This window comes from Lygodium microphyllum, chromosome 9 (assembly GCF_053477565.2).
Source record: "Lygodium microphyllum isolate KBCC chromosome 9, Lygodium_microphyllum_v1.1.10, whole genome shotgun sequence".
Taxonomy (NCBI): Eukaryota; Viridiplantae; Streptophyta; class Polypodiopsida; order Schizaeales; family Lygodiaceae; genus Lygodium; species Lygodium microphyllum.
Genome location: NC_141143.1, coordinates 64,583,198 through 64,727,376, shown reverse-complemented (window position 1 = coordinate 64,727,376; position 144,179 = coordinate 64,583,198). Strand labels below are relative to the sequence as shown.

At 42.3% G+C, this 144,179-nt stretch overlaps 1 protein-coding gene and 1 pseudogene across 1 annotated transcript; one reads left to right on the top strand and one right to left on the bottom strand.

Moving 5' to 3' along the window:
• The first annotated feature begins 31,432 nt into the window (after positions 1–31,432).
• On the top strand, positions 31,433–100,214 carry LOC148031117 (uncharacterized). The gene is made up of 10 exons (XM_087684658.1): positions 31,433–31,834; positions 73,046–73,343; positions 73,906–74,058; positions 82,923–83,201; positions 83,275–83,460; positions 83,562–83,692; positions 97,313–97,505; positions 99,238–99,306; positions 99,400–99,487; positions 99,766–100,214. The coding sequence occupies exons 1-10, from the start codon at positions 31,497–31,499 to the stop codon at positions 99,972–99,974; spliced, it is 1,944 nt and encodes a 647-aa protein (XP_087540784.1). The 5' UTR covers positions 31,433–31,496; the 3' UTR covers positions 99,975–100,214.
• A 28,055-nt stretch (positions 100,215–128,269) lies between these two features.
• LOC148031116 (25S ribosomal RNA) lies at positions 128,270–129,035 on the bottom strand (annotated as a pseudogene; the record flags this gene model as incomplete).
• Between the last annotated feature and the right edge of the window lie 15,144 nt (positions 129,036–144,179).

Genomic DNA, 144,179 nt, shown 5'->3' with positions numbered 1-144,179 from the left:
GTAAGTATTTTCTTAGAAAATATCATTAATTTTTTTTTCTTTCTCTAAAAATTTATAAAATTCACTAAAACTCAAAATAGTATTTTCAACTTCTCTATGAAATATCATGATTTTTTAATGTAGGAACATAATTTTCTATCAATAAAAACTCTTATCTTTGCTCAAAATTTTGAAACAATTTAGGCCATCTCTAAAAATTGTTAAAAAATTTACCAAACTTTTCATAAATAAAATTCATCAAAAAAATTATATTCAATAAAGATTTAGTCACATGTTTTATAATAATTTTTAATGCACTTTTAGAGCAAGTTTCAAGCATTTTAAGTATTTTTAAATTTTTAAAAATAAATCAAATATTAATAAATATGAGAAACCCTTCAAAGTGAAAAATCAAGCTTTGAGACATTAGATAAAAATTCTAACCGAAGAAAATTGTAACATTATACTACTTATTTTTGTTAAACAAAATGAAGCACGCACTTGGTAATACGCAGGTTGTAATCACGTCCTTGGAAGTGTGTGTCCCGTAGTCCAACCAAGATATTCCATCCACCCATTCATCTCAAACAACAAGCTCTCCACTCTCCCCTTTCTTGAGACCCCCATGTGTCAATTGCCTTGTTGCAATATGAATGATCCTTCATGTGCTTAAAGCTTAAGCTTTAATTAAAAGCTTAATAACCATGGCTTCTTCTTCAAATGTAAACGATGACAAATGAAGGAAAATGAGGTTAATTGGAGATCTTGGCCATCTGTGCATAGAATCATGTGCGAAGCCAAGTGATTGAAAGCGAAAAATTCTTCTACCAGCCTACAACTTCAATTTGCTTGGGTATGTTGAAGCTCCATATTGGTGATCAAGGCCAAGAGAGAGCAATGGAGGAGAAGAAGAGAGATTAGCATTGTTTCCACGCTTGGCATTGTTAGATTGCCATGTCTTAGCTCTCTGTGACCTTCTTCTACCCCCTTTTTGCAAATCGAGTGGAGCCAAGAAGGCGCCCCATCTGCCTCTCTTTTTCTTCAACGTTTCTACCAGGCGCCTTTTCTAATGGTCAAATGGTCTTTTTTTTTTAAGTTTTTTATTTTCCTTTCTACAGATACAAACTCAGTTCATAGTGATGATCAATGATGATGAGATTGATGAGCATGATGGTTGTGTTGATTCATTTTCAATATAAACCAATTTATTTATTTTTAACAATTATCATGTAAGAAGCTGGGAATAGTTAGAATGTTAATAATATGCCATGTCACACAGACATTGGTATATAAGGAGAGAAGTTGTAATTTTTCATATCTTTTTGACAAATCAATACATTTACAATCTTTCTCTCCCTTCTTGCTTACAGCTTCCATGGCTTCTTCAACTTTCCTGTCTTTCTCTCTCTAAATCTAGTCTTTCTCTCTCCTCGTCACTCTTATTCTCTCTCTCTCTCTCCAGTCTTTCTCTCTCCTCTACAGTCTTTCTCTCTCCTCTTTCTCTCTCCCTAGTTCTCTCTCTAACAAGTGGTATTAGAGCTTCAGTCTTTGATCCATTATTTTCTCCTAATTTCAGTCTCATTTTCCTATTTCAAAACCAATTTCAGACAAAAATGGTACAAGACAGTGACTAGTGGAGTGCTGCAGGACAACTACAGTTAGCAAATGACTACATCTGGAGATATCCAATGTCAGATATGGCGGGTAAAGGCTTAAATGGCTGGACGTCATCAAATTTCATGCAAAAATGGAGGTAACTAGGGTAAAGGATGGTTAACCGGGCTTAGTTACAGACTAAACTACAGTTACTTTTCAAAAGAGAGCTTCTCTTCTCTCTCCTTCAAGCTTTTGGCTGAAGCTTTCATGGTGGATGTCAAGATTTCCACAAATATCTCTCTCTATGCTAAACATCTCACTGCCAAACCATGGGGCAAAGATTATTTGTGTCCTAAGCTACAGGAGGAATACCAGGCTTGATGATTGCTAAGGAGTATTGGCTAAGAAGCAGCCCGAAAAATACACCAAAAAATGCGCTGATTTTCCTGCTCCATCTTCCTGCTCAACTGCTCTAAATCTTCAGCTCATTGATCAATGTTTGCAAAGGCTTCATCAAACACTTGATTCCATCAACTTTCAACTTCAGGAGAACTCTTATCAGCCATTCCCCTGCTCAAAACCCTAATACACAGCAGGATAGCCATAGCCATAGACATGGAAGCTCAAATTTCTCAAAATTTTGGACTTCCCTGACCTTCAAGGCTTCTCTAAAGCTGAATACAAGCTGGATAAACTTCAAGATTGAAGACATTGAAGAGATTTCAGCCCGTGCATGTCAATGAAGCTCAAATGGAAGGATTATTTTGGGGCTTTTCATCAAGGAGCTTGAATATTTGAGGTTCAAGTGTTCAAGCAAGGCTGGAGTATTGATTCTTCAAGGAATTCATCATATTGAAGCATGTATGGACTGATTTCATGGAGATTTCAAGCTTTATGTTGGATTTATGATGGATTATGAAGAACTCTTGCATCAACGGGGTTGAAGCTGACATCCATCGTCATTTTCAAGCTTAATGGAGGTATTTTCTTTTGCTAATCTCTGAAATCTCTCAATAATCCTATTGCTAATGGCATTTCCACTTGTTGAGAGGTTATTGATCAATTAATTCACTGGATTGATCAATAGATCAGAGAATAGTATTAATTTTCTTCAATCTCAGCCTATTTCATTGAATTCCTTTTGATTCAAACCATTACTCATCATAGGTATCGTTTCATCAGCTTGATGCATAACCTTGATTTGTTTTGTTGAAATTTTTCTCACCAAGCTGAAATATTGTAAAAGGGTAAGTACTAGTAATCAATGAGTCACTAAATTGCATAGGTAAACCCTTCTCCCATCTCAAGTTTTCTTATCTCAATCAATTGCATCTCATGAAAGGCTGAATGAATATTTTTGGAATTGCGTATCATGCTGATTGCTTAGCACACTAGCCTCTGCCATGTTGATATTCCCACCGAGGAAAAAGGTGGATTCCGGGGGAGATAGTGGGACAAAAGAGAGGTGACCCTCCCTCACTATCAAAGATCCTGAAGGGGTGCAACCAACCGACCCGGGGGGGAGCTTTGCCCACCTCCCGGTGATTCGGAGCCCGTGTAGAGAGCCTGTCATGCCGTTTTATCCCTCACATAGGTACAGCGAGTGGAGGATTGAAGATTGAAGACTTTCCAAGGACTCAAGTATCTACATGACTAAAACAGGGTAAAACAGGGAATTTACAGGTTACTTACAGGGTATTTCCAGGTGGATACAGGTACACCCTTCATTGTTGAAGCATAGGTGCACGTACTACAGGGTACCCACAGGTCCTATATACCCCTTTGCAGGGTTTGGTAGCCATTTGAGGTTACTTTCTTGCATTACAGGGTCAAAACAGGGCACTTACAGGTCTAGACAGGGTACAGGACTGGACAGTTCAGACTCTGAAATTCAGCTACAGAATTTTCTGTCCTAAACCTGTTATAGTGTGCTATAGCTCATCTCAAAGAGGGAATTGTTAGCTTCGATTCGCACAAAAAAGTTCTGAAATCAGAGTTTCCTAGCCAAAGTTATAGCCGTTTTACTGACAGGGGGTACTGCAGGACTGCACTAGTATGGTAGGACATAAAGGCAAAAATAAGGTCCATGAGGATTATGCACAGCAAATCAAGGATTCCATGATGGAAAGCACACTTCAAGAGAACCCTGAGGAGCTTCAACAACAAGGAGAAATCAGTATACTCAATGATACTTTGTGTGCCCATGAACTAAGGCATAGAGAGCGACATGAGGCCATGCTGTCAAGAATGGATCAAATGGTTCAATCTACTGATCAGACCAAGGCTTCTATTGAAAAGTTGGTAATATCCAACGACCTACTCATGGCACAAATCTCTAAACTCATACAATTGCAAGTGGCATCAAAAGAAGCTAATGAGAAGGCTTGTTCAAACAGTGACTCTTCAATCCCACTTCAGCCATCCAACCAAAATGGTCATGGAGATGGAATCATTGGAAGAAGAGGTATTCCAAATAGTCAGTATAAAGTAGGAGAAGCTTCACAAAGGCATGATGACTATTTGGGTAGTTTGAACGGAGCCAATACTCAAGCTTTTGGACTGCATACTCAGCATTCTAGGGGTGCTTTACCAACAAGAAGATTACATGGTAATTCTCAACCACCTGTTGGAAGATTTCAGTCTCAATTTGGAGGTTCTGTACTTGGAAATCCTGATCAGCCAGTTTTGGGACAGCAACCCTTTCATGATAGAGAATTCAATGATAAAATTGTTTTGTCCAAATTCAATGGCCAGTCATCTTCACAATCAGAATTAGAGGAATGGACCTCTAAGATGGAGTTCTACTTTGACATATTCCCTAAAACTGATGATATGAAGATACACTTTGCCTCCTTGCACTTAGAAGGATTTTCCCACACTTGGTGGAGGTATATCAAGAAAGAGAATGTACTTATTGAGAATTGGGAAGCTTTCAAGGCACTTATGAAGTCTTTATTTCACCTCTTGAAAAAGAGAAGCTAGCACGAAGATGGTATGGTTTGGAACAAAGTGGCCTAAGTGTAAGAGAATATACAAACCAATTCCTCAACTTGACCATGTATGTGGAAAACATCAGTGATGAGGCCAAGTTACACAAGTTTATGTATGGTTTAGAACCATCCTTGTCAGCTGATGTTATGGCGCAGAATCCTACTTCACTTTTCAAGGCTATTGAGCTTGCAGAGTGCTATGGAATGAAGTATAGGAAAGAGTCTTCATTTCAGCCAAGTTATGGACAGCCAAGGACTGTTTTAAAGCAAGGGCAAGTTGGTAACATTTATGCAGCAATCATATGCCTAGTGGGAGCTTACGGATACCAACTTATCCTCCATTTAATGCTTCTAGGCTTCAAAGCAATTTCAGGACAACAAACAGTCCAAAGGTTGAATTTAAGCAGGGTGACAATAAGCCTAAGTCCACTTTAGCCAATACAAATTCCAAAAATATTCCCATGGATCTTTACAAGGAAAGAAAGGACAAAGGCTTATGCTTCAAGTGTGGAGAAAAGTATACTCCTGACCATGCTTCAAAGTGTGTATACAAAAATGCCAAGCTAAAGTTTCAGAGTATGCTAGTTCTTGAGGACTTTGAAAATGATATAGATGAAGCTAATGCAGTGACAATCAATGCTGAAAATGAAGATTTACTCCCCTAATATTTTTTGCTTCAACAATTTGACTATCTCCTTGAAAAACCCTATATTGGTTGCGATAAGAACCTCCAAGTTGTAACCAAGTCTTATCCTTTCTAGGTGATAATAATTTCCTACGGGAAAATTTTTTAGATGGTCATGGCTGAAATCCACTTAGAAAATCTATCAATTTTTTGTCAATAACTCCACCTTCCTCACGTGGAAAAACTTTCTTGTACCTGGCTAGCAGACTGCAGAGGCACGGCTTCCAAAAATAGCAACAAACATTGCACCTGCATTAAATTAATGTAAAAATTTGGTAACAATGTGCCAATTATATACAATGGTGCTAAAAGTTTTTGCAATGTTAGGCATTGTTTCTAGCTGTTGTTAGGTCAAAACCCTAATCCAGGAAGCCATAGCCAAAACTTCACTAAAGCTCAAAAATCTCATCATTTTCTCTCTCCTACCACCTAAACAACACATTGCCACTCTGATCTACTGTCCCAGCATCAAATCAAGGAGGGGAAGAACCTAGAAAGATTGATGAAAGATATGAAAGATCGATGACCCTGAACTAAGAAGATTTGAGTTCGACATCAACTCAAACATAGCCTTTACATAGTGTGTTTTCACACTGTCATTACTTATGTCTCTTGACACATTGTAATCTTCTCTTCCACTAATAAAATCTGAGAATTCTGAAGTTAATTTGCTACTGCTCTAGCCATCTAACATGGGCAAAGACTCTCCATCAGCTCATTTCAAAGGAGTCGGGTTTCACACTTGGCACAACGTGCATCAAACTCATCCTGATGAAGAAGGGCCTCTGGGCCATTACCATTGGAAAAGAAAAGAAGCCTTGTGATGTGGACCTTGCTGTCACTTGGAAAAAGAATGATGATAAGGCTTAGGCCATTATCAAACTAGAGCTAGACGACAGCTATATCCACCATGTGGATAACTGTGATACTTCACAAGATACATGGGAGAGACTTGACACTTTGTTTGGTGCACAGTCTAAGTCATCAAAGTATGGTCTCTTGATTGAGTTTTTCAGGCTTGAAATGAAGTTCATCACATCACTTGGCACACATCTAGATTACATGGAATGACTTCTAATCCAACTTGCAAGAATCAACATTAAAATGGAAGAAGATGTTTACATTGGTGTTCTACTTAAAAGTTTGCCTTTTGAATATAATAATATATCAACAACTCCAATCAATATGCCAAACCTTGGGCTTGTTGATATCCAAGCATCACTGTTGGAGGAGGAAAAGAAGTTAAAAACTAAGGAAGAACCAAGCACCTCTAGAGATGAACATGCATTATATGTTGGCAACACGTACAAAGGCAAGAAGGACACTTTTCTGTGACTTCTACAAAAGGACCAGACACACTGAGAAGTTCTGCCATGCCAGAAAGAGGTCCCAAAAGGCCTTTCTAGTTGCAGTTAAAGAAGAAGTGGAAAATGGAGCAAAAGAAGAAGAAGAAGAAGAAAACCACTAGAAGAAGGACAAACCTCATCAGTCCTTCTATTGAGATAGGCTTTTTTAGCCTTGTATTGCCTAACCCTAATGCTTCGGATATAAACTTGTAAACTCCTCATGTAACCTTGTACTACATCCTCTGTACACTTTGTGAGGCCCCTGCTACAGCCTCTAGATGTCCATCATGTTTGTGGTACCCACACTTAGCCTTTTTACGACAGCCTCTGGAGTTTTGCCATGTTTATGGCGTGCCCACACTTTGTAGGAGTTGCTCTCACTAAAGCCTCTATACACTTTGTCCACTATTATCTTGTCCTTGTCAAATTAGGTTTACTTCAATGCCATCAAAACTTAGGGTGGTACTTGGTAGTTATGGGAGAAAATATGCACTCTTTATGATAAGTAAAGCCTTGCTTTGCAATTGTATTGGCTTAGGAAGCTCCTCGGGGACTGATCTTGATGAGCTATGCAAGTCCACTATTATCTTGTCCTTGTCAAAGTAGATTTACTTCAATGCCATCGAGACTTAGGGTGGTGTTTGGGAGTTATGGGAGAAAATATGCACTCTTTATGATAAGCAAAGGCCACTATTATCTTGTCCTTGTCAAAGTAGGTTTACTTCAATGCCATCAAGACTTAGGGTGGTGCTTGTGAGTTATGGGAGAAAACATGCACTCTTTATGATAATCAAAGCCTTGCTTTGCAATTGTATTGGCTTAGGAAGCTCCTCGGGGACTGATCTTGATGAGCTATGCAAGTCCATTATTATCTTGTCCTTGTCAAAGTAGGTTTACTTCAATGCCATCAAGACTTAGGGTGGTGCTTGGGAGTTATGGGAGAAAATATGCGCTCTTTATGATAAGCAAAGCCTTGCTTTGCAATTCTATTGGCTTAGGAAGCTCCTCGAGGAGGTCAATCATAAATATATGTATCACGTGGATTCAACATAAGGGATTTTTAAAATACCATTTTATGTATTTTTTACATATAGAAGGGTCCCGTATAAAGGGTTTACTTTTTATATATTGAATAAAAAATGGTTATGTTTTATTAAGGAAAAATTCACAGACACATATATTTATAAATAGGCCTTGAATACACATGATATAGAGGGTATACATATAGTGAATTACCCAGGGGAAGCTCATGGGTCTTTGTATGTCTTCTCATTTAAATGAATTTCATTCCATGTCCAACTAGCTTACTTCACAAGGGACTACCTTTGAGGAAAATGTCAGGGCTATATTCTTTCTTATCACTCTCCTTAAGTCTTGGGGTACTTTTCATACTGCCATAAGTGTAATCCTTTTGTAGATGGTTTTAAGCTCAAATATGTAGAGGATGCTTTGCTTACTGAGGAAGTAAATAGAAATAATATTGATGCAACCTAAGCCTCTCATGCACTCACTGTTAGAGGCCATAATGATGGGAGATATGGTAATGACCATTGTGGTAGCAATCATGCACAACAGGAAGTCAAAGTCTACATCTTCTGCATAGGGTTGCATTAAATCATGTGGTCCCAAATTATCTCTTATATGTCATTGTTGTGGGCAATAGAATCATATTCAACCATAGTATCATAAAATGCACCAAGATTGGTGAGATAAAGAAAAGGTAAAAGCATGGAATAATGCTAAGACTTTGGATGATCGTACCATCACAAGGTCTACTATAAAATTGAGGAGATAAATACATTGGAGTATAGTTCTAATGAGTACATTTTGGCTACTCCTTCATGTGATGTCTAGTTGACTGACACATCTTTCTCTCAGTATTGGTTGCTCGATTTTGGGGCTTTCTTTCCTATGATCCCACATCATGCTCTATTCCATACCTATCATTCTGTGAGACTAGGAGATAACCATGTTTGTGATATTGTTGGCATTGATGATATTTGTTTGTAGTTTACTACTAGTACTTCATTTATATTGCATAATGTATGCCATATACTGACTTTGACTAAAAGCCTTATCTCTGTAGGATAGTTGGATAATGCTAGATATCACGTCTCTTTTGGTGATTTTGCATGGAAAATCACTTGTGGCAATCTTATTTTAGCTAGTCTAGGTGCTAGATTGGCAAATTTTATCCCTTACTTGTATCTAGCAGTATTGTTCATGTTTTGGTTGTGAACCAATCTTCCACATGTATCTCTTTAGCATCATTGTCTTAGGCATATGTTCCTGAAATCAATTGAATTCTTGACTCTTTTGTAGATTCTCTTGTCCTTGGACTTTTCATGTTTTGATTCATGTGATCATTGTTTATATAGTAAAGAAACTTGCAACACACGTAAAAAGTCTAGCACTATGTGTATGGGTGAGCCTTTGGCTCTTGTTGTTGGGGGTAAAGGTGCCTCCACCTAGCCGCCCGTGTATTACTACACTGACAGTCACCACCATTGCACACTGCACGTGGCGGGTGCTTGTCATCATCACTTTATTCTTTATTCTTTTAGTGACAGTTTGAATAAAGGAAGGCCCGGTCACACATTGTGACCATTGGAATTCCCATTTCTTGTCTCTCTCTTTCTTGCTCTTGCCCTCCCGCCATAGCTCTCGAGTCCTTCTCACCTTTCAACTAGTATCAGGGCTCGGCTTCCCGACTCTTGAGCTTGGTTCGTGGCATTCTTAGCTTCCCATCGACTCCCCACTCGCATTGGGTGTCCTTCTCGACAGCCATATCCGACTCCTTCAAGCTCCCATCACACCCCAGCTTCCCGGCATTGTTAGGCACCTTCAGGGAATTACATCAGAGGTACTGCTTCATTCTCCACAGGGTTTTACTTCAATTTTCAGTTTGCAAGTCTGAGAAGAGGAAAAGGCAACCACCATTGAAGCTCTAATGCTTCATATGCCACTCTATATCCCTTGTGGCTACTTGTGGCCTTACATAGGCCTTCTATAGGCCTTACTCAAGCCCCTCCTCAACCCTTAGATGCCATGTTTTGCAGCAGCCCCTCCAGGAACATTCACGCTGTTTGCGCCAGCTGTGCAGACCTTTTTTTCATCAACATGTGACAGCCATACTTCATGATTGGTGGCTTATACACTAAGTTGGGGGCACACTCTTGATGCTTGGTATGTTCTAAACCCTTGGGAAGGCTGGGAGCACTCATCTTCAAGCTCTTCTTTGCTGGAATACATAGTAGACCTATTGTTCACAGGTCTATGCAGACTTCTGCAGGTACATTGAAGCTCATACATACACCCCATAATGCATGTATGCTATCAGACGGCTACATATGCTTGGTGGATGTTATGGTAATGCGTTGCCATCATTTTGGTGATGATTTGGGCCTGCAAATACTCAGTCTGGAACAGTAAATCACTATTGTAATAAAAGCAAGTTGAAGTTATTCTACATGCTTTGGGTTATGCCTATTGGTTCCGGATTATGCTTGGATATATACCATGAAGTATTGATCTTTGGGGTACAACTTCGAGCTTGGATTTCATTCCGGATGCTTTTGGAAGAGCTTTGACATTACACACTCATTGACATGGTTCATGCTTGATAGTGGTATATGCTTTGACAGTGATGCTCCTTGGGTTTATGCATACCTATTGCCTACGTCTTGATGGTCATGTCCCGGTTGATTACCCTATGCATATGTTAAGCTTGAGCGCTCATTGAAGCTCTACCTTGGATGCATTTTGGATTATCTGGAGATGTCTTGGATGTTGCTTGGCTTGTCAGAGTTTGGATTGGGATGTACTTGATGTCTTACATGCTTATGGATGCTACATACAGATGCTCTACCACCTACATGTTCGGGATGTACTATTGATGTATTGTCTTGGACTTATGTCATTGGCACTATGTCTTGCCTTGGTTTGAGCTCTTGAGCTCGTGCATATGGCTTTTGTGCCAGTGGGAGAATTCTTGAATGCTTATCAGACATTGAGCAGGCGGTGCTTTTATGCATTGAGTAGTTACATGCTATTGAGCAGTCATAGGCACTTGAGACTTTGGTATTTCTTACCCTTTGGGATGATGCATGGTTTATATGTCGGTTCACTATATGCTTATGAGCTGAGTCCCAGATTTGGATCCGTATCTTTGTGAGTTGACACCTACTTGTGTCAAGTTTTTGTAGTGGCAGGAACACTTTGCCCCGTTGACTGGGGGGTGTGCCTACTCACTGGCAGATGTTTGTATGACATGCTTGGGTGTTGGATTCATGCTTATCGACCATCATATGCTTATGTTATGCCCGCATGATGCCGGCTTTGGTCTTGGTAGTATCTGATTGCCTTGGGATCCGATTTTGGCACGGTTAGCTCTCATTTACTGAAATCTGTAATTTATTACATTAAGCATATATGTATGGACTGACATGGATTTTTTATGCTGAAACATTCTGAAATGATGTACTTTTACTAGTACTTGGTGGGTAGTAGCTTTGGTTACACTTTTCTCGCCATTTTCTCTCGTTTTTTGGTGATTTTTTGTCATTTTCTATAGTAAACAGCAAGCAGTTTTGAACTGTCTACAATCTTCCAGCTTGCAATATGGCGAGTTCGTCCACTGATCATGCTATTTTCAACATCATTAAGCTTGATGGTACGAATCAATCGTATTGGAAGAGCCAAATTTGGCAGGTGTTGGTGCAGAAATCGCAGATCAAACCTTTGAGGTTGAGCGAGCATCTGCCTGCAACTATGCCATATGAGGAATGGCTTGAGCTTGATGAGTTATGCAAGTCCACTATTGTATTATCTCTCACAAAATAGGTTCACTACAATGTATTTAAGGAAGAACAGAGTGCATGGCAGTTGTGGGATAAAATCAAGAATCTCTATGGCAAGAAAAGTCCAGCGAGTCAGATGTATTGGCTGAAGCAGCGTATGGATCTGCGCATGAAGGAGAATGTGACTATGTCTACTCACTTGAGCCAGTTCCATGCTATACTCAAGAACTTGACTTCGCAGGACATCACTTTTGCAGAGGATGTCGCTCCTCTTTTCTTGCTTGGTACTCTTAATGAGTCATGGGATGTATTCCGCACTACATTATGTGCATCTACTGCAACCTTGAAATTATCTAATGTTGAGAGTGGTCTTTTGCAGGAAGAGGTTAACCGTAAGAATTTGGATGCCTCTCGTGTGTCGCATGCTATGACAGTTAGAGGCAGGAATGATGGATATGGAAAGCATAGCAGTGGCAGTGGCCGTGGACGGGATTCTCAGAAATCTCGGTCCAAGTCTCGTGGGAAGTCACATAGCAAATCCCGTGGCAGGAATGCAGATGTTACTTATCACCATTGTGGGAAAAAGGGCCATATCAGGCCACAATGCCATGAACTGCGCAATGAAAGGCGCAAAGATAAGGGAAAAGACAAAGTGCAGGATAAGTCTTCTGATCGCAGCATAGTGCCTACAAAGTCTAGTGTTAAAATTGAAGAGATCAATGTTATGCAGCCTGAGGATGTTGATGATGATGGTTATATCCTAGCAGCTTCTTCTAGTGCTTTGCAGATAACAGAGATACACTCTATGTATGCACAGTGTTGGCTCTTGGACTTAGATGTGTCCTTTCATGTGATACCTTTGCCAAGAGTGGTTTCATTCCTACCTACCTGTTTCGGATTCTGTGTGCTTGGGTGACGATAGCTCTCTTGATATTGTGGGCATTGGTGATGTTAGGCTGCAGTTTCCTTCTGGCAATAGCTTTGTTATGCAGGATGTACGTCATGTACCTGCCTTGACACACAGTCTCATGTCAGCTGGATAGCTTGATGGTGCAGGATATCATGTATGTTTTGGAGAATCTGCATGGAAGATCACTCGTGGCAGACTTGTGATTGCGAGAGGTGCCAAGGCTGGCAGCCTCTATCCCTTGATTGTATCAGCTTCTTTCCTTGATCATGTTTTGTCTGTGGATTCTATCCCACATGTATCTCTTTGGCATGCCCGTTTGGGCCATATGTCTTTGAAGGGAATGAAAATGCTTTCTAGCTTGCAGTACTTACCGCCCCTTGATTATGTATGTTTTGATTCATGTGAGCATTGTCTTTATGGCTGGCAGACTAGGTCTACTCATAAGAAGTCTGGTAGGCCACGCATGAGTGAGCCCTTGGCATTGATACATTCGGATGTCTCTGGGCCCATGCCTTGTCAGTCTATGGGTGGTGCAAAGTATTTTGTTATGTTCATAGATGATTTTTCATGGAAAGCTTGGGCTTATCCCATTAAGCTAAAATCCGATGTCTTGTCCATGTTTCAGAGATGGCTTGCATTGGTTGAGAACCAGTCTGGGTATAGGCTAAAATGTCTACGGACAAATAATGGGGGTGAGTATATCTCACAAGCTTTTGAGCAGTTATGTGATGAGAGGGGTATTAAGCGTCAGTTGACTGCCCCCTACACCCCCCCCCCCCCCCCAGAATGGTTTGGCTGAGCGGATAAATAGAACCATCCAGGAGTGTGTCCGTAGTATGCTTAGCCACGCAGGCCTACCACAGAGCTTTTGGGTTGAGGCAGTTAGTACAAATGTGCATGTCATAAATAGATCACCTTCTAGTGGTTTGGATTTTTAGGTTGCAGAGGAGGTATGGACTAGAAAACCTCCCTCTTATGCGCATCTTCGTGTCTTTGGATGTGAGGCATTTTACCATGTGCCCAGGGACAAGAGAAGTAAGCTGGATCCTAAGAGTGTCAAATGCATTTTCCTTGGTTATGGGGATGCAGGTGAGATGGATTGCCATCTCTAGGATCCGCAGGTGTGAAAAGTCATCCGCAGTCATGATGTAGTCTTCCATGAAGACAAGATGCATCGACAGCCTGAGAGAGTTGTTGAGATCCGCAAGGTCATATTTCAGGAGGAGCCGAGAGCTCCCGCACAGCTAGTTGGACAGCCTACAGCTACAGCAGATGCTCATGGTCAGGCAGTTGGACAGGCAACAGAGCCTGCCATGAGACGGTCTACTAGAGACAGACATCCACCTGATAGATTTTAGCCCTCAATGCATTATGTCTTGGTTACAGATGCAAGAGAGCCTTTCACTTATGATGAGGCTATATGCAGGGGTGACAATCACTCCTGGGAGAGGGCTATGTAGTCTGAGATAGACTCCTTGCATAAGAATGACACTTGGGATTTGGTTTCCTTGCCTACGGGAAAAAAGACTTTGCCATGCAAGTGGGTGTACAAACAAATTAAAAAGTATCCCTGGACCCCCCAAGGCGGCATACAAGGCTAGATTGGTAGCAAAGGGTTTTAAGCAAGAGCATGGTGTGGACTTTGATGAGGTCTTTTCTCATGTGGTTAAGATGACCACCCTACGCTTAGTCTTGGCTTTATTTGCTCAACTTGACTTGGATTTATACCAGATGGATGTCAAGACGACTTTCTTACATGGGGACTTGCATGATGAGATTTATATGGAGCAACCTAAGGGCTTTGCAGAACCTGCAGGGAGCACCTAGTGTGCAAATTGAAGAAAAGTCTTTATGGCTTGAAACAGGCACCTAGGGAGTGGTATCATAAGTTTGATGACTTTATGCAGTCACAGGGCTACAGTAGGAGTGCTATGGATCCATGTCTTTACATAAAGAAAGCCCGTGATGGTTCGTTATTGATTTTAGTCCTCTATGTGGATGATATGCTGATAGCAGGGAAAGCTCATGATGAGCTAGATGCTCTTAAGGCTCAGCTCAAGAAGAGCTTTGAGATGAAAGATCTGGGACAGGACGCTCACATACTTGGTATGCACATTAGACGTGAGAGGCATCAAGGATTCCTCTACTTGTCACAGAGGGAGTACATTCATAAAGTCCTTGAGCGCTTCCACATGCATGACATAAAGCCTATTGGCTATCCATTGCCTTCTTATGTGAAGGTATCACAGGTTGATTGTCCGCAAACAGATGAGCAGAGGGCCGAGATGGCCAAGATCCCCTATGCATCCACATTGGGCAGTCTTATGTATGCCATGATAGCCACTCGTCCAAATATAGCCTTTGCAGTTGGTGTTATGGCATGCTATATGGCTACACCTGGCAAGAAGCATTGGGATTCCATGAAGGGTATCATGAGGTACCTGAAGGGCACTGCAGATATGTGCATATGCTATGGCAGCCAGGATACAGGAGTTGTGGGGTACACTGACTCTGATTATGCAGGACATGCAGATAGTAGGAAGTCCACTTCCGGCTATGTATTCACATATGTTGAAGGTGTTGTTTCTTGGATGTCCAGGGTGCAGAAATGCACGACCCTTTCTACTATAGAGGCCAAGTATGTTGCAGCCACACTGAGGCTTGCAAGGAGGCCATTTGGTTGGGTCATTTGGTTGCTGACCTTGGTATTAATGCTATCCCTACACTGCATTCGGATTCTATGAGTGCTATTCAATTAGCCAAGAATCTGGTCTTCCATGTGAAGACGAAACACATTGAGGTGAGGTATCACTTCATACGTGGGGTCGTTGAGGACAAGTCTGTTGATCTTGTCAAGATCTCGACTGACTAGAATCATGCAGATCTGCTCACGAAAAGCCTCTCTACAGAGCACTTTGCCTTCCTCAGGAGGTTGATGGGTGTGGGATGAGATGACATCTTTCCTCATCCTGTTGTACATGTGTACATGTTGTACTGTCTTTTCTCTTTTTCTTTTCACTCCTCACTAGGGCAGATTCGCCTTTAAGTGGGAGGTTGTTAGGGGTAAAGGTGCCTCAGCCTAGCCGCCCGTGTATTACTACACTCACAGTCACCGCCACTGCACATTGCAGGTGGCGGGCGCCCGTCATCATCACTTTATTCTTTATTCTTTTAGTGATAGTTTGAATAAAGGAAGGCCCGATCACACATTGTGACTGTTGGAGTTCCCATTTCTTGTCTCTCTCTTTCTTGCTCTTACTTTCCAGCCATAGCTCTAGAGTCCAAGCTTCGATCCTTCTCACCTTTCACTTGTTTATTTGAATGTTTGTGATACCATCCCCTATTAATCCTCAGGTGATCATTGTTTATATAGTAAAGGAACTTGCAACACACATAAAAAGTCTAGCACTATGTACATGGGTGAGCCTTTGGCTCTTGTTTATTTGAATGTTTGTGACACCATCCCCTATTAATCCTCAGGTGATGCTAACTATTTCGTTACATTCATTGATAATTATTTGCATAAGATCTAGGCCTATTCCGTAAAGCAAAAGTTAGAACTTTTCTCTACTTTTCAATGCTTTCTTACTATTGTTTAGAATCAATGTAGGCATAGACTAAAATGCCTAAGATTTGACAATGGGGGTGAATATGTCTCATGTGCTTTTGAGTAGTTTTGTGATGAGAGGAGTATTAAGAATTGGTTGACCACCCCTTACATCCCACCTCAAAATGGTGTTGTTGAGCACTATTGGAGCGTATGAGGTAGAAGGCCTTAACCATTAGGCTTTAGGTAAGAAGGGTTGTAGAGTGTAAATACAAAAAAGATTAAGAAAAATAATTGGTTATGGAATTTTGGAATCCGAACACACTATATGAATCCAAATTAAAGCCCTTTGATTAATGACGCATGCAACAGTTCAAGATCGATGCTGCATGCATGGTAAGTAACAGTGTAAAACCTCGATGGGATGATTGCTTAAATACTCTAAGTTAGTAGCTTAATTATACCTTGATGTAGATCAATTTGCTATTGTACATACGATTTGTACTAACACATAGGCTCCAAAATTCATGTTGTAATCATGCAACTCTATGGTAAGAGGTAGCATTTTTCATCTAAACATAATACTAAGTGGTAAACAGCATAATATTGTCAAAACCCTGTATGGGGCACTAAATACCACATCAACCTTGTTATGATAGTTTATTATAGTATCAAAAAAACCCCTCTTTGCTGCTCCAAATTTACTCTACTCTTTATTTCTACTTGTATTCAAACCTTTCTTGGTGATAGAGAGAAGGATTTCACTAATAGTTGCTTCCAGAATCAAGTTTGAAGCTCTCCAACACTATGGTTAGTATGCTGCCCTATTTTTCCCTATTCTACCCTATCAATTTCAACCCATAAATGTCAAAGGAAACTCACTTTTTGTTGTTCAAGATCATCCAAAGAAAGCTTGTCATGTACATCAAGCCTATGTCTCCTATAGACAAGCAAAAGACTTCACATGTAGTATCCATATGTAAGTTATATGCAAAAAAAATTATTATAACAGTACATATGCAATTGTATACCCTATTTTCATTGTCATTTCCAGCCCCAAAAGAGTCACAAGGACATTCACTTGATGCCACAAGTCCCTGGCTATGATTGGGGGTTTATCAGAGAGTGCCTTGAACCCCAAAGCTTCATGATTTTTTATAAGATAGATGAAGAAAGATGTACCAACTTAGTAGACAACATACCTTGTTCTATTTCGGCTCATGCTTTTGTGCCTTTTTCACAATCTATATCTATGAATAGCCTTTTCTTCTGCTATCTCTCCTCCAAGGAATCAAAAGCGTTGTGTCAATGATGAGGCGATTAGTTCAACCTCTTGGATGGTGTGATTTTCAACTACTCACAATAGGGGAAATTGGTTTTTTAGCTTCATGACCAGTTTTGGCTTTTAGCCTTTAGCTTTTTAGCATTTAACTTGATTATTTTTTGCCCTCTTTCGACCTTATCCATGAGAACCCTCTTTGGCCTCCACTTAACCCACTTAACTTTTAGCCTTGTTCATAGGAAGCTTGTCTTTAGTCTTGATCTCCCTCTTTTGACCCTGCTAGACATTCATTGGACACTACCACTTACACAATCTTGAGATATAGTCACATACACTGAGACTTTTGGCATCATGTCTTAGATACAAACACTTATGGAAATGGAAGAATGAAAAAACAGAAGGCTAGCATGGCACTGACTAAGAACATTGATACCCTATGAAATGGTAATCCTCCTAAGATGTTCGTGAGTGGGCGCACAATACCATGATAGTAGATGAATAGGACTGTTCAAGAAAAAGTCTACAATATGCTTAGTTAGGTAGGCTTACCACATAAATTTTGGGTTGAGGCAATTACTATTGCTATTCACTTGATTAATAAATCCCCATGCACTGCTCTTGGTGGTAGAGTTGTAGAGGAGGTATGGTTTGGTAGACCTCCCTCATATGCCCATGTGCAAGTCTTTGGCTATGATGCATTCTGCCATATTCCCCAAAGATAAACGTCATAAGGTATATTTGAAGGCCATTAAATGCATCTTTCTTAGTTGTCTTGTTGCAAGTGAGATGGGCTTTCACCTTTGGGATTTGCAACCTTAGAAAATTATTTGTAGCTGTGATGTTGTCTTTCATGAGGGCAACATGCATAAGCAATCAGAGCTAATGTTTGAGGTGTGCAAGATGATCCTTCAGGAGGAGTCTCTTGCTATACAACCAACCCCAACTAGATAGCTTGTAGTTGCTGATGATGTAGTGGCCTAGGGTCCACCTATTATGCAAGATCTTGATGTTGGACAAAGAGAATAGGATATGTGGGCCCTGTAGCCAATCCTGCAATGCTTCACTTGAGCCTCATGTTCTCTTGATTATTATGAGCCCTCTATATATTATGTCATAGTGATAGATTCTAGTGAATGCCTTACTTATGAGGAGTGAGGAGACTATGCACAGAGGTGATAGTTTGATTCACTGCAAAAGAATCATACATGGGATTTTGTTCCATTGGTGGCTAGTGGAAAACATACATCGCCATGCTAGTGGCTACATAAATTAAAGGGCACTAACTCAGATTATGTAGTAGGACATGTAGATAATAGGAAGTCTACCTATGGCTATGTCTTCATCTTTGTTAGTAGTGCTGTTTCTTGGATATCTAGGGCGTATAAATTCCCTATTTTGTCTACTACCAAGGATGAGTACATTGTAGCTATTGAGGCTTGCAAGGAGGCCCTATGTAGGTTGTTTGGTTGCAAACCTAGGTATCATAGATGTGACTCCTACATTGCATTTGGACTTTATGAATGCCATCTAATTGGCATGTAATCCAGTCTTCCATGCCAAGACCAAGCATATTGAGTTTCATTATCACTTTATTAGAGAGGTGGTTGAGGACAAGCAAATAGAGCTTGTTTTTTATCTCCATTAATGAGAATCTTGTTGATTTGCTTAGTAAAAGTCTTATAGTGAAATGTTATGCCTTCCTTAGGAAGATGATAGGCATAGGACAAGGTAATGTTTATACCGCATCTAGTTGTACTTATATGTACACATTGTACTTTGTCACATTTTTCCTTGTTTTCTCCTTATCAGACACATTTGCCTTTAAATGGGAGGTTGTTGGGGGACTAAAACCTATATGCGCCTAGTTGCCTATATTTATCATGTACTTAAGCATAAGGGAAGGCATGCCACACATTGTGATTATTGGAGTTCCCACATGGTCTTACTCTCTCTTCTTACTCCAACCTCCATAGATTCTTGCTTTGTGTGTGCTCTCATTCTTGCTCAGCTGAGCAAGGTTATTGTGGGAGCTTTCACTCAACCGCCAAGACCCACGGACCGCTTATTGTTTCAAGCGTTCCAAGCCGAGCACTAATGGCTACCTCTCACATAGCCGACGCGCCATCCATATCTATGGGTGTAGTGAGCTTACCTTGATGCCGTTCGAGTTACCTCCTCTCCCGCGCACTCCGGTAGCTCCACGATCCAAGTGCAAGCTTCAAGCAAGCTCCATCCTCAAGCTCCACGCTCCAAGCTCCATTGCCACGAGCAAGACAAGAGAAGAGAAGAGAAGAGAAGAAGAGAAGAGAAGATGGAGAGCTTCTCCTCCTCGGTCCCTCACCCTCACACACTCACTCCCTCACACTCTCACACTCCCTCTCTCAAGCACAAGCTCAAGCAAGCAAGAAGAAGAAGAAGAAGAAGAAGAAGAAGAAGAAGAGAGCTACTTTTGGCCACACACAAGAATGAGCTTCTCATTCACTTTTCAACTTTATATACAAAACCCTAAATCCCTTTTGGGCGGTCATCCCCTTTTCCCCTTTTTACATGGCCGGCCGTAGCCTAGGCCGTTTTTCCCATTGTCCTTCTATCTTCCTAGCTTCCTTTCCACCGCCCGTCTACATTTACAAATTGCACGGGTGAGATCCCGGCGCTCTTTTACAAGATTTTAGGGTGCGCCTTTTTATTTTAAAATGCGTCTTTCCCCTTTTGCCTTTGCTTTGGACTTTTAAGGTTGCCCTTGCGCTTTTTGGCCTTTTCTCCTTTTCTTCCTTCAATGGGGCTACCTTTTTCCGCCTTTGCCCTGCGTCTTTTCCACTTCCTTTTGCTTTCTTCGTGTTGGGCTTTCTTCGTGTTGGGGTTAACATTACCCCCCTCCTAGACGAGTCCCAGTCCTATGGCACTCACCGTCGTAGGTAGCAGGCTGTAGCATGTACCGAAGACGTGGGTGACAAGGACGCCTGTGGTTTCCGTGGAGGAGTGTTGGTGGTTGTGTGGCAAAAGGTCCTGGGGGCCTGTTGGTGGCCAAGGTGGCTGGTGGAAGGTTGTTGGAGTTGGTGGTAGGGCTATGCTATGTTGGGGATTGCATTGATGGCCAGTACGAGTGTTGGTTTGTTGGGTATTCTGCACATGACGATTCCTTGCGGGCTTGTCGGATGGTAAGGGACAAGCATTCAAGGCTGAGTGTTGATAAGGAGCGATTGGAATTTCGTTGGAGGCTTCAATACCTGCAAGTTGAAAACCTCTCGTGTGATCTCTCCCTAAGGGGTAGTGCTAGTCTTCTTATCGTGCACAAGACATATTTGATTAGTTTGGGAGATAGGTCGAACACTAAGCAAGCCTAGAGTATTGTCGTGCACTTGAGGACCCAAACTGTGGATATACTTCGGTGCAGATATCATGTGAGTGCTCGTGCATACTTAGATATTATATAGTTAGAAGATCATGGGCTAGCTTCTCATAACAATGCGTGGATGAAGCAAAGTTGTCCATGTGGAGAAGGAGTACACGTGAAGGTATATGAGACACCCTTTGCATTGTGACTGCACGATGTAGCATAATTGATTACAAGGACACCGCACTTTCAGTAGCTGGAAACTATTGGACTTGCTTGATGAGTACGGTGTACTTTTCATGGCTAATCGTGTGGTGCTTATCACCACTAATTGTAATGGTACTAAGGCAGAGTGCAAAAGAAAATTGTGCAAGTGGGTCAGGGTGACAGGTCTAACCCTAGGCGAGACAAGCTCCCCAAGCATGTCCTGCCCTTGATGTGCCCTGAACAATTGTGGGTGAGTGTAAGGGGCTAGGGGACTAGGGACGAAACCGGTCGACCAAGGTCACTAGACGTACCTAATTTGAGGACCCCTAGGTACTGTGCTGTGATCGTGGGTGCTTCTTATTTTTCCATTCATTTCTTTTGCTTTTCTTTTACTTTCTTTTCGTTTCTTTTTTTTTTCTTCTTCTTTTTTTTCTTTTTTTTTTTGGCCTGAGTACAACCATTACAGTATGTTGAGGCTATCAGCCTTTCAATGGGTTGGAAAATGTCAAGCTTCGAAGGCTCAAAAAATGAATAGTACAATGATGATGGTGTCCTAGCCTCACTGTTAGAGAAGCGGTTGGCGAAAGGGGGAGATACACTTGAGATATTGCAACCCTCCTTATGGCACATGCGATGTTGGTACAATTCCGGTAACGACTGCCATGAGCCAACTATAGAGCCTGACCCAGAAAGGGGGCGTGACCCAGGAATGTTTTGTGGGCCATGCAATGTGGGCGATTGGCAAGGGTTCTTTCGGCAGCGTGGCTTTGCCGCGGCTCGCTGTGGGGTTGTGGGTGTTGCGGTGATTGGGCATTGAGCATTTTCGCACAGGGACCTATATTATCGTGCATCCACTTGTCGCTTCATGAGAGCATGTGCATTGTGTATGCCGCAACTATAATAAACCAGTGCATTGCAAGGAGACATCACTTATTTGAATTCTATGGTGTTGACTAGATATTTCTCACCTACTATTGATTAGCTTTTTCTTTTGCTAAAGGCGTAGCATATATTAAACGCAGATATGATAAGTTCATACAAGTCAGGAACATGTCAACACTTAACAAGTCAGGAATACTCAACCATTTAAAACAAAAAGTCCTGGCTAGTTATCAATTGATAAGCCCCTTATGCATTATGGGCTACTCGATTTGTACGAGGCGGGGCGAGTCTGGATAGCCGGGTGATTGGGGCTCTGTTGGTGTGGGACTCCCGTGGGGGTGAGCAGGGAACATGTCGGCCGAGATATGAATGGTGTAATCCCGGCTCGCTACCGTCTCCAGAATTTCTTTAAATAATTCATTAAATTCTTCTTTTTCCCGAGCTGCCCTTTCTGCCTTTGAGCGTCTGGGGCCCGAGCAGGAGCTGGGAGTGCGTACTACTAGTGCTGCGGCCTGTTGCGGGTTTCGAGTCTCGACTTTCTTGACTCGAGGGTTCTTCGGCCTTCACCCTGGACAATGTCGCTTAGGGCCCCACTTCTTGGCATACCTCTTGATGGTGGGCACATAGCGCTCCGGTGGAGGGGCGCATGCCACATGCTCTCGCCTTCTGCGAAGAGCGTCTTTGCAAGCCAACTCTTCATGATTCTCCATGCGTTCCGCCAAAAAAGGAAACCTGCCAGACGCACTCCAAGGGTCAGACCTTGATACAAGATACAACTGTTTGTATGAAAGGGATTTTAGTGTGGTTTATCAAGCGCATGTGACAAGAAGAGGAGGGGTGAGGCATGCAGTGTTTTGTCGTAACGGGATGGCCCCCATGATGATGTTCGTTTTGCCTCCAGCCATTAGCCAATATTGGCTTTTGCTAAGTTGTGTGGACTGGTTGTCATGGAGTGGGATAGGGCACATCCTCGGAAGGATAGACCAAAAAGGGAAAAAGGTGTATAGAAAGGGGCTGCACCCTGTCTACACCATCAGTGTTGTTGGTTAAGGCTTCCTATGGCGGTAACGTGGGTTGCATGCCCTTCACTTGGAGGTGGGAATGGTCACACGGCTTTTAAATGTGTGATGAGAAGAGGACTTGAGGAGGTTAGCCTGTTAGAACCAACTCTTCTCCCTGCGCTTAACTATCATTACTTGTGTGTGTTGATATTGTTTATACAAGGTGACACAAAAATCAGTGTTTATTTATATACATATCTATGAATCCATGTCACATCACGAGGATAAGGACCAAGTGTAGAACTTGGGGTTGTACCGGAGCATGGCACATGCATCTAGTATTCGTGGCAGCTGACTTAATACTGATAGATATTTTGCCACGTCGAGTAGCATGGAACCTTGACCGAGTTTACTGGCAATATGTAACTCCTCTTCGGTGAGAACCTTATCAATCAAAGGGCCCTGTAGCCTAGTCCTAGCTAAGTCCGTACCCCGAATGTCAGTGAGTACTCGAAGGGAAGTTGGTGCCACATAGGTTGGGTCCCTTTGGGATTGCCATTTGGCCAATCTCTCTTCTGAAACCGTCATGGTCTGAGCCCCTAGTTCGCCCATTACGACGCGGCTTTTGCACCAACGCCGCTCAAATTGACTCTGGCCTGCTGACAGTCGCTTTAGTAGCTCTAGGTCCATGAGATTCGGTCGGCAGAGCACTTCATTAAACGTGACGGTTAAGCGTAGTTCATCAGCCTCCTCATCAGGGATGAGTCGCATATGTTCATGCAGGAGCCTGTCGTAGTGCCCGTTAAGATGTTCTTGTTCTTCCCATGATAGAGGAAAGGTCAAGTACTCTCCAAGCTGCTCCTTGGGGATCGTGCCTACGTCCGCAAGGACGTAGACACGTGCGACCACTTTGAGCTTAGCCTCCAACTCAGTTAAGCATTCTGCGACATTTCTATGTTCAACGAGGGCTTGCTCGGTTGCTATCTCATGCAGAGTTCTAAGAGTTTCCTTAGGCTTTAGCATGGCTGGGGGCTTAGGCCTAGGTGAGCAAGATTGGTCAACGCTAGGATTCCTTGTGCTCTTGGGGTTCTCACGTTTCTCCTGAGGTTTTGTTGTTATTTCGTCATGGTTCTTCTCGGATGTGACTGGTATAGATTTGTCACCCTGTTGTGACAGCGTTGCATCCACTCTTGATTAATCAATGTGAGTTCTATTGTCAGTGGATAGAGTGTTGCAAGCAACTGTTGCTTTGGTTTGTCAGAGCACACAGGTGTGTCTGAGGTTTCACCGCTATTAAGAGAGGCATCAGTGGGTCCATTGGTGGATGGACTCGATGCTTTATTCATCTGCTCTTCGGCGCTCTTCATCTCAATGTTCTTGGGGTCCACAACCACCTGCAACAACTGTTGCTGTTTTCTCTGCTTTCTCCTCTTTTTCTTGGTCAATGAAGGTGCCTCTCTCGACGACTCAGGACCCTGGGCTATATCGACCGTTGATGTGCTTGGTCGGGCCTCAGCATTTCCCTTCTCTAGTGTGTCCTTATGGGACATAGCCGCGGTTTGCTGAATAGCCTTGCCTGGTTGTGAGGGCACAACTTCCTTCCTTTTCGGAGAGTCAAGCCCTTCAGCCAACTCCCTTGCGTTTAACTCATCCAGCCTAGGCTTTAGGCACTTTGAAAGTGCTGGAGTTGCCAAGGGATTTGGCTGCGACACCTCCTCCACAGGTGAACTTCTAAGGACACGTTCCACATAGGGTATTGTCACGGCCAAGGGCTGTGACTGCTGTGATCCCTGGTTGGAAGTAGTAGCAGCTAGTTTAGTGGGTTGGCTACCCTTGGTGGATTGTGGTGTCAAGTCCCTAGGGCGATCAGAAGTGGTCATGTCTTTTGTTGGCCTTTGAGCACTCATCTGTGTAGATCGAGCATGAGTTGATTTAGTCACATTAGGTTGCTCATGCATATCCTTGAGTCGAGAGCTACAGATGGCATCATGCCCCACCTCTTTGACGTTTGGAAGCTTAGATGGAGATAGAGATTGGAATTGAGCAGTCGCCCTTGACAACTGCTGTAGTGCTTCGTGTGTCTGTTTGGGAGAAGAGGGCATAGGAGATCTAGGACTCCTAGGTGGATGTGGCACTAGCTGAATGATTTTCTCAAGGCTATTAGATGATTGTGCCTTTTGCTTTGTTGAGCGAATAGCCTTGCCATGAGCAATGTTGTGCCTATGATGTTTGTTCTCCCCTTGGGAAATCAAAGGCTCCTTGGGCACTAATGATTTTTGTGCACGCTCAGTGGCTGCATCTGATGTCCGCTTGTCAAGCACACTAGGCTGAGGATCTACTTTTTGATAGGCCATGTTTGGTTTCTTGATTTCAGTAGTGATGGGCTCAATCACCCCAATATTTTTGGTTTGAAACTTGGCCTTTCGTTTAGTTTTCCTCCTACGCCTCTTTGCTTTGGACATAGTTTGGGCTTCTAATAGAGATGGCCTAGCAGGGAGTTTGGGCACCCAAATCCATTGGTTACCTGCGTAGTATCCTTGAGCACGTAGCAACGCTTTGGATATCCATCGCGGTGTTGTGCTGACTCTCCATCGACGCCTCCGTCTATAAGGCTTGGGCTTCTTTCGTGGTCTTCTACGATATTTGTGAGTCCAAACCCTGTCCTTGGCCTTGTCTCTTGACCTTCTTGTTTCCGGCATAGCCTCACTCATTGGTTCTCGTTGTTCGACCTGTGCTTGTATCAACTCTTCCAACAAGTCCTTGCCCTCGTTTGTAGGCTTGACTGTTATGTCATTACCTTCCTTGCCTTTCCCTTGAGGTTCGATGAGGTCACCCTTGCTAAAGGTGGTGACTATCCTCACACCCGGTAGTGTCAGGTGTATCCTCTGTGCTACATAGCCAGCCTCACACTTGGTTGCCCTTTTGAAGGGTCTTTCTAGGAGGGTTTCTTTCCCGCAGCTAGCACTATTTGGAGGAACATGAAATAGGATATGCAAGCTTTCCATTTCAATTGTCGCAAGGATTTTGCACTTCCCTATGAGTGCTTGTGGGTGTCCCCCATAAGGGCTAAGAGTTGCACTAGTCGGTGTCAGCTCTGGTTGGCCTAGTAGGGTCCATGATTCATAGGTCAAGATATTAAAATCTGCTCCTTCATCAATTAGAGCATCGATAGTATGCTCTCTTTTCGCGGTGAGTTTGACCCTAAGATAAGCAGGTGGTACTATGTCTTCATCTTCCGGGTCTTGGCTTGTAAATTTAAGCCTTCTAATAGATGCCCTTGAGTTCTCGATTGCACGACCAGATGTGGATTCTCCACTGCTGTCTTGGATCGTCAATGCAGTGCTATTCAAGGTAGATCTCTCGTCAAGAGTGTCCTGTCTAGTCATCTTGGCCTTTGTAGTTTGTTGATGTTGCATTTCGCTCCGACTAGACACGGTGTGAACACAATGTCTTTGTGTTCTCGTGGTGTAGCCTTTTTGCCCTTAATGGCTAGATTGGCCCGTTGAGGTTCTAGGGTCTCTGTTTGTCTCTGTTCGGGTATGGGCTTTTGGCTGCTCTTTTGCACGTGAGAATCCATGCTCGTGTAGAGCCATCACTTCACTAGGGTCCAATTTGGAAGACCTGTCACGGCGCGCGTTTTCTCTCCAACCTACTCGGGGAAGGTGCGGAGGGGGCAGAGCCCCCTCTGTGGGGGTCCGGGGGGGCAGTCCCCCCCGGCCCGCAAGGCCGTTACGGTAGACTCCATATGCAATTTGGAGGACCTTTTATAGCCAAATTTTGAACTACGTGCTCTAAATTTTAGCCCGATTATGGATGTGTGATGTGCCTTTAGCTCTACGTAGCCCTTGGGGTCAATTTCGGGGTTTAGATGCGTCAGAATTTGTGTTCTGGACACCTGTCCGATTTTGACAATTTTTTTGGTCCGATTCTAAGATGTCCGATTTTCAGGAGTCCGATTATCAAAGTCGGACGTCCGATTCTGAGTGGGTTCGATCGGACCAGTGGTCCGATTTTGGTCACGTCCGATTCTCGGAGTTGGATCAAAAAGTGGTCCGATTCTGGGAATCGGATCGGACAAGGTGGTCCGATTCTGATCTGGTCCGATTTTGGGAATCGGACGGCCTGGTCCGATTGTGAGTGGTCCGATTATGGACTCGTCTAAGTGTCCGAGTCGGACGGATTGGTCCGAGCATCCGATTCTCAAAATCGGACGGGTTGGTCCGAGTGCCACGTGGCACGTCTGATCGGGCTGGTCCGATTCTGGGAATCGGACAGTCCGACTCTCGAACTCGGGTGGTCCGATTCTGGGAATCGGACCACAGCGAGTTGGTCCGAGTGCGTCGGCGGCGGGCGCAATTCCAGCGTGTTTGACCTCTCCTCACTATCTAGTGCACGCAATCACCACAAACTTTCTAAATCTGATTAGGGCACTTGTTGGAAAACATCAAACTCACCTGGAGCAGCACGAATCACCGATGCCTAGGAATCGGGGCAACGCTTCCTCGTCCTGTGAACCAGAAGTTCTCTCTCTCACACAAGGCAAACCAAGGAAATGAGGTCTGTCCTGGCCTCCTAGGCCTCTTAAGGACCTTTCCGAGCACTGCAGAACCTCACAGCTAGTTCCTTGTCCCTATCTTACCCAGAAACTTGAATCTGGTCCCCTGTTTCCCTGTTTTAGCTTGTTATACAGCAACAGAAAACCCCACTGTTTGCCTGTTTTTTTCTTCTTTTTCTTTGTTTTTTTTCTACCCTAAATGCATCCAAATCACAAAATAAATACCTACACTACTCCATTCCACAATATAAACCTACTTGCCAAGGAGATCGAATACCATCTTCAACCCCCTCGCTTCCTACCTATCTACCTCAAGCACCGGTTCGGGGGAAACCCCTTACTTTGATGCTCGATTCGAAGCGCGCAAGCGCTCAAGGCTTGAATCCGTTGGTCCCGGCAACGGAACCAAAATGTGGGAGCTTTCACTCAACCGCCAAGACCCACGGACCGCTTATTGTTTCAAGCGTTCCAAGCCGAGCACTAATGGCTACCTCTCACATAGCCGACGCGCCATCCATATCTATGGGTGTAGTGAGCTTACCTTGATGCCGTTCGAGTTATCTCCTCTCCCGCACACTCTGGTAGCTCCACGATCCAAGTGCAAGCTTCAAGCAAGCTCCATCATCAAGCTCCACGCTCCAAGCTCCATTGCCACGAGCAAGACAAGAGAAGAGAAGAGAAGAGAAGAAGAGAGGAGAAGATGGAGAGCTTCTCCTCCTCGGTCCCTCACCCTCACACACTCACTCCCTCACACTCTCACACTCCCTCTCTCAAGCACAAGCTCAAGCAAGCAAGAAGAAGAATAAGAAGAAGAAGAAGAGAGCTACTTTTGGCCACACACAAGAATGAGCTTCTCATTCACTTTTCAACTTTATATACAAAACCCTAAATCCCTTTTGGGCGGTCATCCCCTTTTCCCCTTTTTACATGGCCGGCCGTAGCCTAGGCCCTTTTTCCCATTGTCCTTCTATCTTCCTAGCTTCCTTTCCACCGCGGTCTACATTTACAAATTGCACGGGTGAGAGCCCGGCGCTCTTTTACAAGATTTTAGGGTGCGCCTTTTTATTTTAAAATGCGTCTTTCCCCTTTTGCCTTTGGTTTGGACTTTTAAGGTTGCCCTTGCGCTTTTTGGCCTTTTCTCCTTTTCTTCCTTCAATGGGGCTACCTTTTTCCGCCTTTGCCCTGCATCTTTTCCACTTCCTTTTGCTTTCTTCGTGTTGGGGTTAACAGTTATTTATTAGAAATATGGAATCGAAGTGATAACACTTCTTGTTCATGAGTTCTATAAAGCCCCTTCATGCTAATATGTATATAATCAAGCTTGTGGCACATTCCCAAAGGTTGGGCCAGAAATGCAAGCTCATTTTTACTATTATGCCATCAAAACCAAACAACTCTCTCTTGCTTATAATAAACAAGGTATCCTCAAGCTCCTTAGTGTAAACTCCTTCAAAAGGGATCCATTGTCTTAGGAAAAATAGCACTCTATATTGACTCCAATATTATATCAATTGCTTGTTGCTCACTGATTCCATTTTGCACATAAAGAGAGAAAAACTGGCTCTTACACATCCCTACAATCTTGCTTTGGATCACCTTGCAACCTTATGCCTTTGTCATGGTCTGAAAAATGATTGAGAACTCTCTTTGCCCACTGAAGCTCCATTCTCTCTTGGCTACTTAGCCAAATGCATTGTAACTTAATGCATTATTGTGTCAAAGCTAGAAATATGCTCCAAGGATTTTCTACACCAAGCTCAATATTCTCAATTAATGCATAGATCGTGCGTTCCATCATGTAGTGGAAATTGACTGATTAAAGTGTAAGTGTCTAGCATTAGCCATGAGCAAAGTGTGAGTACTATCAAGATTGAAAGATGGGAAAAGATTCTAAATGTGCTCATCTATCTAGCTCTAAGGTTTTATCTCCCACTTCTGTGTTGGAACCAAAAACTCTCCAAGAAGATATGAGACCCATACATTGGTAACTTCTTATTTGGCAAAAATCAAAGAAGACTAGATACTTAGCTCCAATAAGTTTTGACAACCTTAAGGATGACCTATAGGCTACTAGAGGGAGGACTACTATTAATAAAAGTGGAAGAGGAGATTAATCCTCTTAGAGCCAAGCCTCTAAAAGGAGTTGGGCAACAAACTAAGCACTCCATGGGCAATCATGTTGGAAGAAAATGCACATAGGAAGAATAAGAAATTGTGTGATAATCAATGCCTTAATCAAGTTAATGTTTTCAAGTCATAGGTGGTTTTTAAAGTCAAGGTTCAAGGCTAAATACCCTACCTTCACCTCATCTTGGAAGAGAATCCTTGAAAGAATTGGAGTTACAAGGAAGGAATAAATAATATTTTCACACCACCTTTGGCCAAGCTATTGGGAAGAAGGGTGGCACCCTTGACCAAAATTCCAGCATTGATTTGGTCCATGTAGCATCATCCACATTAGTAACAATGAAATTAATAATTGCAACTCATTAAAGTTTATAGTTACTCATGGGATCGCATTGCAGGGAAAATACTAGTTTTTGTAGGCCGCCATAGTGCCTTGGGATTATGTAAGAGCTACCTTGCACTTAAGCTAGACAAGGAAGATATTATGGACATACTCTATACAAAAAAATCAAGAGTCTACAATCTTCGAGGGTTCACTAGATGTAAACCCACTATATACTTTCTTTTTTATTCAATTTGTGAATATATGCTTTATGTATACCCTTCTATGTGTAAAAAGTGTGTAAAATAGATCTTTTCAAATTTCCTTCTTTTGAACCCACATGATATGCTTACATATTTGTGAAGATGGGAAGATGTCTTATTCCATCTTAGATTAACATTTGTTGCCAAAATAATATGGGAAAATATATTGTTCCATCTTAGATAAACAATTCCTGATGTAATAAATATGTTGGTATGCATTTTTGGAGATGATAGATAAAAAAAACAAGCTCAAATTGCTTTCGATCAACACCATTAGAGTTCTTGGTGGAGGCAAGGAATATGCTTTTTCTAGGGACAAGTGGAGATATGGAGATTGGTTGGAGTAAAACAAGTTCCAAGGTGTGGAATTCTAGGAGGGGGGGCGGGTGTAGGGGGACGGGGTGAGGGGGATAGCTCTGTGGTAGGGAAAATGGAAAAAGAAGATATGGCGAGAGTTACAAACTTTTTGGCAAATGCTTCCCTAACTCTCCCTTCATCTAGACATGAATAGATTGGGTGATGTATTGAATAATTGGTTGCAAATACAAGTTCAAGCCATAACTATGACCCTATTTAACTTATCTAATTCCTTTTCCCCCAGATGATCCAATTTATAGGGATAGAGTCTAAAACCAGCCAAGTCTAGCCGCAATCTCCTCCCATACTATTGTCGTGCTTTCTCCTGCAAAGCATGCAGTATTTCTTGTCTCCCACATGTTGCTTAACGAGAAAAGGCTCACTACTTGGTATATTATCTTTTTAGTAAGTCCCCCTCCTTTTGGAGTACGTCGACGTTAATATTATCACATTAATATAGATTCCTCATTATTTAAAAATTAGACCTTTTTATGTTGGTCTTTATCCAACTAAGCGGCATGGCATGTCTAAGTCCCTTGACTTAAGGAGTAGAAAGGGGAGTCAAAGCAAGAGGGTTACACATAATATGCATGGAAGAGAGACTCTTTTAGGTGAGAGAACTATGAGAGAGAGAGAGAGAGAGAGAGAGAGAGAGAGAGAGAGAGAGAGAGAGAGAGGAGTGGACATGTGCATTAGACCTTTATGGAGAGAGAAAAGGGTCTTGAGTAGAGAGAACATGATCTATACCAATCAATGATTGCTAAGGGACCTCCCAACTTTAGCAGAGTTCATGGAGTCCCTATCTAACATAAGGTTAAGAGTAGTTTGATAAATCAGCCACACGCAATCGAACTTGACTATGTGGATTTGCAAGAGTAAATTTCAGTAGTTTGATAAATCGGCCACACGCTTTTGACCTTGACTATGTGGACTTGCAAGAGTAAAATTTACTTAGGTGTGGCGTGGCTCTAATATAAACTTTATTATTAATAAAAGAGGTAGCAATATGTGATCAGTCGAAGTCCCGAACGACGGGTCACGGGTGGATAAAAATTTATAAAAAATTCCAGGTAGAGGCATTGTGTGTAATTAGAATTTAGGATATCTGGGACAGAATATTCACATCCCACGTGAACGAGGTTGCGTTATGGTGGGTCCCGCATAAGATTAGGTGACCTGGACAAAGCTGGTGGCTGAACAGGCGACACGTGGCATGGATCTCTGTTTTAACAAAAGAAGAATCCGCAGTCCCGCGCACAGAGAAAGACACAGGAGGAGAGAGAGAGAGAGCGCGAGCGAGCTTGCTTGGACATAATGCAGCTCCTCGCTTGGCAGACGCCATCAGGCATCGATTCTGTCCATGGGAGAGGCCTTCTTCCAGCTGTGCTGAAGGTAGATTCGAGTAGGGTATCCTCATCATCCTCCTCGTTTTCTTATTCTTCTTCGTCTTCTTGCGGCCGAAGAAGCAGCAGCAGCACGAAGTGCTTGAATGTCGTGGCTTCCTCCTTTTCTGTGGTCGTTGCCGCCCCCACCAAGCTCTCCCAAGTGGTGAATTGGCAACCCGGCAAGCGCCTCCAGTCTCAGACCTCCCGCATCTCCCCCGACATTACCACCATACGCTCCCTTGATTGGGACCGTGACCGATTTGATATGTATGCTCTTGCTCCTTTAGTTGAATCTCATTGGTTGATTTCCTGTTCTGGTTGACCGTTTCCCTCTCTTCATTCCTTTGATTCAATCTTAGTGCCTGCTGATAGTTCAATGTCATGTCTATTTTTGCAATGAATGTTTTGACTTTCAGTATTTGTTGTTACAAAAGGTCAATCTGAAAGAATCAGGATAACGTCCCATGCGGAGTCTAGTCGTTTCAATGATAAATGATCATGATAATGTCGAGTTTCAATGATAAATGATCATGATAATGTCGAGTAAGAAGTCCAAATTTCTCCAATGACAAGAGGGAAGAAATTCGCAATCCCATCCCAAACGGGATGCCTAGCAGTTGAAATAATTGTGAGGTTGGGTGTTCAAGTTTGGGTGGTGAGTCACTCAGTTGGACACCACTCAATCCCTTGATTTGGTGGGCGTGAGATACTTGATTGTAAGCCAAAGCTTTGTGCTCGTGCTAAATTTGTGCTCAGCTGAGTAATTGCAGTAAGATATCATAATATAATGAGATGAAATCAAGTAGTGATGATGCCTCTTAGTATGGATGTTCACATGGAGAAGAAGGAAATGCAATGCTTGATCTTGGACAAGGCTTGTAGGATGGACAGTAAACTGAAAATGTTGTTGTTGGTCAAGATGCAGGGTCTTCAAGGCAAAATGGGGTTGATGACTAGCAAGAGGAAGAGGAATTTGATGACCAATTCAGAATCGAAAGAGGACGGCAACAAATCTCTTTGTTGAATTGGCAAAGGATTCTTAGTTTGCTTGATTTTTGAATGCTCCTAAAAAGGACAATAAGGGCAAGAAGAAGAAGTCGTCTCTTCTATAGCTTTGGGACAGCAAGTTGCATCGAGGATAGTGCCAAAGGCTTCACTTGAAGCTCCCAAAGAAGACAATGAAGAGAAATAGTTGGTACCTATGGGGCAAGGTGTGTAAATGCAAGGACATCACGAAAGTGCCAATCTAATGGATTTTGTATAGTTGGCCATGCATGCAATGATAGGGGAGCTAGGATACTTTGGTGATAGTACGATTTTTTATGCAATGGTTAGATAAGGACCGTATACGGGAATGTATGGCACAACTCCCTATGGTATGCAATAGCCAATGCTTGGTGTGCAAGACATAATGTATTCGGGTATGGCTAGAAATGTGCATAATCCTATGTATGGCAGCATTGGTTTGATGCCTGGGGCACAAAATGGCATTGCAATTGTATCCCCAAATATAGTTTTTTCATATGGCAATCATACATTGTACGCAGACAGGTATGAAAGTATGATTGGAGTATGAATTACACCTTGGGGTTGAATCATACATTGCCCTAATTTTAATTTAAAAAAAGTGTAAAAATGTATCTAAATCTAGTATTTTATAGTAAATTGAGTAAGCAAGCTAACAAGTTGAATGAAAACTAGAATCCCAAGTGTTCTATTCCCATTTCACTTTTTTTTCTTTCTTCCCATTTGTGTCTGCATGAAGTAGGAGAATGGGATGAGGCCTCCTCAGATGAAGACATTACAACTAATTTAGTTTGCTGAAATGTCAATTTCAGCTGTAAAATCAGGAATTTCAGAAAATTTTAAGCCAATACTAAAGGAGAAAAGAGTGTTTCTTAAAAATTTGAGAGAGTTAATGGCTGCTAATGTCAAATATTTTTGAAAATTTCAGATTTCTAATCAGAGATTTTAGAGATCCGTAAGCTAATACTTAAGGAAAAAGGAGTGTTTCTCAAAAATTTAGGAGTTAAACGGCTGTTAATGCCTAAAATTTCTACAAATTTTAAAAATTTCAGTCTTCAGTCCAAGAAATTTGCATTAGTAATTAGCTACTTAGAGTTGAGAGTCAAGATATGAGAGAGAGAGAGAGAGAGAGAGAGAGAGAGAGAGAGAGAGAGGAAAGAAAGTTATATTAACGTCTACAACAGGCCAAGTTGGCCTATGAGACCAAATGGTTGCATACAAAATGTCTGGGAGATTTCAAAAGTCCCAGTGAAGCTAACGTTTATGCTATGTTGAACTAAATTGAGTAAGTACAAAATGATATCTAGACTAGATACAATCTAGACGTACTCCCAGTGCGGTGTGGAACTGCTCCTGGAGTGTTCATCCTAGGATGTCCCGCATGGGTCGGTTTAACATGGAGAGAGAGAGAGAGAGAGAGAGAGAGAGAGAGAGAGAGAGAGAGATGTGGTGTGAGATTTTAGATAGACAAGAATAGTACATGTAAAAGATGATAGAGACATAAAACACCAAGAAAAAGTATTCAACTTTGGGACAGTGAATATCGAGGCTGAAGGTTGAGTCAACCTGTTGCACAGTCCATAAGTAAGTTTTCTATGTTTTGGGGCAAGGAGAACACAAGTGATAGCAAGTGACACCTTCCAAGATGAAATCATTAAGTGTTTTTTAATGTTTTTTGCTAGGAAATAATCTTTTTGGTAAAATTGTGATGTTTATTTTTTTTTTCAATATATTTTTTCCTAAAAAGTATGTCAAGTATGAAACAGGATTTCATACTCCTATTTTCATACATTTTTCATATGCTTGATTGGACAATCAAATGGATTTGATAAAAACTATGTCCCCAAATGTTTATGGGGCTCAAGGAATGAGTGTTGGACATGCAAATGCTTCTTTTAGACTTGGTCATGATGTAAATACAGCAAATGCACCCTTTTGGTAGTAGCCTATATATAATAACTTTGTTGGGGGTAAAGGCGCCTCTGCCTAGCTGCCCGTGTATTACTACATTGACAGTACCCTCCACTGCACACTGTAGGTGGCGGGCGCCTGTCACCGTCACTTTATTCTTTATTCTTTTAGTGACAATTTGAATAAAGGAAGGCTCGGTCACACATTGTGACTGTTGGAGTTCCCATTTGTGTCTCTCTCTTTCTTCTTGCTCTTGCTCTCCGCTATAGCTCACTTTCAAGCAAGCTTTGATCCTTCTCACCTTGCAATTGGTATCAGAGCATGGTTGCTCGAGCATTTGAGCTTAGTCCATGACTCCTTCAGCTTCCTATTGATTACCTAAACTCATTGGGTCTTCTTCCTGGCAGCCAAAGCCGACTCTCTCGAGCTCCCGTCACTCCTTGGCTTCCTGAGCATCTACCCGGCCCATTTGGGCATACTCAGGGCATTTCTTCAAAGGTATTGAAGCATTTTTTTGCGTGTTTATTTCAGCTTGCAGGATACAACAAGAAGGGAGAGCAAAAAAAATTCGTTTTTTTACTTCAGCCCTCCCTTGGCACTCATTGGCAGCTTGAAAACACTTCATTTGGCACTTGGAAATACCCTCTTGATGCTCGGCGTTGATGGTTATCATTGGCATTGATTTGTGGACTGATTTACCTCAGTTCAAGATTGTTTTCCATAGTCCACAGGCAGCCACAAATAGTGTTACACCAGCACTTTATGTTTATGCTTGGTTGGCATTGACATTTGATGCGCGGTTGGTCCCGAATGCTCCCCGAATGCTAGGGGAATGAATGCCTATGATGTTTGATGCTTTTGGGGCCGAATTTGCTCAGCCATTGACTGTTTTACATAGTCCACAGGTAGGCCTCTATCATTACACTTTATACTTATACTACATGGTTATTTGATGCCTGATTATGCCTGGTTGGTCCTGAGTGGTCCCCGAATGTTTGGGGAATGTATGCCTATTGATTGGCCATCATTTGGAGCTGATTTAGTGGCATGATATACTCAGTTTTACACGGTAAATCATTATTGTACACTCCAGGGCCGAAGCTTGTTTAGTCACTTTATGCTCTGCTTATTGGTCACAGGTGCTTCTCGGGTGTTTCATATGACTATTGGGATGCAAATGAAGGTTGGCAAATGCTTTGGATGGTTCTGAAATGTATTTTAAGCCTTGTTTGAGCTTCGTATTGGTTGGCATTTACTTGACATTGGTCTACATTGACATGCTTTGTGACAGAGGTTATACCTATGGTCTATGTATGACCCGTTGGTACAGGCTTGATGCTTATGTTACCTACACATGCTAGTTACATTGTTTGGACTTGAATGCTACTAGAACTTCATTTGGGCTTGACTTTGGATATTTTGGAGCTTATTTTGGTTTTGCTTTGGCTCGTCAGAGATTGATTGGAATTGGCTTCATGACATTGGATGCTATCATTGGATACTTGACTGCTCATATGCTCTGGATGTCTTATTGATCTATGATCTTGGATACTCCGTCACTAGTGCTCTTACATGCTTTGTTTGAGTTTATTTGCTTAATACTTACGGCTTTTGTGCCAGTGGGAGCGTCTTTGTACGCTTATCAAACATTGAGCAGTGTAGGTTATGCATATTGAGCTTTTGGATCTTTGAGACTAGGATCTCCTTGTGGATGATGTATGGTTGATATACCTTGGTCCGTGTAGATGTACTTGGGCTGATTCGGCTTTGTATTCACTGAGCAGACACCGACTTGTGTCAGGTCTTGGCAGTGGTATGTACATTTTCCCCTGTTGATTGGGGGGTGTATCGACTTTACTGACGGACTTTGTTTGACATGCTTGGGTGTTGGCTCATGTCAGTTTGACTGTTACATGCTTGTTTATGCCCATTTGATGCTGGTTTTGCATTAACAATCAATGATTGACTTTGAATATTGGGTTTTACCTACTGTCAGCTCTCATTGTACAATGTTGTCATAAATTACAGAAAGCATATATCTTCGGACTGTCATGTATTTTTCATGCTGAATCATCTTGGTTTGATGTGCTTTTGATGGTACTTGGTGGGTAGCATCATTAAAAACTCGTTTCTCGCCATTTTGTCTTGGTTTTGGTGGTTTTTGGGTCATTTTCTACAGTTTACAGAAAGCAGTTTTTGAACTCTTTGCACCATTTTGGACTGCAGTATGGCATCTTCTTCCATTGACAGTGCTATCTTCAACACCACTAAGCTTGATGGTACGAATTAGTTGCGTAGCAAATCTCCTGGGAGAAATGCTAATGTGACATGCCATCATTGTGGCAAGAAGGGTCATATACGCCCACAATGTCATGAGTTGCGCAATGAGAAGCACAGAGAAAAGGGGAAAGACAAAGTATAGGAAAAGTCCTTTGATCGCAGTATGGTACGTGCGAAATCCAGTGTGAAAATCGAGAAGATAAATGTCATGCACACTGATGACTCCGATGGGGAGTATATACTTGCAACTAGTTTTTGTGATGCTACGCTGTTGACCAAGGTTCACTCTATGTATGCGCAGTGTTGGCTTTTGGACTCTGGTGCTTTATTTCATGTTACACCATGTCGTGAGTGGTTTCACTCCTACCGCAATGTCTCTGGTTCAGTTCGCTTAGGTGATGACAGGTTACTTGTTGTTGTTGGCATTGGGGATGTACAGCTGTAGCTCTCTACTGGTAGTACTTTTCTATTATGGTACGTCATGTACCTGCGCTTACACGTAGTCTTATGTCTGCAGGGTAGCTTGATGATGCTGGGTTTCATGTTTCATTTGGAAATTTTGCCTGGAAGATCATTCGTGGAGACTTGTGCTTGCTAGAGGTGCCAAAGTTGGTAGCCTCTATCCTCTTATAGTTGATGGATCCTTTGTTGACCATGTTTTGTTAGTGTGTTCTATTGCACGTGTATCTCTTTGGCATGCCTGTTTGGGCCATATGTCCTTGAAGGGAATGAAAATGCTTTCTGGTTTGCAGTACTTACCGTCTTTTGACTATGGATGTTTTGATTCATGTGAGCATTGTCTTTATGGCAGACAAACTAGGAATATGCATAAGAAGTCTGATAGGACACGTATGAGTGAGCCTCTGGCATTGGTACATTCGGATGTTTGTGGGCCCATGCCCTGTTAGTCTATGGGTGGTGCAAAGTATTTCATGACGTTCATTGATAATTTTTCGCGTAAAGTCTGGGCTTATCCCATTAAGCTTAAGTCAGATGTCTTGGCTATGTTTCAGAAATGGCTTGTATTGGTTAAGAACAAGACTGGGCATAGGCTGAAATGCCTTAGGATTGACAATGGGGAAGGATATGTGTCACGTGCTTTTGAGCAACTATGTAACGAGAGGGTATTAAGCATCAGTTAACCGTCCCCTATACCCTACCCCAGAATGGTTTGGCTAAGCGGATGAATAGAACCATCTAGGAGCGTGTATGCAGTATGCTTAGCCATGCAGGCTTACCACAGAGCTTTTGGGCTGAGGCAGTCAGTACAGTTGTGCATGTCATAAATAGATCACCTTTTAGTGGTTTGGATTTCCAGGTTGCAGAGGAGGTATAGATTGGGAAACCTCCGTCTTATGCGTATCTACGTGTCTTTAGATGTGAGGGATTCTGCCATGTGCCCAAAGACAAGCGTACTAAGTTGAATCCTAAGAGTGTCAAATGCATTTTCCTTGGCTATGGAGATACGTGCGAGATGGGTTACCGCCTCTGGGATCCGCAAGCGCAGAAAGTCATCCGCAGCCATGATGTAGTTTTCCGTGAAGACAAGATGCATAGGCAGCTTGAGAAGGTGATAGAGATACATAGGGTTATATTCCAGGAGGAGCCACGTGCTTCTGCACAACTAGTTGGAGAGCCTGCAACAGCAGTTGGTACACATGGCGAGGGTGTTGAATAGGATGCTACACATGCAGTAGAGCCTGCCGTGAGACGGTCTACTAGAGATAGATGTCCACTTGATCCATTTGAGCCCTCAATGCATTATGTCTTGGTTATAGATGCATGAGAGCCTATCACCTATGATGAGGCTATGCACAGGGGTGATAGTTACTCTTGGGAGAGAGCTATGCAGTTTGAGATAGACTCCTTGCATAAGAATATGACTTGGAATTTGGTTACATTGCCCAAGGGCAAGAAGGCTTTGCCATGCAAGTGGGTGTACAAGCTGAAAAGTACACCTAGATATCCCAAGACGGCATACAAGGTTAGATTGGTAGCAAAGGGTTTTAAGCAAGAGCATGGTGTTGACTTTGATGAGGTCTTCTCCCTTATGGTTAAGATGACCACCCTGCGCTTAGCCTTGGCTTTGGTTACACATCTTGACTTGGTAGATGGATGTCAAGACGGCTTTCTTACATGGAGACTTGCATGATGAGATTTACATGGAGCAACTTAAGAGCTTTGCAGAACTTGGCAGGGAACCTAGTGTGCAAGTTGAAGAAAAGTCTTTATGGCTTGAAGCAGGCACCTAGGGAGTGGTATCATAAGTTTGATGCCTTTATGCAGTTACAGGGCTATAGCAGGAGTGCTATGGATCCGTGTCTTTACACGAAGAAAGCCCGTGATGGCTCATTGCTTATTTTGGTACTTTATGTGAATGATATATTAATAGCAGGAAAAGCTCATGATGAGCTGGATGCTCTTAAATTTGAGTTGAAGAAGAGCTTTGAGATGAAGGATTTGGGACATGCCTTTTACATTCTTGGTATGCGCATTAAGCGTGATAGGCACCAGGGACTACTCTACCTCTCACAGAGGGAGTACATTTATAAAGTCCTTGAGCGTTTCCGCATGTAAGACGTAAAGCCTATTGGCTGTCCATTACCTTCTTATGTGAAGGTCTCACAGGCCGATTGTCCGCAAGCAGATGAGCAAAGGGCCGAGATGGCTAAGATCCCTTATGTATCAGCTGTGGGCAGTTTGATGTATACCATGATAGCCACTCATCCAGATATTTCTTTTGCAGTTGGTATTGTGGCACGCTATATGGCTACACGTGGCAAGAAGCATTGGGATGCCGTGAAGGGTATCATGAGATACTCGAAGGGCATAGCAGATATGTGTATTTGCTATGGTAATCAGGATACAGGAGTTGTGGGGTATACAGACTCTGATTATGCTAGATATGCAGATAGTAGGAAGTCCACTTCTGGCTATGTATTCACCTATGTTGGAGGTGCTGTCTCTTGGATGTCCAGGGTTCAGAAGTATACGGCTCTATCTACCACTTAGGCCGATTATGTTGCAGCCACCGAGGCCTGCAAGGAGGCCATATGGTTAGGCCGTTTGGTTTATGACCTTGGGATTGATGCAATACCTACATTGCATTCGGATTTTATAAGTGCTATTCAGCTAGCCAAGAATCCGGTCTTCTATGCGAAGACGAAACACATTGAGGTGAAGTATCACTTCATACGTGGGGTTGTGGAGGATAAGTCTATTGACCTTGTCAAGATCTCCACTGACGAAAATCCTGTAGATCTGCTCGCGAAAAGCCTCACTACTGAGCGCTTTGCCTTCCTCAGGAGATTGATGGGCGTTGGATGAGATGACGTTTTCCTCATCCTGTTGTACATGTGTACATTGTATTGTCTTTTTTTTTTCTTTTTCACTCCTCATTGGGGCAGATTCACCTTTAAGTGGGAGGTTGTTGGGGATAAAGGCACCTCTGCTTAGCCGCCCGTGTATTATTACAATGACAGTACCTGCCACTGCACACTGCAGGTGGCGGGCGCCTGTCACCCTCACTTTATTCTTTATTCTTTTAGTGACAGTTTGAATAAAGGAAGGCCCGGTCACACATTGTGAGTGTTGGAGTTTCCATTTGTGTCTCTCTTTCTTTTTGCTCTTGCTCTCCACCATAGCTCACTTCCAAGCAAGCTTCGATCATTCTTACCTTTCAAACTTGACCCCCAAATGGGCAGTAAAAGATTATGATGAGAGTGGAAAAGAAGTGAAGTTTTGAGTCCTTTAGTGGTGCATAAGATAGGCTGAAAGCTGACTTTAATTTCAACAGTTTGATGCAACTTATTTAGGGGGAAACTTCACCGATTCCTCTAAGATTCAGAATTTGATGCATCAAACTGTTTGTAGTGGTGGTCCATACTCTTGATACAAGGAAGAGCATTGTCAACATGGGTACAATTGAAGCAAATGTTTGTATTGAATTGGTTGATAAGTATTTTTGAGGTGGACATCATGACAACTTGGAATAAGCTTGATGCAAAGGAATACAAGAATTTAGAGTAATACAATAAGAAGTTTTGGGATGCATTGTTGCTTGTCACTTATTATCATCCAATACCCCTTTATGAACAAGTAGAAATATATATACGTGAGCTACCCAAAGGAATCAGGGATTTTTGTATAAAATCCACAGTGTCTAGTATATCTCAGTTATGGAGACTACTACTATAATTGATGCTTTGCTGTGTGGGGCTTCCAAGAGAGTGGGAAGAAGTTGAATAAAAAGTTACAAAAGGCTGAGAAAAGGGACAGATCTGAAAATTAGCTTGAAAAGTGGTCAAAACAGTAAAGCAAGGGCTGGAAATTGTTGGCTTAGCATAGGGAATGCTTCGTTTGTGAACAAGAGGGTCACATTGTAAAGGATTGTCCCAATAGACAACAAATTGGAAAACCAGAAATTCAGGGAGACCCTAAAAGAAAAAAGCCTAAAATATTAGTAGGATTAGTGTTTGTTGTTGTGGTGATGCTATTGAGTTATGTAGAGCATGGGCCAAAATCAAAGATTAGCATGCATTGATATTCCTTGATAATGGTGCTTGAGCCAACTTTATCTTTGTAAACATGGGCATACAAAGGCCACGTAGAGCTGGTCACACTGCTCATTGGAAAGCTTTGGTTACACATTCAGGATATGTGGACAACATTGCTTGACTTGAGGGTTGTGATGTGCTGTTTGGTATGCTATGGTGTCACCTTACACATGTAGTGATTGATTCACGTGCAAAAGAGATCACTATTCAATATAAGAAAAAGACTCTCACACTTGATATAAAGTTGAAACAAGAATCTATCCTTATTGTATTTGCAGTAGCTACCATTTCTAAAGTAATGAAAAATCATTTTTTAGCGTGCTTGGTTTTTACTAAGGATAAGGATGATAGTGAGGATTTTGGTAATACATCTAAGTTAGAGAAAGATCACATGTTATTTTTGAAAATGTATGCTAATTGCTTCTCTCAATTACTTTTAGGGTAGCTATCGCATGAAAGGCTTGAAGATCATGGTATAGATGTTATCCTTGGAAGTAGCCCACCTATTAAGCCACTATACAGAGTTAGTGCAGCCTAGCAGGAGGAGATTATGAGTCAGGTGAATGAGCTATTAGAAAAATGGCTGATTCAGACTAACTCATCTTCTTTTTGTTCTGGAGTGCTTTTGGTGCAAAAAAAGAATGGTTTATGTCGTAGGTGCATTGACTATCGTGCTTTGAACAAAGTTATGATAAAGATTTGTTTTGCGATTCCTTGGATTGATGATGTTATGGATAGATTGTAGGGGGCAGCCATTTTCAGCCCTTGAAAAGTGGGTATCATTAGATACGCACTTGACCAGAGGATGTATCTAAGACAGCTTTCAAGACATTTTTTTGGGTTGTATGAATTTTGTGTCATGCCTTTCGGACTTACGAATGCTCTTACCACTTTCAATTGGATGATGGATCTTATCTTTAGGCCATATAGAGCATTTGTGGATCTATTCAAAGAATGATGTAGAGCCTAGAAAGCATTTGGACATTGTATTCAATGAGTTGCATAAGCATAGGTTGGTTATCAATGACAAGAAAATTGAACTCTTTTTGCATCAGATTCACTTTTTGGGGCACATTGTATCCGTTGTTATTTGTATGGACCTTGTAGACATTGAGACAATATGCTCATAGCCACCTTTGAGGAATATTCATGAGATCTGTAGCTTCTTGGGTTTGTGTTCTTCGTATAGGAAGTATGCACATGGGTTTGGTGAAATTGCATCTCCATTGCATGCTTTGCAGAAGAAGAATGTGCCATTTAGATAGACAATAGTGGAAATTTCAACATTTGAAAAGTTGAAGGAAAAAATGACTTCAGATTCTGTGCTTGTGTTGCCCAATCTAAGAAAGTTATTTGTGGTCAATGTGATGCATTTAGTAACAACATTGGGACTTTCCAGATTTTTTTTTGTTGACTAGAAAGATAAGGTCTTTGACTTGCGGAATGCTCTTTATGGGCTGAAGAAAATAGTGCAGTCTTGGTTCCAAAGGATGGATGAGTTCCTTAGGACTCGTGGCTACCATTCTAGCCCCCTTATAATCCAAACTTATATGGTCATACTACTTCAAAGGGAGTCAGCTATATCTTGCTGTACATAGATGATTTACTTATCATTGACTTAAACTTTGGTGCCATAGCAAAAATAAAGACCTAACTTTGTTCTACTTTTGAGATGATAGACCTTGGTTTGCTGTCTTATTTTTTGGGGATGGAGGTAGTTTGAACTTAGGATAGTATTTTTGTGTCACAACAAAAGTATTCTCTTCAATTAGTGGACTAGTATTGCACGGATGCATGTGACTACGCCTCTTGATCTCACTATTCATCTTACTAAGAATATCCTTGAGCATACCTATAGATCTGTGGTAGGAAAGTTTCTTTGGTTGATTGACATTAGGCCAAATTTAGCTTACTCAATTAGTTTACTTAGTTTGTATTTTACTACACTGAGGATGTCACATTGGATTGCACGTCTTTATGTTTTGAGATATTTGCGGTGTACCTATTCTTATGGTTTTGGTTTATGTTTGAAGAGGTGTACTGACTCTGATTGGGTAGGAGATCCTGACACTTGGCGTCCCCACAGCCGCTACCTCTTTACGTTGGGTAGAGCATCTATCTCTTGGGCTAGCTGTAACTAGGAGACAGTAGTAGCTTCTATGGCCGAGGCCGAGTATGAGACTCTTTCGAATGGTACCACGGAGGCTATCTACTTGAGGAGCTTATTAGCGGCACTTCATTTTCCATATGACCCTCGTATTGTTGTCTACTACAATAATCGGAGTGCCATTGCTCTTGTGGGAAATCCGATTATTACACTATGGATGCGGCATTTGGGGGTCTACTTTTACTTTACCAAAGAGTAGATTGAGCTAGACACCATATAGCTAGAGTTTGTGCCTTTCTTCGACAACTATGCAGATGTATTGACCAAGATGGTCAATTGGCCGGTGTTACAATATCTTTTACCTTGAGTACATCCTCGTCTACTTCTTCAGATTGACAGAGAGAGGATGCTCCTCTCTAGCTTTCCCTTCCAATTTTAGAGGGGGTGTCTTTCTTCTCTTGGTGGTGATAGGATGTTGTTTACAATTTCTTTTTTAGATATTATTGTATATTGTACTTTGTATCTTCATTCATATCATTAGGATGACATGATTGTGAAAGGGCACTTCGGCAAGTGAACAATTTTCTGCAAGGATATTGTCTAAGTGGCATCCTTGCATAGCATTTTGCACGAGCATGATCACACATGTATTGTCTCTTGCATACCTCTAGTGAATTCGGACTTTGTTTTGTAAATATGTATTTGTGCACATTTATCTCTTTTTCGGTCATTGAGTGGTTGACTCTAGACCCACCATGTTCGTGGCATTGCACATGGCAATCTCCAAGGCAATCTTCCTTACTTAGCCTTGCTAGCTTGCTTTCTAGATATCTTGTTTGTCTCTCCACATACCCCCCATATTTGCTACATACTCCACTAGCCTATTTCTTCACAATCGACATCTAGTAGTGGTACGGATAGCTTGTTTATTTTATGAAAGCCTTTGGGTTTGGCTACTAGTTTTCCATCCATTACTTAATTGACCGCCACCTCCACTTTTTGACTCAATTATTTTTTTAAAAAGTTGACAATGGTTACATCCACCTTTGTGTGACTTGGTAGGCCATTGGATAGCCGACGTGCACCCTTTGTATGATGCCCTAGCCTCTCAAGGGTGACCATGGCCTGGTTGCTTTGGAATGGGATGCCTTGGGGTAAAACACATAAAAACCAAGACCATAGAAAAATTTGGATTGGCCTTTGTTTCTAGTTGAGTTTTTAGACCTGAGAGGGAGTATTGGGCTAACATAAGCATTACATATTGAATTAGCGACTTAAATAGTCTAAAAAATGCTTTAGTAATCAAAACCCTAAAATGATGCATGGTTTGAGTGAGTTTTAAAACGATGCATAGTATGAGGTCTCAAAACTTTCTATAAATAGGTGTCTTGCTTTCCATTCGGTCTAATCTCGTTTTGCAGGTTTCAGGAGTTGTAGCTTTGCTGCTCACACCTCGTTCGTGGAGGACATCTTAGTCAGAGCTTTCCCTTGCTGCTACCATTTGGCGCCTGATTCCAACCTCCATCTCTATGATCTTGCTCTCGCCATTATTAGGAGCTGTCACCTACATCACTGGTGCTTGCGTTTGCTGCTTTTGTCATCATCAGGAGCTGTTTACGTTCTTGCCATTAGTAAACTCTTTGCGTTTGTTGAGTTTCTCTCTCCTCCAGCTGTTGCTATCACTTGCTACATAGTCGGCATTAATCTCCATGCGTCACCTTGATCAGATAGCTTGGGTTTGCACCTTCCTCAATCATCCACATTGACTTTAGGCACTTCTCCATTTGTGTTTGCTGTTTTTGCACTTTGCTTCTCTGTCTATCTACATCAGATCTAGCTTCCATAGGTGTGTTTGCTAGTGTTCAACTCTCAGAGGTTGCCGTTGTTGCATTTTGGGATTTGCTAGGACTACAACACTCTCTCCCACTTTGTACCTTTGCCTCGGTCCTTGAGACACGAGAGTTTGGGGTACAGTTTTCATTTTTGCACGGTTTGTTTGGTGCATGAGCATTGTATATTCAGGATTCATTCATTCATTCAGATTCCACTGTGTTCATTGTCTTTGAGTTACCCTAACCCTAAGTGTGTTCTTTTGAGTTTATGCTTTGTCATACGCTTTCATCTATGTTTCTGTGTTAGGGTATTTCTTCATAAACCCAACCATCTCTGTTTGTGGGGACCTATACGCATGGGTATCCCACATACATGTCCAAGCCCCATCCTATTCTCTCATCTCCTAGGTGGCCACTCAGTTTGCCAACATGACAATACCTAGTGGACCTTCTTGCAACTTTTCAGCATACAAACCATCCACAAGTCAGTCACCTCCTTTGGGACCGTCTAGAGTCACCATACTAGGCACTTCAATGCCTCATGTAGCACTTAGTTACCCTTTTTTCTATCCTATGCCACCCACCTATGAATCTCCTCAAGCCATCCATCCATCTAGCCAAGCATGCTTTTATGGATAAGACTCGTTTCAATGAGTCTAACTTTACCACTTGGTGTAATTTGATGCGGCATGTCTTGGATTCCCAAGGCTTGTAGAAACTTGTTGAGGGGCATGAATCCCAGCCTAATCCTTGCTCGTTCTCATATGAGGTAGTTCGCTCTTGGAATAGCACAAACGCCATAGCCATAGTTGAGTTGATGCGGAGTCTTCTACCCTAATTTGACCCTGAACTCCAACACTTGGGCCTTGCATTCGAGCGTGGAGTGGAGCGTATCTAGTTGACCACTATATGGCTCATGAGCATACCCAATGAATCAATCTTAACCACGAGTTCCAAGAGTTCAGAATCATTGAGAGTGATGATTTGACTATCAAGTTGACTTAGTATCGGTACTTGCTTGGTGAATTTGCCACCCTTGGCATACCCAAGTCAATTAATGATCAAGTCACTTTGTTCATGAAAAATTTACCACTAAGGTATTTTAATTCTATCCAACAAGTCATCTCATAGCCCTAGTATCCATGTATGAGTTTGAGTGCTAGCTATTGTGTTACACTTGGTTTGATTAATTTCATAAGAAATCTCAATATTCAAAGAGAGCCTTAACTTCCCAGAAGGTGAAGCAAGGCGGTGAAAGAATAATACCAAGACTGATTTGGATAGTGAGGAACAAAGTAACTCCCCTCGAGGATTGAAGCCGGGTTGGCAAAATATCCCCAAAAAGAATAAGTATTATTAGCATTGTCAAAATGCTGACCTTTTTGATAACAAATGTCTCTCAAAGGCAAGGGAAATCCAATTCAACCCTCTTTCCTATCTAGAAACTTGAGCATATCAGGCGAGGGCCCTTCAAACTCACCTTCATAGCAAAGAGGAGGTCATCCTCCACCTCAATAAGGTAGATCTACCACTCACATGGTGGTAGGACCATTTGCCCCTATTTCATGCGAGGGGCTATCTAATTGGTCTGCCAATGCTACTACTATGGACTTCGATCCTTGGATACTCCTTGTCTTCCTTGAGGATAGACTTGAGAAGTTCCTATCTATTTCTAAGTTGCCCTCTACATCAGGTGCGTAGCTAAAAGCAATTGCACCCACTTTCTCTAGTGATTCTCCGATCCAGTGGATTGTGAAGGCCTAATTCTTGCAAGGTACACTTTAGTCTTAGCTTCACTATTTCGCTGCACATTCCTACTCTTACTTTCCTACATCTTTAGCACTCACAAGGACTTTTCATGGTAGTTGAAGTATGCATGTTTTATGGTCTTGTGTGGTATTTTTACTCCTAACTTATCCTTTGGAGGTTGGCACTAACCCTTGCAGGACTTACGAGTTGCTTGGAGCAAAGACTTGGATGATTCAACACTTCTTGGATGTCCTTCCTTGATTAATTCAGGTGGAGGACTAGCCAGCCATTGAATTTGGGGAATTTCCATCGTCTATGAAGTGGGTGAAGGCCAATTAAATGTCCGAATCAAGGGGCAAATTAGATTGAAGACATTGTCCAAGATTAGTAGGTAAATTTGTATTTTCAGATTTGCATTTATTGTTTGCTGCTGTAATTAAGTTGTAATCAGGGATTTACCACCCATCCATGGAAGGAAGGCTGGTTTCATGGTTCCATTGTCGGGATTGTGGAAAACACAGATCTAGAGCATGGCAGCTATGGTGGCTCATAGACCAACCATAGTTGTTAGGTACAAAAGGTACGATACAGTACGGTACGATAAAATATGGTACTAAATGGTACCTTTTGATTTTATAAGCTACAGTACGATATTAGTATGAAAAAAAGAAAAAGATTTTTAAATATCAAAAACCATAAATCATTAAATGATAGATCATAGAATACATGTTTAAAGTGGAAATAGCCATTTCATTACAGAATAGGATGAATATATGGGGTGACCATCGCGGTCGCATGGGCTGCGCAAAACATGTGATACAACTACAGTCTAGTATATCTGATACAAAAAAAGAGAGATCTATGTCATATGAATCTATGATGAGGCGTCACTATCATCATCATCATCATCATCATCATCAGAACCATCTGAGTGCTCATCAAGAGAGTGTGAAGATGACTTCTCGGCATCCGATGATGAGACACACTCATACTCATCCTCACTGATGAGGTTACCATCATAATCAAATGATGGCTCCCTAGGTGGCAGCGTGTAGGCAAGGGGGGGATGTTATCATGAGGCATAGGATGTGAGCTACTACAGCCCCGTCTTACATATGTATGCAAGCCACTCGAACCACCCCTCCTCGATGATGGAGGGCGTTAAATGACCATGCCCCTACTACCACCTACTCGAACTCCTCGCTCACGAGCACGATGAATGCGAGTGTCACGAGTATCTGTTGCTATAAGCTTTCTATAGAGCTCTGCAAAAATCATCTCCTCCTCCTTATCCACCTCCTTATGTATACTCGGAAGAGTGTCGCACGTCAGCTTGAATGTATCAACATTCACCTACACAATGCAGTGACGCATATAAGATTGATCATTGTAAATGCTAAAGTCTAAATTGTAAAGTATAAACTTCAAAGTTCAAATTTTAAAAGTTAAAACAATAAATTTTAAAATTTAAATGTTATGGTTAAGTGTTTAAACTTTACCTGCTTTAGACTACCCATGCTCATCATAGCTCTTATCATGTGGAAGTTAGTGCGGCAATAGACTAGCCGCTCTAACTGTCGTGTGCTAAGCCGATTGTGAATCTTTGTGTAAATGAGAGAATAGGCACTCCAGTTTTTCTCACATGCACCCGAAGAGCAATCCTGGGTAAGGACCCTCATGGCTAAGGGCTGAAGGGTCTCTAGTGCGTATCCAAAGTTTTGCCACCAAAATAAAGGCTTCAAAGTAACTCTCCTCCAACAAGTGGGAGAAGCAAAAGCCACACGCCCTCTCTGATCTGCATAGCATCCTAGCTCCTCTAGCACTGCATTGTGGTCATCCATAGGGACCACACGAGTCAAATAAGCAAGCTGGTCTGAATGGAACTCTCTATCATCTATGACCGCCGGTGACTTGTAGGTCGGATGTACCAATGTGGCAAAACCATGGATTGGCCTATGCATCCACGCCCAACTCCTCTCTGCTATCTCTAAAACATGTGCATGCTGTGTCTCTGTGATCATTGTACTAGTACGTGCTTCCACCAATGCCGCTCTAAAGAAGTGAACGAGAAGGCCCATGGTGGACCCCTTGCAATCACTCATACATAACACCCTATAAAAGGGAGTCATGACAATGACAACGGCATGGACTTTTTGCCAAAACTGCTCACTAAGGCACAAGCGCTGCATGGCTTTGGCCTCCTCTGTCTCATGCTCATTTCACTCATTCCATAGAGTGGACATCACTATCTGACCGCACCTCATAAAGGCGCTCTAGCAATAACCACATGTAAGCAAAGCGAGTTGAAGAAGGCTTCTTCAACTCCAGTGTGCTATGCTCGCAATATATTGCAAGCACCTTTACCTTTACCATGAAGAATGTGACAATTGATGTAGCTTTGCAAACCACCCTCTTCATCCACTTGAGCTTTTTAATGTCCTCCATGAGCAAGTCCAAGCAATGACTTGCACATGGAGTCCACACAATCGTAGGGGACTCGGCCTCAAGCAAACGGCCCATGCACGGATAATTCGATGCATTGTCGGTAACAACTTGCACCACATTTGAGGGGCTCACCTACAACTACAATTCACAAATTACAAGTAAGTATACTTATTACTAATAGTACTTGGAAATTGGAGGTTAGAGAGAGAAAGAATCTAGAGAAAGTTGAAACTTGAGCGGCTGAACCTTTCAAGTTTCAACTTTCAAGATTCAAGAATGAAGAAAGATAGGGCCTAGGGGTTGGGGACCTTGCGGCCCAGGGGGAAAGAGAGAATTGAGATAGATCATAGATACTAGAGAGAAATTAATTATTAGAATAGGGAGATAGATAGTTATGCATAAATCAAATTTCAATTATGAATCATGATATTATCATAATGAAAGAAAGTGAAACAAATTTAAAAGGCAAATTGCAATGTATACCTCAATGATAGCTTGTTGAATGTGGCGGTGGATGAATGCGCCGGTCGTTTTTCTCCCCCTCTTGCCAGTATCTACGCCCGCAAAAAGTAAGTGCTGAGTGGACTTGAGACGAGGACTTGAGACGAGTATGTTGATGATGCTCCGTTTCTTATGATCACTCCATCCATTGGTGAGAATGGAGCAACCATATTTTATCCATGTGGCCCGAATAGGATCAAGGGCTCTATGAATTCTCTCCTTCTCCTCATCAATCTTTTTCGTCCTCATGTCATTGTATGTAACACCGGTCTATCCTTCATATGGATTCACATTGGCAATGGCTTTAACTATCTTCTTCCATTGCTCTTGCTTTAGGACATTGAATGCAAGATTGCACTCAATCACTGTGCGTGCAATTTCAATGTCCACAAGTCGTTGCCTTTCTCTAAGAAAGGCAACTGATCCACGTACAGGATTGGGAGCTTGAGAGAGAGAGGATTGTCTCTCTGGCACTACATGAGTCTTCACTCTTTGTCTTTTATTGGAGTCGGATGCGGATGTGGAGCCCTCACTACCAATGGTAGAGGCCTCTCTCGCATTGGTTGAAGATACGCCCACATTGGATGCTTCCTCGTTAGTAGGCATAGGATTTGGTGCCAATAAGCTACTTCCTCCTCCTCTTGTGGATCCCCCTCTCATCTTGGCGAGAATCTCCTCCGCAATGTTTTGAGGGATCTCCTTGCATGGAGCAACTTGCCCCCCATCTTGGAAAGATGTTGGAGAAGCCGAGTTGCACCACTTGTATAGTGCTTCCCGCAATACTCGCTTGTCTAATGGTGGGAGTTGGACTTCTTTGTGTCCCTCTCCACATGGATCGCATACAAATTGAAGGCCTCGTGCTTCTCACGAGTCATGGTGCTGATGATGGATAAAGAGGCCGAGAGAGAGAGAGAGAGAGAGAGAGAGAGAGAGAGAGATGCTTGAGTCTCGACTCTTGAAACTTGAGTCTTGAAAGTTGAAAGAGAGGGAGACTCGAGAGGCCCGAGGGTTGGGGTAAAGTTGAAAGAGCAAGAGTGAGAGAGAGGGGATGGGAGATGAGAATGGCAAATGCTTTGATAGGGTGTGGGAAAGAGGGGATGGGAGATGAGATTTGAGAATGGCAAATGCTTCGATAGGGTGTAGGAAAGGGGGGATGGGAGGTGAAATTCGAGAATGACAAATCACATGTCCATTCAAGAATCAAGATCCAAGAGAGGAAGATGAGAATGGTAAGTACTTGCTGAATTGGTGTGGAAGCATGGAGGAGAGGAGCACCTTTTGTAGATGAGAGAAGGGTCAAAGTTCAAACAGTCAAAGAGGGGTCAACGGTCAAAGAGAGGTCTGCTAGCTGGAAGTGGGAGGGGGAGTGCATGGCTGGAAAAGGGGGTGGGATGAGGTATCCAAGGCTTCCCACCCCCCCAAAAAGTGCCACGCAGGCAGGCGGAACGCGTAGGAGTAAAGGCAGGGGCGCATGAAACGCGGGACGTGGGATCGATGACGCGCAGACAAGGTGGCCCAAATAGGGCAAAAATCACGTACGAATTCGTACGGATATATACCGTATGAATCGTATGGTACGGAAAGATCCGTACATCGTACGGAGGCAACTATGAGGCCAACACTAGATTCATGAGTACTTATAGATTATAGGAATCAAGACTTGACTGGAAGTACAAACACAAGCAAACCAAGTATACTAAGCTGAAGAATAAAAAGACAATGATATTGCATTCATCATATATATAAAAGTGACATTCAAGTACAATGTTATATAGAATAGGGTAGGTGGTAGTCTTCCCCTCTATACCTATGGGATTCAAGTAGCCTGCGTATCCTCTGCCCATCTGCTTCATACAAAGAGGTAGCATAGATGTGATTGCAAATCTCAACACCCCTTCTCAATCACAACTAGAGAAGTACAAAGTGTATAGAGGCTTTAATGAGCAACCACCTGCAAAGTGTGGGCACACCACAAACATGGTAAACACCAAAGGCTGTTGCCGACAAGGGTAAGTGTGGGTACTAAAGATATGGTGGACATCCAGAGGCTGTAACAGGGGCCTCACAAAGTGTACAGAGGTTGTAGTACAAAGTTACATGAGGAGTTTATAAGCTTATGTGAGAAGCATTAGGGCTAGGCAATACAAGGCTAAAAAAGTCCATCAGAATAGGACTGATGAGGTTTGGTGGTCTTCTTCTTTTTCTTCTTCTTCTTTTGCTCCATGCTCTTCTTCTTCTTTAATAGCAACTAGATAGGCCTTTTGGGACCTCTTCCTGGCATGACAGAATTTCTCCTGTGCCCAATCCTTTTGTAGAAGTCACATACCAGTTGATCTTTCTTGCCTTTGTACCTAGTACCTACATATAACATTTGTTCATCTTTAGAGGTGCTTGGTTCTTTGGATTTTGCCTCTCACTCACCTCCTTGACCTCTCACTCGCCTCCATCTGCTTCCATAGCTCGGTTGTCATGTGGCTCTCTTGAGTACAACCATGGAAAAGCATATTGGTTGGCATGTTACTGGTCATAGCTATGAAGATACCTGGATGTTGGCATTCCTAAGAGGTGATGGCTATGATGGGGTTGCTGCAGCTGACGATGGTGGTGAGGATGTGATGTATATAGGAGTGGAGCATGCTTAAGGCACACAATATAGCATGGAGTGCCCAAGTAGTGGCAAAGCTCTGTGTGTGTGTGTGTGTGTGTCTTGGACCACCCCATGAAACTTGAAAGATATTCTTGTCTCAAGGAGGGTACATTGTTTCTAGAGATCATATTGATTTGAATGGGATCCTATAGGTTAGCTAAAGGATCATCAAGAGATCATTTTGTATATGATGGTAGGCTATACTTGCAGTAGTCATAGTTAGTTGTTTTCATTTTCATTGTTGTTCTTCAGTCAAGATGACATGGTCAGATGTGCTCATTTCTTTGTCTTATAGGCTATTTTGGATTTTTGAGACATAAATACATGTTTCTTTCTTTCTTTCTTTTCTTTCTTTCTCTTTGTGCAAAGATGTGCGAGTGCATCAGTAGAGTGAGTTAGTAGAGGTCGTTTGTGTAGTGTGTGCATGGGCAGCAAAGTAGGGCAGTAGTTTGTGTGCTGGGAGCATGGCAACTCATTTGGGCAGCATTTGTGCAACATTCCTGTATGGGAGGTGGAAGAAGGGCACAAATGGGGGCCTTGTTGGAGCACAACATGCATCACTATGCAGCTAAAGGCTGCTCCTTCTCGACCTCCTCACGCAGAAAGCAAGGTGAGCAGCAAGTGGGTAAGTGATGTTGGTAGGAGGCTGACATTGCTGGCACAGAAAGGGTGGAAAGACTGGTGGTGCAAGAAACGTGGGCAGCATGTGCAGGAAGGCAAGCAGGTTGGGCACACTTGCACGCACACACAAAAGAGGACATATTTATAATGTTTATAAGATCAATATGTAGTATTAATAATGCAATATATGGATCTAGAGTAATGAATACATAAAAATTACACACAATGCTAATACTAACAACAATAGTATATTATAACTATTACATCTATATAATATTTATTATTGATATTGATGTAATTGTAAGTATAGTGACTTATATGTAACATTAATACTAGTACTTATTCATAATATACATATATTTTAATCTTTTATTCATAGAGCTTTCGAGGGGTGTCTTATGTACACACACACATAGATATATATATGTATATATATCAGGGGATGCTAGATAGTGCATGCTTAAGCACCCACCCACCCCCTCCCCAAAGAAAAATAAAAAGCTCTATAGAAGCGTGGCCTCATCTATATAACAAAATATAAGTCCTAAACAGAACTTTTGTTGTGCAAAATGTGGCTTAGGGTGCAAAGTGCACTCTGCTTTCCTAATGCCACTCTTGTGTAGACTAGGCATGGAGTGTCTAGCTTAAATTAATATGGCATTTACAGGGACACTCTATCAAGAACTATGACCATATGTGTAATAGAATATACATCTACATCCTAAGGGGTTCTATAATACACATTTATTGGGTTCAAGGGAGGACATGACTATCAACACAAGTGGGTGTGGGCTAAAGCCAATTACGTTCTAGGGTTCAAGCCATTTACTCTATGTGAATAAGGGATCCAAGCAAGTGGGAGATGTTGCATGCATGCACACACTTGCTAAGGACTAAGGTTTTAATAAATAAGGTAGGTCATGCCAAGGTTGGTAGTGTCTTTTCTTTTTTCTCTCTCTCATTGGGGCAAATTTCCCTTTAAGTGGGAGGTTGTTGGGGATAAAGGCGCCTCCGCCTAGCCGCTTGTGTATTACTACACTGACAGTACCCACCACTGTACACTGCAGGTGGCGGGCGCCCGTCACAGTCACTTATTCTTTATTCTTTTAGTGACAGTTTGAATAAAGGAAGGCCCGGCCACACATTGTGGTTGTTGGAGTTCCCACTTTTGAGTCTCTCTCTCTCTTGGCTCTTGCTCTCCATCCGCCATAGCTCTCTTACCGCCAAGCTTTTTCCTCTTGGGTTCCACTTCCCTTTCAAGTGTTACATAAGTAAATAAGACATCCAACTGCTGGAGCATATGTGTATATATAAAAAAAATCACTGTCATCATGTAATGACAGCTTAAGTCGAGGTTTCATTGGTATACAAACTGGCTTGCAATCCTGTAAGCCAAACTTCTCAAGAAGTTTACCAATGTATCTTGACTGTGATAACCCAATACCTGTAGCATCATGTATGAACTGAATGCCCAAGTAATAGTGCAAAGACCCCAAGTCTGACATGTCAAAAGTTTGATGTAAATTTTGTTTAAATGTTGAAATCTGATTTGCATGTGTCCTTGTAAGCAAGAGATCATCAGCATAAAGACAAATGATCAGCATGGATCCTCCCTCTTTACATACGTAAAGGGTAGACTCAGATGAGTTGTTTATGAACCCTTGGCTAAGCAAAAAGACATCTATCTTTGCATACCAAGCTCTAAGAGCTTGTTTCAAACCATACAAAGCTTTTTTCAGCTTGCAAACCAAGTGTTCCAAGCCCTCAATTGCAGAACCTATGGGCTGCTGTACATATACTTCCTCATAAGTTCCCCATGTAAAAATGCAGTTTTAATATCCAACTGATGCACCATCCATCCATAATGAGCAGCCAAAGCAACCATAGACCTGATGGTCGTCATGCGAGAAGTAGAAGCAAATGTCTCCTCATAGTCAATGCCTTTCTTCTGTGCATAGCCTTTGGCTACAAGCCTTGCCTTGTATTTGTCAATGGATCCATCTGCATTCCGTTTCAACTTGTAGACCCATTTTGTTCCAATGGCTTTCTTTCCAAATGGCAAAGACACCAAATCCCATGTTTGATTCTTAGTGATAGAATCCAATTCAGCTTTCATTTCTGCCATCCAATGCACACTCTGTTGTGCATCCTCAAAACATTTAGGCTCCTCATCATCAAGGGTGCTTGCTGCCATAACGAACTCCATGGTATGTGCAGTATCATGCATACGAGCTTGCCTTCTAGTACGACCAGCCATGGGTGCATCTAGATGACTATCTTTCATAGTCTGTAAATACCATCTAGGCATTTGTCTTGCCTCCTGACTATGCATAAGGTCTTGTTGAATTTCAATTTCAGCACTTTGTTGAATATTTAGATCAGCCAATAGCTGATTTTCTGCATTTTCCGAAGGAGCAGCTGGCTGAACATTGAGTTCACTTGCTGAAACTCCAGCTAAATCACCAAATGTAATGGGCAGCAGCCCTTCAAATACATCACGGGCAGCGTGATATGTGTTTAAACTAGCCCGAGACAATTCTGATTTTTCATCAAATAGTACATCCCTACTGACAAACACCTTTTTAGAAACAGGATCATAGTCTGTAGCCTTTTCTTTCACTGCTATAACCCACAAAAATGCATTTAACAGCCTTGTCATCCAACTTTTTTCTGAGTACCTTTGGAATATGCGCATATGCAAGGCACCCAAAAGTACGAAAGTGTCCAAGAGAAGGTTTCGGGCTGTTCTTCCAAGCCTCAAAAGGTGTAATTTTCTTCAAAGCTTTGGTGGGGCATCTGGTCAAAACATGGCAAGCACACATGACGGCTTCCATCCAAAAACTGTGAGGCAAGCTCTTTGCCTTTAACATACATCTGGCCATCTCCATGAGTGACCGATTCTTACTCTCTGCAACCCCATTCTGCTGTGGAGTATAAGTAGTAGTGTATTGATGGACAATGCCCTTCTATTTCAAAAAAGAATTCAGCATATAGAGGACATGTATTTCCCCCCTCGGTCCGAACAGAGAGTTTTAATTTTACAACCAGACTGGTTTTCAACAAGTGCAATAAAAGCCAAGAATACATCATTCACTTTTGACTTTTGACCAAAGAGTAGACCCAGTAAAATCGAGTAAAGTCATCAATAAAAGTCACAAAATAGTAACATCCTCCCAATGATTTTGTCTACATAGGCCCATATACATGTGAATGCACTAACTGCAACCTGGCTATTGCTCTAAAAGCAACATCACAGGGAAATGAAAAACGATGCATTTTTCCCAAAATATATCCTTTGCACAAGTGCTTAGGAGGTCTCTCCAGCAGAGGTAATCCATCTAGTATCTATGTACGTTGTAAGAGCATCAAGATGCTGCCAAAGTTTACATGCCCCATCCTAGCATGCCATAACTCTGCCTGTATCATAGCAGGAGTAAGAGCGGATGCCAAGTATACTGACTGATCAACTAAAAGAGCATCCAACTCTTATAACCCATGACATAAAGTGCTTGTCAAGACCAAAGTCATGTGTTCTTTGTCTCTCACCATGCATCTGTCATCATCAAATGTGACCTGCAATCCATAGCGTGCCAAAGAAGAAATAGAGAGCAAATTCTTCTTTATGCCTGACACAAATAAAGCATTCTATAGGCGGAGAATAGAGCCATCAATGGCTGTGAGCACAATCTCCCCAATACCTCAAACAGGGTATGATGCATTGTTGGTACACTGTACAAACTTACCAGCTGGAGCAGTACTAACAGAAGCAAATAAATCTCTACAAGATGTAATATGGCTAGAAGCACCATTGTCAAAAACCAAGTGCCTACATCTGTCAGAGTGCAGAGGTGCGGAAGCGTAGGACTGAGAGAGAGAGAACGCAGAGAGAGAAGGGAGAGAAAGAGACAGTGTACACTGAAGATCTGCTGTATAAAGAATGCTGAATACAAAGATATACACGGGCGCAGTGCGCTGGACTGCGTGTCTCCACCTCGACGATGCGACCTGCTGTCCACCTCGAAGTCTGCTGCAGTCTGCACTGTCTGCTGTCTGAAATCTGTGAACAGAGAGAGAAATCTGCACGGCACTGGTGTGTAATCTGCGACAGAGAATAGTGGCCAGACTGCTGAAAACGTTAGCAATAAATAGGCGAAAAAATCACCTAGAACGGGGCGCCAAAGTAGGGCGCAGCCTGGAATAAAATGGCTGCAGGCAGTCGGACTGCCACGTGGTAGTCCGACTGCACAGTCCGACTGTGCAGCAGGTCCGACTGCTGCTGGTCCGATTGCTGCAGCTGGTATTGCCCTACCAGACAGGCTATGATCTCTGACAACATCCTCAGTAGAGCTAAATACTTGATCAGCCCAAGAAGTGTCATAACTGCATGTGTAAAAGCAATAGTCCCGATCTGCAACAAAGAGCACGGACTCAGTAGCAGTGGAAGGAGCATCAGAAACAGACATTCCTGACTTCTCCTTGGCGATTCGCTTCCTGCACTCAGTGATGTAGTGGCTTGGCTTCTTACAATAATGGCATTTGTCCTTTTCGACTTGCGTGTTCCCTTGTTTTTTATTTACTTGTGATGTGCCAGAAGTCCCAAAACTGTGCGGAGCATTGTTCACTTGGCTGCCTTTGCCCTTCTGTCTAGCCATAAAAGCCTGCTCAGAGGCTATGGCATCTACACTACTATTTCTTCTTGTTTGCTCCTCCTCTAGAAGCAAACTGACTAACTGAAGAAAAGTGATTGGCTGCATAGCAATCCTCATGGTGAGGTTTAAGGCCGTATGAAAAGCCAAGTACGAAGGAGGTAATGAGTTTAAAGTGGTAGATATCATCTGTGCATCCGAATAGTACTCATCAACATTTATGAGTTGCTCTCACAAGTCCTGAATTTTGTTCAAGTGATCCTGAATAGAATCACCTTCATCCATTTTCAATGTCTCTAGCTCGTTCTTTAAGAAAGAGATACGAGTCTCATTCTTGCTTGCAAACATCTGCTCCAAAGTTAGCCAAGCTTCTCGTGAAGAAGCTACTGATGAATGTGGGGGATGATTGACTGTTGAATTGCCAATGCAATCAGTGACAAAGCTTGTGCATCCCATGTATCCCATGCTTTTTGAGCTTTTGATCTTTGTGGAAGTGGCTGAAGTGGAGCAGACTGAGGTGCCCTTTGTGCACGTCCTCCTGGAGGAGGAGTAGTTGGAGCCACAACTCCAGGTCTAGCTTCTTTTCCACTGACATAATCCCAAAGATTTTTGGCCACAAGTACATTATTCATCATGAAGGACCAAAGTGAATAGTTATTTCCATCCAATCTGTCCTCCTCGGATACGTAGGTGAAGACATCTCCTCCTTGATTTGCCATGATAATCAATTACCAAAAGAGACAAAAGAGCAATGTCAAAGTGGGACCAAATTGAAAATCTGATAATTCCCAAAAATTGCAAGAAATAACTTTTTGCAATTAGTGTACAGAGGTGCACTTTGTCAAAACTGTCTTTAATGCACAATGTTCAATGTGCAGTTAGTGTTCAGCAACACTATACCAGCAAAATCTCCAAAATTTCTTGCCTTAAACTACTTGTTCAAAACAGTCTTTCTGTGACTGTAGCTGCAGTACATATGCCAATGTCCTCAAAAAACATAAAAGCCCCAAAATTTAATGAATGTGCCTAGAAATTTGTATCCAATGTATTCCAGATATGCTTCTGAATGCTGTGCCTATTGCGTAGGAACTCCTGCTTCTAGAAATTGCAGTTGAAATTAAAAAAAAAAACGGTTATTATAGAAATCATGTGTTGACTGGCATAGTTTTGTTAGCAGGTGTCAGGTGGGTTCGTCGGGTACAGGCGACACTCAGGCTGAGCTGGTGGCGGGACGGATGTTAACAAACGGACGACAAGCAGGGCATTCTAGGTGACAAATGGCACAATTATACTTGCGAGGCGTGCAGCAGCTGGCGAGTGACGTGGCGCGCAGCAACAATTGACGTGATGTTTGGCAAGGCACGGTAGGCATAGGGGCGCAGTCAATTGGCAAAGGGAAGGCGTCAGGTGGTACTGCTGGCAGGCATTGGTGGAACATTCTGCTGGTGAGAGTAGCATATGTGAGAGTGCGCAACGGAAGAAGAACACGAACACAGAGGAGAGGAGAGAGAAAGCAGAGAATGAAGGAAGAAAGTCTGCACTGACTGAGATGAATGCTGAATACACTGAAATGGACAGAACAGTCCCTGCACGCAACCCGGAGCATCAGTGAGGGAACCAGGACAGACTGGAAGCAGTGGCAGCACCAATGCCGGAGACGGAGGCGACGGGAGCAGTGCTGTACCTGCAGAGCATAATGCTGGACTGACTGGGGGGGCTGATATAAATAGCCCTCAGGCCAGCAAACTGGCCGACCTGGCCAGATTTGGCCGACCAGCCAGATCTGGCCGACTGCCCAGAAAATGGGCAGTGTGGACAAAAAACAGCCCAGTTTGGGCTGTAACACACCCAGGGCTGCTGGCTAACTAGGGCAGCCACCAAAATGACCTGACAGAGCTCCTCTATCTCCTGTCAGATTCTGGCAGGAGCTCACAACCAGGAGATGACAGACTGAGACTGAAAAAAGAGCAGGCTAACACCCCCTCTCAACTCTTGGGAGAGTCTGAAGACCCAAGAACCGCATGTGATGAAGCAAAGAAGCCTGAGGCAACGGCTTCGTAAAGAGATCAGCTGCATTGGCCGCCGTAGGACAATAGACCACCACCAGCTCCGAATCCACGATCCGCTCTCGAACATAGTGATACTGAACCTCAATGTGCTTTGTGCGAGCATGAAACACCGGGTTCTTGGCCAGAGCAAGAGCACTCTGGTTATCCACGCGCAGCTCCGTAGGTCCGGTTGGGGAAAAGCCAATCTCCGCGAGTAAGCGACGGAGCCAAACTGCCTCCATAGCGGTCGAACATAGGGCCCGATACTCAGCCTCTGTAGAAGAAAGTGCCACAGTAGGCTGCTTCTTGCTGCTCCAAGAGACAGCGCCAGATCCAAGGGTGAAAGCATAACTTGTAGTGGATCGTCTCGAATCCACATCACCTGCCCAATCAGAATCACTTCATTCAGAAAGGGTAATCCCTTCTCCATACATGATCCCGAAGGATCGAGTCCCTTGCAAATAGCGAAGAACCCGCAAGGCCGCCTGCCAGTGAGCCTGGGTAGGAGTCTGCATAAAAGAAGACAATAAAGCCACCACAAAAGAGATATCCGGCCGAGTGTGAAGCAGCCAGATAAGAGAGCCGACAAGGCACCTATAACGGGTGGGATCGGTAAGAGGAACTCCAGCTGTCAAAAGCTTGGACTCGGGGTCCATGGGGCATGAGATAGGCCGACACTCAGCCATATCAAACTCGGAAAGAAGTTCGGAGATGTACCTGTGCTGCGAGATAAAAATGCCCTGTGCCATCTGATAGATCTCCAGACCTAGAAAGAAGTGAAGGATCCCTAGATCCGTCATGTCAAACTCCTGTTGAAGAATGGACTGTGTATGCTTCACCTGCTGAGTGTCGCTCCCTGTAATGATAAGATCATCCACATACAAGATAAGGAACACCGAAAGAGAATCCACAACCCGTAAGTAGAGGTTGGGATCATAAGCGGAGCGCGCAAAGCCACTTTGTAGAAAGAAGCGGTCAATCCGCTGGTACCAAGCACGAGGAGCCTGCTTTAGGCCATAAAGAGCCTTCCGCAGCCTGTAGACATGATCCTCCTTCCCCTGCACAAGAAAACCAGGAGGCTGTGAAACATAAATCTCCTCCTCAAGAACGCCATTCAGAAAAGCAGACTTGACGTCCATCTGGTAGATAGGCCAACGGTGGTGAGCAGCAAGAGCCAAAAGAACTCGGTTGGTAGACATCCTGGCTGTAGGAGCAAAAGTCTCAAAGTAATCCAACCCTGCATGCTGTGCAAAACCCTTGGCAACAAGCCTAGCCTTATGCTTGTCCAAGGAGCCATCTGCAAGATACTTGGTCTTAAAGACCCATTTCACACCAATCACCGTCCGTTTCGCGGGACGCGGAACAAGCTCCCACGTAGGGTTTCGCTCGATGGAATCGAGCTCGGCCTGCATAGCCTGTCTCCAAATATCCTGTGCAAGAGCCTCCTCCACAGTGGAAGGCTCGGAATCCTGAAGAATCTGTGACATAAGAACATAGTTCACACATAGTGAACTGTCCCGCTGGGCCTATAAACGGGCTGATCGACGTGGACCTGAAGAAGAAGCAAGAAAGTGAGTAACACCTGAATCCTGCATGAGCCGGCGATACCATAAAGGAATCCTGAGAGACTCCTGCGGCTGTGAGGGAGACCGGGGGGTCTCCGGAACCTGTAAAGCACCCAAATCGGAGAGGGACTCCCCCTCACCGAGTGAAGGTAGATCCTCCGCATCTGAAGAAGGCTGTATATCCCGTGAAGATCCCGAAGTGGCGGTAGAAGAGCTCGTAGTAGATGAAGGCATATCCACCAAAGAGGAAAGGGAAGCCGAAGGAGGAGGAATAGGGGGGGTGCTAAGGGGCATCCTGGAAGGAAGGGAAGGGAGAGAAGGTGGGGGGGGGGTCCGTCGATGATGAAGAAACATCTGTAATAGAACCATCAATCGGATCCTCAGAGGCCGAAGCCTCATCAAAGATCACATCCCTGCTCACCTCAATCGTCCGCGTCGTCGGGTCATAGAGCCGATATCCCTTCGTGGTCGTACTATAACCAACGAAGATAAGCTTTCGCGACTTAGAGTCGAACTTCGTCTTCCTCTTCTTCTTGTCCACATGGACAAAAGCATCGCACCCAAAGATGCGAAAATGGGACACGGACGGCTTCTTCCTAAAGAAAGCCTCATACGGAGTCATGTCCAGTAACGCCGAAGTCGGAGAGCGGTTGCGAATATGCACCGCTGTAGCCACCGCCTCACCCCAAAGGAAATGAGGAAGACTCCTATGTTCCAGCATAGATCGAAGCATAGATCGGGCCATCTCAATCATGGTTCGATTCGCACGCTCCACCACACCATTCTCTGATGGTGTGTTCGGATGGGAATACTCCACCCGAATACCATGATCCCTGCAAAACTGAGAGAAAAGGTGAGAAGTGAACTCGCCACCGTGATCAGCTCGAACACCACGAACCTTGGAAGTTGTTTGGGTCTCCACAAACACTTGCCACTCACAGAAACGGGAGTACGCCTCGCTCTTGTACTCCAAGAAATAAGGCCACACATAACGACTAAAGTCGTCCACAATCAGCATCAAATACTTGGCCTTCCCAAGGGAGGCCATGCCCATAGGTCCGCAAAGGTCGATATGAATCATCTCAAGCGGAGAAATAGCCCGCCTAGAAGCAACCTGCGGGCGAGGCTGCCGGTGCTGCTTGCCCCTCAAGCAGCTAGGGCACAAAGTGTGAAGAGGAGGGAAATCAGGAAGTCCCTCCACCATCTTTCTTTTCGAAGCCCGACGAAGAGAATCGAGGTTCAAATGACCATACCGAGCATACCAAAGCAGCCCAAGCTCATGGGAAGTCCGCGCAGCCAAGGCTGTGAGCGTATAAAGCCCACCCTCCTGTGTACTTGTCCAAAGAGCATCACCTGTAGAAGCATCCTCCACTGTGACTGCATCCTGAGTAAAAATGACTCGGGTACCTAACTGAGTAAGGCCATGCACAGATAATAGGTTAAAACCCAAATCAGGGACATAGAGAACTTTGGCGGAGGAAGACCGTTTGTCAGAAAACATAGGTAAAGTCCCCACGCCTCGAACAGGAACTGTAGAATTGTCACCAATGGTGACTGTACCCCCTCTGGAACGAAGATCCTGAAGCCAATCCTGTCGGAAGGTCATATGTGAAGATGCTCCACTGTCGACGAGCCAAGGCTTCTCCTGTGTGGTAGAAGCTAGGGCAGTGTCTTCCTCAACAAAGACATGCACAAACGCAGATTCTGTTGTGGCTGGGGCCGCCTTCGAGTCCTTCTCCTTAGGCTTCAAATGGGGATACTTCTGCCAACACTTCTCCTCGGGATGAGTGCCCTTCCCACAATGGGGACACTTGGGCTTCTTTTCCTTCTCATCCTTCTTGTCCTCCTCCTTCTTGTCCTTGGCCTTCTCCTTCTTTTGTTTCTGCTTCTTGCCGCCACCTGTGCCGGCCGTAAATGCCTTGGTGGAGCCACTGGCTCCCACCTCTTTGAGTCGCTCGTCATGCTCCAAGACAAGCGGGGAAAGCTCCTCCCATAGGAGTGTCTCACGGGTCCTCGAAGTGATGAGGCTGGTGTAGAAGACATCATAACGGGGTGATGGCAGCTGAGTCAACAGAATCATCGCCATATCCTCAGACGATATCAGACGACCAAGAGAGGCTAGCTCGCCTCGCATATCCTCCATCTTCGTGATGTGCTCCTTCATGGAAGAAGAACCATCAAGACTGAGCATCCGCAACTTCTTCTCCAGGGAAATCTTGTGAGCAAATGTCTTGTGCTGATACAAAAACGCAAGCTTTGTCCACACTTCCACCGCGGTCTGTAACTTGTGAACATGTACAAGAACAGAATCATGGAGACTCATAAAAAGAAAGGAACGGGCTCGAGAGTTGAGCCTATCCCATAAGGCTGCACGGTCCATAGAGGTGCCATCGGACGAATCCACAGGGGGTCGGTCGATGGGCGAAGAAACAAGCTCCCAAAGGTCAAAGGTATCAAGGATGCAAGCCACCTTGCATGACCATAGGGAGTAGTTGGAACCATCCAACTTATCTTCCTTCGGAAAGGAAGGGAGAATCGGCACCTGTATAGAGGGAATCAAGGAAGGCATCCGCACATCTGAAGCAGTCTTCCCTGAAGAAACCTTCGCAGTAGATGGAACCCTCTGAGATGCATGGACTGAAAAAGGACGAGTGCGAGGAGGTTCTTCTCGATGTCGAACTTCACGATAATCCCGCCTCCGCTTAGAGGAATGATGAGAGAGAAGCTCATCCTCTGAGTCTTCAAAACCTGAAAACTGGTAAGACATCTTCCAATCTGCAAAATACCAAAGAAAGTTGTGCCGCTGTCGAAATAGGACCAGCAATGTGGTCACCAACCACCAAGACACAGGCAGAGAGTGCCTACAAACACCTGAATCTGCAAAACGCAAAGAGTACTGATGTCGAACACCAGCACCAGGAAACAGCCCGGACAGAGGTCTCCAGCAGGAAAAGGGCCGCTTGGGGTGGAAACGACCTGCAGAGCAGCAAAACGCAGCCTGTAGGGAGGTCGCCCAGCAGCAGGAGGGAGAACCTGGTGGAAAACGCAGGGTTGCTGCGTCGCTGGATGACGTGGCAGCCTCTGTAGTCAGCGTGGGCAGCAAAACGCAGGATGAAGAGCCTCCTGTAGTAGTCGCCTGGCTGTTGTAGATCTGTTGGCAGCAGCAGTAGGGTATCTCACTCCTGAGGGTATGTCCTCCGTGCTCTCAATCAGGCTCTGATACCATGTGAGAGTGCGCAACGGAAGAAGAACACGAACACAGAGGAGAGGAGAGAGAAAGCAGAGAATGAAGGAAGAAAGTCTGCACTGACTGAGATGAATGCTGAATACACTGAAATGGACAGAACAGTCCCTGCACGCAGCCTGGAGCGTCAGTGAGGGAACTAGGACAGACTGGAAGCAGTGGCAGCACCAATGCCGGAGACGGAGGCGACGGGAGCAGTGCTGTACCTGCAGAGCATAATGCTGGACTGACTGGGGGGGCTGATATAAATAGCCCCCAGGCCAGCAAACTGGCCGACCAGCCAAACTGGCCGACCAGCCAAACTGGCCGACCTGGCCAGATTTGGCCGACCAGCCAGATCTGGCCGACTGCCCAGAAAATGGGCAGTCTGGACAAAGAACAGCCCAGTTTGGGCTGTAACACACCCAGGGCTGCTGGCTTACTAGGGCAGCCACCAAAATGACCTGACAGAGCTCCTCTGTCTCCTGTCAGATTCTGACAGGAGCTCACAACCAGGAGATGACAGACTGAGACTGAAAAAAGAGCAGGCTAACAGCATAGAGGGCGGGCACTGGTCAGAGGAAGATGCAACACAATAGGCAGACTGGCGGGGAACTGGTGGTGGGCGTGATGAGTAGGGTATTGGCGGTGCTGGGCGTGACGAACAAGGTACTGATGGTGCAGGCAGAGGCAACGTGACTGATGAAACTGAATAGGGACTTCTGTAGATTGAGCGGAGCTTAGCTGAACAAAGCCTCAGCTGAATAGAGCCAATGCTCTGATACCAAATGTGAGAGAAGAAAGGATTGAAGCTCAACACAGAAACTCAGTAGACGGTATGAGAGTGAAGCATGACACCCAATGCAATAGACTGAAAGAGTGTAAGTTGAAAGTACAAGGTACAACCCTTAAACCTTAGGGTTGTAGGGGTGTTCACACCCGAACCAGTAAGTGCCCGTAAGTGTGTGTCATAAGCACATACGAAATAATACCATAAGCCAGGGGGAAAAAACCTCTCCTACCGAGAGTAAAAAGTGCCCCAGTGTGATCACCCATACCCCTATGTGAGGGTAGGTATAAGTGAGGCATAAGTGAAATACCCAACACTTCACAGCTCTCCCATATTTGCTACAACAAGAATGATCTCATTTTTCCCCTTCTTCAACCTTTTACAGCCTGTATGGGCAAGTTTGCCAAGTGGCAGTCTTCCCAAATGGTTTTTTTAACATTATCCATCATTAAATATTAATTTTCAGCCTTTAATTACTAAAAATTAATCTAATAATTATTTTTGTACCCAAAAAAATATTCTGACAGGCCAATAATTAAATTGGCAGCCAATAATTAAATTAGCTAGGCATCTTTCACTCCCAAGTCTCTTTGTGTCATCTTTGACCATAAGATCAGTGTTAGATACCATTAAACGGCACATCTCTAGTATCACCAACTGATACTTATGGTCAAATGAATGACCTAGGCCAATAATTGACACCAGATACCACTAAGTACTTGTGCAACATAACTTGTAGCAACTTTTGCCTTTGACATTCCGTGATTTTCTTGGGTCGGTCCCGGGCTCGTAAATTTACTCTAACTCCAATTGCACCTCACATGTGAAACATTTACTTAATCATGTGATTAAAAATTAATCCACATGTTAAGTGAGATTTCAAAAATACATGTCCTCATGACAGCCCTCCCCCTTGAAATCCTCGCAATCATTCTTGATTGCACTGCCAAATGTATCAAAAGCAAAGTACTACATTGGAATTTTCATAGGGCATCATAGTCAACACAACATTGTGCATTGTTGTTCAACAATTCCATATGCCCAATATATATTGAAAATTATCAGCCAACATAACATAACATAAGACTCAAAGAATCTCAAAAACATTGCTAGATTATCATGTGACGTGTATTTCTCATGAGCTTAATTGATCTAGCAAAATCAAACCATAGTATAGCGAAAACCAAGCATAAACCTTGGATGAAACATCAATGGCATCATAAGACATGTTATTGTCCACAAAACCAGCTGAATACCACTAAATATTAATGATTATACACTGAAAATCAACATTTGATAATCACTCTGATGATCATTATGCTACACCAAGCATAACCAATGCCATAACAAGCATAACTGATCACACACCGAGCATAACGGATGCAAATATACAGTTTCAGAGCTGCAGTGAAAACCATACCGATCTGCATACCAAACATAGTGACTAGTACACTGAATAGTGATCTCTTGGTAAACATATTGTTTAGCTACGGTACCCTAAATGTATGCTAAATACATTCGAGATCCACTACTTCTAGAGCTGTCCATTACTGAGGAGCGGAGGTGCTAGCTCCCTAACAAGCATCAGGTAATACTCTGGATATCTACTTTGTTGAACTTGATTGTGCCCGAACTAAAGTCGGCTCTAACCGGAAAGCATCAAGGTAAAGCTGCAACAATTGAGGATGGTTTGCCAAGTCATCCTGCTCCATCCATTTGGCATCCATTGGTGAATAATTCTGAAACTTCACTAAGTATCCTCTGGAACCCTTACCCTTGATCTTTTTCTCTTTGTGTGCCAAAATCTACTCTGGTACTAGTATTTCATCAAGCTCTTCAACCTCCAGTTGAATTTCAGCAAATACATCCTCTGGCACATCTCCATGAAAAGATCTAAGCAAGCTCACATGAAAGGCATTGTGTATCCCCCAATCAGCCTATAGCATGCATCACTGATCCTCTCCAACACTTGAAATGGCCTATAGTATCTTATAGACAGCTTTGGATACAATTGCTCTTTGCCCTTCATCTTTTTTAGCCATGCCTTTTCAAATTCACAAATATAGCATTTATTTGCAGCCATCAGTTCCTTACGTCGTGCATCACTTTTCCCACTCTTCTCTACGATCTGTTCCTCTTTCCAGCCCTATTTTCAAATCTGCCCTGATTTTCAGCTTTATTTTCAGAGTTTCCCTTTTTCTCAGCCTTTGCCTCTTTGATATGTGACTTGGCATTATCATCGTGGAATCTTGCATCCTTTCCACGCAGCAATGTGTCGGCTGTAGTAGCAGTTTCTATAAGCTAAGACATGCTAGAAATAGTTGAATCAATGCAAAAATCCCGAATACCCTTTGGCAAATCACAAATATACTTCTCCACCTCCTCATGGAGGTACTGTGCGATAAGAAGTAATTGGCAGCAATGCATCCCGAAACTTCTTATTATACTTATCCAAGTTCTTGTAGTCTTTGGAATTCAATTGATTCCAAGCTATCATAATGTCTACTTCAAAGGTACTTGTCAACCAATTTGAAGCAAACATTTGCTTGAACTGGACCCAAGTGGTAGGTGATTTGACTTCAATAAGAAGTGTAGACCACCACTGCAATGCATTTCCCTTCAAAAGTGTGGATGCCTTGCGTATCTTAGATAGGCTGCATCAAACTGTTGAATAAAAACAAGTGTTTTCAGCCTATCTTGTGCACCACTGAAAGGCTCAAACTTCACGCTTTTGCCACCTTCATCATAGGCCTTTGGCAAACCTATGAGAGTCAAGTTATCATAAATGGGCTGCTGCAAAAAGGGTGCAATTGATTCCAAGCTATCATAATGTCTACTTCAAAGGTACTTGTCAACCAATTTGAAGCAAACATTTGCTTGAACTGGACCCAAGTGGTAGGTGATTTGACTTCAATAAGAAGTGTAGACCACCACTGCAATGCATTTCCCTTCAAAAGTGTGGATGCCTTGCGTATCTTAGATAGGCTGCATCAAACTGTTGAATAAAAACAAGTGCTTTCAGCCTATCTTGTGCATCACTGAAAGGCTCAAACTTCACGCTTTTACCACCTTCATCATAGGCCTTTGGCAAACCTATGAGAGTCAAGTTATCATAAATGGGCTGCTGCAAAAAGGGTGCAATGGCTGTATTTGCATAAAAACCAGCACTATCTGAAGCTCCTACATGACCAACACCAAATCCTTGTGCTCCAACAATCCCTGGGGGTGTCGATACATATCCATATGGCCCGATTTGCCCGAGGCATCATGCCTATGCTGCCATACATGGGGTTAGGCATTCCAGTTGCATTACCCAGATACATTGAGTGTTGTGAGCCATGCATTGGCTGCTGCAAACCATAGGGATTTGTGCCATACATTTCCGTATGCAGTGCCTATCCAACCATAGCATGAAAAATGGTACCACCACCAAAGTATCGTTGCTGTCCCATGCTTGCATGTGCATAATTGCCTTGCTGCCCATGTTCCCATGGATTGGCACTACCAAGTTGGCCATGCATTTGCACTTGCTGCCCACGAATACCAACTATTTGTGCTCATCAGGCATTTTGGGCTATTCTAAAGAAGGCTTAGGCATTTCCTTCAGTTCTTGTGGTTGTCTCGAAGCTATAGAAGGTGTCTTCTTCTCTTTGCCTTTGCTATCCTTATTTGGGGCATTCAAGAATCGAGTAAAATAGGGATCCTTTGCCAATTCAGCAAAAAGATTTGCTGTTGTACGCATTCAATCCTTGAAGTTATCATCAAATTCTTCAGTCCCTTGCTGGTCATTAGCCTCTTTATGCATTAAAGTGCCAACATTTGGGTCATTTCCCACATTTTCAGCATGCTGTCCATGCTGAGAACCATGCCCAACATTAGTCATTGCATTTCCCCCCTTCACCACGTGATTGACCAAGGAGTGATGCATCCTCTCCACTTGATCCTGTATCACCATGTGAAGACATGCTTGCTGTAATTCACTGCTGAGAACAATTTCAGCAATAATGCAATAGTCCTAAGTTGCAATTAAGTACCACAGGCCCACCAATTCAAAGGATTTGATGGTATCCTTGTTGAGATTTGCAATCACATCCATGCTGCCTCTTTGTATAAAGCAGATGGGTAGAGGATATGCAGGCTACTTGAATCCCATAGGCATAGAGGGGAAGACTACCACCTACCCTATTCTATATAACATTGTACTTGGATGTCACTTTTATGTATATGATGAATGCAATGTCATTGTCTTTTTGTCCTTCAGCTTAGTGTAATTGGTTTGCTTGTGTTTGTACTTCCAGTCAAGTTTTGATTCCTGTTATGTCTAAGTACTCATGAATCTAGTGTTGGTCTATGAGCCACCATAGCTGCCATGCTGTAGATCCGTGTTTTCCACATGGTATCAGAGCACAGTTGAGCATGGCTTAGCATGTTTTAACTCACCTCTCTGCTCCTACAGGTCTCCTCTCACTCCTCTAAGCTCAGGTCCAACTTGGCTTGAGTGCATGATCTCATTTTACACCTCCATCTTCACTTTGCCCTCTTGTCTGCCATAGCCAGACAGTACCCAACTCACTTGGAGCTTCTTGATCTACTCCTACAGCCCATATTTCTTCATAATTCCTTCTGAAAAAACATTTCTTGACTCTGGGTGCTTCTTTATGCCATATAAAACCCTGATATTGGTGCCTTCCCAGCCCAGCATTGCAAAAATTAGAGGTCGCTGCCCATTCTGCGCCATATTCTGATCGTATCGTCTCTGCTCTTCCTGCATGCTGCGATCTGGGCGGTCACCATGGGGCTTTGAAATCCCATGAGATAGGCTTTCTATCCATGTAAAAAGTTTGGGAAATGATCAAGTCTACAATGCACACAGAGCAAAAAACCAGGCCAGCATAGAAACCCTAATGAAGACTCCATAGTCAATCTTTAAAAAGCTTTATCTCTTCTTCATTTTCTCTTCTGCCACTCAAGCCACAGTGATTACCACTCAAATATCATTGGATTTGGCATACGTTCTCACAACAAATCATTGAAGAGGGGAGATCTTGGTGATTTTTTTTGGCAAGATTGAAGCATAGTTTCTCTTGACATTGATCTAGTGACTCTTGTCACTTGTGTCATCTAACACAATCAGCTTTGCCTCTGATCAAATCTGAGTTATTGTGCTACTCTAGCATCAAATCAAGGAGGGGAAGACTTGGACTTCTAAGATCTTGAAGACCTCAAATATCTTTGAAGATTTCAAGTTCAAAGGGCATAGTAGTCACCTAGTATCTCTTGGTACTAATCACCTAGTGCTTCTTGGCACTTGTGCTCAACTCTTCTGCTGCTGAAATCTGAAATTTTTGGAGCTGATTTGTTGTTGATCTTGCAACCTCAACATGGGCAAGGACTCACCAACAATTTGATTCAAAGGGGTCAAGTTTCACACCTGGAATACCCGCATCAAGTTCATCTTAATGAAAAAGGGTCTTTGGGCCATCACAAATGGTAAAGAGAAGAACATGTGAAACCTCTAATGAAACATGGAAGAGATTAGATACTTTGTTTGGCGCACAATCAAAGTCATCTAAGTATGGATTACTAATTGAATTTTTCAGGCTAGATATGAAATCAGACACATCTCTTGCAACTCACTTAAACTACATGGAAAGTCTCCTAACTCAGCTTGTAGGAATTGATCTCAAGATCTGTTATGAGATTTCTTTTGTAGACCTAGCACTATGTCAAATGGAAGTGACCATGCACATGCACGCATTTAGGCAGATGCAACAACATAGTGGGGGTTTAATTTTTGCACAAACAAATGATACAAACATGTCTGGACACTTTACGAAAAAAACTTGTCTAGATCCATATAGCCACAAGCATAGCAGAATCCAGATTGATTTGGATATGTGGGCACTTGAAGGTTCATGCACATTCCGCTTCTTGAACCATCAACAACTTGTTGAAATTGTTTTTGATATTCTGAAACATAATGAAGTTTCTTGAAAGATTTAAGTTAGCAATCAAATGCAGCTAGTTTGATATATTTTTTGCTACAGCAAGCCCCTGGACTATGATCGAAAGAGTGGTTGTTTTATTTTCTATATAATCATGCCATGTTTGGATTTGACTTGTGGATGGTCTTGTACTAGCTAGAAGTAGTGACTTTTAGGGCATGTGCACATATGAGCTGACTCACAGCCTAGGTAGAGATGGGCGTGTTCTGGCCTCTTCAGGTGGGAGAAAATTTTGTATTCTTCTTTGTGCTTGCGTATTTAGCTAGTATGTGGTCTATATAGGGTTAGTGTAACCAGCCTTCCTTTAGTGGATGGGTGGTAATTCCTTGCTTACAACTTAAGTACATCACTAAGCATTTATTGCAAAGTTGAATACAAATTTACCTACTAATCTTTGGACAACGGTGGTTGGCCCCAAAAGTGGTGCCCTTTCAGTGGATTCTCCCAATCCCCCTTTGCAATCCAAACTCCCCTTGCTATTCAAAGTGACTGGCAAGTCTTTAAACTGATTTGCCCCTTGATTCGGGCAATCAATTGGCCTTCACTCACTTTGAGATGAGTGGAAATGCCCCGAATTTGATGGCTGGCTGGTTCTCCACCTGGTTTTAGATGAAAATCGCCTTTAGCCTTGAATAATTCAGGTCTTGGAGTCTTCAATGTTTGGCATGCTTTCCAAGGCAGTTGGCAAACTCTAATTTTTGTTGTAAATTAGGGTTTATAGCAAAGAAAATTGAGATTCCTCAACCTCCAAGGGTTCAAATGTTGAGATTGTGCAGGACCTCAAAGAAAACCTGAATGCATTGTTATGATGCTGCACACAGAGGGTGACCCAAAGAGCCATGACTAGCATGAGGACCACCCTCAAGAAGGCGTCTTTGTGACACAATACAATGGCTAGCCCTCTTCTTTAATTGAAATGGTCATCTTGTTTCTTTTCTTTTTCATTTTTATCCTATTTGTTAACCTTTTCTTTTTTATTTGGAATCGTTTTCACATGTTCCGTCACATAAATTGGGAGTGATATCGTTGGTCTAGGACTTGGTCTGAGATACCAAAGCTAACCTTTAGCTAATATATAGAAGATACATGGCAGTATTTTGGACGCTGTCCAATGTTGCCTTTGTTTCCATGTCTTTAGAAGTTTTCAAGTTTCCACTCAACCTACATGAAAGGTATATTAATTTCCTAAGTCAGGCAAGAGGAAGACGGACTTTTACTTTTATATTATGGCGCTGTACTAGTCTTATCTATTTTCCTAGTGTATTTCATATTTCAGGTAGGATTCATGTGCAATCATCATTCTGCATGCTTCTTCTTGGCAAGAAAGACAGTAGCGTGGTGTTCGAAGTACCCTAAAAACCAGGAATGTGTATCATGTTGAAAAAAGTGAGTGTATATGATTTATGCCAATATCCAAGGCATATAATGTACTGGATAGTGGCTTGGATACTCTTTTGCAGCTTGAGTGTATGCATTGTGATTGAATTTCATTTTTCACACTAAATATAAATGTTCTGGATATGCAGAGAATTTGGCTTACAGAATGGAACTACTTATAACTCTTATATTATTGATGCTGACATGCTCACCATCATAGATGCTTCACATGAGAAATTTCGGGAGCTTTATCTTTCAGCTGTGAAGGAGCAAATTGAACCAAGCAACATTCGGTATATTGTAGCAAATCATACTGAGCCTGATCACAGTGGTCTGATACCAGATCTTCTTGAGCTTGCACCTGATGCTATAGTGGTTGGCTCTAAGATTTGCATACAGTTTCTCCAGAACCTCATATTACGGCCCTTTAAAAGTTTAATTGTCAAGGTAATAGTACCATCGCTGAAGTCTAAGCATGTGGTTTAAATCTTACAGCCAATCAGATTTAATAGTGGCTTCATGAGTATATTCAGTAAGATAATACTGTTCTAGCTTCATGAAGTCAGGTCTTCTTGATTCCTGCTATGTAGTTTGCTTTTTCAAGCAGGTTAGCTCATGAACACAATCTTGAACCTGTCGTAGTCATGAACCAGGAAATTAGAGCATGCTCTTGCACATATCAGGGGAAGATAAAAATGTTTATAAATATCTTGATGCTGTTCTTTCCTTATAAAGAGTTTACCATTAGATCAAACACTGCTTCCCTACAGATTTGTTTAGATGAATCTTGGTCTGAACTGTTGTCAAGAATACCTTTTAGGCATTTGAGTTTCCTGCTGATTATGAGTGTGATTGATTAGAAGATCATTAAAGAAATGAGATCGTGCTGAAAGTCTCCATATTCTCTCAGAAAGTGGAGAAGATTTAGCAACACTAATTATCAGTTTCTGGAGACATGCTTGAAAGAATCTTAAAGTTGTTTATGTGGACCTTTTTTTTTTCGTGTCAGGGTGGTGACACTTTGGATTTAGGGAAGGGCCATATCCTGGAGTTTGTCATTGCTCCAAATTTGCATTGGCCAGATACCATATTCACATTTGATCGTGGCTCAGGGATATTATTCACATGTGATGCCTTTGGCATGCATTACTGCTCTGAGGCGGTGCGTTGTGGACTCTATTGAATTGTAATGTTTGTGCATGTTAGTAGTGTACTAGAATCCAAATAAAGTGAGGATTATCCTGTCACACACCTGTGGTTTCTATGGCAATAAGCACATACTATTTTCAATGTTTAACCTTAGTTTCATGGTTTGAGATTTGTATTTCTGCATAAGAAGGTGCTTGGAATAGGATTGGGATTCCTAAAAGTTGCATCTGTAACCTTGGTATTTCTGGGAGGATTAAGGATCCTGGTTCTGAACTTTCTGTGGTCTTATATTAGACATACTATATACACTACATCAGACTCTTTATTGAAGCTACTTGACACATCATTGAAGTAATTGCAAAAGGGCAAGTGTTCTGCATTTGTTCAAGGAGATGCCATAGTGACTGACTCACTCAGTAAAGGCTCAATAGAATGATGTTTTTGTCAATGTCTCACGAATGACCCTATAATATTTGTGCAATCACATGTTACATTGTAGAGTAGTTGTACTGTCCAATTGATAGGTCAAAATGGCAATACTGTAGATGAAAGCCTATTATTTCTGTTGGTACTGTCAAGACTGCTGGGAATCCACAATGTTGTTCAACATCATGCTAGTCCCTGCTATGAAGATAACAATATGTGCTACATTCTGAAAACTTTTAGATGATGCTGTATGTATATCCCATGCATAAGTGATGTTCAATATGCATACAATCAAGTGCACAAATGAACTTGTTTTGTGCAACCATGGGCAGGAATGTGCATGCATGCATACATGCATGGTATACATACATGTTGAGTTGCACAATCTTTTGGCAGAAGAAAAAGCTCCAGGATATAAGTATGTGGTTGAAAGATGAGTTGGAAAATTCTGTGATGAGATGATGAAGAGCTGACTACCTGCCTACCTGTCTTGCCCCCTCAGCCAGATCCGTTGTCCTGCTACCACTCAGATCCCCTCATTCCAGCACCACCCTGCCCTGCCCCCCTTCACTTTCACTGGTTTCATTCTGTCCAGCACTGCCCTGCCATCCTCCCCCTTCACGCCCATGGGTTCTCAGTCCTGCCCCACAATTCCCTTACTCCTGCCAATCACATTTCACCCTTGTGCCCTGCCCCACCACACTTTTCCTGCACTCCTTCCTGCAAACTGCAGCACTGTGTGCCATCCTGGTGCCTTCTGCTGCCAACCTTCAGTAGTGCCACCAGGGCTTCTGCTGCTAGGCCTGCCCAAGAGCTCCCTTCTGTCCAAGCTGGTGCTGCCCTCAACTATTTTTTTGCCCAACCCATACAGCAGATTCCTTGTCTCCTCTTCTACCACCGCAGCCGTCATTTACTTCCTTGCCCAAGCCACCTCTCTGTCCCCTTCCTCCATCCTCCCTTCTCCTTAGGCTTGGAACAGTGCAGCAGGAGTCTGGCACAGATACTTCAGCACAGTAGGCAGGAGTGAGCAAAACTTATGAAATTGCAGCTGGTCCAGCACCTCCCTCCTGTGCACCCTTGACTGATGCCTTCCTGCTGATTCATTTTACTCTGATATAAACTTCTGTTCTCTCAAGGATTCCATCCAGGTAGCTCTTATTTACACCCTAGCAAGGGTTGCACTATTGGTACCCTTGGGAAAGGGGTATTTCAGGGTCAGATGGAGGCGACCATCGCCACCTGCCCACTTGATGTTAGTACCTTAGTAGCATGCTTCAACAAATGGTCAAGGGCCGGGACTATTCTACACTTTGGGATGTACCTATTGTTGAGATGGCAAGCTCAACACGTGTGGACATTGATGGTGGATTGCTTGGCTAGATAGGTCTACACTTAGCACATTGGTGGTCATTATGATTCTCACATGGTCACTGACTTATCACTTATTATATTTAGGTTGTTGCACCTAACTAGAGCTGACATAGTTATAGCACCAGTTGACTTGTATAGTTAGTTATGCACTATTTAACTTAGTAGGCCACTTTCCTTTATGTTGTACCTTATCTGTACTATTTGTACATTGTATTGTGTGTGGAGGAAGAAGAAGAAACCAACAAGAAAACGTTTTGGCCTCCTCTCTTCTTGTGTTCGTGAATGAGCTTTCTCTTGTGTTTATGGTGTGTGTTTGATGTAGCAGCTCAAGCAAGTCCCCCTACCATGCGATTTTTAACATGGTATTAAAGCGGCGCCATTGAGAGAGGTTGGTTTTAAAGACCGAAGTGAAGGAGAAGAAGGAAAGATTTGAGAAAGCAAGCAATGGGTAAGAAGCTCTTCCATTCTTCCACTCTTTCTCTTGGATAGTGCTTGTGGAGGCACTAGAAGCAGGGTAGAGTGAAAATCTCAAATTGTTGTGAGATTTGGTGTGCGATTAGAGTATTTTATATTTTGCACCTGAGGCCGTTTCAGGCGTTTTAGATCCGCAAGGTTGCGAACAACAGTTTCAGGATGTACTGCAGTTTTGACCACATCGACCGAAAGTAGGTGCATAGATTGTAGATTTCAAATCTATAATTTTTGAGGTGTTTGCCAGGAAGCAAATATAAGTTTTATCTGTAAACAAGTTGCAGATTATATATACTGTTGAGCAATAAGTAAAAAAGGTTGCTTGGTGTATTGTTGTGTACTCATTGTGAAAGGTTACAGAAGGCTTGCTTGTTGTTTTGTATCATTCTTGTGATAATGATAGAGAATAGTGGAAATCCTATCATTGAGAAGCTGGACAAGAATAACTACCCTTTATGGGAGTTCTGTGTGACGAACTTTCTTATTGGAAAAGGGCCTTTATACGAGTTCATTTCCAGTGAAGAAAAGAAGCTAGAGCTGAGTATCCTTGTGATTACAAATGAATTAAAGGTGTGGAAAGAATGAAATATAAATGACAAAAAGGTGATGTATTGGCTATCTGAAGTCATTGATAATACTATGTTGGGACATATTAGGAATGTAGAAACTTTATATACAGCTTGGATAATTTTTGAGAATATATTTTCAGTAAATACAAAGACATGGAAGATTCAACTTAAGTAAGAGTTGAATGTTTTGAAGAAAGGAAAAATGTTTGTCAATGAGTACGTTTTGAAGGTGAGGAGCATTGTAGATGCTTTGGTAGCGATTGATGCAATGCCTGATGATGATGATTTGATTTCATCTACTTTGGGTGGCCTTAATAATGACAAGGCTTAAAAATCATTTGTCACTTTTGTATATGTACAGAAGCCATTTTCAGATTTTGATGAGTTGGTCTTTCTCATGATTATTGAAGAGATCAATATTCAGGGTGACTCATCTGAAAGAAATGGTGAATAGGTCCAAGCATTTTACTTAAGTTCAAGATGGAGATGTAGCACATCCTCTTTGAGAGGCCGTGGTATGGGACGTACTGGTAATAACCAGCAAAATAGGTCAAATTGGCAATTTAGTGAAATACAAGTTTTAGGAGACTATGGAAACTTTAGAGGTAGGGGGAGCTTTAGAGGAAGAGGTTGATAGTAGAATAGAGATTCTCGCAATTCTAGTATTGCTTGTCATTATTGTGGTAAAACTGGTCATATTGCAGTCCATTGCTATGCTGAGAATAATGATATTCATAGTGATAAATTACTGCAAGGAAACAACGTATCATCTTCATGACAGAATAAATACAAAAATGAGCGTCTGTTTATTATGTAGCATATGATGAATATTGTTATAGGAAAGGGGACACATGATGATGTATGTTATGTTAATTTAGGTGTATCTAATCATATAACCAGTCATGTTGAATAGTTTGAATAGATATAGGATTTACAAAATTCATGTTATTTGCAAATGGGTGATGATTCATACTATCCAATCTCACACATTGGAAAGGTTCCCTTGTCCTTACATGATGGCCAGACAAAGAGTCTATCAAATGTATTATGTGGCATCAATCACAAAGAATTTAGTGTTTGTTGGCTAAATGATAGAGCAAGGGTTGCAGGTTTGATTTAATGCAAAAGGTTGTTTTGTAGAAAACTTTAATGATAAGTGAAGGTTGGTTGCAAAGCAAAGTAGAGTTAGCCACATGTTTACTTTAGATGTTGGATTCTTGCAATGAATGCTATCATGTATGCTAAAGGAAAATGAGTGGTTATAGACATTGAAATATGGTATAAACGTATTGGACATGTAAATGTGCAAAGATTGAAATTAATGCAGTCCAAAGGATTGGTTATATGGTTGCCTGCTTTTGGAGTTGTAGAATTTCATAAAGTATGTGAAGTATGCTAGTTTGGTAAGTAGGCAAGACAATCCTTTTCGCTTGACAAATATATATGTAGAAATATACTTGATGTTGTACACACATATTTTTGGGAGTCTACACAAAACGTATCTCTTGGTGGTAGCAAATACTTTGTTACGTTTATTGATGATTGTTTAAGGAAGCTATGGGTATATTTCATGAAGAAAAAGAGTGATGCATTTGAGCACTTTAAAACTTTCAAGATTGCTTTTGAAATAGAAACATGCTCAAGTACTTGAGATCAAATGGAGAGGAAGAGTACCTCTCTAATGAGTTTAGTGCCTTTTTGAGGTTTCACGAGATAAAAAGACAGTTTACTTGTAGGTATACCCTACAACAAAATGGAGTTGCAAAAAGAAAAAATAGGCATATTGCAGAAGTTACACGAGCATTGATAGCTGAAAAGAATATACCAAAACATTTTTTGTTTGAAGCTATTCATACTACTGCCTATATTATGAATAGAACTTCCACAACTACAGTTCATGGGATGACCCCCGAAGAATGCTTTACAAGCAAAAAGCCTAATGTATCACACTTGAAAGTGTTTGGCTATATTGCATATGTTCATGTGTCGGATGAGCTGCGAAAGAAGCTTGATCCAAAGACTGAAAAATGTATTTTTATTGGATACTCTTTAGAGCAGAAAGGGTATCGTTGTTATAACCCTGTCACAACTGAGTTCAGAGTGAGCAGGAATGTTATTTTTTATGAGATAAGTAGTTGATATACATCTAGTCGTGATGCATTAGATGATCATGATAATTATGTATAGAAAGAAAAGTAAGAATTACAGAGTATTAGTGGACCAAAAATATCATATAGTACTATATCTACAATTAGCCCTTGGTCTGAGAGACTAAAGAGTAGCCCTACATCTTTAGGTGAATCTATAAGGGTTGCATGTAAATACAAAGAAAAGAAGAAAGTGTTGGATGGTAATGATGCATCTACTAGTCATTTGGGATTTGATAGAGAGTCTAGTGGTTCAGAGAGTCTAGATTATAAGCTTGGTATTCCTTCAGTCAGGACACCAAATGTACAGAGAGCACATGGTAATGTAAAGGCTCCATTAATTGATCCAGTGGTACGTAGGATATCGTCATGTGAAGCTGAATACAAGGCAGCTTTCACTACCACAGTTGAATGTGTATGGCTTAGATGCTTGCTACATGATCTCGATGTATCTGTCACGGAGCCTACTTCTTTGTTCACTGACAGTTAGAGTGCCATTGCAGTGGCACGGAACCCGGTGTTTCATGCACGCACGAAACACATTGAGATACATTATTACTTTGTCAGAGAGAGGCTACATGTAGGAGATATCAGCCTTGTCTATTGTCCTACCACCAGTAATGTGGCAGACATCTTCACCAAAGCTCTTTCTCATAACAAATTTGAAGCATTTTGCAATGCTTTAAATTTGATCTCCTTTGGTGGAGGATGACCCTTGTATTTTGATCACTCTTCACTCCAGGGGGGTTTGTTGGGTTTCACTCATGCCTACGCTCACAGAGGAGTCTGTGATCAGTAGGACATTGGGGCACTTTTTATTCTCCGTATGAGAGGTTTTTTACCCCAGATTTATTCTCTTTATTTTATGTGCTTGTGTTACACATTTACGGGCACTTATCTTGTTGCACACACTTTGGGTGTGAACACCCTCTTACAACCCTAAGGTTTAAGGGTTGTACCTTGTACTTTCATCTTAAACTTTCAGTCTATTGCATTGGGTGTCGTGCTTCACTCTCCACATTGTCTACTGCACTCTCAGCTGAGCTTCGATCATCTCCACCTTCTCACAGAGTGGATGGGAGTGAGTTAAGAATAAAATTCTTCTAAATAAAGGCTTGCCAATAAGTTTTAGGGGGGTAAGAGGAGTAAGATGCATGTTGGCCACATGGCCTTTCTCCTTTTCAAATAAGGAAATAGGAGGAAAAACTATCGTGTATGCTGCAAAATAAATGTGACTTGAAGACCTGAAAACCTGACCTCTTGCAAGAAGAGAGGAAAATTGATAGTCAAATAGAGGTTTGAGAGCTAGAGAATTCATCTTGCCTTGAAGTGAAGGGAAGAGCTGAGGAAATATGGAGCGTAACTCCAAATCAGTAATGGATTTACCTTGCTGCAATGTCTGGACTTTTTTGGGACAGCTGGAAGAAAAAATGCCTTTTCCTTTCCTTTCATGCTGGTCGTTGATGGTTAGTGATTGTGAGCAGCAGAAGTATGTTATAAGAGTATGCTGCAGAAGAGGAGTGTTATAACTGAAGGCCATTCCATCTGGGTAAAGTTTGAAGAACCTAGAAGGGTATGTCTGTTTTAATTGATACAGCAGGTCCAGATGCCAATTGTAGCAACTGTAAAAGTCTAAAGCTTTGTTGGAAGTCAAGGATCAATCTTGTCAGTGCAATGAAGAGTTTACTAGCTCCCTAGGATAATCTACTGACAGTAAATATGTTGCAGGCAAGGAGCCTTGGAAGAAATTGTTGCATTGGAGGCTATGGTATATTATACATGCATTTGGAGGACCTATAGCAGTGTGGCATCCATTGTATTTTTGAGAAGATCGGGATCACAAACCTAGGGAGGATTTTTGAGGTCAGCTTTGTAGCTGCCATCATCAAAGCTTGGAAATTTGGTTTATCTGGCCTTCATCAGTTACCACTGACCATAGTTGAAGAGTAAAGGAGGCAGCATCTTCTCTTCACAAACCTAGGGAGGATTTTTGAGGTCAGCTTTGTAGCTGCCATCATCAAAGCTTGGAAATTTGGTTTATCTGGCCTTCATCAGATACCACCGACCATAGTTGAAGAGAAAAAGAGGCAGCATCTTCTCTTCAACCATTACTTGAGATCAGAGTCTGGTCACACCCTTGGACAAATGACCCATCTTTCTTGGGGAGATTCTCCACACAAGTCACCTTCTAAGTTGGAGACTGGTTTGCCTTTCAGGAGTTGCTGCAAGAGACCCAGAGGCACAGACTGCAGGGCCTTAGAGGCGCCAAAGTTATGACAGAGATAGTGATAGAAGGAGTCCCTCCCAAGTGCAGAACATATACAACCACCTTTCAAGGCTAGATAGGTCTCCTGTTTAGAGGAGACATCCTACTTGGGTTTAGCAACTAGCACAGAAAATTTTTACTATCCCAGTGCAGGATGATAGAGGAGATACCATATTGGCCCGCACCTACTACTTGATGGGCAGATGGAGATATTGGGCCTATCAAAGGAGGCCCTTACAGGTTACAGTGGCCTGTGGGATCTAAAAGAGTGGTTTGGAGAGATTCATTCATTAAAAGACCATGTGACATTGCCTTCTTTGGTTATATCACTAGGATGGGTAGAAAGATACATATAAGTAGGATCAGCACAGCTAGTAGCCACTAATTACTGGCATAGATAGGGTACTTCAGAACCCTTCTTGGGAGACTTTTGGAGGAAGGTATGTGTGGTATGCAGAGAGTTAAGGGAGTCCTGGAGGCATTGATAATGGTATTGTTCCAGATCTCAGGAGGTATGCAGGAGAGCCATCAGGATGGTCTTGAAGGCACATCTGAAACTATGGTAGTTGAGGGACAATAGCTTGGGTCACTGACAGAGAGTTGACATGTGGATACGATGATTTTCCCAAGAGCCACTTTTTTCTCATTATTGGCCAGCACTTGAGCAGGATTCCCACTCCAGACTACTTGCATGCACATTGGATCTTGGGGCATTGTCACAGATGGGAGCTGATTGCTAGTATTATTGCTTGGTTCATTTGGATTGCAAGGTGTAGCTATGCTAGTGATCTTCAGGATGATTCTACTATAGGCACTCTTTCTAGGATCTGGATAGAGATTATTTGTTCTCTGTCCACAGTAGATGGGAGAGGCTGCATGGTGATTCTCAGCAGATGAGGAGAGATGCTTTTGTGTGGACATGGGATTCTGGCACATTATTTCACCTAGCATCTCTTATGGTCTGGCATTACAGCCCACCAGTTTGGTTGTTCACTCACCATGCATTGGGAGGTTTTCCCTCTGAGTATGTCATTAAAAGAAATTTATTTTATTGGAAAAAAAAGTATGTGGTTGAGAGCTTCCTTATCAAAAGAGAAGGCAACAATCATGACTTCTGATGGATAGGAATCCTCACTCTGATTCCTCAACACCTGTGGATGATAATGCATGATGGACTAGAATGATTACTCAGGTAGGACGTGCTTTCTATTTTGTATGTAGCTTATGCCTTCTCAATGCCCTTCAATCCATTCTATATCTTCATCTTAATACTTATTTTATCACCATCCATGTTTTTGCCCCTTACATTCATGACAGTCATTGCTCAGCTACAGCTTGTGGTGTCTGGTTATGTCAAAACCTTAGCTTAGAACACCCAGAATTAGTCTGTATACTCATTCATTACATCATAAATTGTTGACCTCTTTTACTGATTTAACTTTGAAGACTTTTTTGTAACAATCATTGATCAGCTACAGCTTGTAGTGTCTGATTATGTGAAACCATAGTTAGCACACTTGCAGTTAGTCTGTGTATCATATCATTATGTCAAAGATTGTTTACATTCTCAGTTGATGTAATTCAGTATTCTAATTTGTATTTTGTGGAATGCCAATCATTATGACAGGTCTATGATGAGGACCTGTCTACTATTGAACCACATTACCGGTTTTACTATGACTGCTTAATGCGCCCAAACTCTCGATCTGTATTAGCTGCTCTCAAACGAGTCAGTGGGCTAGACTTCAATATGATAGCTACAGGGCATGGCCCTGTGTTGACATACAACATTTCTGAGCTGGTAAACAAATATGAGTCTTGGAGCAAAAAAGCCCTAGAAAAGCAACTTGCTACAGTGGCTGTCCTGTATGTCTCAGATTATGGCTTTAGTGACAGGTTGTCACAGGTAAGCTCTGTAATTATTACATTTTGCTAGGTAGAGTGAAAGTTTCTTCTCACTTCATGCATCCCTCTCGCAGGCATTGGCAAGGGGTCTGACAAAAACAAACATGTTAGTTGATATGTTGGATTTGAACACAGCAGATTCACAGGAAGTCATAGAGTGTGTTGGAAGGTGTAGTGGTGTAGTTCTGATGGCACCCCCTAGCTCTGGACCTGCAAATAAAGTTGTTAGCACTCTATATGCAGCAGTGAAGACTAAACAAGTAAGAATTACAACGCATTGAAATGATAGTGCCAATTTTCTTTTACTCTATCTTTTCTGTTCTTCACTTCAGTTTCTGATTTAGATTATGTTTATATGTAGCCTGTTGTTGTAGCAGAGAGCTATGGTGGAGATGATGAACCTGTCGACACAATTATTCAACGGTTTTTGGATGTTGGCATCTCATCTCCTCTACCACCACTGCGTGTGAAGGAAACTCCAACTGAAGCCACGTAATCTTTCTTAAGTCAACCTCATTAATATCACTTCGTTTGGTGAGAAAGCTGTTTTTGCTGAAATCAAATCAATTGGCCTTGTGGCTAGCCCACTGGCCTTCCTACTTGTGAACATGGGTTTGAACGTGTGTGTGTGTGGGTGTGTGTGTGTGTACTTCTCCATGTTTGTGTGTATCAACTGGGACTTGTGGGCTGTAAGGGTATACCTGAGATTAGCAGTCTATAACTGTAATGGCATGAACACAGCCTTGGGAGGCGCCTACAATATGCAGGATACATCTGTCTACATTTAAGAAGACTGCACACCACAGGAAAGGTCTGGGGATGATTGAAGGAAACGTTGGGAAAAAGGCCCGGTTTAAACCCCCTGTGTATAGTACACACACATTGTACATGTGAATGCACCCTTTATGTGCCCTCAGTATAAATACATTTTATTCTTTGTGTACCAACACATTATTGGTATACTCTTATCGAATTGTACTTTACACTCTGCTCACTCTCTCTCCAGCGGTCACACTCTCTCTCGCTTACTCCTGCTCGACTTCCATCTCTCTCAGCTGTGCTCTTCTCCCAACAATTGGTATCAGAGCCAAGACTCTGCATGCTTCATGAGATCTAAGCGACGGCTGATGGGCTTGCAGTAGCAGGCGTGTGGCAGTTGGCGTGTAGTAGCTGGCAGTAGGCGTGTAGCAGCAGGAGCAGGCAATGGCAGCATAGTAGGCGTGATGGAGCTGTGTCCACGGGACTGACGGACTGTTCGCTATAGGTCTAGCAGCGACACGCGGAGTGGACCAGGTGTTGCGCTAAGAAATGCACTTAGCCACTTAAACAACCCCAAAACATGCTTATTTTAGGCTTATTTTAGCCAAAACCCTAAAATGGGGAGCAGATCGAGAGAGTTAAGTGGGAGAGGAACCCTAATTTTCTATAAATAGGCAGCCAGCCCTCCACTCTTCTCCAATCTCGTTTTTGTAGATTTCAGGTGTTTCAGCTTGCTGCCCACACCCCATTCATAGAGGATTCTTAACCGAAGCTGTCCATTGCTGTCTCCATCAGTTGATGGCTGATTTCCAGTCCTCTTCATGCAGTTTGGAGCTGATTCCAGTCAGGCGACTGCTATTCTTGTGCAGAGCTGCTGCCGTATAGCCTGCCACATCATCACAGTCCTGCTGCCTGCATTTTTAGTCTTTCTCTCTTCTGCAAGCTGTCATGCGTGCGTTTTAGTCTTTCTCTCTCTTGCAGGCTGTCCTGCCTGCGTTTTTTGTCTTTCTCTCACCCATTGCCTGCGTTTTTAGTCTTTCTCTCTCCTCACTGCTGTCTGCATCAGATCCAGCTTCTCGTTGCTGCATGTGCTAGTGTTTGACATCCGGAGGTTGCCTTGCTGCGATTCGGGATCTGTTCGGAGTACGACACTCTCTTTAGCTCATTACCCCTGTCTTGATCCTTGAGATACAGGTGTTTGAGGTACAGTATTCATTCATTGCATAGTATGTTTGCTGCATGAGCATCGTATATTCAATAGTCATATCACTTCATTTATTCACTGTGTTCATTGTCTCTGAGTTACCCTAACCCTAACTGTGTTCTTTTATTAGTCTGTGCTTTGTCGTACGGTTTCTGTTTATGTTTCTGTATTAGGGTATTTCTTTACATGGTATCAGAGCCTGGTACTCTCTGAGAAACCTAGGCCTTTGATCTGAAAGCTCTATACATGAAGCAAGAACAATAGTAGGTTCAAATGACTTCGAACATAATAATACCGATTCAGTCTCTAGAATCAACTATGCTGAGAACTGAGCGAGAGTGGGCCAATTAGCTTGCTCCACAAAGTTCCGACATGGTGGAATACACTTTTGATTACATGGAAGAAAAGCTAGGCAAGCTAACCTTTGAAGAATACAAACTGATCATCGCTTATCGACGAAAGAAAATTGAGAAGCTCGATCGAAGGATGGCCTTCAAGAAAAGCTTCTAAATGAATGTATGCATGAATTTCTCTCTTCAGATGTTGCGAATAAATCTGATGATGTTACAGGGCCGTCGAGATCTCTATCAGGAATGGGCCCCTCTCTTGGAGAACAAGACCTAGAGTATGTTCCTTTCTTTCATCCTCTTCCGTCCACTTCGGTGCAAGGTACTTTAGATTCATCCATTGTTCCTTCTTCTTTTACCTCTTCTGCTTTGCAATATTATGATAGAGATCATGTGGAAAAAAGAGTCCAGTCTGTTGACTACAGAAAAGGTCCTCTTGAGGACCAATTTATGTTTGTTAATACACATTATGGAGATTATAAGAAAAAGCCAGATACCTCTTCTTCTAACCTTTCTTCTTTGTAGTCTACTTCATAAAATCAGAATGACTTTGGTGTTCCTTTTTCTTCATTGTATGGTGCATCATCATCTTCACATTTTTCTTTCCAATCATTAAATGATAAAAATGAACAAAACGCATCTGCATCTCAATTATCTCATTTTCAAAACCCACCTATCCCACCACATTCATCCGTTGCTTCTCCACTTCCATTCACACCATTCACTTTTCCATTTTAGACACCTTATGTCGCACCGCACATCATTCCGGAGGGTTATGGAAACATATGCACATTCTTTAGGATCTCATCCTTACCTCTGCCGGGTGGTGTTCCACCTACTTCACACACACTTTCAGGATTATTGCAGCGTGGGTATTCCCCCCAATCTCTCCCGAATGTGGATCAGTTGACTCTATAGTTTGTCTCCATGGCTTTACCTAGTGGATCTTCTGGTCATACTACTATTTCGCAGCCTCACTTTGGACAAGGCTTCCGTGTCCCAGTGCCTTCACCTACACCGGCACCTTATGGAAACATTCATGTTCCAATGCCTCTGCCTCAATCAGCACTCATTGGACACTCACATCCTACTTCTGCCTATCCATCTTTTCCCCCTTCTTCTTATCAGACACATCCACCTCCACCATCTTATCCTCCACAATCTTATCCCCCACATCCATCTTACCCTACCTACTCAATACCTCATGGTTCTAGCTCATCTTCTGCCAAGCATACATTTAATGACAAGACTTGTTTTAATGGGTCAAACTTTAGTACTTGGTCGAACTTGATGAGACATGTCATTGACTCCCAGAACCTATGGGATCTTGTGCAGGGGTTGGAACCCCAACTCGATTCCACACTTGTTCCGTACGAGGTTATCCGCTCATGGAAGGCTAGGAATGCCTCCGCTATTGTCGAGCTGATGCAGGGCTTATTACCTGAGTTTTATTCTCAGCTTCAGCAATTTGACTTAGTGTCAGAGTGATAGACACACTTAACTAACCGCTATGTGGCTTGGGATAGGACCTGCCGTATTAATCTTGACCATAAGCTTCAGTTTTTCAAAATCACTGATCATGATGTCTTGAAAGTCAAGTTGACTGAGTATCGGCGTCTTCTCGCTGAATTCTCCACTACGGAGACTCCTAAGTTCTCTGACGATCAGGTCACATTATTCCTAAACAAACTCCCCAAGAAATACTTCAATTTTGTGGAAGGCATAGTTTTAAAACCTCCCATGCCTACATTCTATGAATTTGAGTATCAATTGTTGCGTTATGTACGGTTGTTCGATCAGTTTCATGTGAATTCCTCTTCAGAGGGGGCTCTTGTTGCTCATTCTCAGAAAGGGCAACAAGGGAAGGGTAAACAAAACCAAATCTCCACTCAAAATCAAAATCAAACTCAAAAGCAAAATCAATCCAGGGACTCACAAGGAACATTCCAATCCCTCAAACCTGGGTAGCCGAATGTACCTAAGAAGAATAGGTATTGTCAACATTGTCAAAAGGCTGGCCATTTTGACGATGAGTGTCAATTAAAAGCAAGAGGCACAGCACCAAAACCTAAGTCTTAGACCCCCGCCCCTTAGTCGGGCAACCCCCAGCAAGGAAGGCAGGGTGATGGCAAGGGGCAGTTTAAAGGTCAGACTCACACTGCCACCGCACAACCATCTCAGTCGACAACACTCTCAACTCCAGAGGGCTTGTCTAACTGGTCTACAAAGGCCCACATCATCTCCATAGAGACATCAGATGTGAGTCTCGTCCATATCTATGAGTTGCCTCTCGATGAGGTTACCACAGAGGCCTAGTTGACACAGCCAAGCACTTCAGTTCCTGTTTGGATTGTGGATAGTGGAGCTACATATCACATGACTCCTATAGAGGACATCTTCTGTACCTGAGCCCCTGTAGCCAGGCAAGTCCGTGTAGGAAACAACTCCTCGATTAAGATTTAGGCCCAAGGTTGCGTTAGTTTTGTCATTTACAAGGGTTTGGATCTGGCTACGCTGGACAATGTATATCATGTCTCTCTGCTTGGGGTGAACTTAAAATCTGTTCAGCAGCTTTGATGGTTGGGGTGAGCAGTTTTCTTTATAGCGACAACAGTCGAGATGCTTGACTCTCAGACTGGTTTAGTGATTGGTTGCGGTGAGGTACAACCTAAGGGCCTATACCACATGACACACTTTCTGACCGAGCGGATAGCCGAGGGCTCCGTGTTCCATAGCTTCCAGGCCTTAGCCACATCTCGGGAGTCTACAAACAATGACCGTCTTTGGCATTTTCGCTTAGGGCATCTTGGTTATGACTCACTTTATGAGTTGTCACACTGTCAGCTGGTTGAGGGTCTTCCATGCCTAAAGCTAGCTCGAGATGTCTGTAAAGCTTGTTAGCTCGGGAAGCAGCACCGTACCCCATCTCCTTAGGAGACCTCACATAGAGCTGAGACGCCTCTTAGATTGATTCGTGTTGATCTTTGTGGTCCGACATCCACTGCTGCCTTGAATGGCGCGCTGTACTTCTTTTTTATAGTGGATGATAATTCTAGATACATGTGGGTGTACTTCCTCAAGCATAAGTCCGATGCTTTCATATACTTTTCTGCTTGGGTATTGCTGGTTCATAATTAGACTAGTCGTCGTATCGGTTGCATGAGGAGTGATAGTGGTGGTGAGTTTATCTTCCATGAGTTCTCCGAGTTTCTACAACAGCATGACATTTCTTGCTAGCTCACCTCTATCAATTCTCCTTCTCAGAATGGAGTCATAGAGCGTAGGAACCAGACAGTCATGGAAATGGCACGCTCTATGTTGTTCGCAACAGAGCTTCCTGAGCACCTTTGGGTCGAGGCTATTAACACTTTGGTGTACATCCTGACTACGGCTCTTCCTCAGAAGACCCCGTATGAGGCATTCTTTGGCTCTCAGCCTATTATTTCCCACTTCAGAGTCTTCGGGTGTTGTGCATACACACACATACGCTTGATGACAAGATAGGAAAGCTCACTCTTCGAGTTGATCTCCTTATTTTTGTGGGATATTCCTTTGAGGTGAAAGCCTATCGTTTGTTCGATCCTCGAACAACCAAGGTGATCGTTAGGCGGGATGTCGTCTTTAACGAGAGGGATCTTGTGCAGTCTTTTGCACCGGATTCTGATCTGATTCTTTCTTTCACATCATCAGAGATCGTGCCTATTGAGCCTGGTCTGCTTCCTGCTCCTGACCTTCCTGCAGATTCTTCGGTTACCAGGCCCCCTTTGCGAGACCCTTTACCTTGCTGGTACCAATAGACCATGCGGGATTCGGGGATCCTACCATCAGATTCCACTCCGGAGGGATCTAGAATATCTGCCCGGCTTGCTTCTCATGCATCATTTGCGTCACTGTTTACAGCTGATTATATAGCACATTCGGAGCCGGATATATGGCAGGAGGCTCTTCAGCACCCTCAATGCGAGTGGCCATGGAAAAGGAGCTCGAGAGTATTGACCGAAATGAGAGTTGGACATTTGAGGATCGTTCGAGCCATAAGAAAGTCATAGGGACAAAGTGGATTTTTAGGACTAAGCTAAAAGCTGATGGAACTTTAGACAAGTACAAGGCTCGATTTGTAGTGCAAGGGTTTCAACAGAAGCATGGCATTGATTATGAAGAGACCTTTGCCTCTACTGCATGGTTGACCTCCTTTCAGTTGCTACTTGTGCTAGCCGCTCACCATTGTTGGCCGATACATCAGATGGATGTCAAGAGTGCCTTCCTAAATGGTCTTCTTGAGGAGGAGGTCTATATGGAGCAGCCACCAGGGTTTCCTTTTGGAAACCTGAGGCATAAGGTATTCCACTTGCATAAAGCTCTTTATGGGTTGAAGCAAGCGCCACGGTCTTGGTTCCATAGGATGGATGAGTTCTTACAGACTCATAGATATCATTCTACCTCTTATGACCCGAACTTATATGCTCAATCTAGTGCAGAGGGGGTTAGCTATATTCTGCTATATGTTGATGACTTACTCATCATAGGTTCAGATTCTGCTGCCATAGCAAAAATTAAGGCTAAGCTTAAAGCTATATTTGAAATGACAGACCTTGGTTTGTTATCCTATTTTTTGGAGATGGAGGTAGTTCGTTTTGGGAGCCATATTTTTGTGTCACAGGAGAAGTATACACTTCAGCTCGTGGAATAGTACACTACGGATCAGACATGGCCAGTGGCCACGTCTCTTGATCCTACTATCCACTTGTCGAATGATACCCTAGAATAACCCTTTGATGACCATACCTATTGCTCTGTTGTAGAAAAACTTCTTTGGTTAATTCACACTAGGCCAGATTTAGCTTACTCAGTTAGCATACTCAGTCAGTATTTCACAGCACCTAGGATGTCACATTGGTTTGCATGTCTTCATGTGTTGTGTTATTTGCAGTGTACTTATTCTTATGGCATGACATACGGTTCTGGTTTATGTTTGTAGGGGTACACTGATTCTGATTGGGCAAGAGATCTTGACACTTGGCGTTTCCATGGTGGCTACCTCTTTACCCTGGGCACGGCTCCTATTTCTTGGTCCAACCGTAAGTAGGAGATGGTGGCGGCTTCCATGGCCGAGGCTGAGTACTGGGCTCTCTTTGATGGCACCACCAAGGCCATCTATCTGAGGAGTTTACTCGCAGCACTTCATTTTCCTTGTCTCTCCCACAGTTGTCTATTGTGATAACCAGAGTGCCATTGCCCTTGCGGGCAATCCGATCATCACGCCACGGACGCGGCATGTGGGAGTTCATTTTCATTTTTTCAGAGAGCAGATTGAGCTAGGCACTATTCACCTAGAGTTTGTGCCTTCATCAGATAATTTTACAGACATTTTGACCAAAGCAACCGGCCGGTTCTTTAGTACCTGCTACCCAGGATCGGCTTGGGTACACCCTCCCCTAGTTCCGCTTGACGGGGAGAGGGTGCTTTCCTCTTGCTTTCCCTTCTGGTTTAAGAGGGGGCGGCTTTTACTTTTAATCGTGACAGTGATGATGCTTACTGTTTTTAGACATTACATTCATTTATTCTTTTGTATTATATTATGGACATTTGTAACTTCATCCTCACTGTCAGGATAACCTGATTGTAAAAGGACACTTGGATAAGTGAACAATTTCCCTACAAGGGCACTGTCCAAGTGGTATCGTTGCATAGCATATTGCATGCGCATGACATCTTGCATCTCCCTTTGCATTATCCCATGCATTGGCATTCCGTTCATGTAAACATGCATTTGTGCGCATTTATTCCTCTTCGGTCTTTTGGAGTGGTTGACTCTAGGATCCACCATATTCGTGGCATAACACATGGCAGTTCTCTTAAAGGCAATTTCCCTACCCTTGCTTGCTTTGCTTGTCTTGCTAAGTCCACCATCATCTTTTTTGCCTCTTCCTATATTTACCACATAATTAGCACACACACACACACTTTTATCATCCTTAGGCATTTATCCTAGTTAGTGTGAGGGATTGGCTTGCTAGTTTTGTGAATGACTTGCGTTTAAAACTCTCTTTATCTTTTCCTATCTATCACTTAATCGGCCGCTGTCCCTATATTACCTATGTATTTTCAACCCACTTTTCAAACAACCTTTAAAAAAAAAAAAACCAAACAAGTCCATTGTTGTTTCCATCCGCCTTTGTAGGACTTGGTAGGCCCTTGGGTAGCCACCGAGCACCCTTGGTCCCGATGCCCTGGCCTTTTGGAGTGATCACTTGGGCTTTCTTGGCAAGATAACCATCACCTTTGTAATCTTGGTAAGCCATTGGGCAGTTGACGTGCACCCTTTGTGCGATGCCTTGGCTGCTTTGGGATGGGACACCTTGGGGTAAATTAAAATTTAGGCTGGCCTACTTTTCTAACCCTATTTTGGGCCCGAGAGGGGGCGTTGTACTAAGAAATGCACTTAGCCACTTAAACAATCCCAAAACAGGTTTATTTTAGGCTTATTTTAGCCAAAACCCTAAAATAGAGAGCGGATTGAGAGAGTTAAGTGGGAGAGGATCTAGAACCCTAATTTTCTATAAATAGGCAGCTAGCCCTCCATTCTTCTCCAATCTCGTTTTGGCATATTTCAGGTGTTTCACCTTGCTGCCCACACCCCGTTCGCAGAGGATATCTTAGCCGAAGCTGTCCATTGCGGTCTCCATCAGTTGGCACGTGATTTCTAGCCCTCTTCACGCAGTTTGGAGCTGATTCTAGTTAGACGACTGTTGTTCCTGTGCAGACTTGTTGCGTACAGCCTGCCATATCGTCACAGTCCTGTTGCTTGCATTTTTAGTCTTTCTCTCTCCTGCAAGCTATCCTGCCTGTGTTTTTAGTCTTTCTCTCTCTTATAAGCTGTCTTTCTTGCGATTTTAGTCTTTCTCTCTCCTCATTGCTGTTTGCATCAGAACCAGCTTCTTACTACTGTGTTTGCTGGTGTTCGACATTCGGAGGCTGCCTTGCTGCGATTCGGGATCCGTTTGGAGTACAACATACTCTCCAACTCATTACCCCTACCCTGATCCTTGAGATACAGGAGTTCAAGGTACACTATTCATTCATTGCATAGTGTGTTTGTTGCATGAGCATTGTATATTCAATAGTCATATCACTTCATTCATTCACTGTGTTCATTGTCTTTGAGTTACCCTAACCATAACTGTGTTCTTTTATTAGTCTGTGTTGTCGTACGGTTTCTGTTTATGTTTCTGTGTTAGGGTATTTCTTTCCATCAGGCAGCAGTTGTCAATCGCAATGGGCAGCGACATGGGGGGGGGGGGGGCAAGCAGGAGTCACCGGCGGCAACAGGCAGTGACGGGATCCCCGGCAGATAGGCCATGCGACTCGCTTGACGGGTCAACGGAACCCCACGTCAGTTTTTTAAAAAAAATCTAAAAATTTCCTAAATTTTTTTAATCACCACTTACTCTTGGTGGCAGTTCACGCACTAGAGACACTAGTCACAAGTCTGTGCAAAATCGTGCCTAAATTTGAGGATTTTCCTAGTTTTGATCTCGTCCATGCTTGTCAGCACCACTAGGTCAGAAATTGCAGACATTGCATGTGGTGACCTCAATTAAATTGGGGATTTTGCTAAATTTGTCGGAATTTCACTCTTTTGAGTAAAATTTATTGACATTGGATCCCTGAAATTTGGGGCTTTTCGTGTATTGACAAAGTTTTGCTCAGTTGGGTCAGATTGGCTGATATTTATGCAACTTTGGACTTGAAATTTTGGGGATTTGCACAGAATTTGGTAAGTTTCTGCATTTTTTCCAGTGTGGTAGCTGGTTCATGTACAAACAACAGAGATTTATTTTTGGTTGAGAAAGAACAACAGTGTATTTGCTGGTTCAGCTTGTGCTTCTGCAGATTAGTGCATTTACTCTTATGTTCGTGATAGAAGGGCTGCAACTTCTTCCAGTTCAGACATCAAGAGTTTGATGGAGATCAAACGGTTTGATGGTCATGGCTTTGACCTTTGGAAAGACCGTATGCAGGGCATTTTGTTCCTAAAGGATTGTGAGGATGCTTTGCAGGAAGATAAACCTGTACTAATGTCTGATGCAGATTGGGCTAGAGTAAATAAAAAGGTTGCGGCTTACATAAAGATGGGTATCACTGATGTCATTCTGAGAGACATTAAGGGTTTAGATACAGGTTATGCAATATAGGAGAAGCAAAAAACTACTTATGAGATCACCACACCTGTTAATCAGGTGCATTTAATGCGCAAGTTGGTGAATATGCGATTGGATGAGTCAAAGCCTGCAACTGAGCACTTAGAGTGCATTTACAGGGATTTTAAATCAGCTCAAAGATGCAAATTTGGACTTTGATGATAAGTTGAGGGCGATCTTTTTGATCATGACATCGCCTGACTCTTGGGAGACCTTGGTGGTTTCACTTAGCAATAACCCCAATCTCTCATATGATGGGGTGAGGGGTTCTATCTTGAATGAAGAAATTAGACGTATGTCTAGTGGAGAAGGCAGCAACTCAGCTTACAATGTAAGAGGCAGGGCTGAAAAGAAAAATGCAAATGCAAGACACAGAAAAAAGAGCAAGAGTAAAGGAAAGGAAAAGAGTTACATTACTTGCTATCATTGTGGTCGGAAGGGCCACAAGAAACCTGATTGCAGGTATTACAAGAAGGAACAAGAGAGCAAGAAGAATGCGGGAGATAAAAAGAAGGAAAAAAAGACAGATGCATCGGGGACAACCAAAGGCAAAGGAAAGGCCAATGTGTCCTCTAGTGTGGTCATAGAGGAGCTTTCAGATGCAGAGGCTGATGTATTATGTGCAGTTGATTATGATACCCTTGTATGTCACATGCAGGATATGCAGATTACCAAGGTTGATGTAATTGATGCACTCTTGTCAGTTGATGATGGTGTCACTCAGACTTGGATTGTAGACTCTGGTGCCTCTTTCCATGTAACTCCTTGCTTGGAGTGTTTTGCTATGTTCAATGTAGGCAATTATGGAAAGGTGTATCTTGGAAATAACCATGCGTGCAGCATTGATGGGATTGGCACAGTACACTTGTCTTTAGACAATGGTCAAGAGCTTGTGCTGAAAGATGTCAGATATGTGCGTGGCATTAAAAAGAGTTTACTATCTGTTGGTTTGCTTGACTTGCATGGCTACACCACACTGTTTGGTGGTGGTTTGTGGAAAGTGAAAAAGGGTTCCATGTTGATCGCAAAAGGAACCAAGAAGGACACTTTGTATTGTTTGCATTGTAAAGCCTTGAATGGCAAGTTTCTTGCAGTTGCTGAAATTTACAGCCACTTGGAGTTATGGCATAAGAAATTAGGCCATATGAGCCAAAAAGGACTTGATGTCCTTATCTCTCTAAAGAGGGTTGATGGAAAAGGCTTTAAACTTGATTTTTGTAATGAGTGTCAGTTTGGAAAGCAAATAAAAAATTCATTTTACTCTGGTGTCTCTCGTAAGTCCAATGTCTTGGACTTAGTGCATTCTGATGGATGTAGTATGTCCGTGAAATCATTGGGTGGTGCTGCATATTTTATCTCCTTTATTTATGACTGTTCCAAGAAGATTTGGGTGTGCTTGCTGAAAAAGAAACGTGAAGTGTTTGCTGTTTTTGAAACTTTTCATGTATTTGTGACCACTCAGACAGGTAGAAAGCTGAAATGCTTGAGAACTGATAATGGGGGTGAGTTCACATCGACTGAATTCAAGTCCTTTTGTGACTTGCATGGTATTAAGAGGGAGCTTACAGCCCCTTACAACCCGTCTTCAAATGGGGTGGTTGAAAGATATAATAGGACTTTATGTGAAAGAGTGCGGTGCATGCTGTCCATTGCTAATCTCCCTCATGCAATTGCTGTCCATTGCTAATCTCTCCAAACAGGTCCTTAAATAATGGCATCCTTGAGGAGGTCTGGTCTGGCAAATCGGCCTCATATGACCATTTATGCATATTTGGCTGTGATGCTTTTGTGCATGTTAGGGATGAGCCGAGGAACAAACTTGACCCAAAATCCACCAAAGGCATTTTCATGGGCTATGGTGATGAGGTTGAATTTGGCCTACAGAGTGTGGTTACCTCAATCCAAGAAAATTATTCGTAGCCGTAATGTTGTGTTTAATGAGGCAAAATTGCTGAAAGGTACTTTAGCCTCTAATGAAGATATGAAAAATGTGAAATTTCAGAGTTTGCAGCGACCTATTACTTCAGAAAATGAGCCTCATGGTGTTGTACCACAGGCTGAAACTGATGATCAGCCGGTTATTTTTAAGCTAGATGATGATAGACAGCAAATAGGCACAAGGAGGTCATGGACAACGAGATAGGCTTGCTGAATTTTAAAATGCAGGTGCTGGAAATGAAAATGAAGGTGCTGTACAGCATGAACAGCATACTGAAAATGAATTACAGCAACCAATAAATGCTGAAAATAATATACCTCCAGATGTAGACCCAATTCCTGAAAATGTTGATCATTGGGTACGCAGGTCTACACGCGTAAGAAAGCAACCACATAGGTTTGATCCCTCCTTGCATTATGTGATGCTTACAGATGAGGGTGAGCCTCTTACATACAAAGAGGCCAAGTCATGTGAGTTCAGCAGTAAGTGGGAGCTTGCTATGCAGGAAGAGATTAAATCTCTATATGTAAATGATACTTGGGATCTTGTGTCGTTGCCCAAGGGGAGGAAGCCACTTCCAAACAAATGGGTGTACAAAGTAAAGACAGTTGATGGGAAACCCAAGTACAAGGCAAGGCTAGTTGCCAAAGGGTATGCACAAAAGGAAGGGATTGACTTCCAAGAGGTTTTTTCACTTGCTGTGAAGATGACCACTCTATGCGTGCTTTTTACTCTCACTGTTGTTTTAGACTTGAGCTGTATCAAATGGATGTAAAAACAACTTTCTTGCACGGTGACATTGATGAGGAAATCTATGTGAAACAGTCGGAGGGCTTTGTAGTTCTTGGAAAAGAGCAAATGGTGTGTAAACTAAAACATAGCTTGTATGGGCTGAAGTAAACACCACGGCAGTGGTACAAAAAGTTTGACACCTTTATACTATCTCATGGATTTACACGTAGCCATGCAAATCATTGCTTGTACATGAAAAAGGATACAAATGGCGGCCCCATCGTACTTGTTTTGTATGTGGATGATATGTTACTAGTTGGGAAAAGGAAGACTAGCTTGGATGCTCTCAAAAATCAGCTGAAATCAGCCTTTTCCATGAAAGATTTGGGGAATGCAGAGCATATTTTGGGCATGAGGATTCGTAGAGATGGAATGCAGAAATTGCTGTTTTTATCTCAAGAAAAGTACGTTGAAAAGGTACTGGACAGATTTTACATGGCTGAAGCTAAGCATCAGCTTGTGGCTCTCTTATGTATGCTATGGTTGCTACTCGTCCAGACTATTCATGGAATAGTCAATGCTATCATTTTCTTACTGTTGCAAGATTTCATGGAAGCAGTTTGAACAAGACTTAATTCACTAACTCTGATGACTCATCTGTGCTTAGGTTAGGTTCTTCCATTTTGCAGTGATGATATTAAGGACAACAATGAAACCTGTTAAGCTTCTGATTTGATTGTTGAAATTGTCTAATCCACAAACAAGTGATCTTTTGAATATTAGTACAGATCTTTACAAGGAAACAGTCTCCTTTTGACATTATTTTTGTAAATTCATTTGTGCATCAATGTGATCATCCAATTTCTTGCTTTCCCTGCAATCTTCCAGTTTTGACATGTTTATCATATTTCTACTGGTATAACATGGCAGGTACCAGGAGTATGAGGAGGCTGGCACAGATTTGGGGCAGTTACTCTCACAAAAGAAAGTTATTGCATCCATAAAAACGAACATTCCACTGGACATTGCCAAGGCAATTGCTAGAGTGTCTGGGGGTATCTATGTTGTGACAGCAAAGAAGGGGGCGTCAAGTGGTGCCATGATTGCATCATGGGTGTCCCAGGTCTCTCTCTCTCTCTCTCTCTCTCTCTCTCTCTCTCTCTCTCTCTCTCTCATGCACACATGCATGTTTGCAGGCATGCCCACATGCACATATGCACCCACCCATACAGCATTCATGCATTCATGTGTGCATGTGCACAGGCACATACCTGCTTCCAGGCACACATACATGCACATGGCACATATACACTTTTTTGGTGAAACCAATTGAGTGTAATATATTAATGTACGGAAGGTGTTGTGTCATTGAGAATGCAACTCACATCAAAAGCTTTGAGAATACATATACATATACATATATGTATGGTGGTCAATCTCATGACGAGAGAGGCAATCAAACAAAGACTCCTGAAGAGATCTCTGAAGAAAGCTGTGAGAGTCAAAAGATGGGTCACCGAAGACAACATGATTGTGAGATTGTGAAACTGCTCATGAAGCCTTGTATCTCACCCAATCAAAGAAATACAAGTAAGATTGCAAGGTAGCATGAAAAATGTCAAAGAGCTAGAACTTCCCAAAAGCACTAGTGGGAAGATGAGCTCTCAAATATGTTGAGATACGGGTGCATGTGCAAGTGCACACGCTCAGACACACACATTTTCTGGGTTCATTGTGTCATTAATGTGCAAAGAATAGACCTCATCACAAAGTTTGTTGCATACACTGTTTGGAAAGTTAAGATACACACACATCTTTCTTTTTTGGTAACACTTCACATTACTGCTTGGGAAACCTTAAACCAGGTGAAACCCCAGCATTAGTAGAATAGATGAAATTTAAAAATAAGAGCTCTTGGCAAACAAATCTAGAGGCCAAAGTTAGTGTGAAAGGTAAAATTTATAGGTCACTAGAAGTCAAATGTGTTATTTTGTCCTAAAAGCTACTTAAAACCTAAAATTTTCTAAGAAGAAAAGTTAGAGAAGTTGGAATCTGAAAACAATATAATCCCACGAGGAAATTATACTAGTATAAGAAGTATTTAACTTATCCCAAAGCGTGGACCAGACTGGAAAGAAGTGTCCATCAACTTGGTACCTTATGTTACTTATGCATACGATATGATACCAGTATGGTATGAACCCTTTCGTACATGATACTAATGCAACTATGATTATAATGTCCTCCATGGTGATACCCTGATCTGCTAAAATGCATGATAATAAACAATATTACCATCAGAAAACCGGGGATCTCTTCTCCCCTTCTGAGTGTTTTGGAGATAGACAAGCAGATGAAACCTTTGAATTCCTTCCCATCTGCTCTCACAGGGTGCACCTATAAGAAACTATACATACCATGTGCATTCAAAGGTTATTTAAAGACCCCCTTACATGCTATAAGGTAATCAAATGACCATTTTTGCTTAAGAAACTCATGTTTTCTTCTCAAACTGCAATAAAAAAGCCCCTCTTGTAAATTTACCTAAATTTAATAAATAAAATAACCTTTTTGTTGATCACACATGGTACACTTACATTGAGATGTGCCCCCTGAGCACCCTCTATGTCTATGGCAGAAGATTATTGCTGCACCACTTGATGCCATAGCCACAATTGAAGAGCTAGGTACAGTAGAAACATCTGGAACAGCTGCACATGAAGTGAGCTAAGCTGGATCAGCCATGCCCATAGTAGAGGCACGGCTGTAGCTGATAAAATGGTCATGTAAATTATAACAGAATTTTCATGTTTGCTAGATCAGTAACTGAATATTTTTTAATGTTATTTTTGCAGGCAAGCTTCCAGCCTCTTGGAATAACTATTGCTGTAGCAAAAGATCGAGCCATTGAATCTCTCATGCAGGTTCTCCAATATTTTAGAGCTATGTGCTTTTGCCAAGCTTACTCATTCCCCTTGAGTAGTGATTTTTGAAGTATTTATACATTATTCTTACAGGTAGGAGATTCATTTGTGCTGAATTGTCTGGAAGAAGGAAATTATCAACCATTAATGAAGCATTTTCTGAAAAGATTTCCTCCAGGAGGTCTGTAGGTTTTACACATGTTGTTCCTCATATGTACATGCTCAGAGGAAAAACTTGTTTAAATATTGTAAATCCCTCAACGTATATCACGAGAAGGATTCAATTTTTACATACCATCTTAATGTAACACGAGAAGAATTCGTGCATGGTTTGTTTTTTTATTAAAACTATTTCCTGCATCATAAATGAGATCATTTCGTATGATCTTTCCACTTTGTAATGGGTTTTGCTCGACATTTTGACTGACTGAAATTTTTGTTCCATTTTGATGTGGGCAGCTGACCGCTTTGAAGGAGTGGCATACACAGTTGCAGAGAATGGGTGCCCTATATTGACTGATGCCTTAGCTTACTTGCAGTGCATTGTGAGGAGCCGCATGGAGACGAGCGACCATTGGATTTGTTATGGCGAGGTGATCGATGGGAATGTGTCCAAGCCAGACGGCCGAACTGCAGCCCATTACAGGAAAATGGGGAATTATTACTAGCTTAACAAGCAAATCAATGCCAATATTATAACGGTTCCTCTGTAAGACGAAGCAGCGATCATCTTGTGGATCATTGTAACCCAGCCATATCTACATGGGTTTGCTTGATGACTAAATCATTTCAGCGTGGGAGTAAGGATTGAGGACAAGAAAAGAGGATCAGTTTCACAAGTAAATATATCTAAGTGTATATAATCAACTATTGAGTAAAGAAGAAAGAGGTATCAGTTTCGTGAGTAATCAACGCCAATGTAATAATAATTCTTTGTAAGAAGCTGCAGTAATCATATTTAAGCAGGATCATGTACTACATCAGTTAGGCACATCTATTCAAACATGTTTCCCCTAAGATACATGGGTTAGCTTCATGAGTAAATCATTGCAACATAGGAGTAAGGATTGTGGATCTAAGAACAAGAAAGAATGATCAATTCCATAAGTATATATACATATATATATATATCCACTAAGAAACTAGGTTAGTGTCATGACTTAATCATTGTAGAGCATACAGAAGGATTGAGAAACTAAGAACAAGAAATAATGATTAGTTTCATGAGTACATATTTATGGGTATATATATTCAAGCATTGAGTAAACAAGGAAGGCGCATCAGTTTCATGAGTAAATGTTCTCATCATGGAAGCTAAGAGGAAATTATTTTATCATATCATTCTACAAGTATTTAAGCACATGTTATTGAGTAGCAAGAAAGATAGGTTACTGTCGGTAAATGATCATGGGAGGTATTTAAGAAAGCCATGGTTGAAGTCTTTGTATCTCCAATGCAAAGAGAAGTTAGAGAGAAGGTAGTATGCTCTTCAACAATGAGGCTCATTTGTGGGAGATTACTCTAACATGTTTTTAAAACTCTCTATGTATGTAGAAGGCATATTTGATTCATCCAAGTTGAAGAACTATATCTTTTGGTCTTGATCCTACTCTTTCTTTGGAAATTGGTATTATGCAGCTTGCCACTTGTATAGAGTGATTTAACATATTGAATACTACTTTCAAAAATACTGGAGGGGTATGGCAAATTTTTAGCCTAAAATAATGGGGATTTCTCAACCAAATCACTCCATGAGAATAGGGCATTATTTTAGTTATCCATTTTTTCTATAGTTTATGCAATAACACACAAGGAATATACAAGGGTATTATATGGTGAGGGATATGCATTCTAAGGGATTGAGTTTCAAATGTGGAGAAAAATTGTATCTTGATCACAAGGAGAACTAAAAGCCAAAGTGAGCATGATCATTGTAGATTATTTGGATAAAGATGCACATGAAAGAAGCTTACTTCAAGCTGGGGCCACTCTTACTTGAAATGAGTTGTATGATTATAAAGAGGATTCTCATAATGAGTTTTATGATTCTATGGATGGGTTTTTTTTTCATCCGGGTGGGTTCAATATAGATGATTCTTTGAAAGATATTTATTCTCTTGTGAAATGTTTCGTCTCTTATGATGTGTGGACCAGTTGTAAAGGAGAAAATACACTAAGCCTCAGAGGGACCATTGATGGAAGAGTTTCTCATATTCTCATTGTGATATACGTAGTATATGTCGCTTTGTAAATACTAAGTTTCTTGATGGGTTGAAGTTAACTCCTCAAGCATTAAGTTGCTAATGGGACACATGAGATCAATAAGAAATTATGTTCCACATATTCCTATTAACTTATTGTTGACATGTACCATTTTGGTGAATCTTATTGCTCTAGAGATGTGTCTCATTGATATATTTTTTGATTGCGATTGGCTCAAAAGTGTTGGGGGTGACAGCGCTTGTGTCTAGCCGCTCGTGTATCAGTTACACACAGTACCCGTGTACTAGTTACCCAAATACTTGTACACTTTGGTTGTGGACACTCATCATTGTCACTTCATTTAAAAAAAAAAAGTGACATTTGAATAAAGAGGTCGATCGCACATTGTAACTATTGGGGTTCCTACATCTTATGTCTCTCTCTCTCTCTGTCTCTCTCTCCTCCACCTACATCTCTCTCTGTCTCTCTCTCTCTCTCTCTGTCTCTCTCTCTCTCTCTCTTTGTGTGTGTGCGCGATCGGACATGCATACAACATACACTCCTGCAAGGATTGTGAAGAGGCCCTCGAAGCTCCTCAATCGCAGATGATTAGCAGGGGCATCAGTAGTGGAGTTAATACATCGACTGCTCTCTCGGATCCACCCATCCTTGAGCTTCTGTAGCACCCCTTCTTGAGCTAATGCAAGAATCTCCTTCGACATCTCGTGTGTCCAAATAGAGCAGAGAAGCCAATCCGAGTGGCATTGACAAGGATTCCCATGCCTTTCTTGGCTACAACGGTAGCAATGCTACTAGACATGTCTATTATGAAAAGTTTCTATTCCAGATGCAAGGTATGCATGGCAAATGCCAACCTCGATCATAGGAAAACATGCAAATACCTTGATGCCGCTCTACAAGCTTGTTGATTGGCACATAGATCTTTCTTATTAGCAGATTTTTCTGTTTCTTTTCTTTAGAACTGTTCCAGCACCTGCAACTTCCGCTTCTACTCTAACCACATAGGGAAGTGCATGTGTCTGTAAAGCTTGCTAAAAACGCGATTGTGCGAGATCTTTGCTAGTTTTAGGCTCGGATCATTACAGAAACAAAAGCTAAGAACCAGGAAACATGACTATGATTGGAGATACTAATGGGTGCCTTTCTTGGAGTAGACGATCTATCGCACGCAGCAAAGCCAACTTGACAACCACAAGTTCACCTCCCTCTACTGGCATGTTGGAGCAGCCATGTGTTGGAGAAATCTCATAGGATAGGATATGGAATTTTTTGGTGACACTTCAAGCATCAATCATTGCACAGAATCAAGAAATCACATGCTTGGCTATCGAGCGTCAAGCGTAGAAAAGCAAGAATACATAGTTGGATAAGATTGTGGAGGAACATGTTAAGAGAATCACAGACTTGGAAACGAGTATGGTGACACGCACATGCATGGAAACACCAAAAACATGGGACCGGAGTAGTAGCACATACTTCCCCAAGTGGAGACATGCATGTATTTCATGCAGAGGGCAGTGATGCAGTGGTAGATGATGTGGATGCACGTGAACTTAAAGAAAGAGAAAAGTGGGCCCAAAACCTGGTTATTTGGGGATTGCCCGAAACAGATGATGAAACTGCAATGTCTCTTACTATGGAAGTTAGAGAGTTTTTTTATAAGCATTTTGCCATGGCAAATGTACCTGTCTTTGGTGCTCAACGTATGGGCAAGAAGAAAGACAATGGGAAGGCAAGAGCCATTGTATGCACTCTAGTGGATGCACGTAAGATAACTATACTTTTAGACAATAGTCGAGTATACCTCAAGGGAACAGATTTTTATGTAAATGAGGATCGCACCCCCATGCAACAGGAGAATGTCAGAAGCAATACAATAAGCAAAAGAAATCTAGTGATAACACTTCAAAGGATGCAAAGGGATGTGCGACACATGGGAGCTACGCGCTTGTGAAGGTGTTGTTTTGGAATTGTCGAGGGTTTCCATGGCATAAAGGTGAAAGCATTAATGCTATGGTTGGTGATGCTAATGTTGTGTTCCTTGTAGAGACATGGGAGCGAGAGAAATGTAGAATTCCGAATATCCCATGGGAGCAAGAGAGATGTAGAATTCTGAATATCCTAGGGTGCATAATTCATAGCACATATCAGCCACATGTAGGAAAAAGAGGGCAAGGAGGAGTCACATGCATATACAAATGTCATTTGGAAGGAATGATTGATGTATGTAAAGTAGACTGACATAAGCGGTACATATGGATTATGCTCAAGCACACTACAACGATGTACATTGCGGGATGTTACATTCCACATAAGGAGTCCCCCTTCTATGCATAACATGAAGTGGATTCGCAAGAACCTTTTGAAGATTTGAGTATAGATGCATGTAGATATATGCAACAAGGACATGTGATGGTCTTAGGTGACTCAAATGCGGATATTGGATGTATGCAATTTCAGCCCATAGTGCGTGATGAGCTAGACAAGGAAGAGGTTGTGGATGTAGATGCACGTTGGTGTAGGCAGTCTGATGATATAGATATTAACACTCATGCTTTGATGGATATGGTTAATGGTTTGCACATGTCGATATTGAATGGTATGAATGGTTTCCTCGATATTGAAGGATACATGTGCTACTCAGCTATCTAGTGGAGGTTCTAGTGTGGTAGACTATGCAATGGTACACATGAATGATTTATGCATGATCAGAGAGTTTTGGTTAGGTGAAAAACATCCAGAATTGGATCATATAGCTTTGGACTTAACACTTGATATTTGCCACCATGTAGAACATGCATGGGACACAGTAGGTAGTGATGCATTCCGTATTGAGGTAGACAAGAAACAAGCATATACTGGTCACAAGGATAGGCTTATGAGCAATCTTACTAGGAGTACATGGGCTGATCTGAGAGATGCAATGTTAAATACGACTATAGAGGTTTTTGGGAAACCAAAGAGCAGTCACAAAAATGTCAAAGGATTGCCATGCAAGAAATGGTTTGATGATGAGTGTAAGGCTGCACATAGAAAGCTGAAAATCCTCCCTAAGGGACAAGAACGAAGTGAGGCGGAAAAACGATATAATGCTCTCACGCGTAAAAAGCAATGACAATATGTAGTGGCCAAAGAAAGTGAAGATACTAGGGAGTTTGAGAAATGTCCAAGGTAAGCATGGAGAAAATTGCAAACCAAACGATCAAAGGTTATGGGGGATTTTACAGATGTTGGCATGCTATCGTATATTACAGAACTTAACATGCATAAAGGGGTACATCCCATCAAATGTGATGTACATATGCAGCCATTTAGTGCTGTTCACTTTAGAAACATTGGAGGCAGCCCTCAACAAGATGGCTAATGGAAAAGCATGTGATACTTTGCAGTTGAATGCGGAGATGTTGAAATGGACAACAAAGGAGACGAGACTGTTTATGTTGCATGTGATACATCATGCTTTTACATATGGTTTTTCCCAAGAATGGTAGGAGAATTGGATACAACAGTTATATAAGGGAGGAGATCGCAATTTACTCACAAACTACCTCATGATTATGGTGAATTCAGCCATGGCAAAGCTATTCAATACTATCCTAGAAATACAGTTGAGTAAATGGGCAGAAAGTAATAACAAACGAGCTTATGGACAAGCAGGTTTTCACCCTGGTCATAACACCATAGACCATTTGGTTACTTTACATGTGCTTATGATGAGAGTCGGCTTGAGGGAGCAACCTTGTATTGCTGTTTTATGGATTTTAAGAAGGCTTTTGACACCATACCAAGGGTTGGCTTATGGCAATGAATGCAAGAATTAGGGGTCCCAAGTGATCTATGCATGGGAATTTACAAGATATATCAACGAGTGGTGTGCCGCCTCAGAGGTCACAACAGGTTGTCACAAGGATTTGAGAGTAATATGGGAGTCAAACAAGGTTTCCCGCTCTCCCCTACATTATTTGGTTTATGCATTGATAAGCTAGAGGAAATACTTCTCACAGCTATGAATGAAGAGGAGGCCAAAAGCCCACATATTGGTATGTTTGCTATCTTGCTCCTGCTTTATGCAGATGATGTGGTCTTCTTTACATACACTAGGGAAGGTATGCATTAGTTCATGGGGATTCTTGAACAGTTTTGTCAAGATAGTGGTTTGACGGTGAATGTATAAAAAACAAAGCTAATGGCTGTGTGCACCAAGCAATCAAAGACCCACCAAAAGTACATTATGCGGGACAGTCTATAGAGGTAGTATCTAATTTCAAATACTTGGGGATTGAGATACCTACAGACCATAGATGGCATACATGTGTGGAGCGGGGATTAGCAGCAGGGAAAAGCAAGTATTATCATTTTGAAAATGACTGCAGCCGTACAGATACTAAATGTTAGAAAATACGTTGTATGATTTTTAATGCATATGTTCTACAGATGGTATGATATGGAGTGGAAGTGTGGGGGGGAGCATCTCCTCATCTGCATGGAATGACATTGAGAAGCTGCAAAGAGCTTTTATTTGTAGACATTTGGGCATGAAAAGCAACATACCATATGTACTTATGCTTTTGGAAATTGGTCGTCGGCCAATTGAGATACATGCTATGATCCGAGTACTGAGATATGCCACCCGAGTACGCCAAATGGATGACAGAAGGCTCCCCAAATGGGCATGGAATGCTAGCACATGCCTACAAAAAACGTGGAAAAGTAAAGTGCTTTCAATAGGATGGGTGTTGAATATGCGAAAATGGTTTAAAGGGTGGGAAGTGGATAGATATCTAGATATGGCATTCGAAGATATATGCATGGACACATTTCAATCAGACCTCTTATGAGCATATCAAGCAAAACATCAAAGTAAGGGAGAAAATGGTAAAATTGCTTATTATAGTATGCATATCTATCCTTCATGTTGGGAATCCTACATGCATGTAGAGGCACACACGTAGCCATACATAGCCAACCTGCTCTCAGTGGTATTTAGATGGAGTATTCCACGACTTCAAACTTGATCACATACTTTATTGATCAAGATAGGTGCATGGAGTGGACATGCAATAGAGACGAGGTTATGCAAGTTGTGTGGACTATGAAGTGTACAATCAGATGAGCACATGATTATGACATACCCAGCATATGCACACATACGTGCTGACTTTGATATCCCTTTACAGGGACCTGTGGAGAAGCAGAGTTGCAGCATTGGAATGTGTACACAAGAGGGAGAAGAGAGCTCAAAGTACAAGAACAATATCTTGCTTACTAAGTTGCTTACAAGTACAACTTGGGTACACTCTCCCACACTTGATAGTGATCCATAGGTTGTTTATATAGCCTCTGCCAAGCTAGGGTTAGGGTTTCCCCTGCCGCTAAGGCTATTCACACCCATTTGCCCTCATACACCCTTGCTGACAGTTGGCTTCTATGCCTATCTTCTAACACCCCCTCCCCCCCCCCCCCCCCCCCCCCTCCCCCTATAACAACTGGGATGCCTTTATAAATCAGGCTACAAGAGTGTTTTTAGGTAGATAGTTTAAATGCGCAAAAAAGTTGATCTTCAAATGGATTGGAGGCATAATTGGCCACCAGTTCCTTGGGTACATCAGGAGTGTTGGGGCATTTAGTAGTGATATGCCATGTCTTCTTGCATTTTTTACATTTTATTTTCTCGGGATACTTCTTTCAACAATTGTTTACAAGATGTCCTTTTTTCTTACAGAAAGAATATCTAGTGAGAATTGTATATACCAATACTTGATCACGGGAAGTTGAAGATGCTTGACTAGTGCTGCCTTCTTTGTGGTTCATCTTTTCTTCATCCAAACAAGATTGGATGGTACTTGCCAATGTAGGATTTGGAATGTTGGTAAGAGTGGTTACAAGGGTAGGAAACACTGTTTTATAGCTTTTAGGAGAATATCAATAGCATCTTCTTCATGTATTGGAGCTTGTACTGAGGCAAGCTGTGCCATAAGTCCCTTCATGTGAAAGATGAATTTTCCCAAGTTTTCTCCTAATCTATATTCCAAGCTAAAGAATTCAATTTTAAGGAAGATTTTAGTATTTTTACCAGTGGCTCCATAGAGCTTTTCAAGCTCATCCCATTTTTCTTTAGCAGTATTTAGTTGATCAACATGATGAATCAATGACTCATCTGAGTGTAACATGATGATTGCCTGGGCACATTGGTCATCCCCTATATCAACCAGATTTGCAGAGTTTACAGCTCTAGTGCCTTGAATGAGAGGCCAACACCCTCTCTCCATCATCTTGTACTTGATAAGTACTTGCCATGGGTGGAAAAATTTGCCATCAAACTTTCAAATTTGAGGATGGACATCAGCATATGTTGTGGCCATTGGGAAGGTCTTACCACTTGCTAGAACAAGGGTAGTGTCTAGTCCCTTACAAGCTTGCCACTAAATGCGGAAGCAAATCAAACACTTGATATCAAAGTTTTAATGAGGAGAAAGACTGAACATCATACATATGTAATATTTCAAAATATGACTTTGGTGGTCCTTTCTTATGAGAAATCTTCTTCGGAGGTTTAATGGTCCTTTTAGGCTTCAATGATTTGAACCTGGACTGGACTTCGGGCTCCTCCTTGTGGTATGGCTCAGTGGATGACCCTTGTGTTGGACAAGGACAGTCTATGATTTAAATGCTTGTTGCTGATGATTCCAAGGAGAGTACAATGACACTCATCCCTCTAATTTCATTGACCAATGTATTTAAGGAAAAATCACTTCAAGATATGCAATACAATTCTAGTGTATGATGGTCTATGTGTTTATAATTGTATATATAGCCTTACAACTTGAAGCAAGGTACTTATTTGTTTTAATTTCCTGATGAAAACATTTAGATTGTGTAAGTATTAGTAGCAATGATGATTAAGCAATGTGCCTTAGTGCTTACAAGCACTCATCTGTAGCTCATGTTGCTAGAGATGGTAAATGTCGGTCTTGATAAGCCTGATGATGACTTTTCAAGTGCATTAACCTCTGAGATTAGGTTCACAGATTAGTAACTAACTCAAAATGAGTTAACTCAGTGATTAAAATCAATGTTAATGACCAAATATTGAGAAATGTGAAAGTTGAAGAAGCTTGAAGCTATGGCTACTAGGAAACTGTCAGTTAAGGTTTGGCTTCTAGCAGCCAATAGAGATCAAATTTCCTAAAGCCCTCTTAGGGGGAGATGGCCCACTAGGGGGGCTATAAAAGCCCTACGGTGGCTGCCATCATTGCGCCTCCCACAGGCGCTATTGTATGAACTGCCCGCCTATCCAAAACTCCACCATTCCGACACAGAACACAATGTCATGCTCAATGCTGCCCAATGTCGCTTTTTGAAGTGCTACACAGCTGTGCCTAAGGTGGAGACAAGGTTTGTAGAAGATGACAAGAGTTGAAATGCCCTCCTTTGCATGTAGCAAGTCCACCAAGGTCAGGGGGTTCAAAAAATAGGCTATGGAGGTAAAGAAGATGGATGAAAGATGGAGTTCTTTTTTGTGCACTTAGTGGAGCTGAGGTTTGAGGAAGTTGAAGGGATCAGAGGAGGCTTTAATACCATGTGGAGAAGCAGATTTTCAACATTGGAATGTGTGCACAAGAGGGAGAAGAGAGCTCAAAGTACAAGAACAATATCTTGTTTACTAAGTTGCTTACAAGTACAACTTGGGTACACTCTCCCACACTTGATAGTGACCAATAGGCTGTTTATATAGCCTCTACTAAGCTAGGGTTATGGTTTTCCCTACCCCTAAGCCTATTCACACCCATCTTCCCTCATACACCCTTGCTAATAGTGGGTTCCTATGCCTATCTTCTAACATGGCCACTTCACCAATTTCTGACCACTACTCCTATATCGAAGTTAGGGGCTCTCATCACCTGCATGTTACGCTTTTGGGAGAACCACGTTGCATAGATTGTTCTTTTACCATAGCTACCCTTTTCTACCATGGGGAAAGAGAATCATTGTATATTTGGAAAGGTCCCATGGGTCATAATTTGGCCTTCTGTGGTGGACGATAATAAACTACTCTACTCTCTCTCTCACCCCTTCCACCATATCTCTTATTTCTGCTCCATGCTTCCACTTTAGGGTTAACTCCCTTCAACTAGTATAAGAGCCATCTTCCTCGAGAGCTCAAGCCGGACTCGTCATTGCATTGATGATCAATTCTCACAACAAGCATTCACTTGAGATGCTTCATGCCTTTTATCATTGGATGATACATGCAACATTTGTTGTTGAGACACTTCATGTCTCTTATCATTAACAAGAGGATTCAATCTAAATATATTCTCATTGACTTTGAGTGTCATTTTTCACAGCAAGCATTTAGTTGAGGCACTTCATGTCTCTTATCATTGGATGATATATGTGATATTTGTTAAATGTATTGTGATATGGATGCTATATTCTTGGTTCCATTATGATGGACATGAGCTTTGTATTTGACTTGCACTTGAGCTATCTTGGAGCTTAGACACTTGACATTGGCTATCATTTACCTCTTTGGATGCTACAATAAGTGCTTTGTCAACTATATTGGGTTTTATGCTACCCGATGTGTGCTCTATGGATCTTGGATGTATGGATGCTAATCACATGAGCTTTTGAGCTTGGCTTGCTCATCTTGCATCTGAATTTTGTTCCAGTAGGAGCCACTACTTGACAATTGGATATATTATAGAGCACTTGGTTATACAATTGAGCTTGAGCTTATTATAGTGAGATAGTGGGATTCACTGTGACATGCATATGCTCTCTTGGATACTCATTGGATGTAGTTATCCTGTTATGGACCGATTTGATCTTTTATATTGGACATGGTACTTATATCTATCAGAGTGTTATCATTGGTATTTATATACCTTTGGGTTATGTGTTGAGCCTTGCTCAGTGGGTCATGCATCTGGCAGTTCTCTTCATTTATCTTAAGACCTACCTTGTGCATGATGTATATGCCGCTTGCATGTATGGTTACTAACACACTACAATTGTGACTATCTTCAGTGCTGGTTGTTCCTAGCTTTCCTTTTCTTGGTTGCTCATAGTTGATTGTTTGTTGCAATTTATTATAACAATTTTTCATCTTAGTTCTATGTATTCTACTTGAGGACAGTCACTTGGATTTGACAATTCTTGCCTACAGTTTGTGGACACCTCATTATTTTGGCAATTTTCAGCTTGATTTGACGATGGTTTTGGGATTGATTTGCAAGTTATTACAATAGCCTATTTTTCTCTTTTGTGCACTTGCTTGGTCTCATCATTGTTGGTGGTTCTCATGTTAATGCTATCTTTAATATTGACAAGTTGGATGGCACCAACTATAGCTATTGGAAGGCCCAAATCTAGGAAGTTTTAGTATAAAAATGTAGATTAATCCTTTGAAACATGGGGGTATCAAGCACGAATATATTGATGGAGATGATTGGGCTGAATTGGATGAGCTATGTAAGTCCATGATCATTTTTCCCCTCTCTAAGGCAAGTTTTCTATAATGTTGCATCTGATGGACACTTCACATGGGACATATAGTATAAGATTTGCAATGTCTATGACAAGCAAAGCCTTGCTTTTGAGATGTATTGGTTGAAGCAACTCATGGACCTTCGCATAAAGGAGGGTACTTCCATGTCATCCTACTTAAATGAGTTTCATTCTATTCTTAGCTATTTGTCTTCGCAAAGGATTGAATTCAAGAATAATCTCCTCTTGTTCTTCTTGGTTACATTGTTTGAATCATGGGATGCATTTCATATTGCTGTGTGTGTAAATATGCCTATTGAAGGATTAAACTTACAAAGATGTAGAGGGTGTACTATTGAATGAAGAGGTTAAGAGAAAGAATGTCGATGCTTCCTATACCTCTTATGTTTTGAGAGTTAGAAGCAATAGTGTTAGAAGTGATAATGACCTCTATAGGGGAGACTCTTAGCATTCTCGTTCTCAGTCATGTGGATAGTCTCACAGTAAGTCCCGTGGCCATAAGTCCTCATTGATTTGTCATTACTATGGGAAAGTCATACATATTTGGCCGTAGTGCCATAAAATGTGTGAGAACAAGCGCAAGGGCAAGGGGATCCACAAGCTTGGAGGATTATCTACAGCCATGATGTTTTTTTCCATAAGGAGAAAATGCATAAGCAGCAGCTTGAGTATGTCATTGAGGTATGCATGATGACTTTTCAGAAGGAGCCTCCTACTACTATACAGCTAGCTAGACAACCATCAACAGAAGTTAGCTAATGCTCCAGTGGCCCAGATTCATGATGCTCCACAAGATGTACAAGTTTCACAGCTTGTGTTTTGAGATGGTCTATTAGAGATAGATGACATTGTGAGTGTTTTGTGCTCTCTATGGATTATGTCATGGTGAAAAATGTTGGTGAGTCTCTTACTTATGATGAGGCTATATGCAGAGGTGATAGTCATGGGAGAGGGCCATGCAATCAAAGTATGACTCACCACAGAAAAATCATATGTGAGATTTGGTTCCTTTGCCTAGTGGAAAGCATGCTTTTCCATGCAAGTGGGTATATAAACTGAAAAGTACCCCTAGACATTCCAAGCTGGTATATAAGGCCAGATTTGTTGCTAAGGGTTTCAAGCAGGAACATGGTGTGGACTTTGATGAATCTTTTCTCCTATTGTGAAGATGACTATGCTACGATTGGTACTAGCTTTAGTTGCTCAACTTGACTTTGATCAAATGGATATCAAGATGGCTTTTCTTCATGAAGGCTTATATGATGAGATTTACATGGAGCAGCCTAACAACTTTGTAGAACCTGGTAGGGACCACCTATTGTGTCGATTGAGAAAGAGCCTTTATGGCCTTAAGCAAGCACCTAGAGAATGGTACCACAAGTTTGATGATTTTATGCATTCACAAGGATATTCTTGTAGTGATATGGATTTGTGTTTATACGCGAAGAAGGATCATGATGGTAGCCTTATGATTTTGATACTCTATATGGATGATATGTTGATTACTGGGAGTGCTCATGATGAGTTGGATGCCTTGAAAGGTCAACTCAAGAAGAGATTTGGGATGAAGGATATGGGACAAGCCTCGCAAATTCTTGGGATGTGCATCATGCGTGATCACTTTAAGGGGCTCCTTTATCTGTCACAAAATGATTATATCGAGAAAGTCCTTGAGCGGTTTCATATGCAGGATGGTAAGTCTATTGGCTATCCTCTACCTTCTTATGTGAAGGCTAGTTAAGCTGATTGTCCACAATATAATGAGAAAAAGGAAAAGATGGCCAAGATCCCTTATGCATCCACTGTAAGCAATTCGATGTATGCCATGATAGCCACTTGTCCTGACATAGCATTTGCAGTGGGAGTTATGGCACGTTATATGGCTACGCCTAGTAGAAGACATTGGGATGTTGTTAAGGGTATCATGAGGTACCTGAAGGGCACAACATCTATGTGCATCTATTATGGTGGCCAAGATACAGGAGTAGTGGGGTACACTGACTTTGATTGTGCAAGAGGTGTAGATAGTAGGAAGTCCACCTCTGGCTATATATTCCCCTTTGCTGGAGGTGTTATTTCTTGGATGTCGAGGGTGTAGAAATGCATGGCCCTATCTATCAGAGTAGGCAGAGTATGTTCCAACTACTAAGACTTGCAAGGAGGCTCTCTAGTTTAGGCTGTATGGTGGCAGACCTTGGCATTAGTGATGCGGCTCCTACATTGCATTCAGATTCTATGAGTGCTATTTAGTTGGCTAAGAATCCGGTCTTCCATGTGAAGATGAAGCACATTGAGGTGAGTTACCAATTTATTAGAGAGGTTATTGAGGAGAGGTCCATTAATCTTGCCAAGCTCAACTGATCAAAAGCTTGTAGATCTACTCACTAAAAGTCTCTCAATGGAGTGTTTTGTCTTCATTAGGAAGTTGATGGTCATTGGATGAGATGACATCTTTCCTCATTCTTATTGTACTTATGTACATTTGTACTTTGTCACATTTTTCTTGTTCTATTTTCATTAGGGACATATTCACCTTTCAGTGGAAGGTTGTTGGGTGTAAAGGTGCCTACTATGCCTAGTCACTTGTGTATTAGTTACATTGTGTAATATTTTCACGCAATTAAAAGTTAGTTGGTTAGTTTAAAAGTTAGTTAGTCAATTAATAAGTTAGTAAGATTATTAACTAAAGACTAGCTAAATTAAAAATCAACTAAAGTTAATAACTAATGTTTTTATTTAATTAAAAATATATTTTAAAAAATTCGTGAGTCATAATTCGACATTTTTCTTGGATTAACAAGGACCGTAGCCACCCTTCACAAAAGTTACAACGTGAACGAGAGTTATGGGCCATATTAATCACTAGTATTAATGTGTATAGTATGGATGGCCCAAAAATATTAGATTTTTGAATCCCAAAAAAAAAAAGCATATTTTAGATATTTTAGATATTATCCTAAAAAGATATGGAGATTTCTAGAACTGGATGTCATAAAAAAAAAAAGGCAAGTGATATTTTAGTTAGTTTTGGAGATTTTATAAAAAGAAAAAAAAGAGAGAGATTGGCGAAATCATGCGCGCCGCGATCGCAGTTTGCAGGTAGTAGACAACACTTCGAACAGTGAGAAAAAGGAGTGATCTCAAAGATTTCTAACAACACAATATTAGTGAGTTTGAGAATCTCCCAATTCCTATATTTTTAATACTAAAAAGGTGGCACTCAGATAATACGCCCATAAGTTTCTCAAAACCATATGATGTGACCTATCATTGGAAAGAACTTGAAAAATGGAATCTATTGAGCTATAGAGTGCTCAATTTGGAGTTATAGCGTTCAAGTTATAACAAATCCAAAGATTTGGCCATGTGTCCCAAACTTATGGAAAATTTCCATATTTTCCAATATGGTGTTTCACCAAGTGTGCAAGTTTTTTCGGAGCCCATGGAACCATCAGATTTATGTTTTGAGCATCAGATCACTGATTTTTTCAAGATCCCCTCCACCAAGAGCTCTTTTTCTCAACCACAGGCCCTCTTCTCTAATTCACTATAAATATGAGGCATGGGGAGGCACAAAAGCACAAGGAGACCCACAGAGAGAGAGAGAGAGAGAGAGAGAGAGAGAGAGAGAGAGAGAGAGAGAGAGAGAGAGAGAGAGAGAGAGAGGTTACCCTGAGAGGCTGCAAGGGAGAGAGTTAGCTCGATTCCCCCTATCTTGCTCTTCGACTAAGCCACCTTCTCTTACACTCTTCCATCTCAAAATCCATTCCTCCTTATCTCTTGAATCTATTTGCATATGATTGCCCCCAAGCGAAGAATGTCGCATGCGGATAGCAACCCTACAACCAACAACGAAGCTTTGAGTGAAGGCGTCACTGTCAATCCAACTGCGGTACTGGTTGTAATAAGTAATGTATTTCATAGATGCTTACTTTGATTCTCATATGAGATACGCTAGGCTCCATGCTATGATGCATGAGTATAGGTCATCGAAAAGGATAAATTTCATCTCACATATTCGATAGATGGAGCTTGCAAAGTGCATGTATCAAGGGAAGTTAATTGCACCTAGTTACATATGACTTATTCATTGATAGAGCAATTACAAGGAAGAATCAATCAGGGGTTATGCATGGCCTAATAGTAAAAATAATGACATTAAAAATTGTGTATACAAGTGTTAAGTAAATTTTGCATAGAATCGCTCTTTGATTCCAAGGGGGAGAATGAATATGTGATGGAATTGTTAACACATCTATTCTTGTATTGTTTGGGAAAGATACAAATGGTTTTTGTTGGCTGATCGAACAGCTCCCTAAATGCTTGTACATTTAACTAATTGTTGGATTGTGGTTCGGATGATTACTTCAAGTGCTTGTGATTGATGGTAAATTCACGGCAGGGGTTTGTGATGACAAATTGCCCTGGGAAATAAAGGAATGTTTTCTTGGAAGATTATATTAGGTTGATTGCCTTGATTGTGCTTGATTCTTAATTGGATTAATTAAGGAGGGATATTTTATGCGGGTGGATCATGTTCAAGGTCACACCGCATTTCAACCCGAGAGGGCATTGCTCGATTCACGAGCTGAAGGTTGAGTGATGAAATGGCCATCCATGGAAATTGTGTCTCACTCCTAGATCACTTGGGGTCAGTGGAGCTCTAGACACCTCCCTTGCCGAGTCCAGGATGGAGTTGTAGACTGCTGTTGTGAGCCCAACCTTTAGGACATTGGAAGATCCTATTCTAGATAAATGATAGAAATTATGGTGCCATGTGATTTGGACCAGGTAATTCAGTTAGATAGAAGGGATACATAATTCTCATGTATGGATAGGAAACAAAGATTAACTGGAAAATAAGTTAAGGAACTTGCTTGTCAAAAGGATTGCTTGCTCTTTATTTGTGTTTGTGCTGTAAATTACGCAAACGAATCGTTTTTCCTAAAAGGCTTAATTAAGTAAGCTGATTTTAAATGTCAACATAAATGTGATAGGACCTAATTAGAAAACTAAAGCTATTAAGGGAAGCGGGTGGGTGGAACTCTCGATGGGTCCCTCCTATGGCAGGGTGGTCTCGGGAAAATGGGAGGCTTCTCACAAGGTTTTACCACCGTTGTGGACCTTTAGAACTGTTAGGTTAGAACCCCATTCACGCCATTTTAGGGGACTAGAATGGGACTATGCTCTATGGGCAGAGAGATTGAGCGGCGCATCCCTCTCGTTTCCTATTCTCTTTGAACCAATTGTGGCATGGGTCTGCTTCCGCTTGGGAATCTCTGCATAAAGTAGGATGTCCAGGACCCCCCGATGCTAGAATGCTGTCAGGAGACCTTGACTACTAGGGACTAAAGTTTCAGGTCAATCCTAGTGGGTTGGGCCGTGAACAGGGAGAAAAAGGAGTGATCTAAAAGATTTCTAATCAAGTGTATTGGGGTTTTACCCCCTTTCGGAGTCAATGGAACCATCAGATTTATGATTTGAGCATCAGATCACTGATTTTTCCAAGATCCCCTCCACGAAGAGCTCTTTTTCTCAGCCACAGGTCCTCTTCTCTAATTCACTATAAATATGAGACATGGGGAGGTACAAAAGCACAAGGAGACCCCAAGAGGCTATGGAGAGAGAGAGAGAGAGAGAGAGAGAGAGAGAGAGAGAGAGAGAGAGAGAGAGAGAGAGAGAGAGAGAGAGAGAGGTTACCCCAAGAGGCTGCAAGGGAGAGAGTTAGCTCAAATTCCCCTATCTCGGTCTTTGACTAAGCCACCTTCTCTTACGCTCTTTCATCTCAAAATCCATTCCTCCTTCTTATCTCTCGAATCTATTTGTGGACGATGGCCCCCAAGCAAAGAATGTTACATGCAGATGGCAACCCTACAACCAACAACAAAGCTTTGGGTGAAGGCATCACTGTCAATCCAACTGCGGTACACCGGTTGTAAGTAATGTATTTTCAAATTGATAGATGTTTACATTGATTCTTGTATGAGATACGCTAGGCCCCATACTCTGATGCACGAGTATAGGTCATCGAAAAGGATAAATTTCATCTCACATATTCGAAAATTGGAGCTTGCAAAGTGAATGTATCAAGGAAAGTTAATTGCACCTAGTTGCATATGGCTTATTTGTTGATAGAGAAATTACAAGGAAGAATTGGTCAAGGGTTATGCATGGAATAATAGTAAAAGAATGACATTAAAAATTATGCATACAAGCGTTAAGTAAATTTTACATAGAATCATTCTTTGATCCCAAGGGAGAGAGCGAATATGCGATGGAATTGTTATTGCATCTATTCTTGTATTGTTTGGGAAAGATACAATTGGTTTTTGTTGGTTGATTGAACAACTCCATAAATGCTTGTTTGTGCATTCAATTGATTGTTGAATTGTGGTTTGGATGATTACTCCAAGTGCTTGTGATTGATGGTAAATTCATGGCAGGGGTCTGTGATGACAAATTGCCATGGGAAATAAATGAATGTTTTCTTGGAAAATGACATTAGGCTAATTGCTTGGATTGTGCTTGATTCTTAATTGAATTAATTAAGGAAAGATATTTTACACAGGTGGAGCATCTCCAATGTCACGCCGCATTTCAACATGAGAGGGCACTGCTCGATTCATGGGTCGAAGGTCGAGTGGTGAAAAGGCCATCCAAGAAAATTGTGTCTCACTCCTAGATCACTTGGGGTCAGCGGAGCTCTAGACATCCCTTGCCGAGTCTAGGACAACGGAGTTGTAGATTGCCATGAGCCCAACGTCTTAGATGTTGGAAGATCCTATTCTAGATAAAGGATAGAAATTATGGTGCCATGTGGTTTGAACGGGTACTTTTGTTGGATAGAAGGGATACATAATTCTCATGTATGGGCAGGAGACAAAGATTAACTGGAAAATAAGTTAAGGAACTTGTCTGTCAAAAGGATTGCTTGCTCTGTATTTGTGTTTATGCTGTAAATTACGCAAACGAATCGTGTTTCCTAAAAGGATTAATTAAGGAAGAGCTGATTTTAAACGTTACCATAAATGTGATATGACTTAATTAGAAAACTAAAGCTATCAAGGGAAGCGAGTGGGAAGAACTCCCGACGGGTTCATCCTAAAGTAGGGTGGTCCCGGGAAACTGGGAGGCCTCTCACAAGGTTTTACTGTTGTTGGACCTTTAGGTATTGTTAGGTTAGAATACGATTCATGTTGTTTTAGGGGACCGGAATGGGACTATGCCCTAGGAGCAGAGAGGTTGAGCGACGCATCCCTCTCGTTTTTCATTCTCTTTAAACCAAGTGCGGCATGGGTCTGCTTCGGCTTGGGTATCTCTGCATAAAGTAGGATGTCCAGGACCTGACGCTAGAATGCTATTAGGAGACCTTGACCACTAGGGACTCAAGTTTCAGGCCGATTCTAGTGGGTTCAGCCATGAACGTTCGACTCAGGAAACCCTAGATGATAAACCTCATGACATTCCATGGGAGCGCCGAGTGGCATCGCTTAGACACGTCTCTTGATGGACCACTAAAAACATCCCCAGATAGCTCATAGGCAGGCATGCTACACATTGACAGTACCGTATATTAGTTACTTGCACACTTGTACATTGCAAGTGGAAGGTGCCATCATTGCCAATTCATTCTTTATTCTTTCAATGACATTTGAATAAAGGGAAGACCCTGGTCACACATTATGACCATTGGAGTTCCCACATCTTATGTGGGTGTCTCTCTCTCTCTTGCTCTTCCTTCCTTTCGCTCTTTGTGCTTCTAGTTCAAGGATCACTCCCTTCAAGATGACTTGGAAAGTTTTCCATGGACCTAAAGAACTTGAAAATGAAGCTCACTTGGAAATGACAACACGCAATTCTTCATGGCATTGAGAGGAAAAGAGTAGAAGTAATTAGCTTAAAGAACCTTAAGAAAAAAGTTAATGATATGTCTTGTATATTCACTCTTCTCCTTTCCAAGGTGGATAAAAATTAGCAAGTTTTTTTTTTTTTTTGTAGAGAAATGGATCCATGTTTATGAAAGCTCTTGTTTAAGCCTTCTACTTCTTTATCACCAAAGTGAGAAGTGGATCATCTAATAAAATTGGCACCCAACATCAAGTCCATTAACGTGCCACTTTATAGATTGTTAAATGTGAGAGAGAAAATATGGAGAAAAAATGAAAATAGTTGTTGAATCTAAATTCTATTTAGTTGAGTCAATTATTTTTTGCTTCTCCCATACTTCTAGTCAAGAAGAAGGATAGATATTTTCAAATGTGCATCGATTATAGAGATCTCAATATGATTACCATAAATAATAGGTACCCAATGCCATACATTGGTGACCTTTTGGATGAGTTAAAGGATGCCAAGGTGTTCAAAAAGTATTGGGGTATAATCAAATAAAGAAGAAAGAAAACCGTTAGAGGTGGCAGAAAGGGCAGGCATGATAATGATCATAAGGGCAAGGACTCTCAGAATTCCAAGTCCAAGTCACATGGTCGCAATAAGTGCATGTCCAAGTCCAGGTCCAAGTCACATAGTCGCAGTAAGTCCCGTGGATGGAATTCTGATCTTACATGTCATTATTGTGGGAAAGTAGGACATATTAGGCCATAGTACCATAAAATGCACGATAATAAGTGCAAGGAAAAGGGAAAAGATAAAGTGCAGGAAAAGTATTTTGAGCACAGCAAAGTACCTGCCAAGTCTAGTGTGAAGATAGAAGAGGTTAATGTCACACAGGCTATTGATTCAGATGACGATTACATACTTGTAGCTTCATCATGCGATGCCTTATAGACTTCTGAGATACAATCTATGTATGCGCAGCGCTAGCTCTTGGATTCGAGAGCATCATTTCATGTGACACCCTGTAGAGATTGGTTTCATATCTATCATACTATGTCTAGTTTTGTGCGGCTTGGTGATGATAGGTCTCTTGATATTGTGGGCATTGGAGATGTTAGGCTGTAGTTTCCTTTTGGTAGCTCTTTTGTTTTGTATGATGTATGCCATATACCTGTGTTGACTCACAGCCTTATGTCAGCTGGGCAGCTTGATGATGTAGGGTATTTTAGGTCTTTTGGAGACTCTACATGGAAGATTACTTGTGGCAGTCTTGTACTTGCAAGAGGTGCCAAGTCTGATAGCCTCTATCCCTTGTCTCTGGAGCTACATTGGATCATATTTTGTCTGTGGGTTCTATTCCCCATGTATCCCTTTGGCATGCTTGTTTGGGGCATATGTCTCTTAAAGGAATGAAAATGCTCCGTGCTTTGTAGTATATTCCACCTTTTGACTCTTTGCATTTTGATTCTTGTGATCATTGTTTGTATGGCAAGCAAATTAGAAATACACATAAAAATTTTGGTAAGAAACGCATGGGTGAGCTCTTGGCTCTTGTACACTCAGATGTATGTGGGCCCATGCCCTATCAGTCACTTGGTGGGGCAAAGTACTTTGTTACATTTATAGATGATTGCTCTCGTAAGGTTTGGGCTTATCCCATAAAGAGAAAATCCAATGTCTTAGACACATTTCAATGTTGGGCTTATCCCATAAAGAGAAAATTCGATGTCTTAAACACATTTTAGTGTTGGCTTGCATTGGCAGAGAACCAGTCTGGGAAAAGGTTCAAATTTCTAAGGTCAGATAATGGGGGTGAGTATGTATCACGTGCTTTTGAGCAATTTTGTGATGAGCAAGGTATTAAGCGTCAGTTGACCGCCCCTTACACCCCACCCCAGAATGGTATGGCTGACCGCTTAAACAGGACCATTTAGGAAAGGGTTCGTAGCATACTCAGCCACGCTGGCTTACCACAACACTTTTGGGTTGAGGCAGTTACTATTGCAATGCATCTAATTAACCGGTCGCCTAACAGTGGCATTGACTTTCAGGTTACAGAGGAGGTATGGGCAAGCAAGCCCCCCTCTTATGATCATTTGCGTGTCTTTGGATGTGAGGCATTCTTCCATGTGCCCAAGGACAAACGCAATAAGCTGGATTCTAAAAGTGTCAAATGCATTTTCATTGGCTATGGAGATGCAGGAGAGATGGGGTACCGTTTATGGGATTTGCAGGTGCGTAAAGTAATCTGCAGCCATGATGTCATCTTTCATGAGGACAAAATGCATATGCAACCTGAGAAAGTGGTTGAGGTACGTAGAGTTATCTTTCAGGAGGAGCCACCTGCTCCCGTTCAGCCCCCGCTCCACGGCTAGCTAGACACCGTGGAGCATCACCTAATGGTCATAGCCCAGATGTTAGACATGCTGATGCTAGACAAGATGTTGGTAAGGAAACAAAGCCTGGATTGAGGCGTTCTACTAGAGATAGATGACCTCCTGACCATTTTGGGCCCTCTATGGATTGTCATAATTATAGATGCAAGAGAGCCTCTCACTTATGATGAGGCTATGCGTAGGGGTGATTGTCACTCTTGGGAGAGGGCTATGCAGTTTGAGCTTGACTCATTGCATAAGAATCACATTTGGGATTTGGTTTCCTTGCCTCAGGGTAAGAAGGCTTTGCCATGCAAGTGGGTGTACAAGCTAAAAAGTACCCTTGGACACCCAAGCCGACATACAAGGCTTGATTGGTTGCTAAGGGTTTTAAGCAGGAGCATGGTGTTAACTTTGATGAAGTCTTTTCTCCTGTGGTCAAGGTGACCACCTTACATTTAGTCTTGTCCTTGGTTGCACATCTTGACCTGGACTTGTACTAGATGGATGTCAAGATGACTTTTTTACATGGGGACTTGCATGATGAGATTTACATGGAGTAGCCTAAGGGCTTTGCAGACCTTGGTATGGAACACCTAGTGTGCAAACTAAAGAAGAGTCTATATGGCTTGAAACAGGTACCTAGGGAATGGTACCATAAGTTTGATGCATTCATGTAGTCACAAGGCTACAACCGCAGTGCTATGGATCCATGCTTGTACACGAAGAAAGCCCGTGACAATTCTTTACTAATTTTGGTACTCTATGTGGATGATACGCTTCTAGTAGGGATAGCTCACGAGGAGCTAGATGCTCTTAAGGCTTAGCTCAAGAAGAGCTTTGAGATGAAAGATATGGGACATGCCTCTCATATACTTGGTATGTGCATTACGTGCGATAGATCTCAGGGACTACTCTATCTGTCACAAAGGGAGTACATTCATAAAGTCCTCAAGCACTTCCGCTTGCAGGATGTTAAGCCTATTGGCTGTCCATTACCTTCTCATGTGAAGGTTTCACAAGCCGATTGTTCACAGACAGATGAGCAGAGGGTCGAAATGGCCATGATTCCCTATGCATCAGCTGTGGGCAGTCTTATGTATGCTATGATAGCCACCTGTCCAAATATTGCTTTTGCAATTAGGGTTGTGGCACGTTATATGGCTACACCTAGCAAGAAACATTGGGATGCTGTGAAGGGTATCATGAGGTACTTGAAGGGCACAACAGATATGTGTCTTTGTTATGGCAGCAAGGATATAGGAGTCGTGGGGTACACTGACTCTGATTATGTAGGACATGCAGATAGTAGGAAGTTCATTTCTAGCTATGTGTTCACTTATGTTGGAGGGGCTATCTCTTGGATGTCCAGGGTGCAAAAGTGTACGTCTCTTTCTACTACACAGGCCGAGTATATTGTAGCCACAAAGGCTTGCAAGGAGGCTATCTGGTTAGGCCGTTTGATTGCAGACCTTGGTATGATAGATGCTATGCCTACAGTGCATTCAGATTCTATGAGTGCCATTCAGTTGGCCAAGAATCCGGTCTTCCATGCCAAGACAAAGCATATTGAGGTGAGGTATCACTTCATTTGCGAGGTCGTTGAGGATAGGTTTGTTGACCTTGTCAAGATTCCGACTGAGCAGAATCCCGCAGACTTGCTCACGAAAAGCCTCACTACAGCGCTTTGCCTTCCTCAGGAGATTGATGGGCATTAGATGAGATGACGTCTTTTTCCTCATCCTATTGTACATGTGTACATGTTGTAATGTCTTTTCTTTTTTCTTTCTCATTGGGGCAGATTCACCTTTAAGTGGGAGGTTGTTGGGGGTAAAGGCACCTCCCCGTAGCCATCTGTGTATTACTACACTGACAGTACCCGCCACTGCACACTACAGGTGGCGGGTGCCCGTCATAGTCACTTATTCTTTATTCTTTTAGTGACAGTTTGAATAAAGGAAGTCCCAGCCACACATTGTGGTTGTTGGAGTTCCCATTTTTTGTGCCTCTCTCTATCTTGCTCTTGCTCTCCTGCCATAGGTCTAGAGTGCAAGCTTCAATCCTTCTCACCTTTCAATAGAGAGAACAAGGGAGGGAGAGGAAGAGAGAAAGAAGGAGATAAAGAAAAAGGGGGAGAGAGGGGGACTTCATGAAAAATAGAGAGATGGAAAGAGAAAGAGAGAGAGAGGGAGGGGAAGAGAGAAATGGAGGGATGAAGGGAGAAAGAGAGAGAGAGGGGGTGAGGGAGAGAAACAATGCGAAAGAGAGAGGGGGAGAGAGAAACAAATTTCCAAAGTATTAAATGTAAGCTCTCAATGATTTTGATAATGTTGAATCTCTCATATTTTGTTCCTCTAAAGCATGCAAGCTCTAAATGATGTTGATAATAATGAGTCTCTCTTATTTTGTGCCTTTAAAGCAACTACATACTCTTATTAAAGTGTTCCATCATTGAAATAAGGCTACATATTAACAAGTCTACATGCCAATTATGGATCTATATGCCTAATTGTACTTACACACATGTAATACCTACATACCAATTATAATCACAAACTTACATATATGTGCGACTTGGACAAAACTTACACTTACATTCAAACCATAATAACATTCCAAGAAGTTTGATAATTCACTAGATTTATATTAACCTAATAATATACCATACCAAGAAGGAAATAATCTAGGGCTCGTTTTAACTTTTAGCACAACAATAGCCTATCTTGCATACGTGATGTGGTCTTGGAAGCTAGGATCTTTAAGGCATTCTTGAATCGTTATCAAAAGGCTGGCCAAAGCTTCTTCTTCTTCTTCTCTTGTTTCTTGCCTTCTTGCTTGTGCTTGAGTGAGGGATTGAGGGAGTGTGAGGGAGTGAGTGTGTGAGAGTGAGGGATTGTGGAGAAGAAGCTCCCCATCTTGTCTCTTCATCTTCTCTTCTTCTCTTCTCTTCTCTTTTCTCGCGCGGCTATGGAGGATGGAGCTTGACAGAGAGGGCTTGAGCTTGCTTGAGCTTGCCACAAGGATTGTGGAGCTACCAGAGTGCAAGAGAGAGGAGGGAACTCGATCGAGCATCAAGGTAAGCTCACTACACCCGTAAGGTAGGCATTGCGTGTCGGCTATGTGAGAGGTAGCCATGGCCGCTCAGCTTGAAATGCTTGATCAATAAGCGGTCCATAGGTCTTGGGGTAGAGTTCTATAGCTCCCCTTCATTTTGGTTCCATTGTCGGGACTGACAAATCGAGCCTCGAGTACCGCGCGCATCGAATCGAGCATAGAAGTAGGGTTTGCAACCCGAACCGGTGCTCCAGATAGTTAGGAGATTTAGGAGGTTTCAATCCTTGGAGCAAGTAAGTACTTTGATTTGTTGTTGAATATTAGAGTAGGACCATCCATCTCCATCTCTGTTTTTGATTTTTGCTGCATTAGGTTAAGATTAGGATAGGAAAAAGAAGGAAAACAGAAAAGGTCCTGCTCTGCTGCTGGAAACAGGGAAATAGAGACACAAATTCAAATTTCACGTTGGAATAGTGTGAGGGATTAGCTTCTGAGGTTATAGCAGACTGGGATGGGGCAATAAGAGGCCCAGGGAAACAAGAAAGACCACATTTGACATTCTGCTTTGTGAGAGAGAGTGAGCTTGAGAGCCAAGGGGAGAGAGAGAGAGAGAGAGAGAGAGAGAGAGAGAGAGAGAGAGAGAGAGAGAGAGAGAGAGAGAGAGAGAGAGAGAGAGAGAGAGAGAGAGAGAGAGAGAGAGAGAGAGAGCTGCAGGGAGATCCTTGGAGTGCCATTCAATTCGAGCACCACAGTGATTCCGGGTATGTCTGGCATTTTCTTGTAGTGTTTTGTACCTATCTGGAAGGCACTAGATGATTCCATGGAGTAGGCGTTGAGCTTGAGTCATCGCGCGTAACCTGCGGGATGTTGTCTGCACAGTTAGACCAGCCCGTTCGATTCCCAGAATTGGACCATCCGATTTCTGGAGTTAGACCATCCAACTGTGAGACTGCTAGAATTGGACCACCCCGTTTGATTCGATTCCAGCAGTCGGACCCAGTGCCAAAATCAGACCATGTGTCCTAGTCTCAAATTTAGACCAATTGCAAGGATCGGACCACTTTTCCTAGTGTGAGAATCGGACCATTGGTCCTAGCGCCACAATCGGACCACTCGTCCTATCGCAGGAGTCGGACCCCCCTGTCTGACTAGGAAAATCGGACCAAAGTAGAAACAAGACTGTCCGATTTTCACAATCAGACCACCCTATCCGATTTTCACAATCGAACCACCCTGTCCGATTCTGAGAATTAGACCACTTCACCAGAACTTAAAATAGAGGGTTTTTGAACCTGCTTGACAATCCTAGCCACCTTGTTCACATCTTTGACCCCCCTCTAGAAACCCAATTTAGCCCTTAGAAGCCAGAGACCAGATAGGATAACCAAGGATTCACCCCAAATAGCTAGACACTGAGTGGACCGAATTTAGAACTTGACTTGAATTTCGGTAACCAACCAACCAACCCTGAAGCAGAATAGAGAATGCAGCATGGACTTTCAGTAAGACCTTAGATTAGCCAAAACCTACGCTTAGAGCCATATCAGGCTACGAATGTGAGGGGAAGAGTGGAGTTTGCATTGAGCATTTCCTGCATCCGCACCTCACTTTTGATTTTATCACCAAAGGTGCACTACAAGAAAAGGAAAAGCTTGTTTTCGCACTGAGCACTAGAAAGCACGAAGCACAACTTGTGAATCAGATTGACAACAGCTTTCAATAACAAGGAACTCATCAGGAGATATAATAACATCAAGGAGCTTGCTATTAGGAGAAGATCTCAAAACATAGTTGGATGCTTGAGAGCCCCATCAGTAGGACCTTAAGAGGACACGAAGATCCAGAAGGCGACAACATAGAGGATCAGACGCTCCAGAGCTACTCAAATTGATTGACGATCTTGTGGAGCTGGAAGTGGGAGCAATGTCAGGATCACGAAGCGGACAAGGAGAGGACCGACTAGATTTGGGAGAATTCCCAGTCTTACTGCAGGAGTTAGTCAATGAGTATGACTTGTTGACTAGGACAGTAGTTTAGGGCAGACCAGTAGAGGAAGTGGTAGCAAGCCTAGAAGAGGAAAGAAAGGTGATTAGAAAGGCGCTAGAGGGTATAATTGCCTATAACCACGAGTAGAAGGCTAGGAATCTCCAACAAGATGTAGACATGTACGAGGCCCGACGTGTGCTAGCCTTGGCTGGTGCAGCCAAAGCAAGGCCAAATGCAGAGAGAGAACGAGCAGCAGAGGCAGACTTATCGTTGAGTGAACTCATAGCCAAGCGGCTCATGGACAATATGTCCGCTGAGCAGAGCGTAACAGCCTTAGCCATCGCATTACTCTTGGGATTAGGGGTCACGCAAGGGGCAAAGGGGCAATCTAGAATCTCTATTGTAGCAAACCAACTAGACAAGTATGAACCTAACAATGACCCATATAGCTTTTTGGAGAAATTTAAACAAGTTTGCGAAGCAAACGGTCTCACATACCTTGCACAATGCTCTCAAGCTTTCGGTCTGTGCTTAGGTGATAAGGGGAGAATTTGGTACACTAGTCTAGATGCAGCTGAGTGTACGAACTTTGCCCATCTTAAGGACCTCTTTATCAAGAGATTCTCTAAGGCAGGGTACTCTGACAATCTCATCATCCGGTTGATGAATGTTAGTCAGAGGGAAAAGGAAGACGTAAGGGACTATGTCACTCATGTGCATAGCCTCTTCAAGAGGATCCCTGCAAATGAGTGACCTAACGAGAAGGCTATGTCTACCATATTTATAAATGGAATTCGAAGCGAGAAGCTCGACAAGGCTTTGGCTAGTAACTCTACTCTACACCGAAACGTGTTAGCTAGAGTCTTTGAAGAAGCAATAAGGGTGGACGATCAGCTTAGGGAGCGAAGCATGAGGAACACCAATTGGGATAGTACAAGTCAGAGAGCTCTAGAGCGGTCAACAGTTTCAGGAGAGAGAGAGAACTCTAGCATACATGATAAGAGAAAGAGTGTTGACCAAGGCCAGGAGCTGGCTAAGGTGAGAATGGAGCTTGCACGATTACAAGACCAAATGAGGAAACATGTGTGGTCGCATGTGCAGTGTATACACTATGGTGGTAACCACCTCTCAGCCGAGTGCCAAGATCCTAGATCTAGGCTATGCTTGAACTGCGGTAGGTTCAGTCATGACACATTACATTGCAGACTACCAAGGAGATTCCCATATGTGCAGCAATACAACCCTCCATACTTAGGCAACATGCCACCTAACCTCTTTGGCAGGGGAGCCCAGTTGGCGCTTCTAGCACCAAATGATGCAAGGCCATACCTAGGCTAGAGATGAACCCAATAGGCATACCCAGACAACCATTGTAGAAGCATCAAGATAACCCTTGCTGAAAGTAGTCACTATGCACACATTGCCTATAGCAAGATGGATGAGATCTAGGTTATAGTCCACATTGCAGTTCATCTAATTTTCAAAAGTGCGACCTAGTAGTGATTTATTACCGGCCCCTTTAGTGTTTGGCAACACATAAAAGAAGACTGGTATACTTTCAGACTCGATAGAGACATCCACTTTGCATTTCCCTAAGAGTGAGTAAGTGTTGCCTCCAAATGGGCCAAGTTTAGCATTTGTGGGCTGTAATTTAGGTTGACCAATGTGTGTCCAATGGTCATGTGTCAAGATATTATAGTCGGCACCTTCATCGATCAAGGCATCAAAAGAATACGTCCATTCTATAGTGACCGTGATTCGTAGGTAGGCAGGTGCCACTTCTTCTTCATCTTGATCTGTCAGGTCGGTAATAGTGGCTACGCAGACGTTGACAGGGGCTTCAAGCATAGGTGGCTCGTGCAACAAATGGGAAGGAGGATAGTACTTTTTCATGCGACTGGCATTGAAAAAGCCTATTCCTTCACCTTCGAGCGTCTCCAATTCAACATTGCCTGTTCTACTAATTGTAAGTACTCGGAAAGGTCCTAGTCCTTGAAATTTCATTTTCTGTTTGTGACCCTTCATAGAGTATAATAGAACGAGGTCCCCCTGATCAAAGTTGCACTGGGTATAGGTCGCGCGCTTCAGCGCCATCCATTTTCGGGGCTAGTTGATTCGACAGGTAAGTTGTTACACACTCCTTAGCGGATTTTGACTTCCATGACCACCGTCATGCTGTCTTAATCAATCAACACCCTTTGTGGGATCTAGGTTAGTGCGCAGTTTGGCACCGTAACCTGGCTTTCGGTTCATCCCGCATCGCCAGTTCTGATTACCAAAAATGGCCCACTTGGAGCTCGCATTCTGCGCCGGGGCTCAACAAAGCAACCTCGGCCGCTTACCTATTTAAAGTTTGAGAATAGGTCGAGGGTGTTTCACCCCCGATGCCTCTAATCATTCGCTTTACCTGATAAAACTGCGAGGAGCTCCAGCTATCCTAAGGGAAACTTCGGAGGGAACCAGCTATTAGATGATTCGATTAGTCTTTCGCCCCTTTACCCAAGTCTGATGAATGATTTGCATGTCAGTATCGCTACGAGCCTCCACCAGAGTTTCTTCTGGCTTCGCCCTGCTCAGGCATTGTTCACCATCTTTCGGGTCCCAGCAGGTACGCTCCCACTCAAACCTTTCACAGAAGATCATGGTCGGTCGATGGTGCACCCCATGAAGGGGATCCCACCTGTCAGGTTCCTTGCGCTTCCGTGGGTTTGCCACCCACCGGCTTGCGTACATGTTAGACTCCTTGGTCCGTGTTTCAAGATAGGTCGGATGGAAAGCCCAGAGCGCCAGCGTCCCGAGTTTGCAGGTGCAGAGCCCGCCACAAGTGGCATACGCTTCGTTCCTCGGCCGACGCGATAGCATTGGCGAGCCATCTAAAGCCCGCTCTTGTCCTGTTGCACCAGCCCACGCTGACTTGCACCCCGCGTCGAGAGGCGAACCAGTTCGCACCGTTCTGCATCCAATCGGGGCACACCCGCGGCCTCCATTGGCTTCCCTCCCAACAATTTCAAGCACTTTTTAACTCTCTTTTGAAAGTCATTTTCATCTTTCCCTCGCGGTACTTGTTCGCTATCGGTCTCTTGCCCATATTTAGCCTTGGATGGAATTTACCACCCACTTAGGGCTGCAGAGAGTGAAGGAAGAGGTGGATAAAAGGGTGGGGTAAAGAGAGGAAGGAGAGTGAAAAAAAATAGAGAGCTAGAAAGAGAGGGGGAGAAAAAGGGACGGAAAGAGGGAGAAAAGGAGAGATAGAGAGAATAACAAATAGAGAGTAAGAGAGAAGGAGAGAGAAAAAGGAAACAATGAGAAAATTAGAGAGAACAAAATGATAGAAAAATAAAGGGAGAGGGAGAAGAGAAACACAAAGAGGGTGGGGAGAGGGTCTTCAATGTCTTGTTTTATGAGTTTTTTATTTTGTATCTTTGATTTTGATTGTAACGAGATGCGTGAAGTGCAAGTGAAGAGGAAAATAGAGAAAGACATAAAGAAAAGGAGGGAAAGGAAAAGAGAGAAGAAATGAGAGTGGGGAGGGAAGATGGGGGAGAGAAAGAAACGTTGAGAGAGAGAGAGAGAGAGAGAGAGAGAGAGAGAGAGAGAGAGAGAGAGAGAGAGAGAGGAGGAGAGAGAGAGAGAGAGAGAGAGAGAGAGAGAGAGAGAGAGAGAGAGAGAGAGAGAAATAAAGAAGGATGAAGGGAGGCAAATAAAAAAAGAGAAAAAGAGAGAGAATTTGAAAGGTGGGAAGAGAAATAAAGAAGGACGGAGGCAAATAAAAAAAAGGGAAAAGAGAGAGAGAGAGAGAGAGAGAGAGAGAGAGAGAGAGAGAGAGAGAGAGAGAGAGAGAGAGAGAGAAGAGAGGCGGGGAGAGAAATAAAGAGGGGGATAGATAAAGATAGAGAGACATGGAGAGAAAAGGAACGGATAAAGAGAGATGGAGAGAGGCAAACAAATAAAGGGAAAGGGAGAGAAAGAGGAGTAAAGATTAAAACAAATGAAGATCATCATAGGGGAACAAAAATCCATTTTTTTTCTGTAACATAGACCAAATGGAGAATAATGATGGTCATGATGTCCAAGATCGCAAGGCATATCTTAATCAGCTTGTCCTGTGTCCTTGCACTCAATGCAAGCTAGCAATCAGACAAAAGTATCACTTATCGATAGAACACTTATGACACTTCAATGAGTTTCAATCAAAGATCATTGATCAAGAGATCTCAAAATTTGAGTGAATGGTAAGAAAAGTGTTTATCCACCATCATGCTTTACATTTGCAAAGTAATTGAATACCATATACAAAAAATTAGAGGTACCCGTAAAATTTGTATAGGGAGGTGATGCCTCATCCCAAGGAATGCACCTATTCCGTCCAGTTAGAAGAGTTCGTGGGTGTGCGATGGATGGAGTGTCTGAGCCGATACACCGATTGGAGGGCACGACTCAATCTACACCCTCAATACCAGAGGAGATAGTCGGCCTTTCAGGCCTTCCTCCAATCTTGGAACCTGAGATGGAGGCAATGATCAATGCATTGATGTCCATGGATGTTTACCTATCTAATCCATTGAGAGAGAAAGCATCCACACCATTATATGATGGGTGTCAAGTATCTAGCCTAAAGACGCTGTTGCTTGTGGTCCTAAGTGTGCAGGGCAAAGTACAGGTGGAGCGATGCGAGCATGATTGAGTTGTTTAAGTACATTCTACACTCCATTGATTTTTTTGACTCTATTATTAAAAAAAACTTATTGTACTTTTTCAAGGCATATTTTGATTTTTTTTCAGGTTGCTAAAGTATCATATATTACCACCTAGAAACACGATGCCTTAGTCCCATGATGATGCAAGATTGGTATTATGAAAGCTTGGCATGGACTACAATAGCATCCATGCAATGATTGTGTGATGTTTCGAGGAGACTACAGGACTATGGAGACATTTCCAAAGTGTGGTACTCACAAGTATCGACCAAACTTGCAAGGGCAAGCCATCCCTCAGAAAGTGCTTAGACACTTTTCACTCATACCACATATACATCACATGTTTTGTATGTCGGGCATAGTGGCGAGCTTGACAATGTGGCATGCATAGAATAGATCCACAAATGGAGTCCAATAAATATTAGTAGATTCACGAGCATGGAGCCACGTTGACTCCACCTTTCTAGGCTTTGCACGAGAGCCAAGGAATCTTCAGCTTGGTCTTGCTATGGATGGCATGAATCCATTTGGTCTTCACTCAACTTCTTACAATGTGTTGCATGTAATCCTTGTTAAGTACAATATCCCGCCATGGCTTTCGATAAAGAAAGAATACATGATCCTTAGCTTGCTCATTCCTGGGAATTATAAAGTCAAGAAAATTGATGTCTACCTTGGTTGCAAGTAGCATGTGTATTTTGCTATTTAGTGTCTACTCGATGTTTGTAATGCTTCTTCATTTGTGGCACTTTGTACTACCGATTGCAATCGTGGGATGCCTCACTCCAGAAATACGTGAGTCGAGTTACAGGTTGTCAAATTTAGTGCAATGGATCTCACAAAAGGAGATTAAGACATCCTCTATTGAATCCGCAAGGCGAGGCGCAGTGGAGACGGTCTGTCTCTTTAAAAAGTACTTGCCCACCAGTATGCTCACAATACAAACTCACCTCCTAGTGTATCTCGTAGATGAACTAGAGATTGTAGGACTCATCTCCATATGCAATGGATATTCTTCTTAGAGTGCTTCATGAAAACCCTAAAGGGCTTTATGAGACAATGAGCTCAGCTAGAAGGTAGCATGGCTGAAGGTTGGCAGGTGTCGGAGGCATTAGTGTATATTTAAGAGTGGCTACCAATGATGGATTCCGATTACAATATGCTATTGTCGCTAAAGTACAATGATAGAATGACCGGTGATGTGGTGGTTGGAAATGGAGTAGAAAAAAGGATGGATGTTGCAATGGAGGAGAAAGTGAATCATTTTTATATGTTGCATCATGCATCCATGGAGAAGTGGCTTGCTAGGTAAGAGCAGGCCAGAAAAGATCAAGAAGAAGCATGATCGAAATTTTGACACAGTACACGCCATCGACCAATTCAATATCTTGAGGGCATGGAGGAGATACCGTGGTTTATGGCTATGTAGTGGTTACATGGAGCTTTGATCGCATAGCTTCTCGCAAAGGGGTAGATATGATGGGACCTCAAATGGGCTAGCACTAGTCGGACCTCATACTCATAACAAACAAACACACCCACACGGCCTCGCGGGTCAGGAGCGTCTATCTGCTGCTAAAGGACGAACTGTCCTAAAGTCTAATCTATGTGTTTATAGTTTTGTAGTCCACCGTTTCTCTTTCTATAAACTCTACAGAGGGAGAACCCATACACATTGGCCATAAATTCCACGATAATCACATACATGGGAGGCAACCTCTTGGTTGAATCACTGCGGCCCCACTGCAGCTCTCCTATATCGCAGGGATTGGCCCCTTGATGTGCTGCTCAATATATAAAACAAACGAACAAACTCCACTCTTTCATTTTAAAAATATTCCAGGAGATACCATGTGTCCTTTACCAAATAATTCCCCAAGAAATGAACGTCTATCCTACGGCTTAGGATGCCTTTCCACACTCAAGCATGGATCATTGTCATTGAAAACATGTGCTATGCATCCACGTCTTTTTATTCTGACACCATGGTTGACATACACATGCAAAGTGAATGATCCTAAAGTGCTCAAACATAATTTTCAATTAGAACCGTGCTGTGCACAACCAGGCTTTCCAATGCTCATTCACTAACGTGTTACGGCGATGTAAGGATAGCACCGAGGTAACACTCGTGCCACTATCTTCTTAATTAAAATACAAACAAACTCTATGTCATGATATGCATCAAAAAATCAGCAATAATCAGTACACAAATCACACCATTTAAACACCTCAACCCCCTACATTTAGGTATTTCTTTCGTTGCATAGGTGTAGAGGTTCATTTTGTCATGTTTTGATGTATAAAAAGCGATAAATCACAAACTTTGACAAGGAGATAGGACAAACTGAGGCTAAACCTCATGCTTTGCTACTACCATACATCCACAAACAATCATTATATTTTTTCTTATTTTTTTCAAGACGTATTTCTTGTTTTTTTCTATTTTTTTCATTTTCTTGATTTATTTATCAATAAAATATGCTATTTTTTATTTTTCTTGTTCCAATCACTTCAGCATACTAACATTCAATTTATCTTCCATTTTTCCCCCATGGGAACACCTTTTACCTACCCAAAACGAAAAAACTACCATTTTACCACTTGAAAATCGCATTTCGAATTTATGGGAATTAAATAGAGCATGTAAATCATCGCAAAATCAAGATTTTCTGATGAACAACAATCAATCATGATGCAACCAGCACACAAACAAATTTTCATCCAATAAAAACATCATTATCATCATAAACTATCAAAAATCCTTCATTTTCTTCATAAAAATGATCATACCGTGTTTTTACGTAACCCGAGACACCTTAAATGACTACATAACCAGTAGACGAAGCCTCCATTGCTCACAATCCAATGCTGCACATCAATCTTCAGCATCTCCATCAATCTCCATCACCATTTCCTTCATTCCCCCTCCCGATTCCTCCTTCAAGATGGTGCACATGAACAGCCCATAGAGGGGAGAGAGAGGGAGGAGAGAGAAAGACTAGATTCTGATCTCTTCATCCAAACAGCCATATCTCATGTGAAGACCGGCGATAGAATCAAGAAAGAGGGAGAAGTTGCCGGGTATTGTCGGTTCCATGGGTTCTTTGCAGCCCAGAATCATGATGTGTGAGGAGGGGGGGGTGGGGGGCGCAATTTTCGGCACCTGTTTTTCACACCATCTCCATGTCATTTTCATGTTTTTTTTTTTCAAATTGAGAGAGGGGAGGTTAAAGTCTCAAAGGGCACCCCCCCTTTGGTCTTAAATTTGTCCACGCTTTCAAATCTTTGTCAATTTTTTGCCTCTTCCTCGTCCGGACTCCGTTTCAGCCTCTGAAAAATCCTGCGCATCCGTCTTGACATTCCGCACTGACTGGAAACTCCTAGCATCTCGCACGATAGTCGAAAAAATTATCAAAAATCTACAAGTGTTGCTTGGGTGCCTTTTAAAAGTCGTCTTTCACTTGGTGCTTAAAATCGTCCTAGCTGCAACCGCCGCCTTCGATGTTAAATATTTTTCTCCTAAATTTTGAATTTTTTGACAAATTTTAGGCACATCCCAGGCTCAAAACTCTGCTCTCATTAGCGACCACGGGATAGGGCAACTCAGCCTGTCAAATCCCACAACAGATCTGTACAAAACAACCAAAGGAAGCATCAAGCTGATACAAAATATATACATATTAAAACACAGCACAATGCTCACCCTACCCCCTGACAAAACCAAGGCATGAAATCCACAAGGAGTAGGCCTAGCATAATCTGATAGAAGGTCCGAAGCTAGTCACTAACCGACTGCTCCAACACGGCCAAACTAAAAAGAACTATCAAAGAAGGTCGCCCTAAGTAGTGGTCTGAACTACCAACCTAACTAAAGACAACACAACCAGGAGCTCCTACTAGGCGAGGACTCCTATAGCCTGATCAAGAAATATTGTAGTTTAGCACATTTCTTCTTTTAGGTTTTTATTCCCCCATACTCGGGCATGTAAAAAGGAGGGAGCTGAGCGTAGTGACCCAAGGAGAACAAGGCATCAGTCTCAGGTTCTGTCTCGGTACCCAAGAACCTACCAAGCCCCCGCGAGGCGACACTTAATCCTTTTCTAATGCTCACTTTTATTTTCGCTCCAACCTTCCTTAATTTCTTCTTTTCCACTGAGATGCCACCCCTAGGAAGACACGGCATCGGCCTCGGGTCCTGACTCGTCCCCAGGAACCTACCAAGCCTCTGCAAGGCGATGAGCAACTGCTTATAAATTTTCTTTTTTTTCTTTTCTATTTTTATAGGGGTTAGAACCCCTTTTTACACACCTTTGTATCTATTTATTTCTTTTGAGATATTCAGGGTTTCGTCCTCTCTATCTATCATCATTATTTTTCCTTTGGCATGCTTCTCTAACTACTTCACAACTAACAAGAACTCCTAGAACGACTGCCTAGCAGGCTAGCAAAACAGGGTTACTAGAATTGCTTTCTAAAACATGTATTTCGATGCCTGGCAATGGCTTTACAGGAGGCAACGACTACTCAGACCTCCCTCAGACATACTTAACCTAAACCTGGGACTTCATGCCTTGGACTTCGGTCCCCAATCAAGAAAAGAAAAAACCCTACAAGTACACAAACACGTATAACATAAAAACAAGTTACTCGTAAAAAAGAGATATCACCTGGATAGGGCCATGAGAAGCTCCCGCGCGACATAGGCTCCTTCCAAGCTCTTCTTCGAACCTATCTATCACAGAACTAAAACAAGAAACCATTAACCGCACCTGTACTAAACAGACAATTGGCCCTCTTGGCCTAATGGAATAAAGCTTTTCACTACAAAAAACTGATCGGCCCTCTTGGTCTAAGGAAATAAAATAGCATAGCACCTAACATTCCTCCCCGAAATAGTACATATATACAATAATATGCTCCTTTCCAAGGAGGAAAAATAGTGCTCACAGCCCTAAGCTAAATGCATAAGGTTATGACCCATCCCTCCTGCATATATAGCAAGAGGCGTACGCATAACATGTTATCTAATCAGCCTATGGGTCCAGGATAACAACGATAGATGGGTCTTGGCTACTCTTTGCATCACCCATATCAACCATCGCCTGCCATATATTGCATGCTCTGATAACATTCCCCACAAGCGACCGGGTCCTGTCTCATTATTGATAGCAATATCCAAACTAGGATCACAGTTGAAGAAAATGTCTTCTTCATAAGCAAGGTTTGCCACGGTGAATCCGCAAACTGATTCCAATAACGTGAAATCTGCTGAAGAGACACTCTCTCAAACTCCTCAAGTAGGGTCATGGCAGCTCGATGATACATATAAAGAATGGGATTCCGCACTGTATATGTCCCATCTAGCTGATTCAAGATCAACTGGGAATCCCCTTTTACTAACAACCACCGAATATCACCTTGCTTGGCAATATGCAGTCCCATAATCAAGGCTTTATACTCTGCCATATTGTTAGTGAATCCTACCCCGAGATAAGCAGCTAACTTCATCGTAACTCTACATCGGGGATCTCGAATTACTACTCCAACACTCCCTTTTTTGGATGTACACATTATATTTTAACAGAGCGTCCAACAATCGAATGCCTCGTCGCCCGCGCTTCTGACCATTTTATAAAATTATCAATTGCTACTATAATGTACCTCTTCTGAGTAGTAGACGCCGGGGTGATAGGGCCCACAAAGTCAATGCCTCACTTCCCAAATGGAAGGATAGCCATGATAGGCGTAAGTGGGTGTTTCCTATTCTCTCTGTTGTCATGTCTTTGACAGGTATCACATCTCTTAATGTACTCAAAGGAGTCTTGGAAGATGGACGGCCACCAATATCCAGCTCTTAAAGCTTTCTATGTCGTCAACCGTCCAATGAAGTGCCCTCCACATGCAGAGTCATGGCACTCTTCCAAGATGAAAGGAACCTTGTCAGGCATCACACATCGGCGATAGATATCATCAATACCCTGCCAATATAGTGTTCCTACAATCAAGGAAAACTTCAAAGCCTAATTTCTGATTTTCCTCTTCTCAGATTTTGATAAACCAGCTCCAGTCTCTCCCATTTATAAATAATGCGTGATAGCAGCATACCAAGATGGGATAGAAGCTATATCAATTTTAAACATTTCTTCAATATCACTTCCTTCAGCCAAAGTCTCTTTCGACTCCCTGAAATCCACAAGGCATTCCACAATCCCCTGCAACCTCGGTGGCTTACTCTTAATCTCATAATCTAACTCTTGCAGAGTGATTAACCACTTTGCCAAACGATCATGCGGTTGTAGCTTGTTCATAAGCAATCTAAGCCCTTCCGTCTTCGTATAGAAAACTACCTTCTCATAGAGAATATAGTGCCTGAATTTTTTTGTCACAGAGACCATCGCAAGGCACAACTTCTCCATATAGGTGTATTTAATTTTTGATATGCCCAATTTTCGAGTAGCAAAAGCTATCGAATGATACCACTTTTCCTCCCAGATTTGGGCTAAACAGCAGCGCTGATACTATGCATGGTGGCTGCTGAAAATATGTAAAATACCTCGCCTCTTTTAGGTGCTTTTAAAACTGGTGCTTTTACTAGCTCTTGTTTCACATCCTCGAAAGCTACCTTACAAGGGTCGCTCCATACAAATAGACAGCTAAAGGATAATAAGTTTGTTAATGGCAACGTCCTTTCTGCCATAGTACCCTACCGATGACAGAAAGCTATGTACCTCTTTTGGAGTGCGTGGTGGACTCATAGCAACTATAACCTTGATCTTTTCAAGGTCAGTTGCAATTCCTACTGAACTGACCACATGGCCTAGTAATAGCCCATAAGGCACTCCAAAGACACACTTCCGTGGGTTAGAGCGATACAAAATTGTCTGCAGCGCTCAAAGCACTTTCTTAAAATAATCAACATCATTTCCCTTACAGTGGCTGCCCCCAGGTCATCGATAAATACTTTCAACTTATATGGGGAGATGTCACCAAAGGTCTTGTTTGCTGTTCGTTGCCATGATCCAGGTGCATTGCACAAACCAAAGGCCATCACATGGTACGCAAAAGTACCAAAGACAGTGATGAAAGTTGTTTTCAACTTGTCCTCTTCTGCAATTGCCATCTGGTTGTATCCTGCAAAGCAATCCATAAACGGATATATTTTCCTACTCGCTAATTGATCCAAAATCTGGTCAATAAATGGTAGCGGGTAGTAATCCTTAACCGTCTACTTATTCAACTCTCTAAAATCTACACATAGTCAGATCTGGTTGTTTTTCTTCTTCCTGATGACAACTGGTGAACACCATTCTGTGTGATGTACAGGGAAGATTAAACCGGCTTTCCTTAACTTCTGTAACTCCTCAAATAGCCCCGTCCCTCAATTCAAAAGGCATATGTCTTACTTTCTGACGCACAAGTTGACTGCCTTCTTTTACAGGAATAGTATGAACAGCCAGGCTGGGAGGAATGCCTCTCAGCTCGTCATAACTCCAAGCAAAGATATCACGGAATTCTTGAATCAAGGACACATAGTCCTCCCTTTCTGTTGAACTGAGCATGGAACCTAATTTAATTGGCTGCGAATCATTCGGCGTGCCAAGGTCCAACTCAATCACATCCGCGTCTCTTATCCTATCTTACGCCTCTATTGGCTCATTTAGAGTTATCTGATAAATATCCTCTATAGCGGACCCCTCTTTAGATTCATCACTGGATGATGTCTCACTACCAGATGGATCATCTGATGTCTCTAATTCAGTAGAGGATAAAGGAGCTCTCTCACTCTAAGGAGACTCAGGGTAAGCATCGACTATTACTCGATTAGCACCTCTACCTAGAACCACTCGACCGGTGGGTATATCGACTTAATAGTCTCTTCGTAAGATCCAAGGCCTACCTAGCAAGACTCGATAGCTAGGACGTCCTGCAAATCTTATCACCCTGAAGTCCAAGAAGCATTCTACACTTGCAACTGTAACATGGACTTTAGTAATGCAACCTTCTGGTTGCCTTAGACTATCATCAGCCATTCTAAGAAGGGTGGAGTTGTCTTTCTGAATGCCTAGACCCAACCTCTCCATCAACTCTGAACTCATGATATTGACGGAGGACCCAGTGTCTACAATAGCATGCTCCACTAATATTCCATCCACGTATACTGGAACCCTAGGGCAATTCTTTTCAGCATGATTAAACCAATCTTCCCCTACTCATGCTATGCCCAAAGGTTCTACAATATACCCAATACGCAGAATCTTCTTGAATTCCTTGCATACTCCTGGAGATAATTTAATCAATTGTAAGAGATTTACATCTGGTTTGAATTCGCAAAGAGAACTTGCTAAATCAAAATCATGATAGGTAGCCAAAGCTCTCTTTTCTCGCCAAACTATCCTTTCTTTTGGTCTCGGGACCGGCTTTGGTGCTTCTTTTTTAGCTCTTGCCTTCTTTCTTGGCACTTCCTCATCCTTCTTAGGATTGACTTTTTTGTCAACAAGCCTTAGAGGTCCCCCTTCCATGCCAAGATTCAAGACTTGCATCCCCTTATCCCCTTACTTAGGGTTTTCCTCGACTGGTTTTCCATTATCTTTATCACCCTCTTTAGCCATTTGGCCTCTTGTCACGGCTCGTAGATTGGAGGTTTCAGCACCATTGACTCATACAGCCTCAATAAGGCTGACTCCATTGCCTTGCGGCAACTCCTCTATAGTGGTCTTTTCCCTTTGCAATATTTATCTTGGTCCATCATTTTGCTGGAGGTTATTACCTTGCGCTCTATGATTAACTGGATCTGGTTGTTTATTCCCTTGTTGGAGGGAACTAATCTTACTCCAACAGGTAGCGGCTAAGTGGCCCAACTTCCCACAAATATCACATTTAACATTTGGATAGTTTCTAGGGAAATGTTGTCCTCCACACCACTTGCAACTAAATCTTGAGGGACCACCCTCTTCAAGGCGTTGACTCCCTATCAGATTCTGTTGCTTCTTCAGGAAATTAACGTCAACAGCTATTTGCCGATATTGTTCAAAAATCATGTCAGTGTAGTGCTTCATCATATCCTTAACTTTGCCAAGGACATTAGATGCACTCGACTCATAGCCTTGATAGTCTATCCGTCGTTCCATGGGCCTAACAATTTGATTGGGCATTGGCTGTTGACTCACAGGAATAACATTAGGGTTCGAAACTTGGCCTCCAACATTTGGTGGAGCCAACTGACTAGCCATAGGCATAGTCACACTGGGAGGAGTTGGCAGCAAAGGTATATTTTAAACCATGCTTCCTCTCCCATTAGGGTTATTCATAGGCATTCCTTGACTTACATTTGTCAATGGTAAATTGCCTCCAGGTACTAGACCCACATTAAGATTTATTCGAGAGGAGTAGGCCATTTGTAATCGTGACTCTACTCCTTCTGCTTACGCAATGGCGGTATCTATATCAGTCAAAGCCACACTGTTCAATTGTACCTAAATATTGAAATCCAATCCATGCAAGAAGTATTGCAATTGGGTAGCCGACGGAATGGGAATGTAAGTTTGTAACTTACGAACTACTTCCTTAAGCTTCTTGGCATAGACTTTCACATTCTCATGGTGGGGGTCTTGGTGTGTTACATTCAAAACACGCAACCAGTATTGGCCACCTCTTTCAGGGGTATATTCTCCTCAAAAAGCTCCATAAAATTAGTCAATTATAGTGATGGTTCCAGTCTCTATGCTATGATACCATACTGCAGCCCTTCCTTTTAATGTCATGTTAAAGAACATCATAAAATGTCCCTCATCTTGGATGCGATAATTAAACATTAATCTTTGGAATTCACAAATGTGAAACTCCGCATCTTCTTCAGTTAACCCATTAAAAATGGGCAAAGGCACTCCTAAAGCTGGCAGATCCGACATCCCTGCAAGAATTGCAATGGGTTGTGCCATGACGACAATCAGATTAACAATAGTAGTTTGGACTGATGGGATCACACCCCCCCTTGAAGTGGGTTGACTTGGTGGAAGAGGGGAAGAACTTGCGCTTCCTCCTACACCTAAAGGACTATGTGCAGCAGTTGGGTTACTAAGACCACCGCCTTTTATGCGTATCAGGCTACTCCTTTGAGGAGAATAGCGACTTACAATCTCCAACCGCCATCTAGCCCTCTCAACACGTTCTACTTTTTGTATTTCAGCTTGACGGTCCTTGTCAAAGGACATAAACCAACTTTTGGGTCCCTAAAAACGTTAGATTTGAGAACCACCACTTGTTGGTAGCTCCCGGCAGATGTACCGTACTGATGGGACCTCAAATGGGCTGGCACTGGCTATGGTACTAGCCGGACCTCATGCTCATAACAGACAAACACACCCACACGGCCTCGCGGGCTAGGAGCGTCTATCTACTGCTAAAGGATGAACTGTCCTAAAGTCTAATCTATGTATTTATAGTTTTATAGTCCACTGTTTCCCTTTCTATAAACTCCACAAAGGGAGAACCCATACACATTGGCCATAAATGCCACAATAATCACATACATGGGAGGCAACCTCTCGGTGGAATCACCACGGCCCCACTACAGCTCTCCTACATCGCAGGGATTGGCCCCTTGATGCGCTGCTCAACATATAAAACAAACGAACAAACTCCACTCTTTCATTTTAAAAATATTCCAAGAGATACCATGTTTCCTTACCAAATAATTTTCCAAGAAACAAATGTCTATCCTACGGCTTAGGATGCCTTTCCACACTCAAGCGTGGGTCACTGTCATTGAAAACAGGTGCTATGCATCCAGACCTTTTTATTCTGACACTATGGTTGACATGCACATGCAAAGTGAATGATCCTGAAGTGCTCAAACATAATTTTCAATCAGACCCATGCTGTGCACAACCAGGCTTTTCAATGCTCATTCATTAATGCATTATGGCAATATAAGGATAGCACTGAGACAACACTTGTGCTACTATCCTCTTAATTAAAATACAAACGAACTCTATGTCATGATATGCATCAAAAAATCAGCAATAATCAGCATGCAAATCACACCATTTAAACACCTCAACCCCCTATGTTTAGGTATTGCTTTCGTTGCATAGGTGTAGAGGTTCATTTTGTCATGTTTTGATGTATAAAAAGTGATAAATCACAAACTTTGACAAGGAGATAGGGCAAACTGAGGCTAAACCTCATGCTTTGCCACTACCATACATCCACAAACAATCATTATATTTTTTCTTATTTTTTTCAAGATATATTTCTATTTTTTCTCTTGTTTTTTCTATTTTCTTGATTTATTAGTCAATAAAATATGATATTTCTTTATTTTTCTTGTTCCAATCACTTCAGCATACTAACATTCAATTTATCTTTCATTTTTCCCCCATGGAAACACCTTTTACCCACCCGAAACGGAAAAACTACCATTTTACCACTTAAAAATCGCATTTCGGGTTTATGGGAATTAAATGGAGCATGTAAATCATTGCAAAATCAAGATTTTCTGATAAAAAGTAATTAATCATGATACAATCAACACAGAAATAAATTTTCATCCAATAAGAATATCATTATTATCATAAACTATAAAAAATCCTTCATTTTCTTCATAAAAATGGTCATACCGTGTTTTTACGTAACCCGAGACGCCTTACATGAATACATAACCAGCAAACGGAGCTTCCATTGATCACAATCCAATGTTGCACATCAATCTTCAGCATCTCTATCAATCTCCATCACCATTTTCTTCATTCTCCCTCTCGATTCCTCCTTCAAAATAGTGCACATGAACAGCCCATAGAGGGGAAAGAGAGGGAGGAGAGAGAAATACTAGATTCTGATCTCTTCATCCAGACAGCCATATCTCACGCGAAGACCGGGGATAGAATCAGGAAAGAGGGAGAAGTTGCCGGGTATTGTCGGTTCCATGGGTTCTTTGCAGCCCAGAATCATGATGTGTGGGGGGGGGCGCAATTTTCGGCGCCTGTTCTTCACGCCATCTCCATGCCATTTTCACTTTTTTTTTTTCAAATTGAGAGAGGGGGGGTTAAAGTCCCAAAGGGCACCCCCCCTTTGGTCTTAAATTTGTCCACCCTTTCAAATCTTTGCCAATTTTCGGCCTCTTCCTCGTCTGGTCTCTATTTCAGCCTCTAAAAAATCCTGCGTGTCCATCTCAACATCCCGCACTGACTGGAAGCTCCTGGCATCCCGCATGGCAGTCAAAAAATTTATCATAAATCCACAAGTGTCGCTCGAGCACCTTTTAAAATCTATCTTTCAATTGGTGCTTAAAATCGTCCTAGCTGCAACTGCCGCCTTTGATGTTAAATATTTTTAACCTAAATTTTGGATTTTTTGGCAAATTTTAGGCACATCCCGGGCTCAAAACTCCGCTCTCAAGATGTCTTTATTGAGGAGTGGAAATTCTCAAGGGAATGTAGTCTGAAGGTGACCGCATGCTTTATGAACTATTGTATCTAGATTTTATATGCGACAACTAATCTAATTATTTCATTGTATAGTACAAAATCTACAATGCAGTGTGGTCATGTAGGTGACATTTGTGTGTTGAGTGATTGACAAAATGCACTCCACAATGGATTGTGGTGTCATGGCAAAGTTCAAGCAGGAGAGCTGACGGCGGGCCACGGATCTGAACACCGTTGTAGATGAAATGCAGTATTTTGAAAACTTGCAAAGTGTTATTTTAGTGGATTAATGTAGCTTCTCCATGATCACATTTGATGTATAGTGGTTCAAAGTGGTATTGGAAGGAGTTAGGGAAACCATTTAGTGAGGTCCATTTGGATTTCTAGAAATAGATTCCGAGAAAAGACAGACAGATTTGCACGACACGTTTGTCCTGCCAGCCCATTATGAACACATGCATGACCTTTTTTTTAATATAAAAATTTACAATACGAAACATTCATAAATGTTGTACCATTAGCTCCTTGGAGTGTGTGTATGATGAAATCGTAGACGAGGAGAGTATGCAAGTGGAGGGGTCTATATTGCGAAGGGTGGAGGTCAAAGAGATCTTGGAGCCTGTAGAGGAGGTAGACACGGGTAACGTAGACGAAGAGACAGGAGGCCATGAATTTTTTGAGAATGAACTGAACTCTTCCTTGTGTGGTGACCTATCTATAAACCTTCCCGTGTATGCAGAGTTGTGCCAGGAGATTGACATGGG

Excerpts from the sequence above, each read along its gene's own strand:
- LOC148031117 (XM_087684658.1), top strand. The coding sequence starts at position 31,497 with ATGCAGCTCCTCGCTTGGCAGACGCCATCAGGCATCGATTCTGTCCAT. Across the intron at positions 31,835-73,045 it reads GACCGTGACCGATTTGATAT|AGAATTTGGCTTACAGAATG; the intron begins GTATGCTCTTGC and ends CTGGATATGCAG. Across the intron at positions 74,059-82,922 it reads TGCATTACTGCTCTGAGGCG|GTCTATGATGAGGACCTGTC; the intron begins GTGCGTTGTGGA and ends TCATTATGACAG.